This window comes from Saccopteryx leptura, chromosome X (genome assembly GCF_036850995.1).
Source record: "Saccopteryx leptura isolate mSacLep1 chromosome X, mSacLep1_pri_phased_curated, whole genome shotgun sequence".
NCBI lineage: Eukaryota > Metazoa > Chordata > Mammalia > Chiroptera > Emballonuridae > Saccopteryx > Saccopteryx leptura.
This window is the reverse complement of record NC_089516.1, coordinates 136272386-136416564: the sequence shown is the minus strand read 5'-3', so window position 1 is coordinate 136416564 and position 144179 is coordinate 136272386. Positions and strand designations below refer to the sequence as shown.

General features: G+C 37.8%; 2 protein-coding genes across 3 annotated transcripts in view; one reads left to right on the top strand and one right to left on the bottom strand.

The window, feature by feature from the left end:
* The window catches only part of MCF2 (MCF.2 cell line derived transforming sequence), a 143245-nt gene extending 98851 nt beyond the window's left edge, over positions 1–44394 (top strand). Inside the window, 10 exon segments of the mRNA XM_066357891.1 lie at positions 13730–13951; positions 20485–20577; positions 22240–22318; positions 22865–22931; positions 27474–27583; positions 29918–30012; positions 34302–34330; positions 34332–34409; positions 35307–35399; positions 44304–44394. Of these exon segments, the coding sequence (XP_066213988.1) occupies positions 13730–13951; positions 20485–20577; positions 22240–22318; positions 22865–22931; positions 27474–27583; positions 29918–30012; positions 34302–34330; positions 34332–34409; positions 35307–35399; positions 44304–44334 (897 nt within the window). The 3' untranslated portion in view covers positions 44335–44394.
* Positions 44395–66131: 21737 nt separating this feature from the next.
* F9 (coagulation factor IX) lies at positions 66132–112611 on the bottom strand. Of its 2 annotated transcripts, XM_066357079.1 has the most exons (8): positions 112491–112611; positions 98755–98918; positions 98144–98168; positions 90568–90681; positions 82905–83030; positions 79834–80039; positions 68744–68858; positions 66132–67955 (listed from the first exon to the last, which is right to left on the bottom strand). In XM_066357079.1, exons 1-8 carry the CDS (start codon positions 112561–112563, stop codon positions 67408–67410), a joined length of 1371 nt encoding a protein of 456 aa, XP_066213176.1. In that variant the 5' UTR covers positions 112564–112611; the 3' UTR covers positions 66132–67407. The 2 variants fall into 2 exon arrangements, with proteins under 2 accessions (XP_066213176.1, XP_066213177.1); XM_066357080.1 differs by lacking the exon at positions 82905–83030.
* Between the last annotated feature and the right edge of the window lie 31568 nt (positions 112612–144179).

Sequence of the window (144179 nt, the reverse complement as noted above, 5' to 3'; positions counted from 1 at the left end):
TGGTAACCACCACACTCTTGTCCATGTCTCTTAGTCTCATTTTTATGTTCCACCAATGTATGGAATCATGTAGTTCTTGTTTTTTTCTGATTTACTTATTTCACTCCTTATAATGTTATCAAGATCCCACCATTTTGCTGTAAATGATCTGATGTCATCATTTCTTATGGCTGAGTAGTATTCCATAGTGTATATGTGCCACATCTTCTTTATCCAGTCTTCTATTGAAGGGCTTTTTGGTTGTTTCCATGTCTTGGCCACTGTGAACAGTGCTGCAATGAACATGGGGCTACATGTGTCTTCACGTATTAATGTTTCTGAGGTTTTGGGGTATATACCCAGTAGAGGGATTGCTGGGTCATAAGGTAGTTCTATTTGCAGTTTTTTGAGGAACCACCATACTTTCCTCCATAATGGTTGTACTACTTTACAGTCCCACCAACAGTGAATGAGGGTTCCTTTTTCTCCACAGCCTCTCCAACATTTGCTATTACCCGTCTTGTTGATAATAGCTAATCTAACAGGGGTGAGGTGGTATCTTATTGTAGTTTTGATTTGCATTTCCCTAATAACTAATGAAGCTGAGCATCTTTTCATATATCTGTTGGCCATTTGTATCTCTTCCTGGGAGAAGTGTCTATTCATGTCCTCTTCCTATTTTTTTATTGGATTGTTTGTTTGTTTGTTTGTTGAGTTTTATGAGTTCTTTGTAAATTTTGGAAATTAGGCCCTTATCTGAGCTGTTGTTTGAAAATATCATTTCCCATTTAGTTGGCTGTCTGTTTATTTTGATATCAGTTTCTCTTGCTGAGCAAAAACTTTTTATTCTGATGTAGTCCCATTCATTTATCTTTGCCTTCACTTCTCTTGCCATTGGAGTCAAGTTCATAAAATGTTCTTTAAAACCCAGGTCCATGAGTTTAGTACCTATGTCTTCTTCTATGTACTTTATTGTTTCAGGTCTTATATTTAGGTCTTTGATCCATTTTGAATTAATTTTAGTACACGGGGACAGGCTGTAGTCGAGTTTCATTCTTTTGCATGTGGCTTTCCAGTTTTCCCTACACCATTTGTTGAAGAGGCCTTCTTTTCTCCATTGTGTGCTGTTGGCCCCTTTATCAAAGATTATTTGACCATATATATGTGGTTTTATTTCTGGGCTTTCTATTCTGTTCCATTGGTCTGAGTGTCTATTTTTCTGCCAATACCATGCTGTTTTGATTATCGTGGCCCTATAATATAGTTTAAAGTCAGGTATTGTAATGCCCCCAGCTTCATTCTTTTTCCTTAGGATTGTTTTGGCTATTCGGGGTTTTTTATAGTTCCATATAAATCTGATGATTTTTTGTTACATTTCTTTAAAAAATCTCATAGGGATTTTGATGGGAATTGCATTAAATTTGTATATTGCTTTGGGTAATATGGCCATTTTGATTATATTTATTCTTCCTATCCAAGAACAAGGAATATTTTTCCATCTCATTGTATCTTTTTCGATTTCCCTTAACAATGCTTTGTAATTTTCATTATATAGGTCCTTTACATTCTTTGTTATGTTTATTCCTAGGTATTTTATTTTATTTTTTGTTGCAATCGTGAAGGGGATTTTTTTTTTGAGTTCATTTTCTAATATTTCATTGTTGGCATAGAGAAAGGCTATGGACTTCTGTATGTTAATTTTGTATCCTGCGACCTTACTGTATTGGTTTATTGTTTCTAATAATCTTTTTGTGGAGTCCTTCGGGTTTTCGATGTATAGGATCATATCATCAGCAAAAAGTGATACCTTTACTTCTTCTTTTCCGATATGGATGTCTTTTATTTCTTTGTCTTGTCTGATTGCTCTGGCCAGAACTTCTAGCACCACGTTAAATAAGAGTGGAGAGAGTGGACAACCCTGTCTTGTTCCTGATTTAAGGTAGAAAGTCCTCAGTTTTATGCCGTTTAAAATGATGTTGGCTGATGGTTTATCATATATGGCCTTTATCATGTTGAGATATTTTCCTTCTATACCCATTTTGTTGAGAGTCTTAAACATAAAATCGTGTTGTATTTTATCGAAAGCCTTTTCTGCATCTATTGATAAGATCATGTGGTTTTTGTTCTTTGTTTTGTTGATATGGTGTATTACATTAACCGTTTTGCATATGTTGAACCATCCTTGAGATTCTGGGATGAATCCCACTTGATCATGATGTATTATTTTTTTAATATGTTGTTGTATTCGGTTTGCCAGTATTTTGTTTAGAATTTTAGCATCTGTATTCATTAGAGATATTGGTCTGTAGTTTTCTTTTTTTGTGCCAACCTTGTCTGGTTTTGGTATGAAGGTTATGTTGGCCTCATAAAATGTGTTTGGAAGTATTGCTTCTTCTTCAATTTTTTGGAAGACTTTGAGTAGAATAGGAATCAAATCTTCTTTGAATGTTTGATAGAATTCACTAGTTTAACCGTCTGGGCCTGGACTATTATTCTGGGGAGGTTTTTAATAGTTTTTTCTGTTTCCTCCCTGCTGATTGGTCTGTTTAGGCTTTCTGCTTCTTCATGACTCAGTCTAGGAAGGTTGTATTGTTCTAGGAATTTATCCATTTCTTCTAGATTGTTGTATGTGGTGGCATATAAATTTTCATAGTATTCTACAATAATTCTTTGTATATCTATGATGTCTGCGGTGATCTCTCCTCTTTCATTTTGGATTTTATTTATTTGAGTCCTTTGCCTTTTTTCCTTGGTGAGTCTTGCTAAGTGTTTGTCAATTTTGTTGATCTTTTCAAAGAACCAGCTCCTTGTTTTATTGATTTTTTCTATAATTTTTCTGTTCTCTATTTCATTTATTTCTGCTCTGATTTTTATTATCTCCTTTCTTCGGCTGGTTTTGGGTTGTCTTTGTTCTTCTTTTTCTAGTTCCTTAAGGTGTGAAGTTAAGGGGTTTACTTCGGCTCTCTCTTGTTTGTTCATATAGGCCTGAAGTGATATGAACTTTCCTCTTATTACTGCTTTTGCTGCATCCCAGAGATTCTGATATGTCGTATTTTCGTTTTCATTTGTCTGTATATATCTTTTGATCTCTGCGCTTATTTCTTCTTTGACCCATTCATTTTTTAGAAGTATGTTGTTTAGATTCCACATTTTTGTGGGATTTTCCCCCTCTTTTTTGCAGTTGAATTCTAGTTTCAAGGCTTTATGATCAGAAAATATGCTTGGTACAATTTCAATTTTTCTAAATTTGCTGATATTGTCTTTGTGGCCCAACATATGGTCAATTCTTGAGAATGTTCCATGTACACTAGAGAAAAATGTATACTCTGTCGCTTTGGGATGAAGTGTCCTGTAGATGTCTATCATATCCAGGTGCTCTAGTATTTTGTTTAAGGCCACTATATCTTTATTGATTCTCTGTTTGGATGACGGATCTAGAGCCGTCAGCAGAGTATTGAGGTCTCCAATTATGATTGTATTTTTGTTAGTTTTTGTTTTAAGGTCAATAAGTAGCTGTCTTATATATTTTGGTGCTCCTTGGTTTGGTGCATATATATTAAGGATTGTTATGTCTTCTTGATTCAGTGTCCCCTTTATCATTATGAAGTGACCATTTTTGTCTCTGAGTACTTTTTCTGTCTTGTAGTCAGCATTATCAGATATGAGTATTGCTACACCTGCTTTTTTTTGGGTGTTGTTTGCTTGGAGTATTGTTTTCCAGCCTTTCACTTTGAATTTGTTTTTATCCTTGTTGCTTAGATGTGTTTCTTGTAGGCAGCATATAGTTGGATTTTCTTTTTTAATCCATTCTGCTACTCTGTGTCTTTTTATTGGTAAGTTTAATCCATTTACATTTAGTGTAATTATTGACACTTGTGGGTTCCCTACTGCCATTTTATAAATTGCTTTCTCTTAGTTTTGTATCTAGTTTGATTCTTCTCTTTTGTTTTTCTAAATTTGTTTTTGTTTGTTTGTGTTCCATACTTCTTTCCTCTGTTGCTACCTTTTTTTAAGTCATGTGTTTTTGTGGTGGTTTTTTCTAGGGTGGTTACCATTAAGTAATGAAAAGGGTACCTACCATATTCATTGTAGTACCCTATCTTATAAGTATTTCTGCACTTCATCGTCCTTTGCTACTGTTAATCTCCATTCTCTCCCCCCTTTTTTTCCTTTGTGGTCACAGTTTAAGTTTGGTTTTATTGTTTTCTTGGTGGTGGTGTTGTCCTTGTGGTGTTGTTTTCTTTTGTTCTTTGAATCTGGTTGGAAAACCCCCTTTAGTATTTCCTGGAGTGGGGGCTTTCTGTTGATAAATTCTCTCATCTTTTCTGTATTTGTGAATGTTTTTATATCTCCTTCATACTTGAAGGATAGCTTTGATGGGTATAGTATTCTTGGCTGAAAGTTCCTCTCTTTCAGGGCTTTAAATATTGGGGTCCACTCTCTTCTAGTTTGTAGAGTTTCTGCTGAGAAATCTGATGATAATCTAATAGGCCTTCCTTTATATGTTGTACTCTTCTTTTCCCTGGCTGCCTTGAGAATTTTTTCTTTGTCATTGGTTTGTGTCATCTTTATTATGATGTGCCTTGGAGTGGGTTTGTTGGGGTTAAGAAAACTCGGTGTTCTGTTTGCTTCTTGAATTTGAGGCTTTAGTTCTTTCCACAGGCTTGGGAAGTTCTCGTCTGTTATTTGTTTGAGTATATTCTCCATTCCATTTTCTTTCTCTTCTCCCTCTGATATACCTATTATTCTTATGTTATTCTTTCTGATGGAGTCAGATAATTCCTGTAGGGCTTTCTCGTTTTTTATTATTTTTGAGTCTCTTTCTTCTTCTCTCTATTGTGCCTCAAGGTGTTTGTCTTCTATTTCACTAATCCTATCTTCAGTCTGGGCTGTTCTGCTAGCTAAGCTTGTTACCTCGTTTTTCAGTTCGTGAATTGAGTTTTTCATTTCTGTTTGATTTGTTTTTATAGTTTCAATTTCCTTGGTAATATATTCTTTGTGTTCATTGAGTTGTTTTCTGATCTCCCTATATTGCCTTTCTGTGTTTTCTTGTATATCTCTGAGTATTTTTAAGATTTCTATTTTAAATTCTCTGTCATTTAGCTCCAAGGCTTCCAATATGTTAAGTCTTTTCTCCATAGATTTTTCCACATCTATTTGTGTTACCTCTCTTTCTTTTGTATCCATAATATTCGATTTCCTCTTTCTTATTGGCATCTGAGTGTTTTCTTGTTGATAGCACTAATTAGAATTAATAAAGAGTAAAAAGTAGAAAAAAAAAAAAAAGGTAAAACACCCCACAAAAAAAAGCAGTAATAATTTATTATTTCCCCCTTTTTTTCTTTCTTCTCTTTCCCTCCTCTCCCCTCCTCAGGGAAATATCGTGCCTATAATGGAGGGTCTGATTTGCGGTGAAGAGTTCAAGGGGCAAAAACAAAGGGGAGTAGGGACCTACTAAATGCAAAAAAAAAAAAAAAAAAAAAAAGGAAGAAAATCTTAGACAAGCATAAGATGATTTGCTTGTGGGTGATGGTCAACTAAGAGATATAATGAGAGGGATAAGAGGGAACCAGAAAAAAGGACAAAAAAAGGAATAATAAAGAAGAAAAAATAAAAATAATAAGTAAAAATCTGTTGTATTAAGTGGAGCGGAGACTAAATACAATGGAGACCTTGGGTTGGGAGGACCCAAAATGCCACAAAAATAAACAAACAAGAAAAAAACAAAAACAAAAGCGAAAAAGAAAAATAAAGCCAAAAAAAAGCCTTGAGTCCCAAATTAACTAATTTGTTCGTGATTGAGGATTAAATGGGAGGATAGTAAAACGAGAAAAGAAAAAATGAATAGAAAAGAAAAAATAAGAAAAAGAGAAAAACGAAGAAAGAAATAAAAAAGGAAGAGAAAAAAACAAAATGAAGCAAAACAAACAAAAAAAACAAAAGAGGAGAAAGTGAGAGTTAAGTGTTTTGGAGTATAATCTTAAAGGAGGTTGAGGATGAAGAAGAGAAATAAAATGTAACACTTATGGGTAGTGTAGTTCAAGAAAAGGGAAGCATAAGATGGGCAGAAAATATAAGGACCGAGGTGGAGGAAATAAAGGCAATAAGATAGAAGAAACAAACAACAAAAAAAATAAATAAAATTAGTGGAACAAGTTGTAAAGTCTGTGGATTTTTCTTGATTTTGAGATGTTAACTTCTTCCTTTTTCTTTTCTCTCCCTCTTCCTGGTCGGTGACTCTGTACCCCAGGCTCTGCCCCTGTGTCACACTTAGGTAGGGATTTGCAGTTGATGGGATTCTATGGCAATGTCATATAATTGGCTTTAGTCTTGCTGGTAGTCAAGGCTTGTTGGCGTTTGCAGGGTCCAACGATGAGAGAGTTTGCTTTCCTGGAGTCTCTCTCCTAGTCCCCCCTTCCTGAATTAGCAGCCTGGTGATCCAGCTATAAGGCTGCCACTGCTTCTGCCTGGGGAGTGAGAGGCTCAAAGAGCTGGGAAATCCCCACTCTATCCCCACTCAGTGCAAGGCTTTGGGAAAGGCTCTGGCAGTCAGGGCCTCCAGTGTAATCAGGCGGGGGTGGGAGTCAATTGTTGTCAAGGTGACTGTTCAGCGCCTAGCATTCCGTTGGACCTCTCAACCCAGGCTTTCCACACTTTGTAGCCTGTTTTGGCTGGGAAGAAGAGGCACTAGTCTCTGCTTGCGACTAGTGTAGTATAGATCTTATTATCTGCCAAGTCCTTCTTGTTAGCGTTTATCCCTGAATATGGAGGCTCTATCAATCAGAAGTTGCCCCCGCCCCTTTAGCGAGAGGCACTAAAAAATATCACGCCTCTTGTCTTGGGTCGGTGAACTGAGAGAGATCTTATCAATTAGAACCGAGGGTGCGCAGATTTCACGGGTTAAGCTAATTTCAGTGATTGGATCCACAGCTGTGCTCCCGAAGGTATTTCAGGCTATCTGCGCGCGCCCCTCCCCCAACGCTCGATTGTTAGCTTGAATGGCTGGGTGAGGTGCCCCGCCCATGGAGAGAATCTCCCAAGTAGGGAATACCACCCTGGGGCCTCTCCCGCTCCCCGTGCGCGGGCCGCTGGGAACGTCAGCGGCGCTCGCTCCGCAACCGAACCGGGCGCTGCCCGCGGCTGCTCGCGGCGGCTGCTCACGGCAGCGGTGCTTGCTCTGCAACCGAACCGGGCGCTGCTCGCGGCGGCTAGCGGTGGCGGCTCGCGGCGGCGGCTCGCGGCAGCGGCTCGTGGCTCCCGAGTATGGGCTGACTCACCACCACCACAGGCGCACTTCCTCACGGCTTGAATGAACGTCCCTGCGGTAGCTTCCTCCACACCCTCGTCTCCCAGATCCAAATGATGACAGTCCCTTCGCCTTCATTTTGTGTGGAACTCCGGAATGCTCCGAAGATAAATTTTCCTGTTTGTAGTTGATAAATTTGTTGTGATTTTGGGGAGATCTGTCAGACGCGCTGCTCACGGCGCCATTTCCGTGACGTCACTCTTCCATTTTCTTATTCTTGAAATGAAATTTTAATGTGCTAACTATAAAGTTCTTACTTCAGAGTATATTGAGCAATAGTAAAGCCTCCCTCTCTTTCTCTTGGTGGGAGGTCTCCCAAAAACCTGCCTCCAGTTTTTACTTGTGTTGTTTCTAGGTCTTCTTAGTTTGGCTTCAGCTATTATTTGTAATCCACTTTAGGATTTGGGCTTCTTTGAAGTCTTGATTTGTTTGTTTTCTTTTCTTTTTTTTTTCATTTTTCCGAAGCTAGAAACGGAGGCAGTCAGAGAGACTCCCACATGCTCCTGACCGGGATCCACCCGGCATGCCCACCAGGGGGCGATGTTCTGCCCCTCTGGGGCGTCGCTCTGTTGCATCCAGAGCCATTCTAGTGCCTGAGGCAGAGGCCACAGAGCCATCCCCAGCACCCGGGCCATCTTTGCTCCAATGGAGCCTCAGCTGTGGGAGGGGAAGAGAGAGACAGAGAGGAAGGAGAAGGGGAGGGGTGGAGAAGCAGATAGGCACCTCTCCTCTGTGCCCTGGCCGGGAAACGAACTCGGGACTCCTGCATGCCAGGCCGATGCTCTACCGCTGAGCCAACCAGCCAGGGCTTGTTTGTTCTCTTAACAGGTAATTGTCTTGGTTTGCTGATATCAGCAGGAGGCTTATTTGAAACTGTATCCAGGAAAGCGGTGGTTGTGACCTGAAGCTCTGAAGTCCTCTTCTGCCAGTTAATCTCTCTGGGGCGGGTTGCTTTTTCAGCTTCAGTAGGGGGAAGTGTATCTCAGATCTCCATAGAGACCTGAGTTACTGCCCCTCCTCACCACTTCTTGTTTTCAGCTGTTTCTTGTTGCGCTGATTGGAGCAAGAGAGATATCTGTATCTCTGAGACCTGGAAGTACTTTTGTATTTTGCTTTGTGGAAGGATCAGCCCCTCCCCCAATTATGGCCATCTCCAGCACTGAATGAGTCAGCTTTTCATGTTATGACCTATATTCCTCTCCCCCTCATCATCTGTCTCTCTCTCCTTTCTTTTTGGAAAACAAGTAGGCCCTTTCAACGTACCTCATTCCCTGATCAACAGGCAACGAGGCTGTGAGCAGTATTTACTGCTCTTTTCCTTGGAGTGAGAGCCCAGCCTCACCCCCCCTTCTGTTCCTGTAAGCAGAGGAGATTCAGGCGCTCTCTACCAGGTTTGTTGTGGCTTCTTTGCTCCTTGATTTTCGAAAGCTGTTCTTGTAGTCCAGATCTGTTTTTTCATGCTCATTGTTCATAAATTAGTTTATAATCCAGTTCAGTGGTGTGAGCTGGGAGTCTGTGTATGTGCCTACTCTGCTGCCATCTTCAGATCTCCCTGAATTTCCCTCTTATTACTGTTTTTTCTGCATCCCAGAGATTCTGATATGTCGTATTGTCATTTTCATTTGTCAGTATATATCTTTTGATCTCTGCACTTATTTCTTCTTTGACCATTCATTTTTAAGAAATATGTTGTTTAGTTTCCACATTTTTGTGGGTTTTTCTCCCTCTTTTTTGCAGTTGAATTCTAGTTTGAAGGCTTTATGATCAGAAAATATGCTTGGTACAATTTCAATTTTTCTGAATTTGCTGATGTTATTTTTGTGCCCAACATATGGTCAATTCTTGAGTATGTTCCATGTACACTAGAGAAAAATGTATACTGTGTCACTTTGGGATGAAGTGTCCTATAGATGTGTATCATATCCAGGTGCTCTAGTGTTTCGTTTAAGGCCAATATATCTTTATTGATTCTCTGTTTGGATGACCGATCTAGAGTTGTCAGTGGTGTATTGAGGTCTCCAAGTATGATTGTATTTTTTGTCAGTTTTTGTTTTTAGGTCAATAAGTAACTGTCTTATATATTTTGGTGCTCCTTGGTTTGATGCATATATATTAAGGATTCTTATGTCTTCTTGATTCAGTGTCCCCTTAGCCATTATGAAATGGCCATTTTTGTCTCTGAGTACTTTTTCTGTCTTGTAGTCAGCATTATTAGATATGAGTATTGTTACACCTGTTTTTTTTTGGATGTTATTTGCTTGGAGTATTGTTTTCCAGCCTTTCACTTTGAATTTGTTTTTATCCTTGTTGCTTAGATGTGTGTCTTGTAGACAGCATACAGTTAGATTTTCTTTTTTAATACATTCTGCTACTCTGTGTCTTTTTATTGGTGAATTTAATCCATTTACATTTAGTGTAATTATTGACACTTGTGGGTTTTCTATTGCCATTTTATAAATTGCCTCCTGTTAGTTTTGTATCTTGTTTGAGTCTTCTTTTTTTTCTATCACTTGTTTTTGTTTGTTTGTATTCCATACTTCTTTCCTCTGTTGCTACTTTTTTTAAGTCATGTGCTTCTCTGGTGGTTTTTTCAAGAGTGGTTAGCTTTAAGTAATGAAAAGGTTACCTACTATATTTATTGTAGTACCCTATCTTATGAGTGTTTCTGCATTTCATTGTCCTTTGCTATTGTTAATCTCCATCCTCTCTTCCTTTTTTTTTGCTTCTGTTGTCACAGTTTAAATTTGGTTTTATTGTGTTCTTGGTGGAGTTTTTACTTGTGGTTTTTTTTTTTTGTTGTTGTTCTTTGAATCTGGGTGAAAAACCCCCTTTAGTATTTCCTGCAGTGGGGGTTTTTCTGATGTTAAATTTCCTCATCTTTTCTATATTTGTGAATGTTTTTATTTCTCATTCATATTTAAAGGTTAGCTTTGATGGGTAGAGTATTCTTGGCTGAAAGTTCCTCCCTTTCAGGGCTTTAAATATTGGGGTCCACTCTCTTCTATCTTGTAGAGTTCCTGCTGAGAAATGTGATGATAATCTAATATGCCTTCCATTATATATTGCATTCTTCTTTTCCCTGGCTGCCTTGAGAATTTTTTCTTTGTCATCAGTTAGTGCCAATTTTATTATGATGTGCCTTGGAGTAGGATTGTTGGGGTTAAGATAACTTGGTGTTCTGTTTGCTTCTTGAATTTGAGGCTTTAATTATTTCCAAAGGCTTGAGAAGTTCTCATCTATTATTTGTTTGAATACATTCTCCATTACATTTTCTTTCTCTTCTCCCTCTGATATTCCTATTATACTTATGTTATTCTTCTTGATGGAGTCAGAAAATTCCTGTAGGGCTTTTTAATTTTTTTTAATTTTTTGAGTCTCTCTCTTCTTCTCTCTGTTGTGCCTCAAGTACCTTGTCTTCTCTGTCACTAATCCTACCTTCTATCTGGCCTGTTCTATTTAGTTAAGCTTGTTACCTCATTTTTCAGTTCATGGATTGAGTTTTACATCTCTGTTTGATTTGTTTTTATAGTTTCAATTTCCTTGATAATATATTCTTTGTGTTCATTGAGTTGTTTTCTGAGCTCCCTAAATTGCCTTTTTGTGTTTTCTTTTATATATCTGAATATTTTTAGGATTTCTATTTTAAATTTTCTGTCATTTAGCTCCAAGGTTTCCAATATATTAAATATTTTCTCCATAGATTTTTCCACATCTATCTATGCTACTTCTCTATCTTTTGTATCCATGATATTTGATTTCCTTTTTCTTAATGGCATATGAGGGTGGTCCTGTTGATAGCACTAAAGAGAATTAATAAAGAATAAAAAGTAAAAAAAAAGTAAAAAAATGAGAAAAAAATTTGGAACAAAACACACAAAAAACCCAATAATAATTTATTATCCCCCCCCCTTTTCTTTCTTTCCTTCCCCTCCTCTCACTTCCTCCTTAGGAAAATATTGTGATGAACTATGAATTATATTATGCTAAATGTAACAAAAACTTCCTATAACGAAGGGCCTGAGTTGGGGGGAGGTTGTCAAGGGGCATAAAAGGAAGTAGTGACTCACAAAATGCAAAAAGGGCAAAAATTTGGGTCAAGTATAAAATGATTTGCTTGTAAGTGATGGTCGACTAAGATATAATGAGAGGGATAAGAGGGAAACAGGAGAAAGGAAAAAAAAACTATTGTATTAAGTGGAGCAAAAGCTAAATAGAATGGAGATCCTGGGTTGGGAGGAATGCTAATGAGTTAAAAAGCAAAGTAAAAAGCACCCAAAATGCCACACAAAAAAACTTGAGTCCCAGATTAAATAATTTTTTCATGTTTGAGTATTAAATGAGAGGAAAAGTAAAAGGAGAAAAAGGAAACTAATAGAGAGGGAGAAATAAGAAAAAGGGGAAAAGGAAAAGAAGAAAAAAGAAAAAAAAACAAAAAATAGAGTTAAGGGTTTTGGAATGTAACCCTCATGGAGAATAAGGAAGAAGAAAATAAATAAAATGTAACACTTATGGGTAGTGTAGTTCAAAAAGAGAAAAGAATAAGATGGGTAGAGAATAAAAGGACCAACGTGGAGGAAATAGAAATAATAATAATAAAGGCAAGAAGATGAAAGAAACAAAAAAAATAGTGGAACAGGTTTTAAAATCTGTGGATTTTTCTTGATTTTGAGAGGTTAACTTCCTTTTTCTTTCCTGTCCCTCTTCCTGGTCGGTGACTCTGTACCCCAGGCTCTGCCCCTTTGGCATGCTTAGGTAGAGATTTGCAGTTGATGAAACTCTACGGCAATGTCATATATTTGGCTTCAGTCTCGTCGGTAGTCAAGGCTTGTTAGCGTTTGCAGGCTCCGACAATGAGAGAGTCCGTTTTCCCGGAGCCCCTCTCCTAGTCTCTCCTTCCTGAATTAGCAGCCTGATGATCCACCTATGAGGCTGCCACTGCCTCTGCCTGGGGCGTAAGAGGCTCAAAGAGCTGGCAAATACCCACTCTATCCCAACTCAACGCAGGGCTCTGGGTAAGGCTCTGGCAGTCAGAGAGACCAGCGTAATCAGGCGGGGCTGGAAGCCAATTGCTCTCAAGGTGACTTTCTATGAGCCTCCAGGCCTATTCAGCATGCCTAGCACTCTGTGGGACCACTCTCCCAGGCTTTCCGCACTTTGTAACCTGTTTTGGCTTGGAGAAGATGCCCTAGTCACTGCCTGCAGTACAGGATGTCTTAACATCTGCCAAGTCCCTCTTTTTAGCGTTTTTCCCTGAGTATGAAAGCTCTGCCAATCAGAAGTTGCCCCCACCCCTTTAGCAAGAGATACTAAAAAATATCATGCCTCTTGTCTTAGATCACTGAACTTAGAGAGACCTTGTCAATTAGAGCCACATAGGTCAGTTGGGAGGTGAGCAGACTGTGGGTTAAGCTAATTTCAGCGATTAGAACCACAGATCTGCTCCAGAAAGGACTGCAAGCTGCTCGTGTGCCCCTCCCCAGACGTTTGATTGTTAGCTTGAATGGCTGGGTGAGGCACCCCGCCCACCTAGAGAAGGTCGGGCATAGGGAAGTTCGCTTTGGTGCACTCCCTGTGTGCCGCTGGTAGCTGCTACTCCCGGTGTGTGGACGTTTGCTCAGGGCGCATGCGTGTTTGCTCGCAGTGCACAGGCATTTGCTCGCCTGGGCTGATTCACCACAGGAACACTCTTTTCTCAGCTTGAACGAATGTTCGTGCCGCAGCCTAGCTTCCTCCACACCCTTAACACCCCCCCCAACTCTCAGTTCCAAGTGAAAGCAGCCTTTGCTCAGGTTAGTGAGGAAGGCAGAGTATTCCTTTGTCTGACTTATTGCCTTCAAGGTTGAGTATATATTTATTCAATTTTTCGCTCGATTCTACCTTTGCTTTCAGTGTGTGGAACTTCCATATGCTCGAAGGATAGATTTTTCTGTCTCTGGTTGATGAACTTGTTGAAATTTTTGGGAGATTTGTCGGTTGCGCTCCTCATGGCACCATTGCTCTAGAAAAAAATTTTAATTCATGTTTGGTTCTTCTAAGGAGACATATTGCCCAAGAGTTCTTTCTTGTCCTATTCCAGGATAGATATGCAAGAAAAAAGATCAAATCTTTAGAGTTAGCTCCAGCCAGTGGGGCAACTTGGACTGGTAGATGTCCTTTGCCAATCATGATTGAGGAAGAGATGGGGACAGTTACCCTATCTGAACTACCTCCACTGTAGGCATAAAGTTAGGGTAAAGGAAGCTTCTTAGATTTCTAGCTGCACAGTAATTTTGTAATTTATTGACATATGACATGTTTTAAAGTAAAAAGTTATGATACAATTTTAAAAACTTCATCAGTTATGCTTCAGAGTTTTAGTAGTTCAAGCTAAACACTATAATGTTGATACCAGAAATCTGAATGTAGCTCTGCCTTGTGCTAATGAGTTTTGATTTTCTATTCTAGGGAAACTTAAATGAGCTGGGCAAGATGATAATACATGGTGCATTCAGTGTTTGGACTGGACACAAGAAAGGTGCTACAAAAATGAAGGATTTTGCTAGATTCAAACCAATGCAGCGGCACCTTTTCTTGTATGAAAAAGCCATTGTTTTTTGTAAAAGGCGTGTTGAAGGTGGAGAAGGCTCTGGTAGATACCCGTCATACAGTTTTAAGCATTCTTTAAAAGTAAGACAATTTGATTGCTTAATGTAATATTCTTTTACATATGTATTCAAGTGTGTGTACCTTTTCAGTTCAAATGAGTGGGTTTTATACTTTTAAGACACACCCCTCTTTTAAAACAAAGTCTCTTTAATTGAGGTATAATTTACATGTAACATTATATTAGTTTCACATGTACAACAATTTGATATTTTTGTGTTTTGTGAAATGATCACCACAATAAGTCTAGTTAACACCTATCATCACATGAGAACTTTTAATTAATATCTACTCTGTTAGTAACTTTACAATAATTACTAATGCAGTATTTTTAACTATAGTCACCATGCTGTACATTATATCTGAAGGACTTTTTATTTTATAACTGGAATGTTTTTCCCCTCTGACCCTCTTTACCTATTTTGCCTTCTTCAACCTATGAAATCTTAATTGGAAGTCTTATATAGTAAGGCAGATAAAGCAGAATGGCTCTACTTGAAATGAGTGAGGGAGGGCAAACCTTTGGCTCCATTCTTTGCTCTCTCACTTCAAAGTTAGGGAGTCCTGATAGGGGCTCCCTGGTGTTCTGAAGAGCATAATTTGAAATAATGAGAAGTGATCCAGGCTCCCCCATGAGCACTTAACCAGTAGTACTGGGTGGAGTTCTTGGTCTTGGTAGCATGGAGTTTTTATAACATAAGAGACAAGAAGGAAAGAGTTTCTTCTTTTTCCTCAGTGTAATTACAAATAGATATGTGCTACCTTGACCCAGTGATTAAGGTCCTTAAAGTATTTTCTTTATATGCCAAGGTTGTGGATTCAATCCCTGGTTGGGCCACATACAAGAATCAACCAATGAATTCATAACTAAGTGGAACAATAAATCAATCTCTCTCTCTCTCTCTCTCTCTCTCTTTCCTCCTCTCACCACTTCTCTCCCCCCCTCTCTCCCTCTCTCCATCCCCTGCTCTCCACATCTCTCCCCATACCTTCCTCTTTCTAAAATCCATTAAAAAATAAAAACGGATATGTGCTTAGCATATCCCCATCTTTCTTTTGGTATTCCTTCCTACATTCCCTAACATCTCCCTTTCTGGATATTCAAGGCTACCTACAATTGAATCCTGTCTACACCTGTCTTGTCTTACCTATTATTGTTACTTTCTTCTCTCTTATAACCCAAACTATAATTCTGTTACTTTGGTATGAAAAGAGAGGTATATTATTTGAGGACTTCACAGGCAATACAATGATACCCTCCAACTGGTTCTGATGTTTGACAACACGTGCTTCCAATTTGCACGAGTCTGTAATTGGTGAATTTGATTTTTTTAATTTTGACAAAGTGAGAGGCAGAGAGAGGGACAGACAGACAAGAAGGGAGAGAGATGAGAAGCATCAATTCTTCATTGCAGTTCCTCAGTTGTCCATTGATTGCTTTCTCATACGTGCCTTGATTAAGAGGCTACAGCAGAGCAAGGACCTGTTGATCAAGCCAGCAACCTTGGACTCAAGTCAACAACCTTGGGCTTCAAGGCAGCGACCTTTGAGCTCAAGCCAGTGACCATGGGGTCATGTCTATGATCCCACGCTCAAGCCAGTGACCCCTCACTCAAGCTGGATGAGCTCAAGCTGGTGACTCTGGGTTTCCAAACTAGGTCCTTTGCTTCCTAATACCATGCTTTGTTCACTGCACCACCACCTGGTCAGGCAAATTTGATATTTTATATCCAATAAATTTTATCTTTTAAGTTTTAAATTATAAAAGTAATATTGTATTGTTAAAGAAGAAATTTGAAAAATAGAGACAATTATTATCCTTGATTCTATGACCACTATAATTTTAGTCATTTTTCACGAACATATTATTTTATAATTGTATGCATTTGAGAATTGATGAATTTTTTTCTACAGAGACAGAGGGAGGGACAGAGAGGAACAGAAAGACAGGAAGGGAGAAAGATGAGAAGCGTCAATTTTTTCTTGCAGCACCTTAATTGTTCACTGATTGCTTTCTCATATGTGACTTGACTGGGGGGCTACAGCAGAGCGAGTGACTCCTTGCTCAAGCCAGCAACCTTGGGCCCAAGCTGGTGAACCTTACTCAAACCAGATGTATCCACGCTCAAGCTGGCAACCCTTGGGGTCTTGAACCTGGGTCCTCCATGTCCCAGTCTGACGCTCTATGCACTGCGCCATCCCCGGTCATGTGAGAATTAATGAAATTTTTTATCAGCAGTAATAAAGAAGATAGGAAATGTGCCCTGACATAAGCTTTAGGTATTTCTGTTAGAAGGCCTCTTGATAAGCTGGTCTTGCATTGACTCTTCCCAGAAGATCACCAGTTCCATGCTATTTCTAACACATTTCCTGACAAGAGTTAGTTCTCCAACTTCTTACTGTCAACTTTTCCTGCTTCACTTCTGAACCCACAGCAGTGTCACAACTTCTTTAAAACTCTCACTGTTTTTATAACAAATGCCACTTGCTCCTTTGATATTATTAACCCACCTATAAGCACCCCAAATCTCCAAGGGTCTTTTATGTCTCTAATAAACATTGGTTGAGAACCAAGAATTTGCAAGTGATCTTGGACAGCGTTCACATCCTTGTTGTCTGTACACCTTTTTTCTTGGGAAGTACTTTACTTTCATAAGTGTGCTTGCCCCAGATCCATTTGTCCATGTTTTACTTGTGGAATGAACTAGCTAATACCCTAATATAGTGTGTTTGGTTTGTATGGATTTTTTCATATTACCTTTCATTTGTCACAATGATAGACCTACCAACAGAATATTTCTAGAGTACATTATAGTAAGGAGGGAACTGATGTGAGGTGATAAGTCATGATAATTCAAACTATAATGGTCACCATGGAAACAAGATGGTATATATGCAAAAAAACATTTCAATGGAAAGTAGACAGATGGGCTTATTGACTTAGATACAGGAAATAAACACTTGTTATTTGAAGGGGGAAAACTGAGTCTGATTTTTCTTTGATGCCCAATAATTCCTAGTGTTTTTCTCTGTGTGTGTGTGTGTATGTGTGTGTGTGTGACAGAGAGAGAGACAGAGAAAGGGACAGATAGGGACAGACAGACAGGAAGGGAGAAAGATGAGACGTATCAATTTGTTGTGGCTCATTCATTGTTCATTGACTGCTTTCTCATATGTGCCTTGACTGGTGGGCTACAACAGAGTGAGTGACCCCTTGCTCAAGCCAGCGACCTTGGGGTCAAGCCAGTGACCTTGGACTTCAAGCCTGTGACCTTTGGGCTCAAGCCAGTGACCATGGGGTCGTGTCTATGATCCCACACTCAAGCTGGGACCTTGTGCTTAGGCTGATAAGCCCACGTTCAAGCCATATGAGCCCGCACTCAAGCTGGTGACCTGGGGTTTTGAACCCGGGTCCTCTGTGTCCCAGTATGATGCTGCTCTATCCACTGTGCCACTGCCTGGTCAGACATTCCTAGTATTTATAATAAATGAGATTATTCAGTGATACCTGCAATGATTTAAACCAGGTTTACTAGGCAAATGGTCATACCTCTGACAGAGAAATATAGAAGTTAGGCTATCTCTTAAGACTCACTGTTCTTACTTCCTCTTCCTTATCTATCATGATATTCTAGAATTAAATAATTGCTAGCATTGCTAATCATTGTGTTAGGTAATAATTTGGGTTACTGTTTTCAAAGTCTGCCCCTTGCTAGAAAGGATCAAGGCAGATGCTCTCTATAGCAAAGTAACTTTTCTTTCACTGTCAGTGTACAATTGCCTTAATATCCTTAATATCAAGCTGCATTTCCATGGCCTGACCATGTACTTTTTAATGATTGTGTGCTGTTTTAAGGTGGACTTTCTATTCAAAGGAAGGTCCCTAAGGTTAATCCCTAAGGTTCCTAAAGTTAATCAGATGGAGAAATTTGAAGTTTTCAGAGACTTCAGAATATGCCTTTATTATTATCATCTATATTTTTAATTTAACAAACATAGTGCTTACTGTGTACTAGGAACTGTTCTGAGTGTTTATAAACGTTGTTAGCTCATTTGACCCACATAACAATTTCATATAGGTAGGAACTATTAGTATCCTATTATTCCTATTTTGAGAATGGGAAAACTAAGTTCTAGAGAGGAAAGTATGTTGCCCAAGAGCATATAGTTCTTAAGTAGTACAATACAGTTTCAGACCCAGGCCAGTGGCTCCAGTTTCCATGGTCTCAAGCACTACACCTTGCTGGAAAACCTGCTTTTCTTCATTCTGTCATTCCTTTTTTATCTGCATTCTCCACACTTACATCTTATCTACCACTGTAACAACCATTCTACTTTATTTGATAAATATTATTCATTTTGTATGTTCTTGATAAATACATACTAATGTTCTGTGCACAGATAGTTTTAATCTAAAATATTGATTGCATTTCATTATAATTTTCATTTTCCTTTTTTGACTCAGAAATTGTTTTCAAGGTACAGCTAAGTTACTGGTTTATACCCAGTATCTTGTTTTCAGTGCTTCATAGCATTTAAGTCAAGCTGTGTTTTTGTTAATATGATTCAAGATCCAGTCACTAATATTACTAACCAAAAAAAAAAAAAAAATCAAACAAAAAACCTGAACTCTATCCCAGAGACTTAAATAAAAGTCTTAAGATTGGTAGTTATCATTTATAAATCTTAGAATTTTTGACCCACTAGGTGACATTTTACAAAGTAGTTGACACCTTCACACTTCCCTCATGACAGAAAATTAAGTTAAAATTTGGGACTCTGCCTGATCTGTGGTGGCGCAGTGGATAAAGTGTTGACCTGGAATGCTGAGGTTGCCACTTTGCAACCCTGGACTTGCCTGGTCAAGGCACATACAAAAAGCAACTACAAGTTGATGCTTCTCACTGCCCCCCACTTTCTCTCTCTCTCTTTCTCTCTCCTCTCTCTAAAAATCAATAAATAAAAATACTAAAAAGAAATTTGGGGTCCTGAATACTTGACATAGTGAGACAAAAGTGCTTTATAATAAAGAAAATATATTCATAGCTTTAAGGATTCATCAGTGAAAATATAATGAATGCGTCAGAAACCACAGGTTGTAACTGTAAAATCAGCCTTATTTTATTATATATTGTTTATCATAGGGTATATTATATAACTATACTCATATAGTTAGACCTGTAATTGTGCCTATAGGTTTTAAAACTGAGTAAGTGTTCATGATACAGTTAAAATGTATTGAGTAAAAATCTTTCAATAAAACCTTTATATTTTGTTATTTGAAAAAATATATACAACCCACAAATTACAAATGGATTGTATACCAGTGAATTATTTGAAAGTGAATTGTTTGAAACTGAGAAAAATATTGTCTGATAAATATAATGGTTAGATTTCCAGGGTAACTTTAAAAAGCTCATTTAATCAAGTAGTGGAGATGCAGTTCCAACCTGAGCCTCTTGGACTCCAAAGCCTCATGATTTCCAACTTAATATGGTATTGAAACAAATCATGTATTGAAACAAAATCAATTTAAATCAATAATGAACATAAGATTATAATTTATCTTAAATTCTGATGTTTCAGCAAAAGTATATCAGAGTGGTTGGGTAGGAATTAAAAATATTTTTTGGATATTCTGAAGATAACTTCTGAGTATGTTCAGGGTAGATATCATAGGCTTTTTCATTTATATATCACATTTCATTTGTAAGTATAGTTTCTTTTCCTTGGTATGGGCTTCTCACTAGCACTACTTTTAATGCTTATCTGCCCTGATTAAGGTCATTTAGGGTGCTCATATATGGAACAGAAAGTGAGATATTCCTTTAGATAATTAGGAATTAAAAAAAGAGAAGGTGGAAGGGGACTAAAGGAGGATGTGTGTACAAAGGAGTAAAATTGGTCAAAATGGAATTATGCATGATATTAGCAGAACAGAATTAATTAAAATGGAAGAGGTTGTGCTTTGCACAATCATAGGGAGAAAGAATATAGTGATAAGGAAGGGATATTGATTAAAAACGTTTCACTGGTTGCAAAAAGACATTATCCTCCCATGACAGATTACTTGTTTTCTAGAGAGGCTGAGAGATTGGTGGAAATAGAAAAGGTCCTTGTGTACCTGGATGGTATTTCCCTGCCCCATAAATCCGACGTTTGTAACTTATAAGGTTTCTACAGAGAGAAGTAATAATTTGTAAGGCTAACCTATCTTGCAAATAATTATTAAAAATAACTAATTTGGATGACATTTTACAGTGATGTCTAATTATTTTACAGTAATTTATTTGACACAATAACTTGTTTTTATAGTATATATTCAATTTATAACAGAGTTCAATCTTATACTATTTGGATGTTTAGATTTATAAGCTTTGTTTCAATTCCTAGATCAGAGTGTGTAATCTGTACTGTAGGTTCATAGTTCAGTAAAAACATTTGAATACTAAGGTCTATGATTGAAATATTATTTCATTTAAAATATGATAGGGTAGGTTTAATATAATTTTATATTTAAAATATAATGTTCATGAAAATTTTGACATCTGTTACAGATGGATGAAGTTGGAATTACTGAATATGTAAAAGGAGATAATCGCAAATTTGAAATCTGCTATGCTGGGAAGGAAGAAGTTTATATTGTCCAGGTTGGTTATTTAAAAATTATTCTAGAAATAATTTTGGTTACATTTAAAACTTATCATTCCATTCATGTATGTCACTTAGGTAAATATTATTTATTATTATTTTTGTGATATAAACAGTATTTTCAGTAACTTTTTTAAATTGAAATATGCCTATGGTGCTTTCTAGAGCTTTAAGGTATTCACAACTTCACTATGAGATTTATGAACTATAGCTGATAGCCAAGAACTTGGCAGGTGCTTCTCTGTCCCTATCAAGTTTCTAGAGTTAAAAGTTAATAACATTTCTGATTTTCTCTTGTGCTTGGCATTCAGAGAGTATGTAATTACAAGACATGGCAATGTAATGATTTAGACTTGATATGTTGTTTCTAAAGACTAAGGTTAAAGCCTTGGCCAGATGTGCTGCAAGGTCCAACCTGTTTGAGGGAAGGAGTGAAGGGAGAGGATGTTGTCATTTCAATAAGTATTTGTATCATGACTTGTGACAGGTGAATGTACTGTTATCTGTTGAAAGTGCCCAGTGATTTTCTTTGTTTTAATAACAAAGAAAACAAGGTGATTATAATGCATAAAAACATGTTTTTTTTTCAGTTTGATTTTGATATAAAGGCTTCTTGCTATCTTTTACCAAATTTATCTTGTAAGTAATGAAAGGATATTTAAGGAAGCTTGCAATGCCTTTGTCAGTTATCAGGATTACTCTGCAATAGAATTGTCTCTTCAGACACAGTAGAAATAATTTAATTTTACCAAAATTAAACATAAAAACATTTTTTTCTTTTAGTGGGAAAGAGAGAGAGACAGAGAGAGATAAGATGGAGAGAGATAAGAAGCATTAACTAATAGTTGTGTCACTTTAGTTTTTAATCGATTGCTTCTCATACATGCCTTGACCGGGGCACTCCAGCTGAGCCAGTGATTCCTTGCTCAAGCTAGCAACCTTGAGCTTTAAGCCTCCAACCTTCTTCTCAAGCTGGAGACCTCAGGGTTTCGAGCCTGGTTTCTCAGTGTCCCAAGTTTACGCTATATCCACTGTGGCACCACTTGGTCAGGCAAAATCATTTATGTTTTTAAAATAACCCTTCTACAAAGAAAAAGAAGTGAGACTATATTTCACACTTTCTGTGAGCATTATTATTATTATTATTATTATTTATTATTTTCTTTGTGACAGAGACAGACATACAGAAAACGAGAGAGATGAGAAGCATCAATTCTTCATTGTGGCACCTTAGTTCATTAATTGCTTTCCCATATATGACTTGACCAGAGAAGCTGCAGCAGATCAGATGACCCCTTGCTCAAGCTAGCGACCTTGGGTCCAAGCTGTTGAGCCTTGTTCAAGCCAGATGAGCCTGTGCTCAAGCTGGCGACCTTGAGGTCTCAAATTGGGTCCTTCGTCTCCCAGTCTGACACTCTATCCACTGCATCACCACCTGGCCAGGCTAATGGCAATTTCAAAATGGTTTTGACTATTCCTTCATCTAATTTGATAGCTACTTATTTGATTCTTAGAAGTTTGAAGAATCAAAACGTTGGATTTTTAATATGATGGTTCAGGATTTATGTTCAGCTTCATGTTTGATACATTTAATTACATTGGTTTTGTTATAAAGCATCTTTATTTTTTAAGGACACATCTTTCATTTAAAAAATCTTTAGGCTTTGAATACAGATGTGAAAATGATATGGTTAAAAGAAATAAGAAGTATTTTGTTGAAGCAACAAGAACTTATGACAGGTAAATTTAAGCATACATTTTTCAGAATAAGAAGTACTATAATAGTTCATTGACTCAAATTTTCTGATAATTTTTACAGAAAATGGAGCTGATACTTACTTTGTACTATTTACAATGAAAAGGTTTGTTAACGTAATTAGTAGAAGATCAAGACTCATGGCATTGTTTAAACTATTTTGAAGAATAAACTTTACATTAGTAAATGAACTCCAGTGCTTGAGAAGCAGTTGTGAAATAATATATCAAATAGACTGTTTTAATTCTGAGTCTTTGTGTAGTACCTCGCTTAACCAGTGCTTGGTAAAATTGGGGTGGGAATAGTTCTAGTAATATACACTTGAATGTCTTGAGTGAAATATTATATTGTTGAGTCATTTTCCATATTCCAAGTTCAGACTGACTTCCCCTTCTAGTAAGTTCAAGTCTGTGAAGGTTAACTTCTAATGGAATGGGGTGTGTGTGTGCATTTGAAAGTCATTGGTCTTTAAGGAAGGAAGAAGTGTAGCTTGTGAATGAAACCTATATTAACTTTCTTTTATTCCATAGTTAAACAACAACAACAATGTAAGCAGTTAACTGAACAGGAACAGGTTTCGTCTCAGTGGAATAATGAGTAAGTGGTTATTCTTTAGATCCATTACTCCTGCAATCTCCTCTTTGTTCTCTGTAACATTAAACAGTATAATTAAGCACCTCAAACAAAGAGTACCTGGCCCTTTAGCAATAACTCATCAATATCCATAAACATATCATTTTCTCAGTTCTATCCTTATACATAGAGACTGATAGGCCTTAATAGGTAAATAATTATTTCCTTTAACATTAAAAATAATATGATTGTTTGGGCTACACATGATTTCAAATGCTTTGTTCTCAGTATATTGGGGGGGGTGGAGTTAGTATGTCATCTTACCATAAAAGTGGGTGAACTCATGAATTTATCTTCAAAGTATTTTTGTTCACTTTTGATCTGACTAGAGAAAAAGAGTTATAAAAATGATAAGGGACTGGGAACATCTAGTGGCCCATATCTTTGTGGTCTCTTGATGGAAATCACTTGCTGGTGACTTGGTCTCTCTATGTAGTTAAAGATGAGGTATAGATGTTTGTAAGGAACTGTAGCTAGACACAATTATCAAGTATTTGAGGAAGTAGTAGTCCATAAAGTTAGCACTGATGATCCCTGGTTTAGAGATGTGGCCCTTATATTCTGCCTCTACATATAGTTTCCATAGAACATTTGCAGATATGCAGAATGATTCACCATTCTTCTGTCAAAGCCTTGGTGTAAAAGTTCACCATGCATCCTCTGCCTGATAGAGGGATCATTGAATGACTTTATTAAAAACATTTTTCGAGAGTAATGGCTCATGAGAGATACCTTTGATCACTCCCCTTGAAATTTCAACAAAATGAAGAGCTATAATGTAGCAAAAGAACTCCAGCTAGGCAAAAGGACCCCAGCTGGTGTCAGAGCTTGCCTGAAAAGGTCCATGAGTAGAATCGACTACAGTTGTTTTTTGTTTGACTTTCTAACATTACCACACTCAAATGCCATCAAGGCAGAAGAAAAAAACATCATGGCTACTGAAGAAGAAGATTCAGTGTAGAAAGAACAGGAAAATTCTCTAAAAAACAATCTAAATCAAATGTAAACCTTGGAGTTAAACAGTAGAGAATTCAAAATTGAAGTTCTGAAAATACTCCATGAGATGTGAGAAAACATTGATAGGCAATTTAATGATCTCAAAAATAAAATTAATGAACAAAACAAGTACTTCAAGGAGATTAAAACTTTAAAAACACAGATGAAGAAATCAATAGATGAATTGAAAAATGAACTAGCAAGTTTAGCTAATAAAACAGGGCAGATAGAAGAGAGAATCAGTGACATTGAAGACAGGCCATGCGAGATACTACAACAAGAAGAGAGAGACTCACTAATTTAAAAAAATAGAGCTCTACAAAAATTATCTGACCCCATCAGAAAGAATAATATAAGAATAATGGGTATATCAGAAGAAGAAGAAAGGGAGAAGGGAATAGAGAGCCTAGTCAAATAGTAATTGGTGAGAAAATCCCAAGCCAATGGCAAGAGTTAGGTCCTTGAATCCAAAAAAGAAACAAAATGCCTAGTTACCTTAACCTAAAACAAATTACCTGTTTGGGCACATGGTATTAAAATTGTCAAAAATCAATGACAAAGAAAGAATAGTCAGACTTCACTGAAAAACTATACTGCTTACAAAAATTAGTGGATATTTTATTGCTTCATACTTATTTTTGAAATATCCCCTAATTTTTGTGAGAAGTATATTAGAAACAATAAAGAAATACAGTAAAGTCACGGGATACAAAATCAATATACAAAAGTTTACTGCTTTCCTGTATGCCAATAACAAAACATGAGAAAATGAACTGAAAAATAAACAAAACCTTTTAAAATTGCAACAAAAATTAAATACTTATGAATAAACTTAACAAAGGATGTGAAAGACCTAAATACTGAAAGCTATAACATATTATTGAAATAAATTGAAAAAGACACAATGGAATGAAAAAATATTTTATGTCCATGTATTGGAAGACTCAACATAGTTATAATGACCGTATTACCCAAAGTAATATACAAATTTAATGCAACCTCCATTAAAATACCAATCTCATTTTTAAAAGAAAAAACACAAAATTTACTAGATTTTTATGGAACCATAAAAGACCTCGAGTAGCCAAAGAAATGCTGAGAACAAAACAATGAAGCCAGAAGTATCATACTACCTGACTTCAAATTATACTACAGAGCCATGATAACCAAAATCGCATGGCACTGACAGAAAAACAGACATACAGATCATGCAATAGAGTGGAGAGTCCAGAAATAAACCCGCATATATATATGGGCAAATCATCTTCGACATGGGAGACAAAAACACACAATGGAGAGAAGAAAACCTCTTCAATAAACAGTTCTGGGAAAATTGGAGCACCACATGCAAAAGAATGAAACTTGACTACACCTTGTCCCATGGATCAAAGCCCTAGACATAAGATCTGAAACAGTAAATTACATAGAAGGAAACATAGGTACTAAACTTTGAACCTTGGCCATAGAGAACTTTTTATGATTTTGACCCCAAAGGCAAAGGAAAGAAAGACAACAATAAAAGAATGGGACTATATCAAACCAAAAACTTTGCACAGTAGAAGAATCCAACAATAAAACAAAAAGCCAAACAAATGTGAGATGATATCTAAAAACAACAGTTTCAATAAGATGTTAATCCATAAAGAACTCACAAAGTTCAGCATCAAATAAGCAAATAATCCAATTTAAAAAAGGGGAAAGGACCTGAATTAACACTTCTCCCAAGAAGACATACAAATGGCCAACAGCTATACAGATAGATGCTCATCTTCTTTAGTTATTAGAGAAATGCAAATCAAAACTACAATGAGATACCACCTCACACTTGTTAGATTTGCTGTTATCAACAAGACAGGTAATAACAAGTGTTGGAGAGGCTGTGGAGCAAAAGGAACCCTTATCCACTGTTGGTGAAAATGTAAAGTAGTACAACTGTTATGGAAGAAATTATGGTGCTTCCTCAAAAAATTAAAAATAGAACTACCATATGACCCAGCAGTCCCTCTACTGGGTATACACCCTCCAAACTCAAAAACATTGATATATAAAAACACCTGCACCCCTATGTTCATCTCAGCATTATTTACAGTGGCCAAGACATGGAAACAACCAAAGTGCCCTTTGATAGAGGATTGGATAAAGAAGATGTGGTACATATATACTATGGAATACTACTCAGCCATAAGAAATGGTAACATATTTTCATATATGACAACATGGATGGACATTGTATTAAATAAAACAAATCAGAAAAATACTAAGAAGTATAGGTGAGATATATAAAAAGGGGACTCATGGACATAGATAAAAGTGAAGTAGTTACCAGGGTGAAGGAGTAAAAAGGGACAGATATATGGTGAGTGAAAGTGATTTGTTTTTGGGTGATGGCCACACAACACAATCAACTGTTAAAATGCTATAGAGATGTTTACCTGAAACCTATGTACCCATATTGATTTATGTCACCCATTAAATTTAATATTCTAAAAAAATCCCACTTTCTGTTGCACATCATCATTCAAAGGTAGCTAAATTTAGGTGGAAAATGTGTTGGTTCTACTGAGGCTTTAAGGGAACCATTTAAAAGTCACAGTAGAAGTCCTTATTCTTACAGTATTCAATCTTTTGTTGTATATTACAAAAGTAAAGTCTTTAGATTTCATGTAGTAATTGACTTCATAGAAGCTGATATAACTCAAGTATTTTTTTACATTTTTTTCATTCACTTTCGATAGAGGAGAGAGAGAGGGAGGGAGGGTGAGAAAAAGAGAAGGGGGAGGAGCAGGAAGTATCAACTCCCATATGTGCCTTGATCAGGCAAGTGCAGGGTTTTGTACCTGCGACCTCAGCGTTCCAGGTCAACACTTTATCCATTGTGCCACCACAGGTCAGGCTCACCTCAAGAGTATTAATGAGATTACATCATCATTTACATATATCTTATTAAAGTCATTAAGGTTAAAAGTTCATAGAACAATATTGATTTTATTTGTTTCCTTATTTTCAGCATTGTTGTTATAATTGACAGTTAAATTTGTACATATTTATGAATACAACTTGAGAATTTAAAATACTTATACATTGTGAAATATTCACAAGAGTTAATTAACATATCTGTTATCTCCCATATTATCCTGTGTGTGTGTGTGTGTGTGTGTGTAAGTGTATGTGTTGAGAACATTTAAGATCTACCTCTTAGCAAATTTCAAATATACAGTATACTATGCTATGGGGATTCTAAACAGTATACCTTACTTCGGTCAAGAAGGGAGTAATTTTTTCCTTACATATTAAAGAACGACCTTGATGGTTTAGATCCTAGGATTTAAGGTTTTGTATATTACAAAGTATTACCATACAGACTTAAATAAAGGGGCATTTGCTCTATTTGAATGTATTCTCAGAGTATGTCCTTGACATATGATTTCAGTAGAAGAAATACCATTTAAAAATTTTTATTACTCTTAGGCTGTACAAAAGATCACTCATTTTTACCTATTTATTTTTCAGAAGGCAACAGAGGACTTTTATAGGCACCAAAGAGACTGGGTCAGACCACAGCAGCACTGTGGTGGGGGTCAGTGAGGCAATCACAGCAGTACAGGCAGAAGCAAATACAGGTATGTGTCATGGTCATCTAAAAGTAAGATTCATGTTTGTGCAAATTATTTTTTCCCACTGTTAATTTGGGAAATCTATCCATCTATTATCTTCATATAAAGAAAACAAAATTAATCCATTTTTATAAGCCTCATTTGTCTTGCATATGCAAAATGCTGGTGGGCACTGCAGAATAGTGGTTATCAAAGTGCAGTCCCTGAACCAGTAGCATTAGTACCACCTGGGAATTTGTAAGGAAGGTGAATTCTTAGGCTTCACCCTGGACCTTCTGAGTCAGAAACTGGAGTGAGATGCAGCCATTGGTGATTTAATAAGTTCTCCATGTGAAACTTTCTGATGTATTTTCAAGTCTCAGAACCCTTGCTACACAGGGTACAAGATGAATAATATACATACTAGCTTAAAGGAATATACCCTTTACTCACCATAGGTGTAATGATAAAAAAGTCATTTACGGTTGGAATAGTTTTTAATGTTCCATTTAAACTGATTTTGAAAAATTTACTTAATTGATCAAATATAACATCTGTCTGCCAGGAATTATGCAAAGCCCTGGCATGCAGTCTAATTAATATACACTCAGTTGTCAATCCCAGAAAGATAGGAAGATAGAAAGATAATTCTACAAGCAATTAAAATTAAATGTGATAAATATATATATATTTTTTGCATTTTTTCTGAAGCTGGAAACAGGGAGAGATAGTCAGACAGACTCCCGCATGCGCCCGACCGGGATCCACCCGGCACGCCCACCATGGGGCGACGCTCTGCCCACCAGGGGGCGATGCTCTGCCCATCCTGGGCGTCGCCATGTTGCGACCAGAGCCACTCTAGCGCCTGGGGCGGAGGCCACAGAGCCATCCCCAGCGCCCGGGCCATCTTTGCTCCAATGGAGCCTTGGCTGCGGGAGGGGAAGAGAGAGACAGAGAGGAAGGCGCGGCGGAGGGGTGGAGAAGCAAATGGGTGCTTCTCCTGTGTGCCCTGGCCGGGAATCGAACCCGGGTCCTCTGCACGCTAGGCCGACGCTCTACCGCTGAGCCAACCGGCCAGGGCCCGTGATAAATATTTTAACAGTGAAGTATAAGGTACTATAGAAACATCCAGCAAGGTCACCTAAATGATTCTTGGATCAACAACATGGACTTCCCAGGAGAAATACTTAACAGAGTGCCTCATATACAGTACTTAAATATGATAGTTCTTAATCTGGAAGCATTCTCTACTACTTGAGGAAAAACAAGTAACAATAATGTTGCTCAAATTTCAGTTACCCACTTTTTGTTTTGTGACAGAGAGAAAGAGACAGAGAGAGGGACAGATAAGGATGACAGAAAGGAAGGGAAAGAGATGAGAAGCATCAATTCTTTATTGTGGCTCCTTAGTTGTTCATTGATTGCTTTCTCATATATGCCTTGACTGGAGGTCTGCAGAACAGCGAGTGACCCCTTGCTCAAGCCAGCGACCATGGGATCATATCTATGATCCCATGTTCAAGCTAGCAACCTTGGGCTCAAACTGGTGAGCCTTGCTCAAACCAGATGAGCCCAAGTTCAAGCTGATGACCTTAGGGTTTCAAACCTGGGTTCACCACATCCCAACCCAGTGCTCTATCCACTACACCACCACCTGGTCAGGTTTAGTTATCCATTTAAAGGTCACTTCTATCAGGTCTTCTGTACTGTGGCTCCCAGAGCAGTCAAGAGGTAACCTAGTACCAATGCTTACATTTGACAGTAGTGGAAATCAAGTCAGAGAAAGTTGGCATGCAAGGTTACATGAATAGTTTAGTGTTTAGTATGGCCAAGCTGAGATTCTGTTAATTATCTGCCTACATTTGATTGCTTAATTAATATAGGTTCAATATATTTTATTAATGAAACATCTCTTACATGTAAAGCTCTTATCAGACATGCAATGTATAACACATGGTCTCTGCCTAGTAAGACCAATAACACAGGTCAAAAATAATATTATTTGGTAGAATGTTATAGGTGCTACTTAAATGCACTGATAAAAATGCTATAAAAATTTTGGAAGGGATTATGTTCTTTAGGAGTAAATATTCTCAGGAATGTTATTTAACTTATTTTTTATAAGTCTCCCACCAACCGCAACTAAAAATCATCCTAATAGTAAACAAAGTATATGACATTCTAGGCCTTTTCTGAAATATCAGCAATTTTAAAACAGTACAATTTAATTCGAGGTTTTATTATGGGGAGATACTATTTCTTAGACCACTGTGAACTTGATTATTACAGTAAGTTTTACTTTTCTTCTTGCAGTGGACCATCATTATTAAGTAACTGCCCCTTTCCATGTTTTTCTTACAGTTTGGACTGCGGAAACCTCTGAAGGGCCTAAGGCATGGTCAGACAATGATTTCTACTCTTCTTATGTTGACAATGAAGACAAAATACCCCTAGTGGTTAGTAATGAGATATTAAAATAAATATATAGGCCCTGGCCGGTTAGCTCAGCGGTAGAGTGTCGGCCTGGCATGTGGAGGACCCGGGTTCGATTACCGGCCAGGGCACATAAGAGAAGCGCCCATTTGCTTCTCCACCCCCACCCCCTCCTTCCTCTATGTCTCTCTCTTCCCCTCCCACAGCCAAGGCTCCATTGGAGCAAAGATGGCCCGGGTGCAGGGGATGGCTCCTTGGCCTCTGCCCCAGGCGCTAGAGTGGCTCTGGTCGCGGCAGAGCGACGCCCCGGAGGGGCAGAGCATCGCCCCCTGGTGGGCAGAGCGTCACCCCTGGTGGGCGTACCAGGTGGATCCCGCACCCGGTCGGGCGCATGCGGGAGTCTGTCTGACTGTCTCTCCCCGTTTCCAGCTTCAGAAAAAAAATAAATAAAAAAATAAAAGTAAATAAATATATAACTTGAGGCAATTTTACTGATGAAGTAAAGTGTATAGGAGCAATCCTTTGTCAATATCCTTGAGGTCATTCAGTATATTCCATGGCCAAAAGATTTGAAACAATTATGAACATTCAGTAAGTACTTCTACTGAGGTTGATGAGGTGAATAGGCAATTGTTCCAAGTCTATACATTGACTAGTTTTATCTTCCATTAAAGCTTCACCACTGTGTTTTCTTTTTTTTTTTTTCCCTGAAGTTGGAAACGGGGAGGCAGTCAGACAGACTCCCGCATGCACCTGACCGGGATCCATCCAGCACGCCCACCAGGGGGCGATGCTCTGCCCATCTTGGGGCGTCGCTCTGCCGCAATCAGAGCCATTCTAGCGCCTGAAGCGGAGGCCGCAGAGCCTTCTTCAGTGCCCGGGCAAACTGCTCCAATGGAGCCTTGGCTGCGGGAGGGGAAGAGAGAGACAGAGAGGAAGGAGAGGGGGAGGGGTGGAGAAGCAGATGGGCGCTTCTCTTGTGTGCCCTGGCCAGGAATCGAACCTGGGACTCCTGCACGCCAGGCCGATGCTCTACCACTGAGCCAACCGGCCAGGGCCACCACTGTGTTTTCAATCGAAGCATGTGAGAGAATGTCAAAGAACCAAGGGGGAACAAAAACACTTTCAAAATCAGTTTAGATTCCAGATTGGAAAATATGGGAAATTAATGTTAAACATTAAAAACTCTTTAATAACATTTAGAATATATTTTAGTGGGCTGTCAAAAAATGTGCTAATGATGCCAAATTTCAGCCTATCAGAACAAGGAATCACTTTATCAATCTAAAGGAGGTTGCTTTAGGGTAAAAGTAAGTGTTTCATAGAAGTAGTATGCAAAGTTGTTAGAGTCCTAGCGAATTATTAGAGGGGAGTTAGGGCTATTTATGGTATGTCTTAAATTTTCTGAAGTCAACAGCTTAGAGCATGGGAATGATGCTTTATAGTAGACTGCCACTTATTACCCTACAGAGCAACAAAATGAATTTCGCAGTTTTAATATTGGGGTAAGGGAATGATGGCATGGATAGACACTAAGCTGCAGAACATCAACCTGAATGCTTTCTTTTAAAAAGTAACAAAATATTCTTTATATTAATAGTACAATGACCATAAACATAGCTGTATAGAAGTTTACAGTTTACAAGATGATTTCCCATTTAATATTCATTGTATTACTGAGAAGAAGAGTAGGATATTATTTCCAGTGGACAGAAGAGGAAACTGAGGATCAGTGCTGTTAAGAGATTTGTCTGGAGTTAATTCCTAGACCAGCAGCTTGCAAATTTTTTTAAAAAATTTAATTTTTTAAGGTGATACTGGTTAACAAAACTACATAGGTTTCAGGTCCCCAATTCTACAACATATCTCTGTAAACCAGATCGTGTGTTCACTCCCCACACCAAGTGAAATCTTCGTCCATCACCATTTATGCCCTCACACCCTCCTCTACCTTCCCCATTCCTGGCAATCACCACACTATTGTCTTTGTCTATAAGTTGTTTTTATTTTTTTATTTTTTATTTTTGTCCTTTTTTACTTTATCCCTCTACCTCCCTCTCCTAGCCCCTCTCCATAGCTGTCAGTGCAGCAGTGCTGAAACATTTTAATACAGGAACCCTTTACATTTTTAAAAGTTATTGAGAATCCCAAAGAACTCTTTTTTACATCTATTGATAGTTACCGTATTATAAATTAAAATGGAGAAATATAAAGTTATTCATAATTTTAAATCATTAATAAACCCATTTTAAGTTCATATGTTTTTATTAAAATTTACATTTTCAAAACACAACATTTAGTGAGAAGAGTGACATTTTAAATATTTTCTGCAAGTCTTTTTAAAACTGTTTTTGCATTCAGTCTGTTGTGCTATCACCTGTCAGGTAGCCTCTAGAAAACTCCACTGTATACTTGTGAAAGGATAGAAGTTGAAAGGCAAATAATGTCTTCACATAGCTTTGATCTTTCAGCCCCTTTGGAAGGGTGTTGGGAACCTTCAAAGGTCTGTCCCTTAAACTTTGATAACTACTGGTTTAAACTAATAATAAAAATAACTTTTATTTCCTTAATTAATGCTGTCTGAGGATGGTAGTTATTCAGGTGTGAGTGAGAAGTCAGGAAAAGCCAGTTGGGGGTTTAAATGTTTGCTGAAGATGCTCAATGAGAGGATTGTCAAGAACTGACAAAATCTTCAGGAAGCGTTTTCCTAGCTATGGTGTCAGAAAATGAAGCAAATATGCAAAACTTACTACTGCTTTAATCATAAGGGTTGAGAATGTAGAAAAACCTATTAGCTCTGTTCTCTTCTTCCAAAAATTCCCTGAGGTCTGCTACTGAGTAAGACAAAAAGTATACAATTAAATGCATACAAAATATAAAGACCTCCCGCCAAAAAAAAGCAAAAGAGGTTGCAATGAGCTGTCCTTTTTGTCTCACCTTATCAAATCAAAAAAGTCAGAAATAATTGATGCTGCTTCTCTTGTAGAGTCTGGTCAGAGATGGCTTTTATTTTCATGCTGCTATGTTAAAGGGCAGGTAGCTCTTTCCTGTCTACTTCTCAGCCCATTTAATAATAGTACTGCTCAAAAGACATTCAGCCCAAGAGATGTGGATATTGTTTTTCGTGCATTTCCTTTGTGCAAAGAATCAACGTCAAATAATTATTTCTTTAGTTTCATTAAAAATTTAATTATAATACTCTTACTTTCTGAAATTATTACTAAATGTATGAGACTGTGCTGAAAACATCTCTAAATACTTTTGTGCATGAAATTTATTATTTCTTCTCCATCTATTTTGTAATCAAATGCAATCAGTGTACCTTGGATTATTTAGCTTATTAATGAATCAAGTTTAAAATATTGCTGAAAAAAGATTAAGGCTAAGTAAAGCACATTTAATCTGCTTTTATTGAACCCAGAGCTTTTGTGTCCATTATTTTTGCCTGAACTAAACAGTGTAAAGCTCAGGAATCCTTTTGGGGGCATTAGTAAATCTTTGTTCAGGGACATTGCCTTTGTTCAGGGACGTGTGACCAGATAAATCTTTTTATGAGAGTAGATTACAAATAACAGTTTTTTTTTATTTATTTTATTTTATTTTATTTTATTTTATTTTCTGAAGCTGGAAACGGGGAGAGACAGTCAGACAGACTCCCGCATGCGCCCGACCAGGATCCACCCGGCACACCCACCAGGGGCGACGCTCTGCCCACCAGGGGGCAATGCTCTGCCCCTCCGGGGCGTCGCTCTGTCACGACCAGAGCCACTCTAGCGCCTGGGGCAGAGGCCAAGGAGCCATCCCCAGCGCCCGGGCCATCCTTGCTCCAATGGAGCCTCGCTGAGGGAGGGGAAGAGAGAGACAGAGAGGAAGGACGGGGTTGGAGAAGCAAATGGGCGCTTCTCCTATGTGCCCTGGCTGGGAATCGAACCCCGGGTCCCCCGCACGCCAGGCCGACGCTCTACCGCTGAGCCAACCGGCCAGGGCCTTTTAAATTTATTTTCATGTTGATTTTTTCCCTGGATATATGCTTATGATTCATGTAACTATTAGCTATGCTCTGTTATTTTCTGTGTAGTTCATGGTGTAATTCTCTTTTTGCAAATAAAATGGCGTTTTTCAGGTTAAATAAACATATGTTCTGCTCCCCCCCCATCACAAACTGCTTTATGTTTGTTTGTTCCTGCAAAGCTGCTGTGGCTACCACATTTGCCCTTGAAGTAACACCTGAATTCTTTGTTATAGAGCTTGCAGTTGTGCAAGTAGATTTGCAATCTGGTTTATAATATAACTTTTCAAAACAACCTTACAGTTGCCAGGCAAATATAAAGCCCTAGCAAATTTCGAGAGGCTCAGAAGACCTCCTGTTTAGAAATGGAGATGTCATTCAGTTTCTCCATAAGGATGTTAAGGGTCAATGGTAGGTGCATTCTCCATGTCTGTGATGACCTCTGCCTGGGGCACATGTGTATCTAATCAAATGCTCTGCTTTTAATTGTATCTTTGTTATGCAGTCTCAAGAAGCAGAAATACCACATTTCTTATCAGTGTTTTATTTTCATTGCTTCAGCTGTGCCTATATAGCTCGGTGAAAGGAATGTTAACATTTAGTGACTGAAAAATTCTTAGAAAGAATGAAATTCTATGCACCTGCATGCTCTTTCATGTTTACCTTTGGCTCAGATGTTCCAGCTGATACACTGGCTTTGTAATGGCTACAGATTGTATTACACGTGGTAATTGAAGTCATTCATTAAATCCTCATATCTTTAATGAATGCCTAGTATATGCCAGGGGCCATGCTTTGGTCCTTTAAAACATAGTCACACTTCTCTTTATCAGTTCAAGTCTTTATTATTAGTCTTATCCTAGCCTTATGCATTTGGCTGCATATAGCACCAATTACAATGATAGTTCTGTCAAATATACTGTTTAATTTTAGATAACCCAAAGCAGGGAAGAATATTGTTGGAAGAGAACTGAATGAAGCTCCTGCAAAGCTTGGAAATTTTATATGAAATTATTATTTCATTGTGTCAATAACTAACTGAAATGCTATGTTGACTGTGCACTCTTGATCCTAAATATGGAATGGTAAACACATGAGGTTGAAAATTAATGGTGCATCATTAAAATAATAACCATTTTTGCTAGTAACATCAGTCATTTGGAGGTTGCTCAAAAGACTCAAGAACAGTGTCATGAAAGTCTTTGAATACATAGAATAGCTTTGTGAAAATTTAAGCTGTGATGCAATGTCTTTTTTTTAAATTAGCTTATATTACCCTTGTTGGCTACTAATTCATTTATTATTTAGGGTGGTAAAAAATCTAAACAGAAGAAAAGAAGGCCTCATTCCAGGGGACAGTTTGCAGATTTTAATCGGTGACTATAGGTTTCAGACTTACAGGTATGATATGAACGACTGTATACTGTTTGTTTGAAGGCTAAATTTTTAAAAGCTTTACTAGATATACAATTGGCACAGGATAAGAACCTCTTTGCATTTAGAAATAAAGCTGCAAGCATATTGTGTTAACTAGAATTTTAAAAACATGTTAAACCTTTTCCTGCAAGGTTGATAGATTTAAAAGAGAGTTTCAGATATTGTGGTGTCTTATTAGAGATCCTTCAGAACTAAATACTGATAAAAATACTTTTAAGGTACGAACTTTACTATCCCAAGACTGCTATACCAGTGTTTTTGTACTCAGTTAACAGAACATGTTCTTTCTTATAGGTTTCTGCTACACACACACACACACACACACACACACACACACACTTCTCTGTAGCTGTGCCCAAGATTTAATTATGTGAAGATAGTATGAAACAATGATAACTAACCTAATGTTCCTTTTTATTAACCCAACACTTTGTACATAAGATTTTGTATATATACCAATATTTTTGCAGATTTTCCCCCTAAGTGATACTGAGTTATCTATATCTACAAAAAGGCAGTGCAAAAAGAAGAAAACATACTTGTTTTTAAACAAGATCATTATTATTATATGTATATATTTCCTTTGAATTTCTTGTTTGGGACTTTTTTTAAATTTCGGGTAATAGTACATTGTAGTTAGATGAATGTAATATACCAAGGGTAAGTTACTTGGTTCCAAATTTAATTTATTGAATGAAATAATATCTAAAGGTGATAGGGCCTAATATAAATATTGGGTCACATGGAAACCCCAGTTCTTTTTTTTTTTTTTTTTTTTGTACTCTAAATCTGGGTAACCTTTCAAAGATTTTCTGCACTAATGGTTGAATTATTTAGGTAATTTTTTAATTACAGAATTATTTAGGTAAGTAGTAATCAGAAGAATCTGGCATACCAACAACCTGAACTGACATTTATTTAAAACCCAAAGGTTTCAGAATACACCATTATTTTAAGTATATATGAAACATTCACCAAGATAGATCATATGCTAGGTCATAAAATAAGTCTCAATAAATTTCAGAAGATTAGAATAATATAAAATCTCAAAAGATTATATTAGAAATCAATTATTCCTAAATATTTGCATATCACATAACATAAATCTTAAACAACATATGAAAAAGAAGAAAAAACACAAGGGAAATTATTTCAAGTTGGATAAAAATGCAACATACTAAAATTTGTGGATGCAGCTAAAGGGGGTGGGATATATAGCTTTAAATACTTGTATTACCCACTTAGAATTCTGTGTAATTAACCATATTAACATAATGAAAGGAAATTTATGTAATCATTTCAATAGATGCAGAAAGCACTTGAAAAAACCCTATATCATTCATGATAAAAACTCCCATCGAATTAATAATATAGGGAATTTCCTCAGTCTGATAATATACACTTGTGAAAAACCACAGCTAATATCACACTTAATGGTGAAATATTGAAAGCTTTTTTCCCAAGATTGTGAGCAAGTCAAGGATATTCACTCTCACCATTTCTATTTGACATTTACACTGGAAATTATAGCCACTGCCGGAACTCAAAATAAAGAAATAAACAAAAAGATTAGAAAAGAAGACGCAATATTGTTGTGCTTAGCAGATCATGTATATGAACAAAACTGTAAGGACTCTATACACAAAAGGACCCTACTAGAAGAAATAAGTGAATTTTATAAGGTCATAGTATACAAAGTCATTATATGAAATAAATTGTAATTCTGTATCCTAGAAACAAAGAATTTATAAAAATTAAATTTCAAAAAACAACACCATTTACATTGGTAATATAAAACATAAAATAAATAGAAATAAATCTGACAACAAATGTCTAAGGCTTCTTGACTGACCACCATGAGGCATTGCTTTGATGCATTTAAAATGGTTTAAGAAATGGAGAGATGTGTACCATGTTCAAGAATTGGGAATTTCAAAGTTATTCAGAAGTCCACTGTCCCCAAATTGACTTGTAAAGTGAATGCCATCAAAATCTCAGCAGTCCCATTTTTTGGGGAAAAAAAGTAAATGCAGTTGTGCTTTTTTTTCTAAAATGTGTGTGGAAATTCAAATAATCTAGAATAGAATCATTTTTTTTTATTTTCTACATTTTTTAATTTGGAAAATTAATTTTAACAGGGTGACATTGATCAATAAGTGTATATAGATTTCAGGCAAACATCACTCCATCATTTGATTTGTTAATTATGCAGAATTTCAAAATTTTTTTTTGATTTTTTTTTATTAAATTTAATGCAGTGACATTGATAAATCAGGGTACATATGTTGAGAGAAAATATCTCTAGATTATTTTGACATTTGATTGTGCTGTATACCCCTCCCGCAAAGTTAAATTGTCTTCTGTCACCTTCTATCTGGTTTTCTTTGTGCCCCTCCCCTCCCCTAACCCCTCTCTCCTTCTTCACCCCATCCCCCCTCCCCAAACCCCCCGCACCTGTTGCCATCACATTCTTGTTCATGTCTCTGAGTCTCATTTTTATGTCCCTTCTATGTATGGATTCATCTTAGTTTTTTTTTCTGATTTACTTATTTCACTCCGTATAATGTTGTCAAGGTCCATCCATGTTGTTGTAAATGATCCGATGTCATCATTTCTTATGGCTGAGTAGTATTCCATAGTATCATATATATGTACCACGGCTTTTTAATCCACTCGTCCTCTGATGGACACTTGGGCTGTTTCCAGATCTTCGCTATTGTGAACAATGCTGCCACAAACATGCGGGTGCATTTCTCCTTATCGAGCCGTTCTATGGTGTCCTTGGGGTATATTCCTAAAAGTGGGATAGCTGGGTCAAAAGGCAGTTCGATTTTCAGTTTTTTGAGGAATCTCCATACTGTTTTCCACAGTGGCTGCACCAGTCTGCATTCCCACCAGCAGTGCAGGAGGGTTCCCTTTTCTCCACATCCTCGCCAGCACTTATTCTGTGTTGTTTTGTTGATAAGCGCCATTCTGACTGTTGTGAGGTGATATCTCATTGTGGTTTTAATTTGCATTTCTCTAATGATTAGTGATGTTGAGCATTTTTTCATATGCCTATTGGCCATCTGTATGTCCTCTTTGGAGAAGTGTCTATTCATCTCTTTTGCCCATTTTTGGATTGGGTTGTTTGTCTTCCTGGTGTTGAGTTTTACAAGTTCTTTATAAATTTTGGTTATTAACCCCTTATCAGACGTATTGTCAAATATGTTCTCCCATTGTGTAGTTTGTCTTTTTATTCTGTTCTTGTTGTCTTTAGCTGTGCAAAAGCGTTTTAGTTTGATATAGTCCCATTTGTTTATCCAGTCTTTTATTTCACTTCCCCGTGGAGATAAATCAGCAAATATATTGCTCCGAGAGATGTCCGAGAGCTTACTGCCTATGTTTTCTTCTAAGATGCTTATGGTTTCACAGCCTACATTCAAGTCTTTTATCCATTTTGAGTTTATTTTTGTGAGTGGTGTAAGCTGGTGATCTAGTTTCATTTTTTTGCAGGTAGCTGTCCAATTTTCCCAACACCATTTGTTAAAGAGGCTCTCTTTACTCCATTGTATTTCCTTACCTCCTTTGTCAAATATCAGTTGTTGATAGAGCTGTGGGTTTATTTCTGGGTTCTCTGTTCTGTTCCATTGATCTATATGCCTGTTCTTATGCCAGTACCAGGCTGTTTTGAGTACAACAGCCTTGTAGTATAACTTGATATCAGGAAGTGTGATACCTCCCACTTTATTCTTCTTTTTTAAGATTGCTGAGGGTATCCGTGTTCTCTTTTGGTTCCATATAAATTTTTGGAATATGTGTTCTATATCTTTGAAGTATGTCATTGGTATTTTAATTGGTATTGCATTGAATTTATAGATTGCTTTGGATAATATAGACATTTTAATGATGTTTATTCTTCCTAACCATGAGCACGGTATATGCTTCCACTTGTTTGTATCTTCCTTGATTTCTTTTATCAATGTTTTGTAATTTTCCGAGTACAAGTCTTTAGTCTCCTTGGTTAAGTTTACTCCTAGGTACTTTATTTTTTTGGTTGTAATTGTGAAGGGAATTGTTTCCTTAATTTCTCTTTCTGACTGTTCATTGTTGGTGTATAAAAATGCGTCTGATTTCTGAGTATTGATTTTATATCCTGCCACTTTGCTGAATTTATTTATCAGGTCCAGTAGTTTTTTGACTGAAACTTTAGGGTTTTCTATATACAATATCATATCATCTGCAAATAATGATAGTTTTACTTCTTCTTTTCCAACTTGAATGCCTTTTATTTCTTCTTCTTGTCTGATTGCTGTGGCTAGGACTTCCAGGACTATGTTAAATAAGAGTGGTGAAAGGGGGCACCCCTGCCTTGTTCCTGATCTTAAGGGTATTGCTTTTAATTTTTTCCCATTGAGTATGATGTTGGCTGTGGGTTTCTCATAGATGGCTTTTATCATGTTGAGGTATGTTCCCTGTATTCCCACTTTGCTGAGAGTTTTGATCATGAATGGGTGCTGGATTTTATCAAATGCTTTTTCTGCACCTATTGAAATTATCATATGGTTTTTCTCCTTCTTTTTTTTATGTGATGAATCACATTGATTGATTTATGAATATTGTACCAGCCTTGCCTCCCCAGAATAAATCCCACTTGATCATGGTGTATGATTTTTTCCATATATTGTTGGATCAGGTTTGCTAATATTTTGTTGAGGATTTTAGCATCTATATTCATCAGAGATATTGGCCTATAATTTTCTTTCTTTGTGTTGTCTTTGCCTGGTTTTGGAATCAGAATTATGCTCGCCTCATAAAAGGAGCTTGGAAGTCTTCCTTCCTCTTGAATTTTTTGAAATAGTTTGAGAAGGATAGGAGTTAGTTCTTCTTTGAATATTTGGTAGAATTCCGTTGTGAAGGCATCGGGCCCCGGACTTTTCTTTGTTGGGAGTTTTTTGATAACTGGTTCGATCTCATTTGTTGTAATTGGTCTGTTTAGGTTTTCTGATTTTTCCAGATTGATTTTTGGAAGATTGTATGTTTCAAGGAATTTGTCCATTTCATCTAGGTTGTATAGTTTTTTGGCCTACAGTCCTTCATAGTATTTTCTTACGATATTTTGTATTTCTGTTGTGTCAGTTGTTATTCCTCCTCTCTCATTTCTAATTTTATTTATTTGAGTACTCTCTCTCTTTTTCTTGGTGAGTCTACTTAAAGGTTCATCAATCTTGTTTACCTTTTCAAAGAACCAGCTCCTAGTTTCATTGATCCTCTGTATTGTTTCTTTAGCCTCTATGTCATTTATTTCTGCTCTGATCTTTATTATTTCCTTCCTTCTACTACATTTGGACTTTACTTGCTGTTCTTTTTCTAATTTTTTTAGATGCAGGGTTAAGTTGTTTATTGGAGCTTTTTCTAGATTCTGAAAGTGTGCCTGTAGTGCTATGAACTTCCCTCTCAGCACTGCTTTCGCTGTGTCCCAGAAATTTTGAGATGTTGTATGCTCATTGTCATTCGTTTCTAGGAATTTTTTTATTTCTTCTTTGATCTCATTCTTAATCCATGCATTATTTAACAACCTGCTATTTAGTTTCCATGTGTTTGAGAATTTTTGAGCTTTTCTGTTGTGATTCATTTCTAGTTTCATGCTGTTGTGATCAGAGAAAGTGCTTGATATGATTTCAGTCTCCTTAAATTTGTTGAGAGCACTTTCGTGCCCTAACATGTGGTCTATCCTAGAGAATGTACCATGAGCACTTGAAAAGAATTTATATTCTGTTGCTTTAGGGTGAAAGGTTCTGAAGATATCTATTAAATCGAGTTGATCTAGTGTTTCCAATAAGTCTGCTGTTTCTTTGTTAATTTTCTTTCTTGAGGATCTATCTAGTGATGTTAGTGGGGTATTGAAATCCCCTACTATTATAGTATTGCTGTTGATCTTGCCCTTTAAATCCATCAAAGTCTGCTTTATATATTTAGGTGCTCCTATATTAGGTGCATAGATAGTTATAATAGTTATATCTTCCTGTTGGATTACTCCCTTTATCATTATGTAGTGGCCTTCTTTATCTCTTACTATATCCTTTGTTTTAAAGTCCAATTTGTCTGATATAAGTATTGCTACCCCAGCTTTTTTTTCATTTCCGTTTGCATGAAACGTGTTTTTCCATCCTTTTACCTTCAATCTATGTGTGTCTTTTGTTCTAAGGTGTGTCTCTTGTAAACAGCATATGTACGATGCCTTTTTTTCTTATCCACGCAGCTACCCTATGTCTTTTGATTGGATCATTTAATCCATTTACATTTAAGGTTATTATTGATATGTAGTTGTTTATTGCCATTTTCTTCTTTAAAGGTACATTCCTTTTTTTTTTTTTCTGTATTCTTTTCCCACTTTGATCTGTTTACACCAGGCCCCTTAATATTTCCTGCAGCATTGGTTTGGTTGTAATGAATTCCTTGAGTTGTTTTTTGTCTGGGAAGCTTTTTATTTATCCTTCGATTTTAAACGATAGCCTTGCTGGATAAAGTAGTCTTGGTTGTAGGTTCTTGTTCTGCATTACTTTGAATATTTCTTGCCATTCCCTTCTGGCCTCAAGTGTTTCTGTTGAGAAGTCAGATGTCATCCTTATGGGGGCTCCTTTGTAGGTGATAACTTTTTTTTCTCTTGCAGCTTTTAATATTTTCTCTTTATCGCTTAGCTTTGGTATTTTAATTATGATGTGTCTTGGTGTAGGTTTCTTTGGGTTTCTCTTTAATGGAGTCCTCTGTGCTTCTTGGATTTGTGAGAGTTTCTCTTGCATTAATTTAGGGAAGTTTTCAGCTATGATATGATTGAACAAAGTCTCTATCCCTTGTTCTTTTTCTTCTTCTTCAGGAACCCCTATCATGCGGATGTTATTTCTCTTCATGTTGTCACAGAGCTCTCTAAGAGTTTCCTCTGACTTTTTGAGTCTTTTTTCTCTTTTCTTCTCTGCTTTCATGCCTTCATTCCAGTTGTCCTCTAACTCACTGATTCGATCCTCTGCTCTATCTATCCTGTTGTTAATTCCTTCCATTGTGGTCTTTATTTCTGATATTGTATTTGTCGTCTCCAACTGATTCTTTTTTATACTTGCTATTTCTTTATTTAGGTTTTCAAACTGCCCCTCCATTATTGTTCTAAGATCCCTAAGCATCTTTACAATCATTATTTTGAACTCCGCATCTGGAAGTTTGATTATTTCCAAATCACTCAGTTCATCTCTCAAAGGTGTCTCTTGTGGTTTCATTTGGATTGCACTCCTTTGTCTTCTCATCTTCTTTTTTTGTTTGTTTTATTTGTAGAGTTGGTTGAGTCTAGGCTTGGTGTTGTCTACCTCCAGTTTTCAGTTGTGTTATTTCTAGGTTTTCTTGGGTTGGTATCAGCTATTATTTGTAATCCACTTTCGGATTTGGGAAGTTTTGAAGTCTTGATTTGTTTGTTTTCTTAACAGGTGATAGTCTTGTTAACTGATCTCAGCAGGGGGCTTCCTTGAAACTGTAACCAGGAATGCTGTGGGTGTAACCTGAGACGCTGAAGGTCTCTTCCACCAACTAATCTCACTGGGGGCAGGGTTTTTTCTCAGCTTCAGTAGGGGGAGGTGTATCTCAGATCTCCATGGAGACCTGAGTTACTGCCCCTCCTCCCCACTTCTTGTTTTCAGCTGTGTCTTGTTGCGCTGATTGGAGCTGGATAGATGTCCGGAGATCTCTGATCCGGAAGCACTTCAGTTCTGTTTTGTGAAGGGTTTAGTCCCTCCCCCAGCTATGGCCGCCACCAGCAGGAATGAGTCAGCTTTTTTATTTCGTTTCTTGCATACCTTAGCCCCTCACAGTCTGTCCCTCTCCCTGTCCTTTCCACTTGGGAGATAAGCTGGTCTTTTCAACCCACCTTGCTCCCTGGTCGCCAGGTAAGTGGCTGTGAGCAGTAGTTTCTGCTCTTTTTCCTTTACGAAATCCTCTCTGGGCTCTCAGCCTCACCCCCCCCCTTCCGTTCCTGTAAGCAGAGGAGATTCAGGCACTCCTTACCAGCGTTATTGTGGCTTCCTCTTTGCTCCTTGATTTTTGAGAGCTGTTCTTGCAGTTCAGTGTTGGTTTTTCATGTTGATTTTTCCTAAATTGATTTGTATTCCAGTTTGGTGTTGAGAACTGGGTGTCTGTGCATCCGCCTACTCCACTGCCATCTTGGAGCCTCCCAGAATCTCAGAATTTTAAAGGGCTTATATACCCTGATTTCAAGACCCAAGAAGGCCACACTAAATATAGTGTGGTGTAGAAAAACTGAAATTTCAGAACTGGACCCCCATATACGTAATCAATTGATGCTCAGTCAAGGTGCCATGTCAACTGAGTGGTGAAAAGATGGTGCTTTTATCAAATGGTGCTGGAGTGACTATATCCATATGGAAGAAGAAATGAATCTCTATCCCTCCACCTCACTCCATACACAAAATTAATTCGAGTTGAATCATAGAGCTAAACATAAAAGATAGAATCATTAATCTTTTAAAAACAAACATAGAACAATATCTTCATAGCTGAGTGGTTAATAATTTTTTTCTTACACAGGGCAGAAAAAACACTGATCATAAATGAAGAATATAAAACAAATACAAAGAAACATTGTACATGCTGAACGCAGCATTTTATACCGTTAAAAATGTATGCCTGTTAAGAGTAAGATAAAATCTAAGATACTAACATTTGGAATATTTTCACAAGCCAATTATGTAGTTGTGATGAAACATTTTCTCTTAAATTAATTCATTCCATCTTATACATTATTACTATTGTTAGAAATCATAGCACAAGACATTTTTGGTCTTAAACGTCACTTGAATATTAATATCATTCTTTATTATTTTGTAGATGCTGCTCAAGGAAACCAAGTTCCCTTTGAATTAAAGGAGAATGAATAGACTTTTAAAATTAATATTTCCTTTGAAGGTGTGAACTAGATTATATTTTTAAAAAGTGTTACAGATAAATAGCACAAGAGTCGAGATGATCTTGTGCTGGCCATGATATTCACAAAATTTCCTCAGGATTGAGGTGGGCTTTGTCATTCATATTTTGTCTAATTTTCGCAAGAAGCATCTTCACACCTTCCATCCCCTTAGGTGAAAAGTACGGTGTTACTTTGTTTCCAAGTAGGGTTTTCATAGCATGCATTCAGATTCCATAAAAACTGGAAATCAATTATTTTGAACATTTATAAATAAAAGGCTTTACTTGTGATTTTGTTTTGTAAGTTTTCAGGAAAAAAATAAAAAATCCAAACAGAGGAGAGATAATCAGACATTTTAAACCACTTTGTTAACTGATGGTTTATTTCATTATTTAATTCTGTTACCTATGTGACTATAATGCATCAAAGGGATATGTTCTGAAGGACCCCTTGTGCACTTTGGAGCTGTCTTATAGTTTTAAAGGATCCAATGCTAAAAATCCTGTAGTTGGAATGTGTTAAAGTTTACATTTTATGCATTGCAATTTTTACACATGATACAGCTTTAAGTTAAATATTCATGTATGCACAAGAGGTGTTCCTCTAACAAAGCTCTACCTTCCAGTGTCTTCATTGGTTTTAAATTTTCTGGAAAAATGTATTCTAGTAATGGTTTTATTTAGTTATATTATGTTTCTTATTAGTTTGTTTTTTAAATACATGTATAGATGTCTTTCTTTTATGTATGTAAACAGTGTGATGACTTATTTTAAAGAACTAGGCCAGTTGTTGCATGCAGTATTGAATTTATGCTTGGAGTGTTTTATATCAAGGACTACTGAAGACAATGGTTTGAAATTGCTGTCTTTTGAATCATGGATTGTGAGTTTTACTATCAAGTTGGCATATTAAGTGCATGTTTTTTTGATGAAAAGTGTTACAATAAACAATAAATTCAATAACTATATAATATATAAATATTTTATCTTTTAAATAGGTTTGTGTATCATATCAAGATCATAGTTCATGCCAGTGGTATCATTTGATGTAATAATTTGTATGACAAACCAGTTGTATTGTAGTCAAAGGTACCTGCAAATTATAAATCTTCTAATGTACACTTGCTGGAATTTATGCTGGTTGATTTAAAACTCACTCATGAAAAGTCTATATATTTGATATTTCACTTAATAATTCTGCAAAAATAACATCAAAATTAAATTAAATTTATTTTGTGTGCTGATCCTATGGTTAGAAGACAGAATTAGGAGAAAGAATTTTAATAATGATGTTCTTCTGCATAAAACATTTTAATTTTATGGTTATAAACTAGTGATTTTAATCATTTAAGACAATACTGAATTCAATAGATTCAAACATATAGTTACAGTCTTTTATTGTTTTAGTCACTGTACAATGAATACTAGATTTATATATGTATTTTTATATGTAACTGACTGTATTCATTTTATTGGACTATAAATGTATCACTGTAAAACATAGCAATTTCAATTTAAGTCTTTGAATTTTAATTACATTGTAAATATACTTACAATGTAAATGTACTTGCATTAATTCCACATTAAAAATATCCAACCTTAAATTCATTCATATATTTTTCAGCTTAGTATATTATCAACTGTATATTGAAAAATCTTTCCCTCTAGTTTATTAGTGATATTATAAAGAGTATTCTGAGTTAAATGTTTACCTTCATCCCAACTTCATGCTCCTCTGAGAGGAACGGAGAGACAGAGATAGATAGAGGTGTCTGAGAATGAGGGTGAAATGTTCTATTGAAAGTTTCTTAACCCAAGTCTAGGATAGCAGTAAATGAGTTTTCAAGGAGTTTATGAGTAGACATTTTTTCACACTAAAAAAATTGGCTTCCATATAATGGAGCCCAAGGAAACCTGGAAAGCACCTAGATACCTGCAGTTGTTTTCTGAAGCTATTGCTTGCAAAAGACTCTTAGTTGAGTTTGCCAAACTTAATGACTTCATCCATAGTTTATTTGGGTTCTAGAAATTGTGTCTTAATATTTGTTAGAGACAAAAACCTAACAAATAGGTCTGATCAACTCTTCCATTATTTAAAAACAGATTGTTTTAGATGTCTTAATGAGCATCACATCACAGGGTCAACAGTTTCTTTTGTCTTTAAGTTTATTTTGAGCTCTTTGGAGGAAGCATAATAAGTGAACTAGTCAGTCAGTTATCCATCTCCAAAGAAAAACTGGAAAATTAAAATGTGTTTAAGTTTTTATTCCTGTGTTGGCTGAGAAGTAAATGTTATTGTTCACAAATTCTGTATCAATCTCACAGTATAGAATAGAGAGTTGTTAAAAAAGGTACCCTGACATCTGGGATACAATATTCTGTTAGAAAAAGAGAAAAATTCAGAGTATATGTTTGAAAGTGTAACAGAATATAAGAAACATTCCCAAAGTGACGTCAGAGAAATAGGGCGCCGTGAGGAGGGCTCCCAATACTTCTCCCCGAAATTCAACAAGTTCAACAACTAGAAACAGAAAAACGATCCCAGGAGCATCTGAAATACACATAAACTGAACAAAGGTACAATTGGATGAAACGATAGCTAAATATATAATTGATCCTGAAGGAAATAAGACAGAGCACTCCACCTTCCTCACTGACCTAAGCAAGGGCTGCTTTCACTTGAAACTAAGAGAAAGTGAGGGCTGGGGGCATGGAAAGAGCTGGGCTGGGGCAGAGACGTTCAAGCCAAGGAGAGTGTGTGCCCGTGGCAGCTTAGCTCATGCAAGCTAATGCCGGTGGGGGACCCTGGCAGAGGTGAGCAAGCAGTTGCTTTGTTTACTCCAGATATCCTGGTCAGTGAGTGTGGACAGTGTGTGAGTGGTTCCTCCTAGTGCCCCAGGCATGGGCACCCCTGTTCCCGGACAGAGGGGCAGGCATCAGCAGTAGCCTTCGGCATGGGCTGCGATCAGAGTCTCGCTGTAATCCCTGCTCCCTGGACAACAGTGCATGGGGAGTGTGCAAAAACCGACTTCCCTATGCCCGGACTTCTCCGGGATGGCAGGGCACCTCTGCCAGGCTAACAAAGCACATTCCTGGGGAAGAAAAGATACAGAAGTGCTAGGGGAAGGGGTGCTCAGACAGCTTGCAGACAGTCTCTGGAGCAGATATGCAGATCCAATCACTGAAATTAGCTTATCCTGCAGTCTACTCACTGCCCAGCTGGCTTATGCTGCCAGTGGCTATGGCTGACAAGGTCTTCTTTCTCAGGTCAGCTACCTAAGAGAACTCGAAGGAGAGATGAGATATTTTTTAGGGCCTCTTGCTCTGCACACAGTAGCTGGGGCAACTTCCTGCCAGCCGATACAGGGTGAAAAACATTCCTATGGAACAGACCTCAGAGAGCACTGCAGAAGTTGGGCAGGCTAGGCTGTAGGCTTTTTAACAAGGGATAAGCCTTCAGAGAGCAGTCCTATAGAACACTAAGGCAAATTTAACTAGATATACCTGGGGAACCTTAGAAAAGAGCCTGAACAGAAGTCAGCAAGCCCCACTACCTGCTTAAGCTGGTGGCTCTGATTGGCAGAGCTTTCATACTCAGGCTTTGTGCTTAAAAGAGGGACTTGGCAGCTTTTAAGACCTCCTATTCTGCAGGCAGCGACTAGATCATCTTCTAGCCAGCCAATACAGGTTACAAAGTGCAAAAAGCCTGGGGAAAGTGGTCCCACAGAGTGCTGAGGCATACTAGACACATTTGGAGGCTCATAGAAGGACGCCTTGAGAGCAATTGGCTCCCAGCCCTGCCTGATTATGCTGGCGGCTCTCACTGGCAGAGCCTTACCCAGAACCCTGCGCTGAGTGGAGATAGAGTGGGGATTTGCTAGCTCTTAGGGCCTCTTACTCTCCAGGCAGTGGCTGGAGTAACTTCATAGCTGGGTCACCAGGCTACTGGTTCAGGAAGGAGAGACTTGGAGAGAGGCTACAGGAAAACGGACTCTCCCATTTTTGTAACCTGAAACAGTAACAAGTCCCAACTACCAATGAGACTGAGGCCTAGCTTATGTCATCACCATAGTTACACATCAACTGCAAATCTTTACCTAAGTATGCCACAGGGACAGAGCCTGGGGTACAGAGCCACCAACCAGGAAGAGGGAGAGGAAAGAAAAAGGAAGAATATAACCTCTCAAAACCAGGAAAAATCCAGTCTTTATAACTTTTTCCACTTTTTTTTTCATTTTATTATCTTTTTTTTTCCTCTTTCTCCTTGGCCCTTTTATCCTCTTTTTGTCTTATTCCTTTCTCTTTTTCTTGAACGTCATTACCCATAGGTGTTACATTTCCCATTCTTTTTTTTTTCCTTTTTTCTTTTTTCTTTCTATGGGGGTTACATTCCAAAAACCTTAACTCTCTCCCTTTTATTCTTTCACTTTTTTCTCCCTCTCTCTTGGTTTCTTTTTATTTTCTTTCACTTTTCTTCTCATTTGATTCTCACTCATGAACAAATTATTTTATTTTGGATTCAAATATTTTCTGTGTGGCATTTTGTGTGCTTTTTACTTTGCTTTTCAACTCATTAGCATTCCCCCCAACCCTGGCTCTACATTCTATGTAGTTTTTGTTCCACTTAATACAATAGTATTTTTTTTCTTGTTTTCTTCTTGTCTCTTTCACTATATCTCTCATTCGATCATCATTTACAAGCAAATTATTTTATTCTTGATTCAAATTTTTTCCTTGTAGCATTTTGTGGGTCCTTACCTTGTTTTTGTCCCTTTGTCACTTCTCCCCAACTCAGGCCCTCTGTTCTAGGTAGTGTTTGTTCCATTTAGCACAATATAATTCTCAGTTTTTCACAGTATTTTCTCAAAAAATATAATAATAATTTAATTTTTTATTATTTTTTATTTTTTAATCAATTCTTATTAGTGTTATTAACAAAACCACCCTCAGATGCCATTAAGGAAAAGGAAATCAAATATTATAGATACACATGCAGAGATGTAGCACAGATACATAAGAAAAATATATAAAAAATTTTTTTATAGATTGGAAAACTTGGAGTTAAATGACAGAGAATTTAAAATAGAAATCCTAAAAATACCCAGAGTTATACAAGAAATCACAGAAAGGCAATTTAGGGAGCTCAAAAAACAACTCAACAAACACAAAGTATATATTACCATGGAAATTGAAACTGAAAACGAATCAAACAGAGATGAAAAACTCAATTCATGAACTGAAAAATGAGGTAACAAGCTTAGCTAATAGAACAGGCCAGGGAGAAGAGAGAATTAATGACATAGAAGACAGGCAACTAGAGATACTACAGAGAGAAGAGAAGAGAGACTCACGAATTAAAAAAATGAGAAAGCCCTACAGGAATTGTCTGACTCCAAGAAGAGCAACATAAGAATAATAGGTATATCAGAAGGAGAAGAGAGAGAAAATGGAATGGAGAACATATTCAAACAAATAATAGATGAAAACTTCCCAAGCCTGTGGAAAGAACTAAAGCCTCAAATTCAAGAAGCAAACAGAACACCCAGTTATCTTAACCCCAACAAACCTACTCCAAGGCACATCATAATAAAATTGGCACTAACTGATGACAAAGAAAAAATTCTCAAGGCAGCCAAGGAAAAGAAGAATACAACATATAAAGGAAGGCCTATTAGATTATCATCAGACTTCTAAGCAGAAACTCTACAAGCTAGAAGAGAGTGGACCCCAATATTTAAAGTTCTGAAAGAGAGGAACTTTCAGCCAAGATTATACCCATCAAAGCTATCCTTCAAATACGAAGGAGAAATAAAAACATTCACAGATACAGAAAAAATGAGGGAATTTATCATCAGAAAATTCCCACTCCAGGAAATGCTAAAGGGGTTTTCTGACCAGCCACAAAGAACAAAACAAAACAAAACCATAAGTAAAAGCTCCACCAAGAACACAATAAAACCAAATTTAAACTGTGACAACAAAAATAAAAAAAGGGGAGAAGATGAAGATTAACAGTAGCAAAGGAGGATGAAGTGCAGAAGCACTCATGAGATAATGTACTACAATGAACATGGTAGGTACCCTTTTCATAACTTAATGGTAACAACCCCTGAAAAAACCACCACAGAACCACATGACTTGAAAGAAGAAGTAACAGAGGAAAGAAGTATGGATTACAACCAAACAATAACAAATGATAGAAAAACAAAGGAGAAGAATCAAATAAGATACAAAACTAACAGAAAGCAATATATCAGAGACAAAGATGGTTATTTCATAATGATAAAGGGGATATTGAATCAAGAAGACATAACAATTCTTAATATATATGCACCAAACCAAGGAGCACCAAAATATATAAGACATCTACTAACTGACCTAAAAACAAAAACTGACAAAAATACAATCATACTTGGAGATCACAATACACCGCTGACGGCTCTAGATTGTTCATCCAAACAGAAAATCAATAAAGAGATACTGGCCTTAAATGAAACAGTAGAGCAATTGGATATGATAGACATCTACAGGCCATTTTATCTCAAAGCGACAGGGTATACATTTTTCTGTAGTGTACATGGAACATTTTCAAGAATTGACTGTATGTTGGGCCACAAAAATAGCATCAGCAAATTCAGATGTCTGTCTTAATGTAGCATTTATTTTTACCTTTTTGTACATATAAATAGTTAAACATTTCCAAATATAACCATAAACAATTTTGGTTGATGCAGAAGATGATGGATTTGTTAGAGAGGATTGGACTGATGTTACAGTCAGGGTTTGATTCTGCTGCTGGAGTCAGTTTCTCAAGAAGGCTTCAAGGAAGATTTGTACAAGCTTTTCTCTTTCTCATTATAAATGGCCTTGTAGCATCTTGGGCATGTGGTTACGGAACAGTAAACTTTGGTGAACCTCTGTGTATCAGGATCTTGCTCTTTTAACTGCCATTCCTGTTTCAATGATATGACAGACATTAACTAACTCTTTAGTAGAAGACTTTTGGTTCTGGAGTTACTAGGCCCCTGTTTTCTTTCCTAAAGGCTATCCTCTGCTGCTCTAGTTCCATATGGTCTTCATTGGTTAGTTCTTTGCCATGGGAATCAAGTAACTGTGATATTATTTTCACTGATGTTCAACTGAAGCTGCTTAACAATAACCTTTATGGCACTTTGTTCATAAGTTAGGAGTCATAATTAAGTTGGATTTTGTAACTCAGGGACTTACTGTACCCCAGATAAACACTCAACACGTGCTCAAGGAAACATATGGGCCAGAATGTTTATAGCAGAATTGTTTGGAAGAGTAAAACATTTGGAGACACCATGAATGAGCATAAACACTAGAATAGGTAACTAGGTTATGGGATAGCATACAATCAAATACTATATACAAGTTAAAATAAATGATCTAGAGTTACCCATATCAACATCAGTAAATCTCTCAAGTAGCAGATTGCAGGATAGATACAATATGATCACATTTTTAAAGTTTTAGAATATGCAAGACAATGTAGAGTAAAGGTATATGTGTATGCTGGATAGTGGTTAATACCAAATTAAGGATGGTAGGTACTTCTAAAGGTGGGTGGAGGAAGAGAAGAAATAAATGAGCATTGATACTTGGGAGTTCATGACATTCTATGTACATTTATTTGTATATGTCTGAAACATATCACAATAAAACATTCTCACGTTAATACAGCAAAAGTGAAAAATAATACCTTGTCCCTTATGATTGAAATGTAGTAAAACCCTGTGCCAAACTTACCTTCCATACGTGCCTGTGGGAATTCTTTTTATCTCACATGCTGACTGAAAATAATAGTTAATAACTTTTTTCTTCAGTCTTTATAATACATAAGTTACAAATTAATATAAACTAACATATCAGCAGAAAACTGCTATAGAATAAACCATTGATGTAACAATGTGTGAGTGTGTTGTATAGGATAAATATTTGCACTTGAGAACAACTTTAAAGGATGGACTTTTAAAAATATTTTTAGGTCATGGACACTTGGCTTCCTCAAACAAATTTACTTTTTAATTTATAGTGTATTTAATGCTCACTCAGCAATTAAGCAGCAGGACTATAAAATAATAAATTTTTAGGAAAATAACTAGATTTTGTCCAATCTAGTTATTGTTGGTAAATGTTAAAAAAAAACTGGTTCTCTTTAAAAATATGTCTTTGTAGCATTTGTCAGTATCTATGGTGTAAATATCTCTACCATGGCAAATATCAAGCTACTGACATGAAGTCTCCGAACTGGGAGTTGGAACAAGATGTGTAAAAGTAGTGTTTAAGAGTTGGGATAAGCCAGTTCCAGCACACCACTGATTCTATCATAGTGCTAGCTAGGCCCTTACTAAATGTTCAGTAAAACTCCTTTTCAGAGTGTGCTAAGATTTCTGAATTATAACCCACTATTAAGTAATGTGTAGCTATCATTTTAGCACATATGTTACCCAACTTTGTATTTTCTAAATTAAAGAAACAGAGATTCTGATCTTAAGTATGATCATCTAGAACTCTAGAAACAGTATATAGAAGAGAGTATGGACAGTGAAAAATATGGAGGTATGTTAAAATATTCAATCCTTGTGGCCAGGAATGAAAATTTGATTTAGATTTAAAACTTCAAAATCCAAATGAACCCCAGTAGCTGACTCAACAAAAAAGGTATAATAACAAAACATTGACCAAAATTAAGATACAAAGCATAGATGAGAGAATACAGCTTTGGAGAATACAGCTTTGGGAGAGGAAAAGGCCAGGACTATAACCATATCCTTCTAGGCTAATGTTTTTTACTTTTCCTGGAAATTAGTGATTACTCCTTTCTATATACTTGGAAGGAAATGAATGGACGTCTCTTTCTATATATTTTTCTGCCTCCCCTCCTATGGCATATTCCCTTATGTCAGGGGTTGGGAACCTATGGCTCGCGAGCCAGATGTAGCTCTTTTGATGGCTGCATCTGGCTTGCAGACAAATCTTTAATAAAAAATAATAACATTAAAAATATAAAACATTCTCACATATTACAATCCATTTCCTACCACTCATGTTCATGGTTGCGGGTGGTTGGAGCCAATCACAGCTGTCCTCCGGGACAACGCCAAATTTTTATTGGATAATGCGTAACATACACTTGTTGTTGTATGGCTCTCACAGAATTACATTTTAAAATATGTGGTGTTCATGGCTCCCTGAGCCAAAAACATTCCTGTCTCCTGCCTTATGTGTTCAGGAGGACTATCTTATTCTTATTTTAGAAGACTTTTGCACTGATGCAGTAATAGCATTTTTTCCCATTTCATTTATACATTGTTTCATTAACAAGCATACACTGAGTTTATCAGAGACTTGTTGTATTCTGTATTTGGCTTTTCACTTTTAGAACTGAGTTTGATTATCATAAAAATATAGGCTTATTTTTCTAATCTTTTCCATGAAGGAAATAGATTTTTATATATAGATCTTTACTAAAGCATATAATATGTAAATCATGAGGCCTCTTTTTCTTTTTTTATTAAGTGAGAGGAGGAGAGGCAGATATATAGACTCCCACATATGTCCCAACCAGGATCCACCTGGTAAGGCCCCTATGGGGCAATTCTCTGCCCATCTAGGGCCATTGCTCTGTAGCTCTGTAACCAAGCTATTTTTAACACCTGAGGCAGAGGCTCCACAGAGCCATATTCAGTGCCCAGAGCCAACTCACTCCTCAAAACAATTGAGCCATGGCTGTGGGATGGGGAGAAATAGAGAGAGAGAGAAGGGAGAGTGGGAGGGGTAAAGAAACAGATGGGCACTTCTCCTGTGTGCCCTGACCAGAAATCAAACCTGGGACATCCACATGCTGGGCTGACGCTCTACCACTAAGCCAACCATTCAGGACTGAGACCTCTTTTCTTTACGAGGTCAGCACTTAAGACACTTACTGGTTATTGATCTGGAGATGCTATAGACTATGGGATTTCTGAATGTTTAGGAATGACAGTATCCAAGAGATACTGTTGGCAACTTTTTATAGATTATCATCTCATATTTAATGTTTCAATAAAGCAAATTTTTGGAAGAAAGTCTTTGGAATCAGAAACATCTCTGTTCCTATTTCCATTCTTCTCTCAACCAAGAGGATAACTCTTCACCGGAGTGAAATGATCTGTCTAGAAGTTTGAAATACTCTTATCCTTTGAAGCTGTGGTCTTGTTCCAGAAGTTGTTGCCTCTTTATATGTATAAGAAAGGGTCTGCCTGTTGTTTTCCTCCTGATACATTTATCCATAGAAGTTGAGAGGAACTCTGGAAATCTCAAGGCAAGCCATAAACCTGAAGACAGGATGATAAAAGTCTGCCTTGAAAGTATAATTAAATAAAATGAGTAGAGTGATTTGTGTACTTAGACTAATTGAAAAGAGTAGGGGTGCCACACCTTTGATTGCTGTGTCTCCTTCAAGCAGCCTTTGTAATTTGCAGAACACACTGAGTTTTGTGGCTTTAATGATGACATTTCGAGATGCCATAAGCTTTAGATTCAAAAGGAGCCCTGATTCCTGAGTGCTTTGCTCAGAAAGGCCTGTCAATCACTGAAGTCTGTTTCCCTGTCACCCACATCTGCCCTGCTCTGTACTGTCAGAATCTGAGCTTCTGTGGGCCTTTGAAGCCTTCCTTTAACCATCAAGCAATAGCTTCTGGAGTAGCCTGCTGTCTCAGTATCCCACATATGTTTTACTCAGCAGAGTTGCAATGAAGCAAGTTGAAATGTTGCTGGAATGACTCTGTGCCAGATGACACTGATGATTTTTCTCTAGAAGTTAAATGTCAGATCTGGAAGGCCAGACACCAGTAGCAAAGGTTAATTACATGTGTACTTAGTACCTGCTGTCAGTCAAGAACTGAAGCTCCAGTCTGTTATTTGACACTTGACTTTTCAGGCTGTTGGTCTTGATTTGATCACCTGTTTGTCAAGCATCACCAGTAAGAATTCCAGGCAGTCCCAAGATTGCTGAAAGGATTGTCACTAATATATAATTTGCCAGTTCTAAAAATATAGATAATGTTCTAATTGAAAGCACTCTAATCAAAAGCACTATGCTTTCATAGTATGGACTGGAGAACCTGAGTCCTAATCTCAGCTGTACCACTGTTACTTTGGGCCTGGTCTTGGCCTCAGTTTGCTCATCTGTTAAATGGGCAGAGTAGTTTGAATAGTGTCTAAGAGCCTTTGCAGCTCTGACATTCTTAGATTTGATGTTGTTAGATTGTATTCAGAAGTTGTTGCAAAATTATAATGAAGCAATTTTATTAACTGGTTTGTCATGGTTTAGGAGAGTAGGAGAGAAAAACTATTATTTTTCCCTTGGGAAAGAAAATTGGACTGTATATAGTTCTTGTCATCATGAAGCAACTAATATTAAAAAAAGAACCAAAACAGTTATACTTTAACAGCAAATTAAAATGACTGCACTGAATTAACACATTTTTCTTCACTCATCAAGAGTTCTGTTTTAATCTGTCATTTCCAGTACTACAGCAGCATGTTTCAGCCCCTTTAGGTAAAGTAGCTACAGCAATTTTGAAAGTTATAATGATTTTTATATGCCAACTACAAATGCCCTAGGTAGAATCTAACGAGGGCCTGGTTCTAAAGCCGCTGGCTCTTAGGTGAGTTTAAAGGGCCCACATGTTTAATGGCGGCAGTGATCAATTCAGCCATTTTTGAGCTCAAGGGTAAAAGCATAACTGTGCCTTAGAGATTTATGGGCCCAGGAGCTCCTCTGCCACAGGGAAGACCAATCCCAGAAGGTATAAGGCCATACCCCCACTGCTGCCTTTGTAAGGGGAGGTCTCAATGGCAGCAAAGCCAGAGTGGCTCACTTTTATCGATTGCAGAGCACTGAGTCTACAGATTTTTAGTCATTCAAATTTGAAGTAACATATATTCATGCTTGTTAGTATCCTCCTGAAACCTAAGGCAGATAGTTATAATGTCTCCTCTCCCTTTCCCTGTTTTAGCCAATAGCAGAGATGATTCTTTTTTGTTGTTCTTTTGTTTATTTTTATGAATACTCAATCCCACTCATTATTTAAGTATGGTCTCTTTTCATTACACTCAATACAAGACTTGTTCATACCCTGGAACAAGGGTATGAACAAGTTCATACTGTGTAGCAAAGTAGTAGGTGCTGATAAAGGAATTCATGTGCATTATTTTAGTTAACTCATAAAATACATAAATGTGGTTAACGAATACTATTGGTGTTTGGCACACAGTAATCCCTCCTTGAATTTTTTTAAACTTATGACAAAGACAGTCAGAGAAAGGGACAGATAGGAAGGCAGAGAGATGAGAAGCATCAATTCTTCGTTATGGCGCCTTAGTTGTTCATTGATTACTTTCTTCTTTTTTTTTTATAATAATTTTATTTTTTAATGGGGTGACATCAATAAATCAGGATACATATATTCAAAGATAAAAAGTCCAGGTTATCTTGTTGTTCAAATATGTTGCATACCCACCACCCAAAGTCAGATTGTCCTCTGTCACCCTCTATCTTGTTTTCTCCGTGCCCCTCCCCACCCCCTTTCCCTCTCCCATTCCCCCCTCCCCCTCGTAACCACCACACTCTTATCAATGTTTCTTAGTTTCACTATTATGTCCCACCTACATATGGAATAATGCAGTTCCTGGTTTTTTCTGATTTACTTATTTCGCTTCGTATCATGTTATGAAGATCCCACCATTTTGCTGTAAATGTTCCGATGTCATCATTTCTTATGGCTGAGTAGTATTCCATAGTATATATGTGCCACATCTTCTTTATCCAGTCATCTATTGATGGGCTTTTTGGTTGTGTCCGTGTCCTGGCCACTGTGAACAATGCTGCAATAAACATGGGGCTGCATGTGTCTTTACGTGTCAATGTTTCTGAGTTTTTGGGATATATACCCAGTAGAGGGATTGCTGGGTCACAAGGTAGCTCTATTTTCAGTTTTTTGAGGAACCATCATACTTTCTTCCACAATGGTTGTACTACTTTACATTCCCACCAACAGTGTATGAGGGTTCCTTTTTCTCCACAGCCTCTCCAACATTTGCTAATACCTGTCTTGCTAATAACAGCTAATCGAACAGGTGTGAGGTGGTATCTCATTGCCGTTTTGATTTGCATTTCTCTAATAGCTAAAGAAGATGAGCATCTTTTCTTTTTTTTTTTTTTTAAATAAATTTTTATTAATGGTAATGGGATGACATTAATAAATCAGGGTACATATATTCAAAGAAAACATGTCTAGGTTACCTTGTCATTAAATTATGTTGCATACCCCTCGCCCAAAGTCAGATTGTCCTTCGCCACCCTCTATCTAGTTCTCTGTGCCCCTCCCCCTCCCCCTAACTCGTCCCCTGTCCTCCCTCCCCCCACCCCTGGTAACCACCATACACTTGTCCATGTCTCTTAGTCTCATTTTTATGTTCCACCAATGTATGGAATCATGTAGTTCTTGTTTTTTTCTGATTTACTTATTTCACTCCTTATAATGTTATCAAGATCCCACCATTTTGCTGTAAATGATCTGATGTCATCATTTCTTATGGCTGAGTAGTATTCCATAGTGTATATGTGCCACATCTTCTTTATCCAGTCTTCTATTGAAGGGCTTTTTGGTTGTTTCCATGTCTTGGCCACTGTGAACAGTGCTGCAATGAACATGGGGCTACATGTGTCTTCACGTATCAATGTTTCTGAGGTTTTGGGGTATATACCCAGTAGAGGGATTGCTGGGTCATAAGGTAGTTCTATTTGCAGTTTTTTGAGGAACCACCATACATTCCTCCATAATGGTTGTACTACTTTACAGTCCCACCAACAGTGAATGAGGGTTCCTTTTTCTCCATAGCCTCTCCAACATTTGCTATTACCCGTCTTGTTGATAATAGCTAATCTAACAGGGGTGAGGTGGTATCTCATTGTAGTTTTGATTTGCATTTCTCTAATAACTAATGAAGCTGAGCATCTTTTCATATATCTGTTGGCCATTTGTATCTCTTCCTCGGAGAAGTGTCTATTCATGTCTTCTTCCCATTTTTTTATTGGATTGTTTGTTTGTTTGTTGTTGAGTTTTATGAGTTCTTTGTAAATTTTGGAAATTAGGCCCTTATATGAGCTGTTGTTTGAAAATATCATTTCCCATTTAGTTGGCTGTCTGTTTATTTTTATATCAGTTTCTCTTGCTGAGCAAAAACTTTTTATTCTGATGTAGTCCCATTCATTTATCTTTGCCTTCACTTCTCTTGCCATTGGAGTCAAGTTCATAAAATGTTCTTTAAATCCCAGGTCCATGAGTTTAGTACCTATGTCTTCTTCTATGTACTTTATTGTTTCAGGTCTTATATTTAGGTCTTTGATCCATTTTGAATTAATTTTAGTACACGGGGACAGGCTGTAGTCGAGTTTCATTCTTTTGCATGTGACTTTCCAGTTTTCCCAACACCATTTGTTGAAGAGGCTTTCTTTTCTCCATTGTGTGTTGTTGGCCCCTTTATCAAAGATTATTTGACCATATATATGTGGCTTTATTTCTGGGCTTTCTATTCTGTTTCATTGGTCTGAGTGTCTATTTTTCTGCCAATACCATGCTGTTTTGATTATTGTGGCCCTATAATATAGTTTAAAGTCAGGTATTGTAATGCCCCCAGCTTCATTCTTTTTCCTTAGGATTGTTTTGGCTATTCGGAGTTTTTTATAGTTCCATATAAATCTGATGATTTTTTGTTCCATTTCTTTAAAAAATCTCATAGGGATTTTTATATTTGTATATTGCTTTGGGTAATATGGCCATTTTGATTATATTTATTCTTCCTATCCAAGAACAAGGAATATTTTTCCATCTCATTGTATCTTTTTCGATTTCCCTTAACAATGCTTTGTAATTTTCATTATATAGGTCCTTTACATTCTTTGTTATGTTTATTCCTAGGTATTTTATTTTTTTTGTTGCAATCGTGAAGGGGATTATTTTTTTGAGTTCGTTTTCTAATATTTCATTGTTGGCATAGAGAAAGGCTATGGACTTCTGTATGTTAATTTTGTATCCTGCGACCTTACTGTATTGGTTTATTGTTTCTAATAATCTTTTTGTGGAGTCCTTCGGGTTTTCGATGTATAGGATCATATCATCAGCAAAAAGTGATACCTTTACTTCTTCTTTTCCAATATGGATGCCTTTTATTTCTTTGTCTTGTCTGATTGCTCTGGCCAGAACTTCTAGCACCACGTTAAATAAGAGTGGAGAGAGTGGACAACCCTGTCTTGTTCCTGATTTAAGGTAGAAAGTCCTCAGTTTTATGCCGTTTAAAATGATGTTGGCTGATGGTTTATCATATATGGCCTTTATCATGTTGAGATATTTTCCTTCTATACCCATTTTGTTGAGAGTCTTAAACATAAAATTGTGTTGTATTTTATCAAAAGCCTTTTCTGCATCTATTGATAAGATCATGTGGTTTTTGTTCTTTGTTTTGTTGATATGGTGTATTACGTTAACCGTTTTGCGTATGTTGAACCATCCTTGAGATTCTGGGATGAATCCCACTTGATCATGATGTATTATTTTTTTAATATGTTGTTGTATTCGGTTTGCCAGTATTTTGTTTAGAATTTTAGCATCTGTATTCATTAGAGATATTGGTCTGTAGTTTTCTTTCTTTGTGCCATCCTTGCCAGGTTTTGGTATGAGGGTTATGTTGGCCTCATAGAATGTGTTTGGAAGTATTGCTTCTTCTTCAATTTTTTGGAAGACTTTGAGTAGAATAGGAACCAAGTCTTCTTTGAATGTTTGATAGAATTCACTAGTATAACCGTCTGGGCCTGGACTTTTATTTTTGGGGAGGTTTTTAATAGTTTTTTCTATTTCCTCCCTGCTGATTGGTCTGTTTAGGCTTTCTGCTTCTTCATGACTCAGTCTAGGAAGGTTGTATTGTTCTAGGAATTTATCCATTTCTTCTAGATTGTTGTATTTGGTGGCATATAATTTTTCATAGTATTCTACAATAATTCTTTGTATATCTATGATGTCTGTGGTGATCTCTCCTCTTTCATTTTGGATTTTATTTATTTGAGTCCTGTGCCTTTTTTCCTTGGTGAGTCTTGCCAAGGGTTTGTCAATTTTGTTGATCTTTTCAAAGAACCAGCTCCTTGTTTTATTGATTTTTTCTATAGTTTTTCTGTTCTCTATTTCATTTATTTCTGCTCTGATTTTTATTATCTCCTTTCTTCGGCTGGTTTTGGGTTGTCTTTGTTCTTCTTTTTCTAGTTCCTTAAGGTGTGAAGTTAAGTGGTTTACTTCGGCTCTCTCTTGTTTGTTCATATAGGCCTGAAGTGATATGAACTTTCCTCTTATTACTGCTTTTGCTGCATCCCAGAGATTCTGATATGTCGTATTTTCATTTTCATTTGTCTGTATGTATCTTTTGATCTCTGCGCTTATTTCTTCTTTGACCCATTCATTTTTTAGAAGTATGTTGTTTAGTTTCCACAATTTTGTGGGTTTTTCCCCCTCTTTTTTGCAGTTGAATTCTAGTTTCAAGGCTTTATGATCAGAAAATATGCTTGGTACAATTTCAATTTTTCTAAATTTGCTGATATTGTCTTTGTGGCCCAACATATGGTCAATTCTTGAGAATGTTCCATGTACACTAGAGAAAAATGTATACTCTGTCGCTTTGGGATGAAGTGTCCTGTAGATGTCTATCATATCCAGGTGTTCTAGTATTTCGTTTAAGGCCACTATATCTTTATTGATTCTCTGTTTGGATGACCGATCTAGAGCCGTCAGTGGAGTATTGAGGTCTCCAAGTATGATTGTATTTTTGTTAGTTTTTGTTTTAAGGTCAATAAGTAACTGTCTTATATATTTTGGTGCTCCTTGGTTTGGTGCATATATATTAAGGATTGTTATGTCTTCTTGATTCAGCGTCCCCTTAACCATTATGAAGTGACCATTTTTGTCTCTGAGTACTTTTTCTGTCTTGTAGTCAGCATTATCAGATATGAGTATTGCTACACCTGCTTTTTTTTGGGTGTTGTTTGCTTGGAGTATTGTTTTCCAGCCTTTCACTTTGAATTTGTTTTTATCCTTGTTGCTTAGATGTGTTTCTTGTAGGCAGCATATAGTTGGATTTTCTTTTTTAATCCATTCTGCTGCTCTGTGTCTTTTTATTGGTAAGTTTAATCCATTTACATTTAGTGTAATTATTGACACTTGTGGGTTCCCTACTGCCATTTTATAAATTGCTTTCTGTTAGTTTTGTATCTAGTTTGATTCTTCTCTTTTGTTTTTCTATCATTTGTTTCTGTTTGTTTGTGTTCCATACTTCTTTCTTCTGTTGCTACCTTTTTTAAGTCATGTGTTTTTGTGGTGGTTTTTTCTAGGGTGGTTACCATTAAGTAATGAAAAGGGTACCTACCATATTCATTGTAGTACCCTATCTTATAAGTATTTCTGCACTTCATCGTCCTTTGCTACTGTTAATCTCCATTCTCTCCCCCCTTTTTTTTTCCTTTGTTGTCACAGTTTAAATTTGGTTTTATTGTGTTCTTCTTGGAGCTTTTACTTATGGCTCTGTTTTTTTTTTGTTCTTTGTATCTGATTGGAGAACCCCCTTTAGTAATTCCTGGAGTGGGGGTTTTCTGATGATAAATTCCCTCATCTTTTCTGTATCTGTGAATGTTTTTATTTCTCCTTCATATTTGAAGGATAGCTTTGATGGGTATAGTATTCGTGGCTGAAAGTTCCTCTCTTTCAGGACTTTAAATATTGGGGTCCACTCTCTTCCATCTTGTAGAGTTTCTGCTGAGAGATCTGATGATAATCTAATGGGCCTTCCTTTATATGTTGTATTCTTCTTTTCCCTGGCTGCCTTGAGAATTTTTTCTTTGCTGTTGGTTTGTGTCAATTTCATTATGATATGCCTTGGAGTAGGTTTGTAGGGGTTAAGAAAACTCGGTGTCCTGTTTGCTTCTTGAACTTGAGCCTTTAGTTCTTTCCTCAGGCTTGGGAAGTTCTCATCTATTATTTGTTTTAGTATGTTCTCCATTTCATTTTCTCTCTCTTCTCCCTCTGATATACCTATTATTCTTATGTTACTTTTTTTGATGGAGTCAGATAATTCTTGTAGGGCTATCTCATTTTTTTTTAAATTTTTGAGTCTCTTTCTTCTTTTCTCTGTTGTGTCTCAAGTTGCTTGTCTTCTATTTCACTAATCCTCTCTTCTATCTGACCTGTTCTATTAGCTAAGCTTGTTACTTCGTTTTTCAGCTCGTGAATTGAGTTTCTCATCTCTGCTTGATTTGTTTTTATAGTTTCAATTTCCTTGGACATATATTCTTTGTGTTCATTGAGTTGTTTTCTGAGCTCCCTAAATTGCCTTTCTGTGTTTTCTTGTATATCTCAGAGGATTTTTAGGATTTCTATCTTGAATTCTCTGTCATTTAGCTCCAAGGTTTCCAATATATTAAATTTTTTCTCCATAGATTTTTCCTCATCTAGCTGTGTTATCTCTCTTTCTTTTGTATCCATGATATTTGATTTTCTCTTCCTTAATGGCATATGAGGGTGGTTTTTGTTGATAGTATTAATGAGATTTAATAAAGAATAAAAAGTTAAAAAAATAAAAAAATAATAAAAAAATAAAAAATTGAAGAGTTTTTTTTAAAAAAAATTAATAATGAAATAAAGAAAAATAAAATAAAATAAAAATTTTAAAAAAAGGAAATTATTCTTCCCCTCCTTTTTTCCTCTCCTCTCCTCTCCCCTCTTTCTTGAGAAAATCTTGTGGTGAACTGTGAATTATAACAAACCATGCCTGTGATGGAGGGCCTGAATTGAGGAAAAGTAATAAAGGGGAAAAAAATAGAAAAAAAAAGAAAAAAGAAAAAAAAGAGCGTATGGACCCACAAAAAGCAAATAAGGAAAAAATTTGGGTCAAGAGTAAAATGATTTGCTTTTAGGTGTTGGTTGTCTAAGAGTTATGATGAGAGGAATAAGAGGAAAATGGAAAAATGGGAGGACAAATTAAAAAATTACTCTTGTATTTAGTGGAACAATAACTAGATAAAATGGAAAGCCAGGGATTGGCGCACTGCTAGTGAGTTAAAAAGGTGAAGTAAAAACCCCCCAAAATGCCACAAACATAAGTTTGAGTCCCAGATAAGATAATTTGTTTGTTATTGAGGTTTGAATGAGAGGAGATGTAAAGGAGAAAGGAAGAAACTAATATAGAGGGAGAAAATAAAGAGAGAGAGAGAAAAAAAGAGAGAGCCACTAAAAGAAGAAAAAGGAAAGGAGAGAGAGAGAGAGAGAGAGTTAAGGGTTTTGGAGTGCAACCCTCTTGGAGAGAAAGGAAGAGAAGAGAAAAGATAATGAGATATGTAACACTTATGGGTAGTGTAGTTCAAGGAGAGGAGAGAGTAAGACCAGCAGAGAGTTAATGGGCCAAATTGGAGGAGGAAAAAAGTATCAAGAATGAAGATAAGAGAAACAAAGGAACAAATATAATAAAATGGGATAGGTTATAAAGTCTGCAGATTATTCTTGATTTAGAGAGGTTATCTTCTTGCTTTTTCTTTTCTCTCCCTCTTCCTGGTCGGTGACTCTGTACCCCGGGTTCTGCCCCTTTGGCACGCTCAGGTAGAGGTTTGCAGTTGATAAGTCTCTATGGCAATGTCATGTATTGTGCTTTAGTCTCGTCGGCAGTCAAGGCTCATTAGCATTTATAGGCTCCGACAGTGATAGAGTCTGTGTTCCTGGAGCCTTTCTCCTACTCTTTCCTTCCTCAATTAGTAGCCTGATAATCCAGCTATGGGGTTGCTGCTGCCTCTGCCTGGATAGTAAGAGGCTCAAAGAGCTGGCAACTCCCCACTCTATTTCCACTCAGCACAGGGCTCTGGGTAAGGCTCAGTCAGTCAGAGCTGCTAGCATAATCAGGCGGGCTTTCTGCCCACTCAAAGACCTCTGGCTCTGCCACTCTGTCTGGTAACACAGGCGGGCGCCCACATTCGGGGCGCTTGGAGGAAACTCTCACTCACTGTCTGTGCGCACAGACCAGGATATCTGGCCAGCAGTCTCACGCTCTGAGTGAAACCCCCAACCACAGGGAATTGAGTCTCGCTCCGTCCCCGTGCGCGGCTTTTGCAAGGCGCTGGGGCCACCCGAGATTCCGCTTTGGCCCACACAAAGGCCCCTGACTCTGCCCCTCTGTGCGATAACACGGGCGCGCACTGCCGAGGCACTCGGAGGAATCTCTCATTCACTATCTGTGCGCGCAGACCAGGATATGAGGCTGGCCGCATTTCCCTCTGAGTGATACCCCCTGCAGCACGGAAAATCTCCACCGTTGGAATTAGTTCTCACTCCCTCCCGTGCGTGGCTTTCCCAGGGCGCTGGGGCTGCCCAGAGGCTCTGCCCTCGGCCCACAGAAAGGCCTCTGACCCTGCCTCTCCGTGGGGCAACACTGGCACCCACTCTCGGGGCCTAGGAAGAAATCTCTCGCCCACTAACTGCGCGCACGCCGACCAGGAGACTGGGTAAAATGGACGCCCCGCTTGTCTTTCTTTCTTTGGGTTTGGCACGAGTGTTAGCTTGTATTGCCCGGGTTGCCACAGGATCAGTTTTCCTCGGCTTGGATCTCCGTGCCACAGCCTGGTTCAGCTTTTTGTGCCGTGGCCTGGATCTATTCACCCCCTTTGCCTGCCTCAGTTTCTATATTCACAGTTACCAGAGAAAGCCGCCCTGTTTAGTTTAGTGAGGAAGGTGGAGCATTTCTTACTCCCTATTTCCTTCAGGGTTTGGTTATATATTTAGCCAATTTTCCAATCGATCATACCTTTGGGTGTATTGCGAAGCATCTGGAGGCTCCAAGTATAGGTTTTTCTGTTTCTGGTTGAAGATCTTGTTGACTTTTGGGGGAGATTTATTGGTATCGCTTCCTACCCCGCCATTACTCTGACCTCAAGTCTTGCTTTCTTATATGTGCCTTGACCTCTGGGGCTATAGAAGAGCAAGTGACCCCTTGCTCAAGCCAGTGACCTTAGGCTCAAGGAAGTGACCTTGGGATTCAATCCAGTGACCTTTGGACTCAGGTCAGCAACCATGGAGTCATGTCTATGATCCCAGGCTTAAGCCAGTGACCCTTTGCTCAAGCTGTGGAGCCCATGCTCAAGCTAGACCCAGTCTGATGATCTATCCACTGTGCTACCATCTGGTCAGACTCCATGAATTTTTTTTAGATAATGAAATATAATAAAAAAACTATCAAATTCAACAAGGGTTTTTGGAGAGTATTCTGTCAAACTCCCTCATTTTACGCATGTAAAAATTGAAGCCCCAAAATGTGGAGTGACTTATGCAAGAACATATTTGCAGCTATTTAAATGCAGATCTGTCCCAGGTGGATCTACACTGCCTCATATGAAAAACTGAGTGATAAAAGTATAACTCTCTGATGTGTTGTATTGCTCTTGGACACATTCCTCTAGTTGTTTTCCCGAATATAGTGTTCGGAACCCTTTCTTGGAATGATTCAACAAGAAACACTTTCTGAGGAAATGAAAACTATATTTATTGATAGTTATGTTTGAAAGACTAAACTGTTAACTGAAATAAGTTGATAGAAATCAGCAATAACAAGGCCTGGTTGGGATGACCAATTCACATCAACTGAATTCAAAGAGCCAAGGTATGAGCCAGAGTACTAGTTTATTAATTCATAAAAGAAATTGTTTTGTCTAACCAACTAAATTACATGTGTTAGTTGGTCAGCAATCCTCTAGAAAGTTTAATATAAAAGGCCTAATTAAATAAAAGAGTTGCCTGGTGGGCATGAAAGCAGAGAAGGAGGAGTTGGTTGACTCATTGGAATGACTCATGCCTGTGAGCCTGGTGCACTCTTCACCACTGTGGAGATACACTAGTTAGGGAGACATGATGTTCATGTTCTCTCATCTGGGCAACTGCTTACTTAGGCTTGGTGAGTAGTGGACACACACTGATAAATTCTTGCAGACTATACTAGTTTTAGATTGCAAACTTTTCTCTTTCTGTTAACATTTTCTTCAGCTTTCTTACTTACAATGCTATATCAGTTGCCTTCATAGAACCATTTCTAGTCAGTGTGTCATAACACAATTACAAGTCTTATGGAACTATTCTGATAACTCATTCCTTCCATTATGTATATATTTTAATAATGTGACTCTCTGAAAGGACCTTTTCCCTGAAGTTATTTAGACCTTACTTCATCCCTGTACTCAAATAAGCAAGTCCAAGTCTAAACTGAAGGCAAGTCTGGGTATGATAGACATATATAATTGTCTATACCAGTAAAACAGTCTGATGCTCCCCTTCCCTCCTCTATGTGTATGGAAAAGGTGAAAGAGGAAAAAAGCTGATCTAGAGGTTAGATGTTGGAAAACATAAAGGATACAGAATTAAGGGTACATAAAAAGAAGTGGCGTTTCTGATGAGTTTTAACTTGTCAACTACTCGTGTTCTTCCTTTATGAATGTGGTGCTGCACTTGTGATGAACTAGACCAAATATCCTGAATGCCTGTCTAACGCATGCTGATGTTTTTGTGGGAGAGTTTGGAAAGATATGAAATAAGGAAGGATTCTAGAGAGGGAGAATCAGAGAGTTGCCTCAGTTGAGAAATATAATGCCTGATGGGCAGGATGAAGTTAAGTTCACAATTTTGTCATGGCCATAAATTCTTACCACAATATATTTCTCAAGTGATTATACTTTTTAATTTACTAATGCTAGTAAAATATCAATTCTAGATAGACTTTTTTTCATAAAGAAAAAAAGCAGTATTTTTGTATATATTCAAATCTGATGAGATGAGAAAGTGATTAGTTAGTAAAAGATCTTGTTCATTTTCAATCCCAAATATGTCAACCTTGGAAATACATTTTTCTTTAAATGAGCTTTGTTTTAGCCTTGAAAATATGTTTTTCTTTAAGTGAGATTTGTTTTTTTCTTAATCCAGTTGACGTATTGGGATACCTTGGTATATACTCCATATTTTCCTTTCATTGCACATTCTTCACCCCAGCTAATAATTCCAGTTAAGAAACTAATGCCTTCCACTTCAGTAACATGGGGTCCCCCACTATCTCCTTGGCATGAATCTCTACCTCCCTCATGGAAGCCAGCACAAAACATGTTATTATGGATGGTGAACTTTGTGGAACGAAGGCATGTAGCTCGGTCAACAAGTGGAACTTTAAGGTACTGAAGAGTTAAAGCTGATCTCCCTCTGTTGAAGACTCTTCCCCAGCCACTCACATAGCCAGACCCAAATTTGAGGAAGATGTCTGTGTATTCCTTGTCAGCAATGCAAATAGGTGTAACATAGCTGTTTAGGATTAAGGGTTTATCCAATTCCAAAAGGGCAATATCATGTCTATACTTGTTAATAGTTGCATTGTAGCTGTGGTGAGGAATAGCACGAACCACATTCCGCTTTTGCTCTGTATGTTCTTCCTTCTCAGTGTTATGTTCACCTATTGGAAACAGTTATTTTTTTAGTCATATCTTTCCCATAGAGATACACATTTTCCAAGTGTCCACCTAGCATCATGTACTTAACTAGCATTTCACCTACTGGAAATAAATTTTTCTTGCGTCACAAATAGTCTTTCACATACAGAAACAGATTTTCAAAGCGTCCACTCAACATTACTGAATTAAATGACAGCCAAGTGTACAAAGATTTCAATCTTTCATTGGTATGATTTGGGTAAAATGTAATAAGGGTCAGTGCATACTCTTCAGACCAAGAAGCAATACAGAACGCATTATAAAGATGGTTCTGTTCACATTTGCTGTTACAAGTCTTAACATCATTCACAGGTGATAATGAATCTACTTGTCATAAATTATTCTAGACTCTCCCAATTTCAAATATTTTGACCTGTTTTTTGAGTGAAGATAATACCTTCATTTAATCATTCACTCAAATGTTAGCTGAGGGCTGGCTACAGCTTTTGCCAGGCACCAGAGTTATAAAGATCAGTGATAATAAACAGCATTTGGGAAGGCTTAGTCTAGCAGGAAAATGAAGACATCAATAAAAAAGTGTTCCCCATTGAAGTGCATGCTAACAAATGTACACAGAAAGAATCTTGGGGAGCTTGGAGGATAAACATTTGGGTTATGAAAATAAGGCCCCCTCTACCACTAACCCAACTTATTTAACAATGATCTTATTAGACCTTGGTAAAACATGATATGCTAGTCTTACAGAAGATCTAATGATGCTGCTGACTACTATCTTTTTTTGTTTATTTACCTGCAACAACAGTAATTTTAACACCAGGTTTGATACAGTGGGCTGCAGTTATGACCCATTTTTCATTAATGATGGAACCTCCACAGAATGCATCAATTTTATCAGTCAGAAGGACCTGGGGAAACAAAATTGTGAATATTATTACATAATATATGTTTTTAATTATTTTATTTCTTTTTAAATTTAGTGGAATGGCATGGTTCACCAAACTATACAAGTTTGGTCAACACAAAATATAACACCATCTACACACTGCATCCTCCACCCTAAAGAAAGTCTCTTTCTGTCTCCATTTCCCCCCGCCCTGTTTCCCATAGAGACACACATTTTGAAAGTGTGCTCCGCACCTACACTCTCCCTTTCCTTCAGGTATTGCTACTCTGTTGTTGTATATATGGGTTATGTATATAAGATTTTTGCTTAAACCTGTTACCTTCTTTAATCCAGCCCCCTATAATATATTTGATTCAGAACAAAATAAATATGTGTGTTATTTATAAGAGTGGGCAAAAAAATGGCTTCTAGGTGCTGGCAGGACTGAAGTGTTTCTGGAAAATGTCCACATTGCAGATTAATTAGTGTTTCTAGAGCACAATCAAAAAAGCCATTTTTGTAACTGTCTTGAAGAGAATGTGTGGTGAGAGCCAGGGGGATCTATGGATGAGGCAAATATGAGGGAACTGGTTCTTTTGGAGATCTGGGGCCCTCAGATTCCATTTCCAGGTGAGTCGGATTCCCTGATGGCACAAATTTTACATTCAGCAATGCACTGAGTTGACTTCTGGAGTAAGTAATTACTGAAGCTCTTGTCCCTTTCTATACTGGTATATTATGAAGTGAGACCTAAGACCTCTATAAGGGCTATTTTTATAGCCATCCAGGCAATGAAGAACAACAATATGTATGCATTTGTTCTATAAGGTCTATGTAGCTGTACGTTGTTTTAGGGCATAGTGGACAATGGTGTGTCAGTGCTGCTTTGAGCCTGGAAATTATTAGATAAGAGGCCACTCTGGTCTTTCATCTACAAATTCATTGCATAATCATTGTTGACAGTAAATATTTTCACCACCTCAATGAGTAGATTAACTTGAAGACTTTCACTTCCAAAGTAAGCGAGGGCCTTGATACAACTCTTCAGGAAGAAAGCTGAGCAGGTGAACACTAGAGGGCACACTCAACATTTGGTAATCCTTTTGTGGGCACTGATTATTTCTGAATAAGTAGATGCCACATAGCCCCAGGAATAAGCCCTTTCTTAAACTAGGGGAAGGGAATGGTCACTTCCTGTTGTGGACCGTTAATGGCAAAAAACCATTATAGTTTCGAGGCTTAGCAAAAGGCTAAGTTTTTCCCCCTCCATCTCCATATTTGGCTTTGATGCTGAGTATTTGCACCCACTCCACTTGCTTCCTTGGGTTGCTGGAAGCAATATACATGCCCTTCCTCTGACTCTTTGTTTGTTTCAGATGTTTGTAAATTTCACTAATGTATCCTGTTTTTGCCTTGGGAGAGTTCCTGTCTTAGCCTTTGATGTGCAACTTTGTATCAGGGTCCTTGATTTGCATATGTCTATATAATAAAGGGAACTGGGGCTATGAAGCACTCAGATACTGCTAGGCAGTTTGAGGAGTCCTCCCGGTCCCATTGTTTTTGTTTTGACAAAGTGTGTTTCCTTAATTCCACACCGTTATTTGGAGCTGCGCTAGTCCGCAGCAACTTCCCAGTGTGAGTGTGTGAAAATCTTAGAGATACGTTCTAGTCAAGATTCTTTTTCTCCTGAATTTAGTTTACTCAAAATCTACTAAGTCCTAGACACTGAAGCACAAGCAAGCCTCTTGCCTGGAGACCCATGGGGCTGACTCATTGCAAGCTTCTGACCCTCTTTTCCTAGCTCAAGCTTCCCTTCTCATTCTAGCTGTCGCTTTTTATTTTGAGACGTTGTAAAAATATAGGAAAACCCATACTATATAATAAACCCCAGGGTGCTCACTAACGGGACTTAACAATATTCTTAATTTTGGGGGGAACATAATTGATTGCTTACTATGGAATAATCATTGTGCTAAGTGTTTTATGTACATTTACTATTCAAGACATATGGGAATGATATTAATATTTCCATTGATAATGAGCTAACTGAGGTTTAGATATGCATGTTAATTCTGCTAAGTTTAGTGGCAAAGCTAAGATGCAAACCCTAGCTAGCTCCCTGGTTTCAGAATCTATGCTTCTAAGCACCCAGTATTTCTCCAATTGCAAAAGAATCATCTGGGATGCTTGTTAAATGCAGATTTTGAGGCCCACCCAGAGTTAATCAGAATCTTTTGGGGAGGGGATGAGAGAAAATAAGGATCTCTGGAATATTCTTATGCATAATTAGGTTTGAAAAATTCTGTTTCACAATTCCCAAGGATTGGTGACCTTTATGTTTTAAAAGTGCTTACTCTGGCAGATCTGTCTATATATTATGTGAGGATCAGTGCATAATGAAAATTCAAGACCCCCTGTTTAAAAGCCAGTGAAAAATGGAATTGAAGACACTAAAATACAAAAAAGAAATTCCTTTTATTCTCTGATCTCTGGCAACCTATTAGGGTGTTTTAAATTTACTATTTAATGTTATACCCCCTTAGAAATGGGGGATATTTGCTGGGAAGGCAGATAATTGCAGGTGTCCTGGGGTTACACTCTGCAATTTAGCATGTAAACACATGTACTCTCCTTCCATGAAACTGATGTCCTGTGTCCCATCAGTGATGAGTGAGTCAGTATTCCCTTCCCACTGGACCACTGCAGGAAACTACTGCAAAAAGGAGATTCCTAATGGATTGCCACTTCCATGGCAGGATATGCTCTGTACCTGGAATGAAGGTGGGCAAGAGGCCTGCCCCCACCATTCACCTTTCCATGTTCTTTGACACATTTGTTCTCAAGATGCCATATGACCATGTCCATCCCAAGATGGCATAGGGTAGGTGCACCCAACCTCGATGTTCCCTATGACTGCAGGAAGAGGATGACAGTGTTAGCTATTGGAGATGGGGAGGGGGAGTATGCCAATGTTCCATCAATTGGGGGCTGGGCAAGTATGAGGAGAGAGAGTAGAGCTGGCGAAGGCACAAGAGAACATAAGAAAGGAGGTCAAGAATCCATCCCCTTGGAGTACTGAGAAGTGAGAGTGCAGTGATTTGAGGCTCCTAACCCATTATATCCTACTGTCTCATTAAACTTGAGTTATAAAACACAAATACAAAGCATTGAACTTCAAATGTAGAACCCTTATAAATGCAGGGTCCTGTGTAGGTGCACTGGTCACAAGCTCATGCAGCTGGCCCTGACCCAAGTTATATTCACCACCAAGCAAATTTGTGCTACACTGTTCTATATTGGTCTTAATGGTTACAACTGAATATTTGTATTCAAGTACCTGGAGTTAAGAATTCAGAAGAAATGATAAAATAGTGTTTCTCCTCTGTATTAGATTTGAATTAGTTATCTTTCAGTTTAAGTGGCTAGTTAGGGTACAGTAAAGGATATCCACAACCCATGGGCACAGAGAATATGCTGTAGCAATTCTGACTCCTGCCAAAGACTTGTTGCATAAAGCTACTGCTTTCTGGTGGTTGGCCGGAAAATATGGTTGTATTCTTTTAACACATTGTTGACTGGCAATTTTATGCAGAATTTATCTCATGTCACTGGCTATTTTTTTGTAATTGAGTATGAAAGTGAAACAATCTAAATTTTAGTATACTTTATTTATATATAATGAATTTAAATGAAACTTTGTACATATCTGCTACATATTATATTTTATACATATTATATATTTTAGTAATTTTTGGTGTGGTATACTGTATAACAATCACCTAAATGTAATGGTATGCAACATGTTTTGCAAAAATATCTGATTTCACTGCACTTTCCTTTTTAAACACACACTTTACACATTGTAGTTGGATTTTTTATACCAGTGATTATTTTTTCTAAAATGTGGTCTTCTAGTTGCCATGAAAGCATAAAAGGTGAATCAATGTAAGGAGCTCTTTTGGAAGTGCCAGAAGAAGTGTTAGGTTCTGAGCTGCACTCATTTGAATCAGCAGATATCTATCCCCTAGCTACTTCAAGGACGAAGAGTCAAAAATACAATAATCCTATATTACTTTGACTTTCAAAAATTGAAATAGCTAATGTAAGTGTAAACATGACTTAACTCCTGAGTGGTCAACAACGTTTGGGCATGAAAACACAAGTTAACTTATGAGCGGTCAAAAATGTGTTAAGCCTGAAAGGGAATTTTTTTTACCAATCCCTGATTAGTATTAGAAATTTTAGCAAATATCTTTGCCAAGAAAAACTCTAAAATATGTTTGTGCTTAAAGGTACTATAATGACTTGGTTTTGGAATGTTTGCTTGAATATGTCAGGATAATAGTTATCTAAATATTAGCTATTTGGTAATGAGCTATCTGTTTGGCCAAGGACAAGTTATTGTAAGATGTCTCTTCAGAGAATGATGGGAAAATGTGAAGAAGACATATGATCTGAGCCAGGCATCTGAGTTCTGACCTATCAATCATTTTCATGTTTCTCATGTCCTAATAGGAATCTGTTTATTCCCTTTCAGGCACAAACAGATATGCATGAAATACACCCATATGCATCTACAAAAATACACATTTACATATCTGTTCTAATACTCTTCATTGATGATGCCAACGCAGAGTAATAACTGTTGTCTTGTTATTCACTTCCTAAACTTTTAACTTGAATCTGGCCATTCCCTGTGATTCCAGTAAACCTCTGTTCTTCCTACCTAGCAAATTCCAATTTTACAATAATATTATCTGTTTGCAAATTCAATCTCTTTTATATAAAATGCAAAACCATTTCTGCATGATGTTATGTCCACAGATGTGATTCACCCAGTCCTAGGCTCTACTTTTTCTGGGCACAGAGACAATGTTCACTTTTGGTTTTTAATGACTGGTTAACTAGACTAGTCATTGAAATAGATTTTATCAAACCATCTTAGAGAATAATAGTCTAATGTTCTGTCCAAAATAGTTTTCTGGGACAGGTGAAATTACATTTTTTATCTTTTTATTTCTCTTAACTGGAACTTTATCATCTAAGCTAGGAAAAATAGAGGGTTGCCTTTTCCCAGTGAAGACATTTGTATGGTTTGTTTATTTATTTATTTATTTATTTTTATTTTATTGAATTTAGAGGGAGGAAGGGAGAGAGCAAGAGAGAGACAGGAACATTGGTTTGTTCTTGTATGTGCCTTGACTGGGTATTGAATTGGCAAACCTCTGTGCTTCAGGACCAAACAATCAAGTTATCTAGCCAGGGCAATATAGTCTTAGGATCTTCATATAACATTTTCCTTCCAATACCCGACAACCACAAAATGAAAAAATTCTGGTTTATACATATGGTAACTTGATGTGTTGTTTGTAATGGGTGTGTGTCCTAATAGAACGGAAGGAATTGGGTCTGTGTAGTTTGCTGTACAGGTCAAGAGCTTAGGTACTTTTAAGGATAGGTTCAGGCCAGAGATGAGGAAAGCCCAGATTGGGGAAAATGTTAAAATATTTTAAGATTGTTTAGGCCAATAATGGAATGAAGAATAGACAGACATAGTTTGTCTGTTACAATGTTTAAATATTGGCCTGACCTGGGGTGATGCAGTGGATAAAGCATCGACCTGGAAATGCTGAGGTCGCCGGTTCGAAACCCTGGGCTTGCCTGGTCAAGGCACATATGGAGTTGATGCTTACTGCTCCTCCCCCTTCTCTCTGTCTGTCTCTCCCTCTCCTCTCTAAAATGAATTAAAAAAAATGTTTAAATATTGGCAAGTGCATATGATATAATCTAATATAAAGGATAAGGAAAGGTTATAGACCTGTCTTCCACTGTATTCCTCCCATGATAAAACAGAAAAAAAAAAGTACTTCCCATGGAGGGCCTAAACCAAAGCAGAAGAAGTAGGAGGAACGCTTGGTGTAAATTTGCACATGTTCGGAATTATCAGCTGGTAGGCTCAAACCAAAACCAGGCTAAAACTTTGGAAAGCCTCAACACCTCCTGGCTTCCTGAAATCTCTCCCCTTTAAGTTGTTGATGAAGGTATCTTGTAGTAGAGGTATTGCAATTTCCTTTTTTAAAAATATTTATTGATTTTAGAGAGAGAGACAGCAACAGAAACATGGATCTGTTCCTGTATGTTCCTGTACTGGGGATCAAACCAACAACTGAGCAGGGCTCTATTTCCCTTTCTTCACTAATGTTCAAAACTTTTCATTCCTTCCTAGAGGTGGATTTAACGGTGGGCACATGGGTGTGCACCCTGGGTCTCTACATCTGAAGGGCCCCGCAAAACTCCAACTTTACACTTTTTCCTAATGACACCAAGTTTGGTTTTATATGTGAAATTTTAACATTAATAGTACATAATATTTTTATTTATTTAAACATATCATTAACATGTATTTTGATTTTCACTCTTTCTTTTTTTTAAGTGGCCAATATTTTTTTCTGCGTCCAGGGCCTCAACCGACCTTAATCTACCTCTATTTCTTCCCTATGTAGCTATATGTAATTTGAGTCATTTTAGTTCCCACTCTGCTATGGAGTCTAAGGATATACTGACATGAGGAAATAGCTTTTCTGTTCCTATATAGTGCACTTAAACATTTGGCTTCCTCTTTTCCCTCCTAAGGTGTCTCTGAAGAGTCCTTGCTTCCTTTCCCCAAGTTCTCAAGTGGCACTGAGCCCACTGCAGGGCACCTGGTGGGAAAATGAAGAAAACTGGCCTGTACCTCCCTCCGCTTCTCTCTCAAGCCTTCTGTCATGGTAATGTGGGTTCAAGGTCAAGCAAGCAGGCCAGCACCTTTGAGGCTGGAGTAGGGTTGGGGCCTTGCTGGCAGGAACCAGTGAGGGTTCTGGAAAGCGCCTTTGGTGATCCCAGCTGTGGAGGGATCACTTCCAACCCTGAAGATGAAAGGCCTAGAATAAGGTAAGAATGAATGCAATGGTGGACAGACCACATGGAAGGTGCACATATGTCCTTAGGGTCTCAAAGCTGTCCCCTAGCCTATTCTAATCTCCCTCCAAGTGAGTCAATGCCCCAACATTCTCCCTATGGCGTTATCCAGCTGCTGCTGTTCCCAGTGACAGAATAGCTCTTCAAGTCAACAATTAAACAAACATTTTTTCAAGCAGTGTTTTCTTCCAAAGCTGCCTACCCCACATAATAGACCCTGTGGTTGTAAAGGGCTTTCATAACTGCAGCCAGAAGCTGCCTACCAGCCTGTAACTTTCACATGTAAATCCACAAAATAATGTTTTCTTTCCGTCCCCTCATGACACTTTAGCTCTTGCAAACAACTCACTTAAACCTTTTCTTTAACAAACTGTTTATTACTGCAAATGAAAGTCAACTCCCCAAGTTTTTTGTGGGATTTTTTTATCTAAATGGTCACTTTATACCCCCTTTTCTGAAGCATTGGCATTTTAAATCACTCTTTTCTTGAAGACATTGCTAAATAGTATTTTCTGTTTCATTGTCATAGACTGTGTTGGCCTTTGAAACCCCTGCTGTTGCTTGCTTTCTTTTGTTGTCTTGGCTGCAGCAGGTGTGTTGCAGTGTTGTCTGCAATCAAATCAAGTATTTCTACTCTGCAGATTAACCATGAATGGGGGGATCTGGCCCTTCACCAAATGAGACATTCTGGTTTGTTTTATTTCTGTTTCATTTTTTGTCTAAAGGTGACTTTTGTATACTTATCTCATATTTTTGAAAACAAGTAACCTTTCATAAAAAACTGGGTGGAGGTAGGTGTGGACAGTTCTTTGATGAGGGTGGAAACAGTGCAGACGTATGCATGACTGGGTCTTTCTCAAATCCTAGAAAGTAACTCATCTCCTCACCTTTGGGAAAAAACAAAAAACTAAAACCTAATATCTAGTATTCCAGTCAGTTATCTTTATATGGGTGAAATAGGGAGTGAACATGTGTGTGCACATGTGCTCACACATGTGGATGAGTGATCTTGAACATTCCAAATGACCTTAGTTTGGCTGGATAGGAAAGAGTCAACAGGTACACTAACTATAAGTGTGCAGTGAGGAGAACATGACAGATTTGAAATGATATCTATCATTTATATTTTCTTACAGTAAAACTATAACCATCATCTAATAGTTTCTTCTACTTAGAAAAAAAATAGCTTACTAGAGTAAATTTCTATTAGGAAAGACTTGCATTGTTAAAATATTGGCAGACACGTGACTTAAAGGGGATGTATAGGGAACAGAGATTCTGTGACTCAGTTGAGACTTTATAAAGCCTCATTTTTTAGCTTTCATTTAAATATATTTGCCATTTCATTTCTAGATGACAAGGGAATAATGCTAAGCCCACAATGCATTAATTCTGGGATTAAATTTTTTTTTTTAACGGAAGTCATCTTAGTTAATGAAACACCCTGGGTGACTGGATCCTCCACTTTAAGCACTGCTTTATGTCTCACAAGTCCAAGGAAGATAATAATTACAAAGTAGGATTTTTTATTTTAAGCGTACTACTGATAGAAGTTGGATATGGAATGAATGAAACTATACAATAACACAAATAGTAAAATTAGAATTAGATACATATATGTTAAATAGAATAAAGCATAATTAAAGTGGCTGACACAAGAGGGGTTGTTTAAGGAGAGGTTGATGGAGAGGACAAAGGTCAGTCTTATATGGAGTCATGAATGAAAGTAGTGATGTGTGTAAATGAAGGGAAGGGTCATAATGGGTATAGGAAGCAGCATTGATAGGATGCTTAAGTAGGGGACAGAGTAGGCATAAAGGACATACAGTGTATTTTATTGTCTATAAGATCAAGTCCAAAATATTTTTAGAAGTAAAGGTAAGGCCTTGGCTGGGTAGTTCATTTGGTTAGAGCAGTAATCCAGTATGCCAAGGTAAGGGCACATACAAAAATCAATCAGTAAGCCTGACCAGGTAGTGGTGCAGTGGATAGAGCATCAGATTGAGACTCAGAGGATCCAGGTTTGAAACCCTGAGGTCGCTGGCTTGAGTGATGGCTCTTTTGGCTTGAGCGCAGGCTCACCAGCTTGAGCACAGGGTTGCTGGCTTGAGCATGGGATCATAGACATGGCCATATGATATGGTTGTTGACTTCTACCCAAAGGTTGCTGGCTTGAAGCCCAAGTTTGCTGGCTAGAGCAAATGGTCACTCGCTCTGCTGTAACCCCCAGTCAAAGCACATATGAGAAAGTAATCAATGAACAACTTAGGTACCACAACAAAGAATTGATGCTTTTCATCTCTCTCCCTTCCTGCCTGTCTGTCCCTATCTGTCCTTCTCTCTGTCTCTCTTTTTGTCTCTATCACAAGAAAAAAAAAGAATCAACCAATGAATGCATAGATGGGTGGAACAACAAATTGGTTTTTCTCTCTCTTCCTTCCTCTCTTTCTCTCTCCCTCTCTTTCTTTATCCTTCTCTCCTTTTCTCCCTTCTTTCCTTCCTCTGTTCCTTTCTGTATCTAAAACATCAAGAACAACAAAAAAGCAAAGGTAATGGGAAGGAAAATATAAAGTTTTTGTTGTGATGGTCTACAATCCTTCAGTGCCACTCTCCACAATGTGTGTGCCAAATCCTTACCTTCCAGGGATAGGTTCAATATCTTACCCCTATTGTATTGGAAAATGGAAGGTAATCTGAAGAATCCTGGACAGATATGTATCCAGTTTCAGAAAATTACAGTAGTGTTAAACCTGGGGATATTTACTTGATCTTGGCTTAAATTGTTACTTGTTGATGAATGAAAAGTCTTTAAAGCTCTTGGTCTCTGATGGCAAATATCCAAACCTCAATAGAGAGGTTTAGTGAAACATCCTGGAGATTACTACAAAATCACATAATTTTGGACACTAAGGAATTCTATGATAAATTCAACTATTATAAGCATTCCCCAGTAGACCTTTCTGTGATGATGGAAATATTCTGTCACTTTCTATTAGGGTAGCCACTAGCCACATGTGACTGTTGTCCACTTGAAATATGGCAGGTGTAACCAAGAAAATGAGTTTTAAATTTGATTTAATTGTAGTTAAATCTAAATAGGCACATGTGGCCTGTAGTTACCTTATTGAACAGCACAACTTTATATAAGAACTAGCCTGACTCCTTGCCTCTGAGGCCTACTCCTTATCTCCGTAGGAATCACTTAGGCTTTAGCTATAGCCAGTTATAACCAGGTTTTGCTACAGATATACCTCTTGGTTGTTGCCTCAAAAATGTGCACAAGTGATTATCTTGTTGAATGCCTGAGGATCACACCTATAGTATGATTAGGTATCATGAATTCTCTATTTGAGGTTTTGTACGTTAGCTAATATAACAAGATTGTTTCCTTTGGACCAGTGGATTTCAAATTGTAGTGTGCATTAGAATTACCTGAAGGGCTTGTAGCACAAAAATTGCTGGGCCCCACCCTCAGAGATTCTGATTTGATATGCGTAAGCCTTAGACTCTAAGTCTAAGGTATAGCATGAGAATTTGCATTCCTAACAATTCCCCAGGTGAATCTGATGCTACCACGCTTTGAGAAATACCGCTTTGGACCTATCCCCCCTCCTTATCTCATACACTGGCTCCAAGAACCTGTTTCTTGTCTTAATTCTTCCTACTTGAGACCTTTTTAAAATCTATTCAAAATAATACAGTATTTCTGGATCTAGAGATTTTCTGACTTTCACCAGTTCTCACAGGGCCTGAAGCTAGTAGTACCTATGACCTCATTTCCAGCCCTCCCTATTACTTGTCTGGAACCCTGCTATGATATTTCCTTGATGCCAAACTCTTCTTGACCTTGTATAACAGCTGTCTCTCGACTTCTCTTTTACCAGCTCTGCACCTATAGGGGCTTATTACTTATTGCTGAGACTTGCCAAAACACTTACCTCAACCTAATAGTTCCACATAGTATCCTATCCTCTGTCTCCCACCTGGCCTGCCATTTGCATTCTGAATGCCAGTTTGGAGACATAATCAAAATAGAGTACCTGCCAAGGGAATTGACCTGGTTTGGCACTTTCTCCACCAACAATTCGAGTGAGGTTGTTAAATGGTTGAGTGCTTTGAGTGATGTTATCCAAAACAGTTTCATCTTCAGTAGAATTTTCATAGTCCATATTGGAAAAAATAGTCTCAGCACGGGTGAACATCCCAGGAATATGTGAGACAGAAACTCTCCCACATGGAAACGGCACTAGAAAAATGGGAAAAAATAGAATATTTCTCTTTGGCAAGCAGAATATGTATTACAAAGGTTAAAAATGAGGCCTATCCTTGACACTTCTGAGAATCAGGCCTATCAATATTTTTTTTTAAATCTGAACAATGAATATAGTCTCGAACTAAAAGGCTAATTTCATTATTTTCATTGAAAGTTTTTAAACCCTTTATGAAAAGAACATTTGATTCAGGAATCCATCATCTTTACAGAAATAGGATAGGAGTTCTGGAATCAAAGTTTGTAAGACTTTTATAAAGTCTAATGACTTTCTGTTTAGGTTTTTTTCTCTAAAAAGTCTTATTCCCAAGTACTGTCCCTTGAATGGTGGCATATACCTTTAACTTTAGAATTAGGTAAATGGGACTCCTGCTACTTATTGTTAACAGGATTTCCTTTGGAAACTAGAATGCCTTCTAGATTCTACAGTGGACTTTTATATATATATATATATATATATATATATATATATATATATATATATATATATATATATATATGTTGGGGGGAGGAGCTCACTGTGAATAAATTACCTGACTGTCAAGTATTAACCAAATAAATTATTAATATGATTATCACAGCCATACCTTCCTGAGAACTGGTTACCTACTTACCTTGGGTTGGTTTATTTTCTAAAGAGAAGAAATTGTTTACTGATGCACTGCGGTAACACAGAATGGAAAGTTTTAATCAAGCAAAGTCACCTCACATTTAATTTTCAATTCTCATTTTCTTACTAGCCACATTTCTTATAACAGACATTTTTATAGCAACCAGCTGAGACAAGTATCATGAAGATAACATGTGGTTGGGAAAATGAAAATTAGTTCAAAATACTTACGTATAAACATAAATTATCAAAGATTAGAGAAAGGAGATCATTATTATCGAAAGATAGAAATGTTTATTTTAGGTTTAGCCTACTTATTCTGCTACAGCTAAGGTTATATTAAGATATAACACTTAATAGTTGGAGGTGGTTCTCAATTATTTTCTTTCTTATAACGTAGTAGGGTTTATAAGGATTTATCTACTATGCCATCTGTATACACTGGAACATTACATATATATATATATATATATATATATATATTCTCATTTCAAGGTATGCTGGCTTTGAAGCAATGTATGTGAAGAACTGGGTACAATAGGGAGGCGGGCCTATGAATAATTAAATACTCTTTAGTTTAGTTACAGCATGAATACTCTAGGCTTCTGGTCCTTTCTTTAATTTCTTCTACTGAGTACAATGATGAGATAGGTATCCAATACAGTTACAGAGGAATGGTGCATGTACCAATTTTTTTTTTTTTGTATTTTTCTGAAGTTGGAAACGGAGGCAGTCAGACAGACTCTCGCATGCGCCCGACCGGGATCCACCCGGCACGCCCACCAGGGGCCGATGCTCTGCCCATCTGGGGCATTGCTCTGTTGCAACCAGAACCATTCTAGCACCTGAGGCAGAGGCCATAGAGCCACCCTCAGCGCCCGGGCCAACTTTGCTCCAATGGAGCCTTGGCTGTGGGAAGGGAAGAGAGAGACAGAGAAGAAGGAGAGGGGGAGGGGTGGAGAAGCAGATGGGTGCTTCTCCTATGTGCCCTGGCCGGGATTCGAACCTGGGACTCCTGCACGCCAGGCCAATGCTCTACCACTGAGCCAACCGGCCAGGGCCTAAAATGTACAAATTTAATAAGATCTCAGGCTTTGTAAATCCAAAAGAAATTGCATATTGCTTCAAAATTTTTCTTCATTTATCAAATATAATTGATTCTTTAGAGCCTACGTTTTTTTTTTTAATTCTTTTTCCAAGTGAGAGGAGAGAAAATAGAGAAACAGATTCCCACATGCACTCCGACAGGGATCCACCAGGCAACCCCCATTTGAGGAGTATGCTTTGCCCATTTGGGGCCACGTTTTTAGCACCTGAGGTGGAGGCTCCACAGAGCCATCCTCAGCACACAGGACTGATGCACTTGAACCAATTGAGCCATGGCTGCAGGAGGAGAAGAGATATAGAACGAGAAAAAAGGGGAAGGGGTGGAGCACAGATGGCTGCTTCTCCTGTGTGCCCTGACCTGGAATTGAACCCAGGACATCCACACATGGGGCCGACACTGTATCACTGAGCCAGTTGACCAGGGACTACTTTATTTTTAAATCAAAATCTTCAATGCTTTCATTTTCAGAAAAGAGCAATATGAGTGTGGAGTGATGTTGTTCTCAATACACCAGTCAGCTGTCATTGTAGCTGCATGGTTGACATGACTGGGAAACATTACTCTGTCCACTACTGAATAGATGGCTGTGCTGAGCAGCCTGGCACAATTTAAAACAGATGTTTGTTGGAATTATTTTGATGCCAAGGGAGTGGACTCAGCCTGAGAACCAAGGGTAGGTAATAACTTTCTCAGAAGAAACCAGCCATAATTTCACAGAATCCTCCTTAACATTCACCATCCTTGTACTCAAATCTTATCAGTCAATTATTTATGTAACTTTCAGGGCAGAGGATTACTACATTAATTTGACTGGATGAATTACAAATACACAGAAATCACACAAAGCGATTGCTTTATGACATGAAAGTCAGAGAAAAAAAGTGGACACATAAAAAGGAATCAGACTAAAGATATGTACAAAATATCTAACTAAAGTAATGATGCAATTGGAAAAATTAATTTTCCAAATCAGGTAACTACTCTTTTCTATGATTTCAAAAGAAAGTGGAAACAAGTAGGAAATTTTATTATGTAAGCTAATTAAAATGCTAATGATTCAAATATAGATTTGGAGATTATATCTTCCAAGCTTTACAAAAACTTATTTAATATGTGTTTCGACCTGCTGGTTCACACGACTTTTGGTCTTCTGCAAGTTGGTACCCTGAAGTACAGGAACAAAGCACCTTGTAATCAGTGTTTTTACAAAATTGCTTGCATCTGCCATTCTTAATGCTGCATGTTGTATCTGAAAGAAAGAAAAATCATCAGTAATAGCATCATTTAGCATGCAGTTCTAAAAAGTACATGAAACTATTGACTCATGTATAGGTTAAATATAAGCTGGAGGCATGCATGGAGAGAAGCCTGGGAGCCTTGAGCAAAGAGTAGAAGGATAAAATAAAATCCATATTAAGGCATAAAATGGTGGCAGCAATATATTTGATTTCACATAAAACTGAATTTTGGGGTCCTGGCCGGTTGGCTCAGTGGTAGAATGTTTGCCCAGAGTGTGGAAGTCCTGGGTTCAATTTACGGTCATCACAGACACAAGAGGTGACTATCTGCTTCTTTACCGTTCCCCTCTCCCTTCTCTCTCTCTCTCTCTCTCTCTCTTTCTCTCTCTTCTTCTCCTGCAGCCATGGCTCAAGTGGTTCAAGCGTGTTGGCCCCAGGCACTAAGAATGGCTCCGTGGAGTCTAGGCCTCAGGCACTAGAAGTGGCTTGGTTGCAAGAATAGCCCTGGATGGGCAGAGCATAAGCCCCAGACAGGGGTTGCCAGGTGGATTCTGGTCAGAGCACATGCAGAAGTCTGTCTCTGTATCCCTTCCTCTCACTTGGAAAAGAAGAAGAGGAAAAACAATAACTGAATGTTTGATATTGTACTTTCACTTAATCATCAACTACAATGAAAATGTTTATTAAATATAATACATATTCAGAAAAGTACCCAAAAATTTAGTATGAATTTTTCGCAAAGTGGATGCATCGGTTTAAACACTAAACAGGTGAACACACAGAATATTATCAATACCCTCGAACTCTCCTAATGCTTCCTTTCTATCACTGTCCTTTTCCTCCTTTCCAAAGTTACCATTATTTCAAGTTGTAAAAGTGAATGATTTTGTCTGTTCATGAATTTTATGTAAATAGAAGCTCACACTTTGCCCTCTTCTGTGTCTTTCTTTTTATATTTTGTCAGTGAGATTTATCCCTGTTTTTTTTCTTTCTTCTGTATAGCAGTACTTTAGTTACATGCTATGTAGTTTTCAATTGTATAAATATTACTACCTTTATTCATCCATTTTATTGTTGATGAATATTTGAGTTTTTTCTGGTTTTGGGCTCTTTTGTATGATGTTCTTATGAACATTCTTGTATATATTTTCTGGAAACATATGCATGCATATTTCCTGGATGTATGCTTATGAGTGCAGTTATTGGATCATTTGTTCAGGTTTGGTAGATGCTGCCAAGTAGCGTTGTAAAATAATTCTACATGTTTAAATTACCATCAGTAGTATGTGAGAGTTAGTTATTGGATATACGTGGTGCAGATTTCTTCTCCCACTCTATGACTGGCCTTTTTGCCCTACATAGTATATTTCGCTGAGTAGAATTTTATAGTTTTAATATAATGCAAGTTATCAAAGGAACTGGTTGAGGTGTATGTACCAACACAAAAAAATGAAATAGGGTCCTATAAGGTTATCTAGATGCTGAAAACATTAAGTGTTGACAATGATAAGCATTCTAGTGGTTCACATTTTCTTTACTCTCCTGTACAATATCCATTCTTAATATATAATATCTTTCTTTGTCTCTTGTATGTGTTTTTGTCTTGGTTTCTGTTTTATCTGCTATTAAGATTGTTTTGCCCATTTCTTTTTGTTATCTAAAAATTATTTTTATATCTTTTATTTTAGCCTCCTGATGCAATCTTATTTTAGGTATCTCTTTTGTTAACAACATACCATTTGATTTTTAACTTCAGACTGAAAATAGTCATTAATATCATTTCACATTAGTTATGATTACTGATATATCGGGATGATTCCTACCATCTTATTTCATATTTTTAAAATCACTGTGCTATCGCTTTGTTTCTCCTATACCAATTTAGTAATAGGAAGTAGTGTGGTTCAGGGCTTGCTAGCTGAAATGGCTGAGTTAAGAGAATCAGGCTCTGCCCTTGGGACTATTTCTGTCTCTAGAGTAGCACAGGAACACAATAAAGAGCAGACACCTTCTGCCTTGTCTACATGCTCAAGAGCAGCAGAACTTTCAATAGAAATGTGCAGTTGTTAGTATAGTTAGAACATGAAAAGATCGAAAACGAATGACTATATTAGACCCCTCCTATGGACCAGCTTAGTTCCTCTCAGCTTCACCTGTGTCTTCTCACAGCACTGTGGTGATCAGTCTGCATAAACTTCCACTGCCCGCATGTAGGTGCTTCCTTAAAGGCCTTGTATCTTATCTTCATCGTGTGTCTCTCATCTCCTACCTTCATGCTTCCACATGATGTTTCTGGGTGTCCCAGCACATACAACCTGGATATGTGTTCAACCTATAAGCTGAACTTTTGACCAGCGGGATACAAGTGCTGATGAACAATTTTTTTCACTTCTTTCCCTTTCCCAGCTGGACTATTCTGAGGCAAGTGAATATGGCTTCCTGGAAAACAGTCCCAGGAGATCAAGCAATCAGTTGCTGATGAAGAGAAGACTCTTTTTTTAAAAAAAATTTATTTATTTCATTTTATTTATTTATTTTAGCTTTTATTTATTCATTTTAGAGATGGGGAGAGAGAGAGAAAGAGAGAGAAGGGGGGCAGGAGCAGAAAGCACAACTCCCATATGTGCCTTGACCAGGCAAGCCCAGGGTTTTGAACCAGTGACCTCAGCATTCCAGGGTGATGCTTTACCCACTGTGCCACCACAGGTCAGGCGAGAAGACTCTTCTTATTATTGGTTCTCCTTTCCTCACTACCTCACTTCCCTGTCTTTTACTCTCGCTCCTTAGAATTGCACACCCTAATAAATCAGCTTGTGTCACAGACTCTGTTTTCTTTTTTTCCTGGGGGAATCCAGGCTAACAGATTGACTATATGTTTTTGTAGTATATTATGGAATTTTCAGTGACAGATCTAAATTTTTGAATTATGTTTTGCCTTGGCTGGTTCACTCAGTGGTAGAGCGTCGGCCCAGAATGTGGGTCTCAGGTTTGATTCCCTGTCAGGGCACACAGGAGAAATAACCATCTGCTTCTCCCCCCAGCCCTCTCTTTCTCTCTCTCTCTCTCTCTCTTTCCCTCCAGTAACCATGGCTCAATTAGTTTGATTGAGCGAGCTGGCCTTGGGCACTGAGCATAGCTCCAGGGCATCCACGTTAGGTGCTAAAAAATGGTGCCCAGATGGGCAGAGCATTGATTGCCCCCTAGTGAGCTTGCCAGTGGACCTCAGTTGGGGTACATGCTGGACTCCATCTCTCTGACTCCCCTCTTTTCACTAAATGTGTGTGTGTGTGTGTGTGTGTGTGTGTGTGTGTATATATATATATATTTCTTTTTTTTTTTACATAGGCTACTATAGGCTAAGATAATAATTAGCTCATGTTCCTTACTGACATGTCAGGAAATGAGAGAGGCCAATCACCAATCAACTGTTGCCAGGTATAAAGAGAAACCAGCTTGAGCTTTAACCTTTGCTACCAATAATTCATTAAGTGCATGATCCAAAAAAATATCACTTGTTCCTTTTAATTTATTTTTGAAGACCTTTTTCCTCAGTCATGGTGACTACATTTCTGGCTCTTTTATAGGATTAGTTACTATTTGTGTTGCTACAAAGCAGACTAAAGTGTCCAACCAAATCAAATATCACCTGTAGAAAGAGTTCAGTAAATACAAGATTGTGATAAGTTAACAGAGGTAGGTGGTAGTTCCAGCTTGGTTTGGTGCATGGCCTGTATAATAGGAATAAATAAATTCAGTGTGTTTCTCCCAATTCTGATTCTGTGCCCTTAACTAAGTAATTAGACCTCTCCATGACTTTCCTCATTTTTTCTTGCTTTTCATAGTCTAGTATGTTGCTGTTCTTTTCCAGCCTGATTTGTGCATACAGTAGAAAATATTGCTTTCCATTCAGCAATCTTTTGCCCTCAGATAAAAGACTCAAAATTCTGAAAATAGTTTAATAACACAATGATATCCTTTGGAAAGGTCTATAGTTAAGGATCTAAGGAACAGTCACTATAGGACTCATTAAAAAATAATTTATTGAGCACTTAGGTGTCATTGTTGGGTTTGGGGTTTTTCTGGTTCAGAGTCTGGTCTCAGTGCCTATAACATGTTCTTCTCTCTCAATGTTGGCACAGACTCCTCTTTCTCATTCCCCTGATGTCTACCACAAAATTGCGATTCTGTTTTGTTTTGTTCTGCATTCTTCTACCCTGATATAATCACAGATGTAAAAAATAAAGCTTGGGCAAAAGATGTTCTGTTTAACACATTTACCACAGAATATGCTATTATTCACCTAAACTAGTGGCATTTTCTTTCCTTCATACACAGAAATACATAACAAATCAGACAATAGAATCTGTGATGTGTTAGAAAAATGAGAAAAGTGTTTATAGGCTTGTGATTTTTTTTTCCATCTTATCTTACTGTAGGAAAATGTCTCTTGTACTATTAGAAGGAATGGTAATGGCTAAGTTCTTACAGACCTTGATCTATCTGAAAATGATTCTGATATGATGTATAGCTGGGAACATAGAGTAATCTTTATTCTATTCAAAGGGACATAATAGCCAATTAATTGTTCTTCTTCTAACTAGAAAGCATGTCCTGAATATTTGTACCTTCTCTCCCGAAGAGGAGCCTCTTGGACAAGGGCAAAAGGACACAAAAAGATCTGAACCATGAAAATCTCCCTTCCCTTTCAAAGCCAAAGTGAGGTGAGAGACTTGGGATCCAGATACTCCATAGACTGTGATATCTGGGAGCTTTAGAGATTAGTCTTTAGTTCAATTTGAAGCAACATCTTAAATGAGAGTTTGTATGTTTTCACGATTGCTTTGCTGTAGTGTCTGAAATAAAGAACTTTTTGAGAGAATTATCACTTTGTTTCTGAACTAACTGAGTTGGAAGGATTATTCTAAACCTTAATAAGAGGTGCTGGGAGAGATCGATATGATCCAGAAGCCAGGTTTGGTGGTGGAGGCAGTCCAACCAAACAAAAATATGGGGAACCTGAGAGGACTGAGATAGGTCCAGCACTTTTGTTATGTGGACTATGGTCTCAAACATATAGCAAAACCTGCTAGGAAATTTCTGTGTTTATATTTACATTCCTCTGGGTTATTCTTTTTTCCTTTTTGGAGTGTCTTTATTTTTTAAACTAAATACATTTAGGTATATTTAATACTAAATACTATTTTCAATTATGCTTTCCTACAATGTAACCTTCATTCTTCATTGAAATTAATTGAGGTAATTGAGTTATTTATTCTCTGAGCTCCAATAGTTATATTGTTTAAGCTGAAAATGAGTAACTACTACAAAGATTTCTGTAGATTTCCATAATATCAGTATCAAATTTATCTAGGTAAATCTGAGTTTGAAATGATAACCTTTCAAATAAAAGTAGCACCTCAGAGATGTTGAACCAATTAACATACCTACAGGAAAGGTAACCCAGGCATCGGTTTGCTCCCTCACAAGGAAATCTGAGGAAATGAAAACCCAGGCTAAGTATACCAGTTCATCCACCTGCATTCACTCTTTTCTGTCTTTTAAAATGTTCGGTCCCTGCCACCTTTTCCTTTCCCTATTTCTATTGTTTTTTATCTTTAGATCTCAAAGGAAGATGATCAGTGGATTTCTCTTTAATACCGAAAGGATTTCTGAACAGATGATTTTTCCTTTCTCAATAAGACAAGTGCAGTTGCTGCATTTTAGTTTGTTTTGTGCCTTTCTCATCTATGTGTCAGGTGGATTGCTCTAATGCTTTAATAGAGTCTGCTAATTTTCTACTCTTTGCCCTTAGTTATATAGCCTGTGGTGTTAAATTCTCTCCTTAAGGTTTCATCTCTGTTATTCTGGAGTTTCAGAGTAGAAAGAGAATCTGTCATTAACACTGTGTGCTTTTCACAATCACAATACTAGGAATCTTACATCCAGAGGTAATAAATGAGTAGTTGAAGGACTTTGGGGATTTATGTCTCCAATTGCCAAAATCTCAAAAAAAAATATTTTAAGCTCTGAGAGGAGAAAATGCATATAGAACCTAATTTTGCTGTTACTCAGTGTAATCAATGTATGAGCTCAGATTTTTGTCAATGAATTTAACATGTAAAGTGGCTGATATATGTGGAGCAGTGGCTGTTATATGAGGGAACTGACTTTGCCATACCTCAATTCTATAGTTGCTTGACTATGTTGAAGCAATTTAGTTATGGGTTCAGTTTTGGGGTTTTTTTATTTTATTTTATTTTATTTTTTGCATTTCGTGTATAGTAGTTAGAAGCATAGGTTTTAGGCAGACAATCTAAAATTCAGGTCCTGGCTTGATCATTTATTTGCCTCTGTGATTTTTAGCTGTAGTTTCCTCAACTTCATAGAAAGAGGGTAATAATAATGGTACTGACCACTCATGGTTATGTTGAAGATTAATAAGTGAATGGAACATCATTACCTATTATCTATCAAATATTATTATTCTTTTTTTGTATTTTATTTTATATAGACAATTAATTTTAACGGGGTGACATTGGTGAACTAGAGTACATAGAGTTAGAGAAAACATCTCCACATCATTTTGACATTCAGTTATGTTGTATACCCATCACCCAAAGTCAAATCATCTTCTGTCACCTTTAACTTGTTTTTCTTTATGCCTCTCCTTTCTTCCACCCCCTTCCCCCTCCTCCTTTCCCCTTCCCCTGGTATCTACTGCATTCTTATCTATGTCCATGAGTCTCAATTTTGTGTCCCACCTATGTATGGAATCATACAGTTCTTAGTTTTTTCTGTTTACTTCTTTTACTCAGTATAATGTTATCAATATTCATCCATGTTGTAATAAATAATATTATGTCATCATTTCTTATGGCTGAGTAGTATTCCATTTTTTATATGTATCACATCTTCTTTATCCAATCATCTATTGAAGGGCATTATCGTTGTTTTCATGTCTTGGTCACTGTGAACAACGCTGCAATGAACATGGGGCTGCATGTGTCTTTATGTACCATATTATTGCTATTAATATATATAGTTTTTTGAGCTCATCCTGGATGGAAACCATGACTACAGATAAAATGAATGTTTATAAGGTTTGGAAGTATGTTTATGTGATGGAATATTAATCAGCCTTTAAAAAAGAGAGAAGTCCTTTCATATGCAACAATATGGATGAACCTGGAAGATATTATGATAAGTGAAGTAGGCCAGTTGCAAAAAGACAAATAGTGCACAATTCTACTTATATGAGGTGGTTAAAGTAGTCAAACACATAGAAGAAGAGAATGAAAAATGGGGAGTGGTTGTTAAATGGGTATAGTTTCAGTTATGCAAAATGAATAAGTTCTAGAAATCTTCTGTACAACATAGTGCCTGTAGTTAACAATACTATGTTGTGCACTTTGAATCTTGTTAAATGTGTAGATCTCATGTTGTTTTGAAGGGAAAATTATGCTACATACATATTGTAATTCCAAGTTTTATCTGGTTTCAAAGGGAAATTATGAATCATTAGTAATCAATCCAAAACTAGTTACTTACCTAATTCACAGTTTTTTCCTTCAAATCCAACTTGACACCAACATTCGTAGGAATTAATGTCATCCTTGCACATGCCACCATTTAAGCATGGATTGGACTCACACTGATCTCCATCTTTGAGATAGGTCAAAATATTGAATTAGCAGATAAACTATTTAGAATGCTCAGTCCTTCTTTCACAAACTCATGGGGAAGGGAACCTGATTTTTGGGTCAGAGAAAAATTGTTGATCTGGTAGCCAGATGCTTATGAGATGCCCCTGCCTTCATTCATTTCTAAAAGCAAACCAGACAAAGGTTCTTTGGTTAACACTCTTGGAGGAAATTGCCTTGAGGAAAGCATGTACATAGTTCATGCAATGGGAAAAGGAAGAGGGAGAAAAACATTTGAATATAAAAGTGTACTGTATCACCATAGGGTGAGAAGACTTTTCAATCTTTTCTTACAGAATGATGGCAGAGTCAATCCTGAAAAACAGCATCACTTCAACAGTTATTATCTCTATGTCACACAAGGCCTGCTCTATCACAAGTCTTGCAGTGCAAGCTGAGAAAGATAACATATGGTACACTGCTCAAGGAACTGGTGGCCTAGGCATGGAGCAAGTGAACCTTATTCTTTATGTTATAATTTAACTTTTAAGTATAATATGCAGTAATGTTTCTAAACAATAGAAAAGATGCCAGAAGCATCTGTTACTGCTTGAAGATATTTTGTCTATGAGTTAGGTCTCAAATGGTCTTGATAAAGAGAAAGAACTTTCAATACAAAGAATTAAAAAAGAAAAGATTCTGAAAAGGTTCCTTTTATGTATAGATTGGCTGTCTTGCCATTGTAACTTCTGAAAGTTTCTACATTTATAGAGTTCTGGGAAGCCTTTGAAGACACTGGCAGTAAGAAAACAGGAGGAAGAAATAGGCAAGATGGGAAGTAAGTGTCAGGATTAGAAAAGAGCCCTTAGGTCTGGTTTCACAGAGTTCTGCCTCCATCGATAATTCTAAGAAAGCTTCAGAAGACAGAGATGACTAGAACCAGAAGGCAGACTGGTATGCACTTTGAGCAAAGATAGTAAATATCCCTGAAAGAAAAATGGAAACTAAATCAGTAAGACAACATATGAGAAATAAAACAGTGGGAGATGAAGATGACATAAGAATGAAAGAATAAGAGAAAGGGGGCAAATAATTTCTAATTATCAGTTATGTTTTAGAACCAAACTTCCTGTCATCTAGAGCATGTAGATCCCAGTCTACTTTAGGTAGAACAGTAACATGTGGATCATGTTCTCTGTCAGTGGCATGTTTCCAGGTCCCATTGAGTAAGGAGTAATATGCCTTTTTCAGAAATAGTCCCTCTCTGGAAAATCTGCTTGCTATAAAAATGAGACTTTGTCCTCTCTGTTCCTTGATTCAATGTGGTTTACCACAAAAACTTCAATTTGTTCTGATTTTATGAAAACAAAATATGTTATCTCTGGTTTATTATTATTGATGTTCAGAACTGGTGAAAAAAATTGAGCTACATTAGCCCTTTTTGTTATAGACCAGTGGATCTTAATTATTTAAGATATTTCACTGAAAGGGTCTGGGCTTATAGCCAGCTACGCAGCAACTCATTTGCTGAGACATATCTTTAAAATAAGTGTCATTTTATCTAGCATTTAGTCCTCTGTTGGTTGCTTGTCTGTTTGTACTTTGGGCTGAGGCAAAGCCACGGACAGTAGGGTCAAAGACAAAAAAGGGGCTCTGGCCGGTTGGCTCAGTGGCGGAGCGTCAGCCTGGCGTGCAGAAATCCCGGGTTCGATTCCCGGCCAGGGCACACAGGAGAAGTGCCCATTTGCTTCTCTACCCCTCTCCCTCTCCTTCCTCTCTGTCTCTCTCTTCCCCTCCCACAGCGAGGCTCCATTGGAGCAAAGATGGCCTGGGTGCTGGGGATGGCTTCTTGGCCTCTGCCCCAGGCGCTGGAGTGGCTCTGGTCGCAACAGAATGATGCCCCAGAGGGGCAGAGCATCACCCCCTGGTGGGCAGAGCGTCGCCCCCTGGTGGGCATGCCAGGTGGATCCCCAGTCGGGCACATGCGGGAGTCTGTCTGACTGTCTCTCCTCGTTTCCAGCTTCAGAAAAAAAAAAAAAAAAAAAAAAAAGACGAAAAAGGACCAGACCTTGCCAAGTGATATGTTCCTGTTTAAGACTGTAAGGTTGGTGTTTAATGAATAATTACATTTTTAAAAAGATTTTACTTATTCATTTTAGAGAGGAGGGGTGGGAGGAGAAGGAAGCATCAATTCCCATATGTGTCCTAATCAGGCAAGCCCAGGGTTTTGAACTGGCGACCTCAGCATTACAGCATTACAGCATTACAGTGGATAAAATGACCTCGACATTTTATCCACTGCCCCACTACAGGCCAGACCAATGCATAACTGCATTTAAATTTGAAGATTGAGAATGGTAATAGTGAAGGCAAGAGGTTGGATATTAGAGTACTTGGGTTCTTTTCTGGCCTCCATGACTCCCTAGCTGGGTGACTTTTGGCAAGTCTTTTAATCCCCCTAAGCCTCATTTTCTTTCTTTGTGAAATGAAGTTAATAATATTTTGCTCTCAGCGCTGATATGAGGACTAAATGTGGCAGACACTCTATAAACTGTGAAGTAATTTTTTAAGGAAGACAGAGACAGAGAGAGCAACAGAGAGAGGGACAGATAAGGAGAGAAAGAGAGGAAGGGAGAGAGTTGAGAAGCATGAATTCTTTGTTGTGGTACCTTAGTTGTTCATTGACTGCTTTCTCATATGTGCCTTGACTGGTGGGTTACAGCTGAGCCAATGCAACCTTGCTCAAACCAGTGATCTCAAGCTAGCAACCATGGGGTCACATCTACGACCCCACGCTCAAGCCAGAACCCTTCACTCAAGCTGGTGAACTCATGTTCTAGCCAGGTAAGCCTGCACTCTAACTGGCGACTTAGGGATTTTGAATCTCGGTTCTCTGCGTTTCAAGTTGACGCTCTATCCATTCTGCCACTGTCTAGTCAGGCTAAATTGTGAAGTACTTGACTAATGCTAGTTAATATAGTTGAAAAATATTCCTTCTTCACCCACTTTCTTTTTGTGGTGAGTTGATGGTACAGAATGAAGCACAAGTGACAAGCCTGTGTCCTGCTGTATGTGGAAGCCCACACAGTGTAAAATAGCATAGGATATTTTGGGGATAATTAGGAATCTCAGTTGCAAGTGAAAAGAGGCATTGAGATATTATTTCTTTTTCTTGTTTGTGTTTTATTTTTTGATAGACAAAGCACTGATGACAGAATATTTTCCTTAATGTTTTGCAGGTATCATTACCTGAGATACATTAACCACTGCCTGTGACTTACAAGGCAGGAGCTCATCTTGAAAATATGGGTCTTAAGAGGTACTGACCTGGCTCTGGCTGGCTGGCTCAGTGAATCGATTGTCACCCTGGTGTATGGATGTCCAGGGTTTGATTCCCAGTTGGGGCACACAGGAGAAGCAACCATCTGTTTCTTTACCTCACCCTTTCCCCATTTTATCCCTTGTCTCCTCTTGAAGCTAGTGGCTCGGTTTGTTTGAGCATTGCCCTGGGCACTGAGGGCAGCTGGGTTGGTCCAAGCATCAGTCTCATGTGCTAAAAATAGCTCTGTTGATTTGAGTAATGGGCCTAGACAGGGGTTGCCGGGTGGATCCTAGTCTAGGTGCATGAGAGAGTCTATCTCCCTTCCTCTCACTGAAAAATAAGAGGTACTGTCCTGTCCCTGCTGGGGGTGGAAAGTTAAGACAGGGAGTGGACATTGAAGGAATCATGGGAGTTTAAATACAGCTAGGAATACTTTTGGGGCAATTTACAAATTGATGTGATTTAAAAATATACCACAAAGTACAAAGTTTTAAATAGAATAGAAATAGAGAATGAGACTGTATGTAGGGAAATACCTTCAAAGAGAGTTGGCATGGTAGTGTTCATTACCAAAAACAAGGAAAGGCAGGAAAAGCCATTATAATGAAGGGAACCTCTTCTTCCTCCATGATTTAAAAACAAAGTGGAGGAATTATGAGTTATGAGAGTATGAACAAGTCCAATGGTATCTCCAGAATAAAAAACTGGGGGAAAAAAACAAAACAAACTGGAAGTCAAATTGATGAAATACGGGAGCCGATCAACAACTGCTGGCTGACAAGGTCACAGCAGGAGAAGACCCACAACTGCTGGCTGACAAGGTCACAGCAGAAGAAGATCAAAAACTGCTAATTGACAAAGTCACAGCAGAGAAGACCAATGGCTGCGGGTTGACAAAGTCACCCAAAGGAGAGATACAATGATACTTCCCCCTTTGACTTTTTGAATTAATCTGGCCTTATATCCCCCCTTTTCTGGGTGTGTGCTATTATTTATGGCACAGGGATAATAGTACCGTGCTTTCCCTGTAGATTCGTAGTAATTTCTTTGGAAATGAGACAGAGGGTTTGAGTTCCACAGAAAAGCCTGTAAGTCCCTTGAACTGGGCTCATAAACATAAGAGGCTGGCTATGATATCCCTCGTAAAGGGTTAAGTTTGTAGGAGAATTTCTTCTTAATCATGTTAGAAAGAATAGATTGTGACTTGTGAATGGATAGGAGGCAGTGGCTGTGCACAGAGCGCCTTTTGGCCTTCACTTAAGTCAACATTTTTCCTCCCTAGCCTTTTCATGTGATAGAGTAGAGAAACATTCCTTTCTTCTGGCTTATTTGATCTGCAAATAGTGATACACTCTGAGAAGAATAGAGTCAGAACTAAACTAGTGTTTAAATATAATAAATAAGTAATATTTGACTAGACAATAGTATCTTAGGTAAGGTATAGTAGAATGGCCCATTGTGTGGCCTAGGATGAGAGCGCAGTCGGCAAGAAAAGAATGTTTTACTAAGAGAATTGTTTTTTGACTAAAGGCAATTGCTAGGCTTTCTCAGTGAGATGTTCTCATGAGATTTATATACTTCCCAAGATTTTTTGATAATGAGAGGAATGTAGGGGAATCCATAGAAGTAATAACCGTTAATGTCTTCTGAAATCATGTTGCTACTAGGCTATCTTGCAAGTGCACTCTGTATATCTTTGGGTGAAAGCTACTCTTAATGTTATGTCAATTTCTTTAAAGGCAAGCCTTTTAGAATTTTGTGAGAAAAAGTAGGACACTGCTTAAACTCAAAGCCATTTACCTAAGCAAGCGGTGGTCCATTGTTAGTCCTTAATGATTTCGTCTGCTAATCTCTCTCTGCCCCTTAACTCACAACAGCAGTAAAGTTAGTTAACTATTAGTACTAATACTTTAAAAGCTTTTACCGATGTTGTTATTGCTATTCAAGTTATTTTGTATTTTGAATGATTTGCTACCTGGTTTGTGATTTATAGATATAAATTAACTGTTATCTGGAAACATGTAAACATAGTGAAACAAAAGCAATAATTAACACCATGTAATTGTAACTCAGTGTGTGTGTATAAAAAGGGAGCTATACTAGCATTTGGCAGAGATGCCTGACAGTAAATGCTAACCAGAGAATAAAGAGAAAGAAAAGAATTCGGCTCTCTCACTCGATTTCGCTGACGCCGTCTCTTCCTGTGGGACCCCTGGATTCCCCCCCGGGGCTGGACTCCGGCAATGAAACTCACTGAATTTGCTGCCTAGGTAAGTCAACCTGTGAAATTTACACTGCTTCAAAATCTTGCTGCTTGATTTTAAATTAGTTTAAAAACTCAGTTGTTATTAAAGTTTTGACTTTTCTTCCTTTTAGTAAATTCATTTAACAAATATGTACTCAGTGTTCCTTTATGAGATATTGTTCAAGGTATTAGGAATACATCAATAAACAAAACAGTAGAATACTCTTAGCAACATGAAGATTGTCATCTAGTGAGGTGGGAAAATAAATAATAAATAGTATAAGTAAGAACATATATGATTCCTCAGATAGTGAAAAGTGCTATGGAAAATAAAAGAGCAGGATATAGTATCTAGAGTGAAGAAGTTATGGACAACAGTTTAAAGTATTAATAGATGATCCAGGTAGGCCTCATTGAGATGGTGAAATTTGGGCAAGGACAGTGGTGGGATTCAGCTGGTTCACACTGGTTCAGGAGAACCTATACCTAATTTTTTGTTGAGTTTTGTGAACCAGTTGTTAAAATGGTACTTGTAATCAGAGTTCTTTCTAAGGTGGGGCCTGGGCAGCTGCCCAATGTGGCAATCACAAATTTACATTCCTTAGTATTTTTTAATGTTCATCTGTGCAGCAGCTTATTCTAAGTAATAATGTTCTGTAGTAATGTTCATTCTATATACATAGGTGAAAAAATTGCAAGTGAGGACGCCAATGAAGAAGCAACATGAAAATATCTTTAATAGCTATTTTATTGTTTTTTTGTCAAGTATTATTTAATATATTTTCATTAATATTTTGAAACTTTCTTATAATCTAGTTTTGTGTATGTCATGTATTTTCTCATTTAAGTATTAAATGCATGAAATAATAAACTACCTTTGGGTATATCTTTTTTATACTTAAAATGGTCATTAGGGCAGAGAACTAGTTGTTAAATTACTTGAATCCCACCACTGGGCAAAGACTCAAAGGAGGTGAGGTAATGAGCCTAGTGAAACCTAGTAGAAGAACATTCCACATTAAAGGGACAGCCAGATCAAATACTCTAAAGTGGGAACATTCCTACAATATACAAGAAGTATCAGGGAGGCCAGGGTAGCTGTGGTCCAGTGTGTGAGGTGGAAAGCAATAGATTAGATTGGAGGAACAATGGGAAGAAAGGGGCAGGGCAATTGTGGAGAGCCTTATAGGCCATCATAAAGAAGACTTTTAAGCAATAAACATTTAATTCAATCAACATTCTCTGGTTCTCTAGTGGGTATTGCAAACTTTCATTCAGTCCCCAGATGCAATCATCTCTGTTTCTTCCTTTCAGCTTCCAGGACTGTAACACTGTTTTTTGGAAGCCCTATGGAGGAATAAGCTTATCTGCCAATTGATATTTCCCATGCTGGCATAAACCTGTAGTATATCACCATTCAGTATTTGTTAAAAGTGCAGAACATGCCCTGGTCTTTTGGCTTAGTGGTAGAATGTCAGCCCTATGTGTGGAAGTCCCAGGTTTGATTCCGGTCAGGGCACACAAGAGAAGCAACCATTTGCTTCTCCAACCCTCCCCCCTCTTACCCCCCTTGCCATAGCCATGGTTCAAATGGTTCAAGCAAATTTGACCCTGAGCACTGAGGATTGTTCCATGACCTCACCTCAGGCACCAAAATAGCTCAGTTGCCAAGCAACAGAGCAGCAGCCCCAGATGGGCAGAGCCCTGGTAGACGGCTTACAGGGTGGATCCCTGTTGGGGCACATGCAGAAGTCTGTCTCTCTGCCTCCCCACCTCTCACTTAATAATAAAAAGAGTGGAATTTATTTATCTGAGCCCTTTTGACAGAGTTTAATATATCATGTATTTACACAGAGAAAAAATACATAATTCTCATATGTTTCACATACAAGCTAGAGGATAAAATAAATTGCTTACCAACATAGTGTTTCCAAAATTCAGTCTACAAAGAAAAAGAGGAGAAGTTAATTGTGGCATTTAAAATGTTGTAGATTTGGTCTGCCCAGTAATGGTGCACTGGATAGAGTGTCAACCTGGAATGCTGAGGTTCCAGGTTCAAAACCCTGAGGTCGCTGGCTTCAGTGCGAGCTCGCCAGATTGAGCATGGGATCATCTACATGACACCAAGGTTGCTAGCTTGAGCCCAAAGGTCATGGGTTTGAAGCCCAAGATCGCTGGCATGAGTCCAAGGTCACTAAGTTGAGCAAGGGATCACTGGTTCAGCTTGAGCACTCTGTTCAACGCGCATAACGAGAAGCAATAAGTGAAAAAGTAAAGCGAAACAACTGAGTTGATGCTTCTTACTCTCTCTCCTCTCTCTCTCTCTCCCTTCTTGTCTCTCTCTCTGTCTCAAATTAACAATTAAAAAAAACTGCCTCAAAAAGTAAAATGTTTTGGATTTGATCTTTCTCTTTTATAGCATTTATAATACACATATATGCATAGATATTTTAAAATTACAAAGAGAAGTTTCTGTTTTATTAGGTGTACTATTCTAAGCCTCTGAGGGATGATGTGAAAATACTCACAGTTTTTTCAGTGTTTTCAAAAACTTCTCGTGCTTCCTCAAAGCTGCACTTTTCTTCTATACATTCTCTCTCAAGGTTCCCTCGAACAAACTCTTCCAATTTACCTGAATTATATCTCTTCGGCCGATTCAGAATTTTGGTGGCATTTTCATGATCAAGAAAAACTGAAATTTCAAAGAACTATTCTTTAGCTTTATGAAAAAGAAAACATTATGAAAAGTAAATATATCTCTTAGGGAAGGTTTTGTTTTTAATCCAAGTAATTCCTAAGCCTATTTTTCAGAGCACAGAGCCAATTTCTATGATGTTCTCATGGTGCTGTATACACATGGAAATTTAGGAATTACAATTCAACTTTACTCTTAGTCACAGAGATCCAGTAATAAAAGGTCAGATATTCAATTGTATTTGAATTTACTTTGGATGAAGAAGAAAGTTCTTAAATAAGCAGTAAACTTCACACTTTGTTATCATTTGAAAATAGTTAATTGCAGAGGCTTGTAAGGTGATCTGCCACTCTGGCTGGGCTGTTTTCAAGATTCAGTTGCCCAATTGACTTCACAACAAATTTCTCTTGGAAGAACAAAAGCCTAATTGTGGTCCAAATGCAAATGCAACCGCAGGGTATCTCACTAGATCAAAACAAAACAAAACAAAACAAAAAACCAGCATTATTTATTTTTACCTTTAGACTCACAACACCTTCAGTTGGCTTGTGTTGTAAGAATTTCAATGGTGGAAGGCTGTCTCTGGGATTCAGGATGTGGTCCTATTTTAGTTATGACTACCTAGCCTGTGGGGTCACTTCTGAGCTTTAGAGAATTGATTTTTCTAACTTAATTTTTCCACTTTCTCCATGTTTCCACACTCTCAAATCTTAATCTTTTTCTGTTTCTGTCTCTCTCTATAGATATACAAATAGATACAGATATATTATATTTATATCTATATCTATATATCTATATCTATCTATATATATATATATATCTATATCTATCTATCTATCTATCTATCTATCTATCTATATAATTAATAACAAGAACTCAAAACTTAGCTGGAATTGTTTCTTTCTTCAAGAGACTATCTGATATTATTGCAAAAGGAACAGGTGCTTCTAAGATGAACTTTCCAGGGCATTTTGGGACTGCTTTCTCATTAACTTTGAAAAAAGGATTTAAAAAGAAATAAACTAAACTATATTCTCTCATTTTCATTGCAGCTCTTTATTTTATAGACCCTTATAATCCCTTGACAGCCCTGCTTTTCTCTTGTTCAGCAAATACCCTTGGGCTTTACCTTTTTCCTGAATTAAGCTTAAACTTCTTCTCTTAAACTCTTCACCTGACAGCTTTCTCAATTCCCTTCACCCTTTCTTCAGTGCTTCAATATCCTGTTATTCCAACCACTGAATAAATGCAGCCATCTGCCCTCTTCCTTCTCTTATGAGGCAGCTGAGCAATGTGAGAAACCTTCCTCAAGGTGCAGGTGGATGCCATCACATATCTATGCCTCCTAGCCTCCACCAGGACCTCCTCCCTCCTGGTCAATTCATATGCTTGCTTGATTCTGGACACATCTACAATAGCATCTATGTCTGCATACATTTACAGTGCAGTGGAAAAACAGAGTTTTGGATTCAGATCAGACACACCTGGATTTGACTCTACTACGTGTTGACACAGAGATCTTAGGCAAGCCACATAGTCTTTGAAGTTGAACTTGGTTCAATGTAAAATGGGTATATGGTAGTATAATAAGAACATGTATTTCACAGTGTTGTTGACAGGATCAGTGAGATAATAATGTATGCATGCTGATATATGTCAGTTATCTCACTTCTTCTCTACTTATTCATTTACTATTTTCTGTCCTAGAAAGTAGAACTGGATTTCAAATTGATGGGGCTCAGTGAATTCTCTGTCCAGCTTAGTTTCTGCTCATGCAGGTGGCTTAAGGAAGTCAACATGTGAAACTTACATGGTCTCAAAAAATGTCTTGAAAGAGTCTCATGAAAGAAGTAGTGAACACAGGATGATATCATCATAATAGTAGTGTGAGAGATGCCTCTGCTTTCTCTCCTTGAAATTGAAAAAATTGAACAGCTATAACACAGCAAAGCAACCCCAGCTGGGCTTGCAGGCTTGCCTGAAAGATCCATGCACAGAATGGACTAAAGGTTGGAAGGGTTGAAAAAGGGAGCAGAAGATAAGAAACAGCTGTAGTTGGATTTGGATAAGAGAGAGTCCCAGACCATCCAGAATTTCATTCACTGGGGCACTAGAGAAGAAGGAAGCACTGAGTGACAGTTTTTTCCCTCTGCTAGGGCTATATAGAGAGAGGGTGCTTGGGCTGTCTGGGTGTTGTCTGCTAGGGTGGGAAAGGAGGGAATCTCAGACTGTCTGGGTTTTGTTTGCTGGAGCTACAGAGAGCTGGGAAGAGTGGTGAAATTGAGGGACAGAAGGGGAGATACTAAACCAAAGTCATGGCAGAATGAGGGGTCACAGCCAGAGGTCCAGCAGTCTTCCCACAGTCCTCACTTGGCACAGAGACAGAGAAAACCAAAGTGCAATTCTCATGCCCCCATACCCCACCTCCCTCACCTCATGTGGTATGGAGAGTGGCAGAGAGAGATCCCACAGCTAACTCTCCAGGGCCACTCTCTCCTCTAAAGAGCAGAGGTGCTCTCTGGTTCCCTCACCTTTTGAGACATGGGGGGGGGTGTAAGAAGGTCTGAGATCATCTTTACTAAAGCCTTAAGCCCATTGGGCCATAAAGTCCTCACAACATGCCCTACCCACCAAGGTGACTGTAGCCCTGCCTATATAATTGCAACAGCAACATCTCAGCAGAGGCCAGACCAGTAATTTCACAGAGCTAAAACTTATAACACAGTGACACTTACTGGAAGAAAACCAAAAAACCTCTCAAAACTGAATTTTTCTTATTTTCTTTTAAATTTCATTTTATTTAATTTTTACATATTTTATTTTTTGTGGGTACTTTGTCTATGTTTTTTCTGTTTCTGTTCTTTGGATTTTGTGGGTTTTATTTTTACTTGTCATTATTTTATAATTTTTATATATTTATTTTATTTTCACTTTCTCTTTTCTTTTTTTAGTTGTTTTTCATTAGATATATTAACAATACAACTCTAAAATGCCAGCAAGAAAGAATAAATTGAAAAACATGGTTACCCAAGAGACATAGTTCAGAAAGTAAATGAAAAAATCACCAGAAAGCAAATTCAGTAACATGTAAACCTTAAAGTTAATAATAAAAAAAAATTAAAAATTTTTTTAAATGTATTCATTTTAGAGAGGAGAGAGAGTAAGAGAAGGGGGGAAGAGCAGGAAGCATCAGCTTCTCATATGTGCCCTGACCAGGCAAGTCCAGGTTTTTGAACCAGGTAGCTCAGTGTTCCAGGTTTATTCTTTATCCATTGCACCACCACAAGTCAGGCGCAATGGATAATTCAAACGTGAAGTGCTGAAAATACTCAATGAGATACCAGAAAACAATGACAGACAATTTAATAAGCTTGAGAAACAAATTAAATAACAAAATGAGTATTTCACCAAGGAAATTGAAACTTTGAAAACAGAGATGAAGAAATCAATATGTGAACAGAAAACTGAAGTAGCAAGTTTAGCTAATAGAATAGGCCAGTGAGAGGATAGAATCAGTGACATCAAAGAGAGCAACTAGAGAAGCTACACATAGAAGAACAGAGATTCACCAATTAAAAAAAAAGAGAGATCTACAAGAATTGTCTGACTCCTTCAGAAAGAGCAATATAAGAATAATGGGTATATCAAAAGAAGAAGGGAGGGAGCAGGCAATGGAAAACCTATTTAAATAATTGTTGAGAACTTTCCAACCTATGGAAAGATACAGAGCCTTTAATCTAAGGAAGAAACAGAACACACTGAGTTACCTCAAACCAAAGAGACCTTCTCCAAGGCACATTGTATTAAATTATTAAAAATCAATAACAAAGAAGGAATTTTCAAAGTAGTTAAGGAAAAAAAGAACATAACATATAAAGAAACGCTAGCTTGACCAGGTGATGGTGCAGTGGATGGCACACTGGACTGCAATGCAGAGGACTCAGGTTTGAAACTCTGAGGTCACTGGCTTGAGTGTAAGCTCATCTCGAGTGCACAGCTCACCAGCCTGAGACCAAGGTTGCTGGCTTGATCAAGGGGTCACTCAGTCTGCTGTAGCCCCCCAGTCAAGGCACATATGAAAAAACAATCAATGAACAACTAAAGTGCTGCAATGAAGAATTGATATTCTCATCTCTCTCCTTTTCTGCCTGTCTGTCCCTATCTGTCCCTCGCTCTGTCTCTGTCACACACACACACAAAGAAAGACTTATTAGGTTATTATTGAACTTCTCAGCAGGAACTCTACAAACCAGAACAGAGTGGACCCAAATATTCCAAGTACTAAAAGAGAGGAATTACCAGCTTAGAATACTATAGCCATCAAAGTTATCCTTCAAATATGAAGAAGAATAAAACTTTTGTAGGCATACAGAAGCTGATTAAATTTATCACCAAAAAACCTCCACTGCACGAAATACTCAAGGGAGTTATTTGACCAGATATAAAGAAAAAACAAATCAAAACACAAGTGTAAACTCCAACTAGGTCACAATAAATACAAGGATAATTTATGACACAAATAACATAAAAGTAGAGAGGATAAAGATCTGCAGTAGCAAATGAGGATAAAGTGCAGAAGCACTCATAAGACAAAGGACTCTTGTACATATGAATAATTTTCTTTTAATTACCTAATGGTAACCACCACCTCCCCACACGAAAACACTACTGAAACATATTGCTTAAATAAAGGAGAAACAGAGGAAAGAAGTATGGAATACCATCAAACAAAAACAACTAATATAAACACAAAACAGAATGACTAAAGGTGACACAGAGCTGCCAGAAAACAAAACATAAAATGGCTATAAGAAATCTTCAAGTGTCAATAGTTACCCTAAATGTAAATGGATTCTACTCACCAATAAAGAGGCAAAGAATAGTAGATTTGATCAAAAAGCAAAACCTAATTATATGCTAAATTCTAGAGACACATCTAAGCTGCAAGGACAAAGGTAGGCTCAAAATGAAAGGTTGGAAAAACAGTTCTCCAAGCAAATAATATTCAAAGAAAGGCAGGTGTACCCATACTAATATCTGACAATGCTGACTTTAACACAACAAAGGTAACAAGAGACAAAGATGGACATTTCATAATGATAAAGGGGACACTGTATCATGAAGACATAGTATTTCTTAATATATATGCAGCAAACCAGAGAGCACCAAAATATATAGGACATGTACTAACTGATCTAAAAATAGAAACATACAAAAACACAATTATACATGGGATCTCAATACACTACTGTCAGCTTTATATAGATCATCAAAGTGGAAAATAATAAAGAAATATAAGCAATAAATGGCACACTAGAGCAAATGGACATAATATATATATATATATATATATATATATATATATATATATATATATATATATATAACATTTCATCCCAGACCATCATATTATACATTCTTTTCTAGTATGTATGGAATATTCTCAAGGACAGACCATATGTCAGAACACAAAACTAACACAATAAATTTAGAAAGATTGAAATTATACCAGACATATTTTCAGATCATAAGACCTTGAAATTAGAATTCAACTGGAAAAAGTAAGTGAATGAATCCATAAAAATGTGGAAATTAAACAACATGCTTCTAAAAAAAATTACTGGGCTAGAGAAGAAATAAAAGTAGAGATCAAAAGGTATATACAGAAAAATAGAAATGACTACATAACACATCAAAATTTCTGGGATGCGCCTGACCAGGCGGTGGCGCAGTGGATAGAGCATCAGACCGGGATGCCAAGGACCCAGATTCGAGACCCTGAGGTCACCAGCTTGAGCGCAGCTCATCTGGTTTGAGCAAGGCTCACCAGATTGGACCCAAGGTTGCTGGCTCGAGCAAGGGGTTACTCGGTCTGCTGAAGGCCTGAGGTCAAGGCACATATGAGAAAGCAATCAATGAACAACTAAGGTGTTGCAATGAGCAATGAAAAACTAATGATTAATGCTTCTCATCTCTTCGTTCCTGTCAGTCTGTCCCTATCTATCCCTCTCTCTGTCTCTGTAAAAAAAAAATTCTGGGATGCAGTGAAAGCAGTAATAAGAGGATGGTTTATATTACTACAGGCTTATATCAAATAAAAGAGAGACCTCATGTAAGCAACCGAACATCACACCTTAAAGAACCACAAATAGGAGAACAAAGGCAACCCAAAGTCAGCAGAAGAAAAAAAATAGTAAAAATTAGTGCAGAGCTAAAGAAAAAAACTATAGAAAAATTAATAAAACCAAGAGCTGTTTCTTTGAAATGATCAATAAAATTGGCAAACACCTGCCTAGACTCATTAAGGAAAAAAAAAAAAAGAAGGAAATGAGAAATAAAAAGGAAATGACAGAGGAGAAATTACCACAGACATTGTGGATATACATGGGATCTTGGTACAATATTATGAAATTCAAATTCAACAATCTGGAAGAAATGGATAAATTCTTAGAACTATACAATATTTTTTGAGTGAGTCACAAACAAGCAAAGAACCTAAATAGACCCCATAAGCAGCTTGGAAATAAAAACAAGTATAAAAAAACCTCCCCAAATATAAAAGTACAGAACCAGACGACTACACTAGTGAATTCTACCAAACATTCATAGAAGATTTGGTTCCTGTGCTTCTCAAAATTTTCTATAAAATAGAAGCAATACTCCCTAACAGATTTTATGAGTCCAACATAATCTTGATACCAAAACTTGGCAAGAATAACATAAAAAAAGAAAACTACAGAACAATTTCTCCAATGAATACAGATGCAAAAATTCTAAGGAAAATATTAACAAATTAAATACAACAAAGTGTTTAAAACATAATTCATCACAATTAAATGGGATTCATTTCAGGAGCACACAGATAGTTAAACATGCATAGCTTGATCAACATAATACACCACCACATCAACCAAACAAAAAATAAAAATCATATGATTTTATCAATAGATGAAGAAAAGGCATTTGATAAGATACAACATCGCTTTGTGTTTATAACTCTCAATAAAATATGTATATAAGGAAAGTACCTCAACCTAATAAAGGCTAAATAGAAGAAACCATCAGCTAATATCATACTAAATGGTGAAAATATAAAGTCTTTTTCCCTAAAATCAGGAAGAATACAAGGCTGTCCACTGTTATTCAACATAGTTCCATTCTCTTATTCAACTTTCCATTTTTATTCAACATAGTTCTTGTAGTCTTAGAGCAATCAGGCAAGAGAAAGAAGTAAAAGGTATCTGTATTGGGAAAGAGAAATAAAGGCATCAATTTTTGAAGGTGACATGATCCTGTATATAGAAAACTACAAAGACTCCACCAAAAAATATTAGAAATAATAAACAAATACAGTACCAGTAAAGTCACAGGATACAAAATCAATATACAAAATTCTATTGCATTCCTTTACGCCAATAATGAAACTTTGGAAAAAGAACTAAAACAACACAAAAGAAAACAATTCCTTTTATAATTGCAAAAAAAAAAAAAAAAAAAACCAATTTAGGAATATACTTAACAAAGGATGTGAAGGATCTATATACTGAAAACTACAAAGATTATTGAAAGAAATTGAAGACAAAATGAAATGGAAAAAACATTCCATGTTCATGGATTGGAAAAATCAACATAGTTAAAATAAGCAAAGTACCCAAAGCAATATACAATTTTAATGCAATCCCCATCAAAATACATATGTCACTTTTTAAAGAAATAGAAAAAAAAAATCACCAGGTTTGTATGTAACCTTATAAAAAACCAAATAGCCAAAGCTATCCTGACAAAAAAGAATGAATCTGGTGGTATTACACTACTTAAATTCAAGTTATACTATAGAGCCATGACAATCAAAACAGCATGGTATTGGCAGAAAAACGACATACAGACCCATGGAACAGAATTGAAAGCCCAGAAATAAAACCACATATATATGGACAAATAATCTTTGACAAGGGAATCAAAAACACACAATGGAGAAAACAAATGCTAGTCAATGAATGGTGCTGATAAAGTTGGAAAGTCACATGCAAAAGAATGAGCCCTGGCCAGTTGGCTCAGTGGTAGAGCGTCGGCCTGGCATGCAGAGGTCTGGGGTTTGATTCCCGGCCAGGGCACATAAGAGAGGCACCTATCTGCTTCTCCACCCCTTCCCCTCTCCTTCCTCTCTGTCTCTCTCTTCCCCTCCCGCAGTGAGGCTCCATTGGAGCAAAGATGGCCCGGGTGCTGGGGATGGCTCCTTGGCCTCTGCCCCAGGCGCTAGAGTGGCTCTGGTCGCAGCAGAGCGACACCCCAGAGGGGCAGAGCATCGCCCCCTGGTGGACAGAGCGTCGCCCCCAGTGGGCGTGCTGGGTGGATCCTGGTCGGGCGCATGCGGGAGTCTGTCTGACTGTCTCTCCCCATTTCCAGCTTCAGAAAAATACAAAAAAAAAAAAGAATGATACATTACTACAATTCATCCCCTGCTCAAAACTTAATGCAAAGTGGATCAAATACCTAAATATAAAAACTTAAACAATAAATTAAATAGAAGAAAACAGAGGAATTAAACTCATGGACCTTGGCCTTAGAGAAAAATGTATGAATCTGACCCCAAAGTCAAGAGATGTAAAGATGAAAGTAATGAAGAGAAATAAAGTAAACAATAAATGAATGGGACTATATCAAACAAAAAAGTTTCTGCACAGCAAAAGAAACCAACAGCAAAACAAATAGGGCACCAACCAAATGGGAGATGATATTTGCAAACAACAGTTCCGATAAGGGCCTGATATCCAAAATATACAAAAAACTCACAAAACTCAACAACAAACAAGCAAACAATCCAATAAAAATGGGAAGATGTGAACAGACACTTCTCCCAGGAAGAAATACAAATGATCAACAGATATATGAAAAGATACTCATTTTTATTAGCTAGTAGAGAAATGCAAATCAAAACTACAATGAGATACCACCTCACACCTGTTAGATTAGCTATTATCAACAAAACAGGTAATAACCAGTGTTGGAGAGGCTGTGGAGAAAAAGGAACCCTCATCCACTGTTGGTGGGAATGTAAAGTAGTACAACCATTATGGAAGAAAGTATGGTGGTTCCCCCCCCAAAAAATTTTTTTTTAATTTTTATCAAGTCAAGTGGAGAGAGAGACTCCTGCATGTGCCTCCACCGGGATCCATTCAGCAACTCCTGTCTCAGTTGATGTTCTGCCCATCTGTGACCACTACTCAGTTGCTTGGCAACTGAGCTATTTTTGGGCCTGAGGTGAGGCCTTTGAGTCATCTTCAGCAACTGGGGCCACCTTGCTCATTCGAGCCATGGCTGCAGGAGAGGAGAAGCCAGAGAGAGAGAGAGAGAGAGAGAGAGAGAGAGAGAGAGAGAAAAGCGAAAGGGGAGGGTTGGAGAATTAGATGGTCACTTCTCCTGTGTGCCCTGACTGGGAATCGAAACCAGGACTTCCACAAACTGAGCTGACACTCTACTGCTGATCCAACCAGCCAGGGCATTCCTCAAAATTAGGACTAGAACTATGATATGACTCAGCAGTCCCTCTACTGGGTATTTACCCCCCAAACTCAAAAACACTATTACGTAAAGACACCTACACCCCTACGTTCATTGCAGCATTATTCAAAGTGATCAAGACATGGAAACAACCCAAGTGTCCTTTTATAGAGGATTGGGTAAAGAAGAAGTTGTATATATATTCAATTGAATACTACTCAGCCATAAGAAATAATGACTTATTGCCATGAATAGCAATATGGATGGACCTTGAGAACGTTATACTGAGTGAAATTAGTAAATCAGAAAATAACTAAGAACTATGTGATATCACACATAGGTGGGATATAAAACTGAGATTCACGGACATAGAGAAAAGTTAAGTGGTTACCAGGGAGAGGGGGGACAAGCAGGAGGAGTTGGTGGAAGTTAATAAAGAGGGACAAATGTAAGGTGATGGAAAATGATTTGACTTTTGACTTTGGGTGATGGGTATACAACATAATTAACAGTTCAAATGCTATAGAAATGTTTACCTGAAACCTATGTATACTTCTTGATCAATGTCACCTCTTTAAATTTAATTTTCTACATAAAATTTTTTTAAAATGTCTCAATTCTCTTTATTTCTTCAATATTCTTTTCTGTGGCTCTTCTTTACTGTTATCCATACAAGGAAATGACTTTTTTGGGATCAGACATAGCCTCCTAAAGGATAACTTTGCATTTATGTATTTTATTACTACTTTGAAATGCCTTTAATTATTGAACTTTCCTTTTCAGGACACCTTTTCCATTAAATCACTTTTTTCTGGGTCTTCTCTTCACTCTAACTCTCTAACTCTTGTTATTCATTCACCATTTGAATCAGTTAATTCCCCTTAATCTGCCTGACCCTCAAATGTTCAGTTTTCCCAGGCCCAAGCTTTAGTTTTTTTTCCCTTTTCATTTTATTCATCCTTGCCAAGGCCATGACTAGGGTGAGATAAACAAGGCATTTAGGGTACAAAGTTGAAGGAAGCTCTTACTTTTAATGTGTGCAAATACAATGATGCCCTACTTGCCTTGCTTATCTCACCCTAGTCCAGCCTTGACTCTTTCCACACAACTTTCTGAACACTCACTAGTGCATGACACTATACTAAGTGCTACAGTATTGGTGCTCACTCCCTGGATCCTCAAGCACGTGGTTGTCACTACAGTTTATTCAACAGTGACTTTAAAATACTCATCTCTAGTCAGATACATCTGAATTCCAGGTCATCTTTTCAGTGCCCTAACGGTACATTGCAATGTGACAAAGGAGAGATAATGTTTATTTAATGCTTCTGATGTGCTGGAAACTGTGCTCATGTTTTGCATCTATTATTTAATTTCCTCTTCATGACAGTCCCATGAGATAGGTACTGTCATCTCATTTTTGTAACTGAGAAAACTAGAGGTTCAGAGAGGTTAAGTAATTTGCCTCAGGTAATGTACAAAAGTGTCAGAGCCAGGATTTCAACTCTTGGGCACTAGGTTGTGTCCAGTAATTGCATAAAAATCCCAAGACATACTCTATACACTTTCTTTAACCTGTTTGCTTCCCACACCCAGATGGTTAAGTCATATCATTTCCACTTCCTTAATGTTACCTGAATTATTTTCCCACCTCTGTCTATACAGCTAATGTACAGGTTCAGCATCTCCTACCTTCCCTGGATGATTGCAATAGCCTCAGTACTGGTCTCTATTAGTCTTGCAACCCCTTTCTCAAACAGTTTATTAGAATGTTGCCAGCCTGAGCATCCAAAATCAGCCACTTGTTTTTTACTTCTGATGACTACATTGCTTTCTATTTTTCAAATTCCTTAGTTTAGAACTTTCAGTATCTGGTGAACTGACCCTGGTCTAGAAATCCTGCCTCATTTGTCATATTGAATATTCAAAACATACTGAGTTATTGAAAGGCCTTACATTATTTGTGGATCTGAATCTTTACATGTAACTGATCCTTTTTGCATAGAATACCCTAGATCAGACATTTAAGAAGAGTTAGTCTATTCATTTTTCAAGACCCAGGTCAAAATATTTTCTCTCTGTCAGGTGTTTCCCCAGTTAATGTATTTATATTTTTTATGCTCCTTTAGCATCTGGTACACATTTAGTATATTATATTGAAATCTCTCTCCTGACCTCATGGTTCTTTAGACCAAAAAGGGGGGTCTGATTTATCCCCATGCCCATAGTATCTTGCTACAGTATCTGGCACCATATCAGATACTCAATTTTTGTCAAATTTTGTAAAGTATATGGCTTGAAGCTGTTTTCAATTCATTTGTTTCATTCATTTGTTCTTCATTCATTCATTCTTAAATGAAAGACAGTTTTGGTCCATGTACTTTACAAAATTGAATTGATTTCACAAACAAGTTTTGATTTCAAAATCCACACTGATGCAGTAAAAACTGTGGTGAGTAAGGGCAGCAGCCACAAAAATGCAACAGCTCAGTAAAATCGTTGATCGAAACTTATTTTAGAAGTCAGTGATATTCCTCTCCTCTCACTTAGTAAAACAAACAAACAAACAAAAGTCAGTGACAATTTAACAACAGCAGAATGCTCCATGAATACTTTCCATTCTTAGGGAAATTCCCGTGGCTCTCTCCTCAAGGGCCTATTATCTTTGACTGCAGTGACTCCAGAATCACACTGCTTTTCTCTTCAGTATTGGTTGAAGATCATGTGCCTAACCTCTTTTCAAGTGTATATCTTTTAGTCATTATTTCCCAAGCTCTGGAATCCAAGTTCCTCTTTTTTATTCATATTTGTGCTTTTTCCCAACATCTGAGGTTTTCAAGGCATCAGCAGCACGCAAGACTCTTAAAACCTCCATCATCTCACCACTTATCCTGAAGGAAGGGCTTGAATCCTCTGTCTTGCTGATCTTTCATTGCAGAGATATACGTGCTAAGGCTTAGCTTTATGTGTTGCATTGCAAGTTTTCTAGCTAAATTTCTTTATTCCTGGACTCTACTTACTTTGCTAATTTGAATTAACTTTTGTATTCTTGTATAATTATTTGTGCATTTCAGTCTGACATCATGTCTGGAGTGAGAACCATGAGGCCAGTCTACTTTCTGGGGATGCTTAGGGTTGGCACCTTCGATCTTGGCACTGTTAAGCTACTAGATTTGATTATAGTAGGCTGACAAATAAGTGTGATAAATGCTTCCTGTGAGAACATGATGTTTGTCTAAATGAGGTAATTTCTTTCCTGTGTGCTTTCCTTTGGGGACAGTGCATAAAGTCACTGCAGTTGGGAAAAACAAAAACAAAAAACAGATGATGCACATTGCATTAACCAATTTTTATTCTTTACATCAATTCTTGGACTGGCTTTGCTCTCTTAAGAGCTCAAGTATTGAGTTTCCCAACGTATTCACTCTGAGACGTTTAGAATCAGAGATAAAATGATTTATTTCTAATCAATAAAAAATGTTAGTGATAAATAAAAACATACTAATGAAAAGTTTGTTTTAACTAAAACTTTAAATTGAAGGTTTGTCATTTTAAAGATTTTTAAAAATTAAAAGCATGCCTATTACATAGTTATAAAAATTTAAATACACCATATATCTTAAAATCAAACTTTTTATTCAGATAAAACCATTCTTTATGGCTTTATTGGTTTCCATTTTGATTTCAAAGTGGTGAGTAAAAATAACCAAAATAACAGTTAATTTTTCTCAATATTCCGCTATTTCCCAAATAAAGCATTTTCCCACTTTTAATTTTTTAACCAAGGAGTTTACTCCTTAGACTGTTTTCTAAGAGGAATTATATTGTCAAGTTGTAAGCCCAATGGTATCCATTAAAAATATACCGTAAGCATTGTAAATACATTTAGTTTTAAAAATCAAAAAGACACAGCTACCAGAGAAGCAGTAGTTGCCAACACATATGCTGACTATGAGAATCTTAAACATTGTTGTCAAATCCTATAGTCATTATTTAGTGAAAACAATACCAGACATTTCTATATATAAAAACAAGCATAGTCAATATATATTTTAAAAAGAAACAAACCTGTACATTCAGCACTGAGTAGATATCCTAAAAGGCAGATGGTGAGGAGGACTGGTGATTCTGCCATGATCATTTTGAGGCACTGTATAAACTTTGCTAGTCAATTGTGAAAGTAGCAAGATTGACCAATGGTTCCAAAGTACAAGCTGAGCTGTATTTACTTCTGGGAAACAATGTCCATCTCCCTTAGTGGCTCTTTGGTTATTTGCAATGGCTTATTGGGTTAAGTGAAGAGAACAGACAGTAGCCACTATTTAATTTAACCTCCTATTCCATGGACTTTTTTTTTTAAGTAAACAAAATTTTATTATGTAATTTGTTTATGAATAAATGTGAATAAAAAAATTTTAATATACAATATTATTTTAACAAAAATATAATTACATGCCGTATTGAAACAATATTTAATTAATAAAATGAGCTTGAAGGGGTTATATAGCAAATAAAACAATTATTTCGTTTTAAAAACACATGGACACGTTTTTAGTTATCAACTGCAGATATTGTCTATGTGCTACAACGCCACTTGATTCTGTACACTTGGCCACAAAAGTAATGAGTTGTTTGACCTTGGGTGCGCACTGGCAAACTCCGCCTAAAAGAATGTAGGTTTCACATCGCCGCTAAACGTCAAACAATTCATATCGAGAACAGACGAGTACAAAAGTTATAAATCTTTATAATGGATTTTTTTAAAAAAATAAAGAAGTATCGTGAATCCATTTTTTTTAATTTTTAATATATTCTTTTTATTATGATTAAATTTAAAACAACTAGAATTTTGTGAAGAATTTTACAGGGAAAATTTTTGATCGTCATTAAAAAGCTGCATGATGTATTGAAAAACACTTCCACTGGGTAATGATCCTATGGTAGTTCTGTATTTCACTTTTTAAGAAACAACTAAAATATTTCCTAAACAAGTATATCATTTTTACATTTCCACCGGCTGTGAATGACTGTTACTTCCAAACATCTCAATACTTCAAATAGTCTTTTTAATTTTAGTATTCTTTTTCTTTTTTTAAATTTTATTTTTTTAATGGGGCGACATCAATAAATCAGGATACATATATTCAAAGATCAACAAGTCCAGGTTATCTTGTCTTTCAATTATGTTGCATACCCATCACCCAAAGTCAGATTGTCCTCTGTCATCTTCTATCTAGTTTTCTTTGTGCCCCTCCCCCTCTCCCTTTCCCTCTCCCTTTCCTCCCTCCCCCTGTAACCACCAAACTCTTATCAATGTCTCTTAGTTTCACTTTTATGTCCCACCTACGTATGGAATAATGCAGTTCCTGTTTTTTTCTGATTTACTTATTTCACTTCGTATAATGTTATCAAGATCCCAACATTTTGCTGTAAATGATCTGATGTTATCATTTCTTATGGCTGAGTAGTATTCCATAGTGTATATGTGCCACATCTTCTTTATCCAGTCATCTATTGATGGGCTTTTTGGTTGTTTCCATGTCCTGGACACTGTGAACAATACTGCAATGAACATGGGGCTGCATGTGTTTTTATGTATCAATGTTTCTGAGTTTTGGGGGTATATACCCAGGAGAGGAATTTCTGGGTCATAAGGTAGTTCTATTTTCAGTTTTTTGAGGAACCACCATACTTTCTTTCATAATGGTTGTACTACTTTACATTCCCACCAACAGTGGATGAGGGTTCCTTTTCTCCACAGCCTCTCCAACATTTGCTATTACCTGTCTTCTTAATAATAGCTAATCTAACAGGTATGACATGGTATCTCATTACAGTTTTGATTTGCATTTCTCTAATAACTAAAGAAGATGAGCATTTTTTCACATATCTCGTTGGCAGCTTGATAAATGGAGAGCCAGGGATGGGAGCTCTGCTTGTGAGTTAAAAAGTTGAAGTAAAAACCCCCCAAAATGCCACAAACATAAGTTTGAGTCCCAGATAAGTTAATTTGTTCATTATTGAGGTTTGAATGAGAGGAAACATAAAGGAGAAAAGAAGAAACTAATATAAAGGGAGAAAAGAAAGAGAGAGAGAGAAAAAAAAGAGGGAACCACTAAAGGAAGAAAAAAGAAGAAAGAGGAGAGGGAGAGAGGGAGAGAGAGAGAGAGAGTTAAGGTTTTTGGAGTGAAACCCTCATAGAGAGAAAGGAAGAGAAAACGAAAGATATTGGGAGATGTAACACTTGTGGGTAGTGTAGTTCAAGGAGAGGAGAGAGTAAGACCGGTAGAGAGTTAAACGACCAAATTGGAGGAGGAAAAAAAAAATCAAGGATGAAGGTAAGAGAAACAAACGAACAAATAAAATAAAATGGGATAGGTTATAATCTCTGCGGATTATTCTTGATTTTGAGAGGTTATCTTCTTGATTTTTCTTTTCTCTCCCTCTTCCTGGTCAGTGACTCTGTACCCCGGGTTCTGCCCCTTTGGCACGCTCAGGTAGAGGTTTGTAGTTGATAAGTCCCTATGGTGATGTCATGTATTGTGCTTCAGTCTCGTTGGCAGTTGAGGCTCATTAGCATTTATAGGCTCCGACAGTGAGAGAGTCTGTGTTCCTGGAGCCTCTCTCCTAGCCTTTCCTTCCTCAATTAGTAGCCTGATAATCCAGCTATGGGGTTGCTGCTGCCTCTGCCTGGATAGTAAGAGGCTCAAAGAGCTGGCAACTCCCCACTCTATTTCCACTCAGCACAGGGCTCTGGGTAAGGCTCAGTCAGTCAGAGCTGCTAGCATAATCAGGCGGGCTTTCGGGCCATTCAAAGACCTCTGGCTCTGCCACTCTGTCCGGTAACACGGGTGGGCACCCACTCCCGGGGCGCTTGGAGTAAACTCTCGCTCACTATCTGCGCGCGCAGACCAGGATGTCAGGCCAGAAGTCTCGCCCTCTGAGTGAAACCCCCCCGCCCGCACTGAAAAGTTCCAGCGTTGGAATTGGCTCTCGCTCCTTCCCCATGTGCAGCTTTTTCAAGGCACTGGGGCAGCCTGAGATTCTGCTTTCGGCCCACACAAAGGCCCCTGACTCTGCCCCTCTGTGGGATAACATGTGCTCCCACTCCTGAGGTGCTGGGAGGAGTTTCTTGCCCACTCTCCATGCACGCGCAGACCAAGATGTCAGGCCAGAAGTCTCGCCCTCTGAGTGAAACTCCCCCGCCCGCACTGAAAAGTTCCAGCGTTGGAATTGGCTCTTGCTCCTTCCCCGTGTGTGGCTTTTTCAAGGCGCTGCAGCGGCCTGAGATTCTGCTTTCGGCCCACACAAAGGCCCCTGACTCTGCCCCTCTGTGGGATAACACGGGCTCCCACTCCTGAGGTGCTGGGAGGAGTCTCTTGCCCACTCTCCGTGCACGCGCAGACCAGGATGTCAGGCCAGAAGTCTCGCCCTCTGAGTGAAACCCCCTGCCCGCACTGAAAAGTTCCAGCGTTGGAATTGGCTCTTGCTCCGTCCCCGTGTGTGGCTTTTTCAAGGTGCTGGGGTGGCCTGAGATTCCGCTTTTGGCTCACACAAAGGCCCCTGACTCTGCCCCTCTGTGGGATAACACGGGCAGGCACTGCCGAGGCACTCGGAGGAATCTCTCGCTCACTATCTGCGCGCGCAGACCAGGATATCAGACCAGAGGCCTCACCCTCTGAGTGAAAACCCCGCCCGCACAGAAAAGTTCCAGCGTTGGAATTTGTTCTCGCTCCCTCCCCGTGTGCAGCTCTCCCAGGGTGGCCCGGAGGCTTTTGGCCCACACAAAGGCCTCTGACTCTGCCTCTCTGTGGGGTAACATGGGCGCACCCTCCCGGGGCTTTGGAAGGAATCTCTCGCCCACTATCTGCGCGCGCCAACCAGGAGATCGGGTAAAATGGGCTGCCCCGCTTGTCTTTCTTTGTCTGGGTTTGGCACGAGTGTTAGCTGTATTGCCCGGGTTTTCACAGGAGCAGATTTTCCTTGGCTTGGATCTCCGTGCCACAGCCTGGTTTGGCCGTTTGTGCCACGGCCTGGATCTATTCACCCCCTTTGCCCGCCTTAGTTTCTATATTCTCAGTTTCCAGTGAAAGCCGCCCTGTTTAGGTTAGTGAGGAAGGCAGAGCATTTCTTACTCCCTATTTCCTTTGGGGTTTGGTTATATATTTAGCCAATTTTTCGCTCGATCATACCTTTGGGTGTATTGCAAAACATCTGGAGGCTCCAAGGATAGGTTTTTCTGTTTCTGGTTGAAGATCTTGTTGAGTTTTGGGGGAGATTTATAGGTATCGCTTCCTACCCCGCCATTACTCTGACGTCATCTCTCCATGGACTTTTTGACCCTTTGGCTGATTTAAGGTTGAAGAAGGAAGTGACACATCATTAAAATAAGGGGAAATACAATAGCTGTAGTTGCTGTGGCAGCAAAATTCATCAGCGGGATCCATCTTATCCTTGTCAAGGAGTACTCTTGTCATACAGTTTAAAGATAAAGAAGTGGAAAGTACAAAGGCATTTCATCACTCTCTGTAAAACAGTCTAAATACTTACATACTGAGAGTCACCTGGTAGATCTTTCATGTTTCTTCTCACAATGAGGAGTTTATAAACTTTGTTGTACCATATAATCTATGTAGTGAATAATATGGACCCTGTCTCAGAATACATGCATATATGTGGATGAAATATATATTATGTATATAAAATAAATGAATAGTATATCATTGTTAATAGAGCATGCCACTTCACATATAATATGAAAAACTCATAACATTATACCAACACTTACCGTTCTTTGTGTTGTTCTACATGTCATAAACCCTTATTATATTATTACTTCTGCTTTAAGCAGTCAATAATGTTTCAAAGAAATTTTAAAATGAGAAAAAGTTTTTCCCTGGCCAGATATCTCAGTTGGTTGGAGCATTGTCCCTAAGTGCAGAAGTTGTTGGTTCAATCCCCGGAAAGGGCACATACAGGAACAGATCAATGTTCCTGTCTCTTTCCTCTCTCTCTTCCTTCCTCTCTCTCTAAAATCAATAACATAAACATTTTTAAAAAAGTATAATTAGCCAAAAATTTGCCATTATGATATTCTTTATTCATTTGTGTAGAACCAAATTTTTTTATACATAAATTTTTATTAATTTTAATGGGGTGACATCAACAAATCAGGGTACATATATTCAAAGAAAACCTGTCCAGGTTATCATGTCATTCAATTATGTTGCATACCCATCACCCAAAGTCAGATTGTCCTCCATCACCTTCTATCTAGTTTTTCATTGTGCCCCTCCCCCTTCCCCTTCCCGTCTCCCTCCTTCCCTCCTAAAGCCCCAACCTGGTAACCACCACATTCTTGCCCATGTCTCTTAGTCTCATTTTTATGTCCCACCAATGTATGGAATCATGCAGTTCTTGTTTTTTTCTGATTTACTTATTTCACTCCGTATAATGTTATCAAGATCCCACCATTTTGTTGTAGATAATCGATGTCATCATTTCTTATAGCTGAGTAGTATTCCATAGTGTATATGTGCCACATCTCCTTTATCCAGTCTTCTCTCTCTCTCTCTCTCTCTCTCTCTCTCTCTCTCTCTCTCCATATATAGATATATTTTACTGTGATTGAAGCCTTTAAGCAAAATCTTGGCCAATACAACAAGAATCCATAAAAAAATACTGTCCTTAACATGTTCACTAAGTCCAACTTGGCACCAACACCATGCCAAATCCCTGCAAATGCAACTCAACCTCAGTTCAGTTCATTAGGAGCTATCACAAGGAGCAGGAGTCCAGAAAAAGTCCACATCCAGGAAAAGTCCTCATGGCACTGGAATTGTTGTCACAATTCTATACTTTGCAGCTCATGTCCAAGTCCAAATGACCGTTGCTTCTAGCTGATAATGATTCAGGTAGACTGGAAAAGCCATCTGCAGCATGCGTGGAGATGGAGCCTCTGTTCTCTGCCTGGAGAGATGAGACTAGGGTGCTTTTCCCTGGAGCTCTGCAACTGTGGCATGGTAAAGAGAAACTTGGGGTACACTAAGCTGGGTGGCAAAGGTAAATTCACAATAGAAGTTGGCAAAAGGTGGAGAGAGAGCTTTAAATTAGGAGTAGGTCCCAGCCTGAAATATGAGTGCGGCATCGAGGTAGGAGGAATAAAGGAAACACTATATATTAAACAAAGCAACAGAAAATAGGACTATCAACACCCACAACAGAGATCTTCAAGGGAAGAATAAAACACCTGACTATTCAGGCAAGACATAGTTAAGTGGCCCTTGTGCAAATGAGAACAGTTTACATACTTCTTGGAATAAATACCCTAGGCTTGTCCACAGTATCATAGATGGGGCCAACGGCTCTGGGCACCTTCAGCCTTCAGTGGCAAACCCCAGCATTCTGGGCAAGGTCAGGTCATAGGTGGCTGGAGCAGGGCTGGAAGAGACTGAACCCTCCCTTAGAGGAGCAAGGGGGAAGCCTACATTCCAGTGTCTTTTTCCTCACAGCAAAGGCATGTAAGCCTGGCAGGCTTTAGCTCAATGACCTTCCTTTCCACTATTGAAGCAGGACGCAGATGGATTCCTATGAGTCTTCTTTGGGGCATTGGAGCCTTTAAGGGCATGTCCTAAACGCTAGTAGTTCACCTGATCTCTATTGGGTTTTTTCTGCCTCTTAGTACCTTAAAGGCCATGCTCGGAAGATCTCGCTGAGGGGTTTGAGGATCCCCATCTGCCTATATAAACCTTTTCCGCATATCTGGAGCTATTTGGAAAAAGACAAAACAGTGTTATTAGCTGGATCAAATAAAAGAAGGTAGAAGTTTGCACAAGAAGAAGATTTGGCATCTCCTGTTCATCCGCATTCAAAAGAAATTTAAAAATTTTAAAGTAAAAAGCATGATATGGTAGACCCTCAGGAGTTTCAGGATATGGCTCCCCCTTTTAAATTTTTCTTTTTAAATTGACCTTAAAATATTTGCTGGGTATACTTTAATAATACCTTGACTTTAAAGATGGTAAGAAATACCCATAATTCGAAAGGTTTGACAAAATACAATAAATGCTTTTGCTACATATGCAGGAGCATTGTCAGTTTTAACCAGTTTAGGAAATCCAATAATAGAATAATGCATACAGACAATGAGCTATAACCTGCTTAGCTGCCTCTCCTGTTCTGGCAGAGGTTACTATGTGTATAAATCCAGAATAAGTATCCACTGTAATGTGGACATAGGGCTGTTTGCCAAATGAAGTTATATGAGTAACCTCCATTTGCCAAAGTTGTCCTGGTAGGAGTCCTTGAGGGTTAACTCCAAATGAAGGGACAGATTGTAGTATAGGACACCTTGGACAGGATTTACCAATCTGCCCTGCTGCTTCCCAAGAATGTTGAGGCTGTTTACCCAGGTCTGCAGCGTTCTGGTAATGAATAGTATGAGACTGAATTATTCGATCTGTCCTAGTTGCTCCAAATAATTTTCTTTTGGGTAGCTTGAGCTCCAGGGAGCATGGAGTGAGCTCGAGTATGTCCTATAAAACATGGAGCTCTATGTTGACATACAAGACTGTGAAAAAGGAGGAACTGCTGAAATAGTTCATCCGCAGTTGTCCCTAAGACAGCAGTCTTTATAGTACCAAATTTTAATGTTATAATTTTTCATCACTTTGAAGAATTTCTTTAATAATCCTGATAGTGTAGGTCTCTTATCATGAATTTTATCAGCTTTTGTTTTTTTGAAAATGTCTCCAATTTATCTTTATTTTTGAAAAGTAGTTTGGCTGCATATGCGATTATAGGTTGATAGTCTTTTTTTTTTTTTTTCCTTTCAGCACATTAAAGATGTCATCCTATTGCCTTTGGCATGCATTGTTTCTGATCATTAATTTTTATCAATTTGAGTACAATGAGCAAAGGTATTCTTTTTTTGTTGTTGTTGTTGTTTGTTTGTTTTTTATTTTTCTGAAGCTGGAAACAGGGAGAGACAGTCAGACAGACTCCCGCATGCGCCCGACCGGGATCCACCCGGCACGCCCACCAGGGGCGGTGCTCTGCCCCCCAGGGGGCGATGCTCTGCCCATCCTGGGCATCGCCATATTGCGACCAGAGCCACTCTAGCGCCTGAGGCAGAGGCCACAGAGCCATGCCCAGCGCCCGGGCCATCTTTGCTCCAATGGAGCCTTGGCTGCGGGAGGGGAAGAGAGAGACAGAGAGGAAAGCGCGGCGGAGGGGTGGAGAAGCAAATGGGCGCTTCTCCTATGTGCCCTGGCCGGGAATCGAACCTGGGTCCTCCGCACGCTAGGCCGACGCTCTACCGCTGAGCCAACCGGCCAGGGCGCAAAGGTATTCTTGTTTTTTGTTTTATGAGATTCTTGCATCTGTGGTCTGATATTTTTATTAAAATGAGAAAAATATTGGTACTTTATTTTTTAAATATGTTTTGAAGTAATTATAGAGTCTCAGGAAACTGCAAAACAGTACAGAGGGATTCCATATACCTTTCACCCAGTTACTCCCCATGTTTATATCTTATTTAATATAGTATAATATCAAAACCAGGTAATGGGCATTGGTATAATGCATGTGTAAGTGATTTTATCACATGTAAATTTATGTAACCACCACCAAGATCAATATACAGAACAATTTTATGCCACAACGATATTCCCTGTGCCACTATTTTATAATCACACCCACCTTCTGCCTTCAAATTATTTCTAACCCCTGGCAGCATTAATTACTTTTTAGTTTCTATAATGAGAATGTTGTAAAAATGGAATTAGAGTATGTGACCTGTTGAAATTGGCTTTTTTCATTCAGAACAATATCTCTGAGATCCATCTATGTTACCGCTTATTTCAATTGTTAATTCTTTTTTATTGCTGAATAGCATTCCATGGTGTAGATATATCACATTTTAACTAGTCAGCTAAAAAGGGACATTTCAATTGTTTTTACAGTAGCTTTTTCTATTACAATAATATGCTACGAACATTTAAGTACAGGTATTTGTGTGGATAAAACTTATAATTTCTCTGGGAAAAGTGCTTGGAAAGACCATTTTTGGGTCATATCGTAGTTGAATGTTTAGTTTGTTTTTTGTTTTTCACAGCTATGGAGAGAGAGAGTCAGAGAGAGGGACAGATAGTGACAGACAGACAAGAAGGGAGAGAGATAAAAAGCATCAATTCTTTGTTGTGACACCTTAGTTGTTCATTGATTGCTCTCTCATATGTGCCTTAACTGGGGGATACAGCTGAGCCAATGACCCCTTGATCAAGCCAGTGACCTTGGGCTCAAGCCAGTGACCTTGAGATTCAAGCCAGCAAACCTTGGGCTCAAGCTAGGTACTATGCGGTCATGTCTATGATCCCGCACTCAAGCCAGCGACCTCAAGGTTTTGAACCTAGGTTCTCTGCATCCCAGTCTGACACCCTATCCACTATGCCACTGCCTGGTCAGGTGAATGTTTAGTTTTTAAACAAACTGCCAAACTGTTTTACAAAATGGCTATGCCACTTTACATTCCCATCAGCAATGGGTAAGGATCCAGTTTCTCATCCACTGACATTGGGTATTGTCACTATTTTTTTTTAGACATTCTGATAGGTGCCTAGCAGTAGTTCATTGTGTTTTAATTTGTATTTTCCTAATGGGTAATAATGTTGAACACATTATATTTTATTTATTAACTTTCTGTATATCCTACTGAGTGAGATGTCTGTTCATGTATTTTGCTTATTTTCCAATTAGAATATTTGACATTTTTATTGTTGGGGGTTTTTTAATATAGAAAATTAATTTTAACAGGGTGAAATTGATCAATAAGTGTGGATAGATTTCAGACAAAATCACTCCATCAGTTGAATAATCAATTATGTTGTACATCCATCACGTACAGCCAAATTATTTTCTGTCACTTTATATTTGTCCCTCTTTAAACCCTTCTCACAATGGTTCCTCCTCTTTCACTACATTTTCCTCCCCATAGTAACCACTTTTATCTATATCCAAAAGTCTCAATTTTATATTCCACCTATGTGTGAAATCATAGTTTTTAGCCTTTTCTGATTTACTTATTTCATTCAGTATAATGTTCTCAAGGTCCATCTATGTTGTTGAAAATGACTCTATGTCATTATTGCTTATGGCTGAGTAGTATTCTATTGGATATATATACCACATCTGTTGGAAAATGGCTGTGAATTAGACTGTGGTCCTGAGACAAGCCTTTTGTGCAGACTTTGGAATTTCAAGTCCTGTGGGGGCAGAACACTGACCTTGGAAGCACTGGTAAGAAAGGAAAATAGTTGATCCCTATGACCTTTCCCTTACATACCAGAAAGACTTTAGTTAATTACTCTTCTCTGCACCTGAACCCAGACTCTGCTAAATTGCTTAATATGCAAAGAGACCAATAAATACGACGAGGCTGCAGAGATCTGGGCTCTCAGTCCTAGAGCCCGGTAGTCCCCTGTGCCCATCTTTTTCTGTATGTAGTGTCTTGTGTATGCTTTTTATTCAGTCATGCATCACTGTCCTTTTGTGCATGCCCATGGCTGAGCTGGCCCTGGCAAATGGCGCCCAATGTGGGACCTGATGAACAGGGACCCAAGCGGAACAGGGACCCAATTGGAACAGTGAAACGACTGGAAGAAGGATCGCCAGAGCGATAAAATAAGGAAATACCTGTTGGATCCTGAGGGGAAATAAATGTCTCAGCTCATTCTATCACAGGAACATGGTAAGGACATCCTTGGGAAAATACAGGGTAACAATGGGGAACGGGGACAGTGTTATGAAATGCTGTCCCTATATCTGTCTCTTAAAGCAATTGTTAAAGGCTGGCAGGGCTAAAGCCAGTGAAGCAAAATTTTTAGAATTATTAGAAGTAAGTGAGGAACATTGTACTTGGTTTCCTACTTTAGGAATTCTAGACTTACATGCCTGGAAAAAAGTAGAAAAACAGTTGAAAAAATTAAATACTCAATGTGTTCCATTACCGGCTACTATCTGGCAGACTTGGGATTTAGTAAAATTGGTTTTAGAACCTTTACAAATTGATGATGATGATGATGATAAAGATGAAGAATGTGGGGAGATTAAATACAATGAGCCTGAAAGTGCCCTGAAGGTTGACAAACCTTCTTTGCCATCTGCTCCTTTCATTGATTTTGCTGAACCTTCGCCACCTCCTCCACCACCTATTGCTGTACCTAGGGAGTTTCCACCACAGTTATCAGCTCTCAGAAAGAAGTACTACAGGCTCATAAAGAGAGAGATTTAGATGCATTACAAATGGCTTTTCCAGTAACAGTTACAGAGAGAGTGGCTCCTGAGGTGGATCCCCAAAATTCTAATGGGGTTTATGAATTTATGCATTAGTCAATCCCTTTTAAATTATTGCAGGAATTGAAATTAGCTGTACAACAATACAGAACTAATTCACCCTTCACCTACGGCCTAATTCAGGGTCTTGCTGAAGGTTCTCACTTAATTCCTGTGGATCAGAACACTTTGGTTTGGACTGTATTAAGTTTTGGGGGGTGTCTGCAATTTAAGACTTGGTGGTATGACCATGCCAAAACTCAAGCTGCATATAACAGAGCCCATAACATACCCATTTCATTAAAACAACTGGTGGGCTCTGGAGCAGGGGCAGGTGTCCCAAATAAACTTTCTATAATGATCAGGCCATTGCCCAGATTAGGAAATGTTGCTTGTGAGCTTGGGAGAAAATTGAACCTAAGGAACAAGCAGCTGTCTCTTTTCAAAAGGTATTGCAAGGACCAAAGGAGCTGTATACTGAATTTATTGCCTGGCTCCAAGAGACTATTAAAAAACAAATTACCAATGTTGAAGCTGCTGATACTGTACTCTAAATATTAGCATTTGAAAATGCTAACCAAGACTACCAAAAGGCTATTGACCCAGTGAATAGAATATTAGACTTAACTGGATACATTAAAATTTGCCAAGGAGTTGGTACTGAGATTTACAGGGCTACTATGATGGCTCAGGCTATGGCAGGATTAAAATTAAACTCAAAATTTCCAGGAAAATAGTATAACTGTGGCAAATAGGACATACAAAAAAGGATTGTAATAGAAAAGGCAATAGAGTAACTCCTCAGCAAAAATTGAGGAAATGAGGGAGGAAAGCCACCCAGGATATGCCCACATTGTAGGAAAGGTAACCATTGCTCTGGCCAAATGCCATTCTCGATATCATTAAAACAGAACACCACTTCAGGGAAACTACCAGCAAGACATGTTCCGAGCCCCATTTCTGAAGGGAGCATAACTCGGTGCAGAAGGAAGTTTTCAGGCTTCCTCAGGAGTAATAATCCACAGTGTCCTGGAATTTTCCTCAGCCACAGCAGGGAGTGCAGCAGTAGATGTTATGACCAGAGTGGGTATTCTTTTAACCCCTCTAAAGGTTAAGACTGGTTTATGTGGACCACTACCTCCTGATATGGTGGGAATTTTGCTATGACTTTCTAGTTTAACATCAAAAAGAGTCCGAGTTCATACTGGAGTTATTGACGGTAACTATACCGGGGAAATTATAGTCCTGATGTCTTCCTCAATCCCATGGAAGATGAATCGCTCAATTTTTATTCTTGCCCTATATTACAATTGGATCAAGTCTGAAGGCTTGTGGCTCACAAGGACTTGGGAGCTATAGACAAGCAGTGTTATTTTTAACAGAAAAAACTTTAGACAAATGTTCTACCTGTGAAATTACTATAAAAAATAAACTCGCTCATATTTGTTCCCATACTAATTTACCAGAACCCTTCAATGCTACAGCTGACAAACTGGTTATGCCTGCTCTCAAAGAGGCAAGTCAGTTTTATGACTTGACTCATGTTAATACTTCCCAACTCTGTGCTAGATCCCAATTGTCTTGGAAACAGGCTAAAGATATTGTACGCATGTGTCCTAAATGTCAAATTATTAACAATCCCAAACAACCGCCTCCTGGGATCAATCTCCGAGGCTGGAACCAAATCACTTTTGGCCAATGGATGTGACTCCATCTTTTGGTAAACATTCCAAAAGGTTTACTGAAATGCTAATCACCACTATCATGCTTACTGCGTGATACTATCCTGATACTATCATGTCACAGTAGTATCAGGAGTAGCCTTACATCAAAGTATCTAAACTACTGAATTTATTCAAAAATGTCATGAAAATACTAGTTTAGCATGGGGAAGTCAAATTCACCTTAATCAAGAAATCAGGCCCTGGCCGGTTGGCTCAGCGGTAGAGCGTCGGCCTAGCGTGCGGAGGACCTGGGTTCGATTCCCGGCCAGGGCACATAGGAGAAGCGCCCATTTGCTTCTCCACCCCTCCCCCGCGCTTTCCTCTCTGTCTCTCTTCCCCTCCCGCAGCCAAGGCTCCATTGGAGCAAAGATGACCCAGGCGCTGGGCATGGCTCTGTGGCCTCTGCCTCAGGCGCTAGAGTGGCTCTGGTCGCAATATGGCGACGCCCAGGATGGGCAGAGCATCGCCCCCTGGGGGGGCAGAGCACCGCCCCTGGTGGGCATGCCGGGTGGATCCCGGTCGGGCGCATGCGGGAGTCTGTCTGACTGTCTCTCCCTGTTTCCAGCTTCAGAAAAATGAAAAAAAAAAAAAAAAAAAAAAAAGAAATCAACACATGCCTACTAGATTTACAAAATATGGTGTTGCTGCTCAAGGAAAAACTATTAACTGTAAAGATACAGCTTAAACTTCAATTAGTGGAAGAAAAAACTCATCAGACTCAATTGTATTGTGTTCAGGATGGAGAACCACTTCAGTTACTCATTTTTACTCACCATATTCTCCTACAGGTGTTATTGTTCAGCATGATAATTTAGTTGAATGGATATTCTCACCTACTTCTACCATAAAATCTCTCTCCCTATCTTTTTTTTTCCAATGTCTAATAGTATACATTTATTATAATAATTCACAATGTGGACAAATAGTGGATACTCAGTAGATATTTGTTAACTGAATAAGTAAACAAATGAACAGCATTTGCCCATATGTTTCAGAATTCAATAAAGCTTTGTTAAATTGCATAAATTTTTTCAGCACATGTCAGTCTAATCAATGCACAATTATTATTTCTTCCCATTGGAAATCCGATGGCTTTAGGCGACCCCTGTGTTTTGGTCGTTCGACCCCCACCAGGGTCGCGACCCACAGGTTGAGAACCACTGTATTAGAGAGAGAGGGAGAGAAAGAGAGAGGGAGAGAGAGAGAGAGAGAGAACAGGGGGAGGAGCAGGAAGCATCAATTCCCATATGTGCCTTGACCAGGCAAGCCCAGGGTTTTGAACCAGCGACCTCAGCATTCCAGGTCGACGCTTTATCCACTGCGCCACCAGAGGTCAGACCTTTTTTTTTTTTTAATAAATAAAATTTTATTTTAATGGGGTGACATCAATAAATCAGGGTACATATATTCAAAGAAAACATGTCCAGGTTATCTTGTCATTCAATTCTGTTGCATACCCATCACCCAAAGTCAGATTGTCCTCTGTCACCTTCTATCTAGTTTTCTTTGTGCCCCTTCCCCTCCCCCTCCCCCTCTCCCTCCTTCCCCCCCCACCCCTCATAACCACCACACTCTTGTCCATGTCTCTTAGTCTCGTTTTTATGTTCCACCAATTATGGAATCCTGCAGTTCTTGTTTTTTTCTGATTTACTTATTTCACTCCGTACAATGTTATCAAGATCCCACCATTTTGTTGTAGATAATCGATGTCATCATTTCTTATAGCTGAGTAGTATTCCATAGTGTATATGTGCCACATCTTCTTTATCCAGTATTCTCTCTCTCTCTCTCTCTCTCTCTCTCTCCATATATATATATTTTTTTTACTGTGATTGAAGCTCCTTTGTCAAAGATGATTTTATCAGACATATGTGGTTTTAGTTCTGGACTATCAATTCTGTTCCATTTGTCTGTGTGTCTATTTTTCTGCTAATACCATGCTGTTTTGATTATTGTGGCTCTGTAGTATATATATTTTGAAGTCAGGTATTGTAATACCTCCAGCTTTGTTTTTTTTCTCGTGATTGCTTTGGCTCTTTGTGGATTTTTATGGTTGCATACAAACCTGGTGATCTTTTTGGTTCCATTTCTTTCAAAAACAATATTGGGATTTTTATTTTGAGAATTGTCTTAAATATGTATATTGCTTTGAGTAATATGGCTATTTTAACTATGTTAATTTTTCCAATCCATGAACATGGAATATTTTTCCATTTCATTGTGTCTTTATCAATTTTTTTAATTAATGCTTTGTAGTTTTCAGTATATAGATTCTTTATATTCTTTGTTAACTTTATCTCAAAGTATTTTATTTTTTTGTTGCAATTGTAAAAGAGATTATTTTTTAGTTCATTTTAGAGTTTCATTGCTTGCATATATGAAAGCAATAAACTTCTGTATATTGATTTTGTATCCTGTGAACTTACTGCATTGTTTTATTTTTTCCATTAGTCTTCCTGTGGAGTCTTTGGAGTTTTCCATATGCATGATCATGTCATTGGCAAAAAGTGAAACCTTTACTTCTTCGTTTACTATCTGAATGCATTTTATTTTTTGTTTCTTCTCTGATCACTCTGGCTAAAACTTCCAGCACTACGTTGAATAGGAATGGAAAGAATGGGTAGCCTTGTCTTGTTCCTGATTTTAGAGGAAAATATATCAGTTTTTCATCATTTAATATGATATTAGGTGATGGTTTGTCATATATGGCCTTTTAATGTTGAGGCATTTTTCTTTTATACCCATTTTATTGAGTGCTTTAAACAAACAGTGATGTTGTATCTTATTGAATGACTTATCTGAATCTATTGATAGGATCATATGATTTTTGTTCTTTGTTTTGTTTATATGGTGTATAATTTTATTCTATTTATGTATGCTGAACCATCCTGTGCTCCTGGAATTAATTCCACTTGATTGTGGTGTAAAATTTTTTTAATGTCTTGTTGTATTTGATTTGCTAGTATTTTGTTTAGGATTTTTGCATCTGTATCCATTAAAGATGTTGGTTTGTAGTTTTTTTTTTTTGTAATGTCTTTGCCAGGTTTTGGTATGAGGTTTATGTTGGCCTCATAAAATGTGTTGTGGACTATTGCTACTTCTTCTATTTTTTGGAATGCCTTAAAAAGGATAGAAACCAACTCTTCTATCAATGTTTGGAACAATTCACTAGTGTAGCTTTCTGGCCCAGACTTTTATTTTAGAGGAGGTTTTTGATAGTTGTTTCTATTTCCTCCTTATATATAAGTATATTTAGGCTTTCCACTTTTTGGTGACTCAGTTTGGGAATATTGTATAGTTCTAGGAATTTATCCATTTCTTCTAGATTGTTGAATTTGGTGCCATATAATTTTTCATAATATTTTACAATAATCCTTTGTATATCTATGATATCTGTGGTAATTTCTCCTCTTTCATTTCAGATTTTGTTATATAAGTCCTTTCTTTATTTTTCTTAATCAGTTTAGCCAGGAGTTTATCAATTCTATTGATCTTTTCAAAGAACCAGCTCTTTGTTATATTAATTTTTTTCTACAGTTTTTCTGTTCTCTCATTTATTTCTGCTCTAATTTTTACTATTTTCTTTCTTCTGATTTTGGGTTGCCTTTGTTCTTTTTCTAGTTCATTAAGATGTGATATTAAGTTTTTTATTAGAAATCTTGCTTGTTTCTAGATATAAGCCTATAATAATATAAATTTTTCTTTTATTACTGCTTTTTCTGCATCCAGAAATTTTGATGTATATTATTGTCATTTCCGTTACTGTGTGTATATCTTTTGATCTCTGCTTTTATTTATTTTTTGACCCACTCATTTTAAAGAATTATGTTGTTTAATTTTCACATTTTTGTCGATATCTTCCTTTTTGCAGTTGACTTCTCTTTTTAAAACCTTATGATCAGAGAATATGCTTGGTATAATCTCAATCTTCCTGAACTTGTTAATGTTAGTTTTGTGATCCAACATACGGTCTCTTCTTGAGAATGTTCCATGTACACTGGAGAAAAATGTGCAGTCTGAAGTCTTGAGATGAGATGCTCTGTAGATGTCTATTATGTCCATTTGATCTAGTGTGTTGTTTAAGGACAACAGTTTTTTATTGATTTTCTGTTTGGATGATTGATCTAGAGATGTCAATTTTGTATTGAGATCTCCAAGTATAAATATGTTTTGTCTTTTTCTATTTTCAGGTCAGTTAGTAGTTGTCTTATATATTTTGTTGCTCCTTGATTTGGTATGTATATATTAAGAAGTGCTATATCTTCTTGATATAATATCCCCTTTATCATTATGAAATGACCATCTTTGTCCCTGGTTACCTTTATTGTCTTGACATCAGCAATGTCAGATATGAGTATGGCTACACCTCCTTTTCTTTGGGTATCATTTGCTTGGAGAATCATTTTCCAACCTTTCACTTTGAGCCTACTTTTGTTCATTAAGCTTAGATGTGTCTCTTGAAGGTAGCATATGGTTAGGTTTTTCATTTTGATCCAATCTGCTACTCTGTGCCTCTTTATTGGTGAGTTCAACCCATTTATATTCAGGGTAATTGTTGTCACTTGAGGATTTTCTAAAGTCATTTTATGTATTGTTTTCTGATAGGTCTGTGTCTTATTTGGTTCTTCTTTTTTGTTCTGTCAGTTGTTTTTGTTTGGTGGTATTCCATACTTTTCCCCCCTGTTTCTTCTATTTTTTGAGCTACATGGTTCAGTAGTGACAATTCTGTGGATGGTTACCTTTTAGTTATTTAAAAAAAAATTGTCATATTTACAAGTTTATTATCATACAAGTGGTTCTGCACTCCATCCTTCTTTGCTACTGCTGGTCTTTATCCTTTCCCCTTTTATGTTATCACAGATTATCCTTGTTTTTTTCATGATCTTTTTGTAGCTTTTACATGTAGTTTAGTTTTCTTTTATTCTTTGTATCTGGTTGAATAACCCTTTTTAGTATTTCCTGCAGTGAGCGTTTTCTGGTAATGAATTCTGTCAGCTACTTTTTGTCTGTAAAAGTTATTATTTCTCCTTCATATTGAAGGAAAACTTTGATGGATATAGCATTTTTGGCTGGTAGTTCCACTCTTTCAGTACTTTGAAAGTTTGGGTCTATTCCTTTCTGGCTTGTAGGGTTTCTTCTGAGAAGTCTGATAATAACCTAATAGGTTTTCTCTTACATGCTATATACTTCTTTTCCCTAGCTGCCTTGAGGATTCTTTCTTTGTCATTGATTTCTGGAAATTTTATTGTGATGTGTCTTGAAGGAGGTCTGTTTGGGTTGAGGTAATTTGGTATTCTGTTTGCTTCTTTCATTTGTGCCTCTGTTTCCACAGGCTTGTGAAGTTCTAATCAACTATTTGTTTAAATAAGGTTTCCATTCCTTTTCCCCTCTCTTCTTCTACTTTTTTTATTTTGTAAATGTTTATTAATGTTAATGGGATGACATTAATAATTCAGGGTACATATATTCAAAGAAAACATGTCTAGGTTATCTTGTCATTAAATTATGTTGCATACCCCTCACCCAGAGTCAGAATGTCTTCCGTCACCCTCTATCTAGTTTTCTCTGTGCCCCTCCCCCTCCTCCTAACTCTGTCCCTCCCTCCCTCCTGCATCCTCCCTCCCCCCACCCCTGGTAACCACCACTCTCTTATCCATGTCTCTTAGTCTCGTTTTTATGTTCCACCAATGTATGGAATCATGTAGTTCTTGTTTTTTTCTGATTTACTTATTTCACTCCGTATAATGTTATCAAGATCCCACCATTTTGCTGTAAATGATCTGATGTCATCATTTCTTATGGCTGAGTAGTATTCCATGGTGTATATGTGCCACATCTTCTTTATCCAGTCTTCTATTGAAGGGCTTTTTGGTTGTTTCCATGTCTTGGCCACTGTGAACAGTGCTGCAATGAACATGAGGCAACATGTGTCTTTACGTATCAATGTTTCTGAGGTTTTGGGGTATATACCCAGTAGAGGGATTGCTGGGTCATAAGGTAGTTCTATTTGCAGTTTTTTGAGGAACCACCATACTTTCCTCCATAATGATTGTACTACTTTACATTCCCACCAACAGTGTATGAGGGTTCATTTTTCTCCACAGCCTCTCCAACATTTGCTATTACCCATCTTGTTGATAATAGCTAATCTAACAGGGGTGAGGTGGTATCTCATTGTAGTTTTGATTTGCATTTCTCTAATAACTAATGAAGCTGAGCATCTTTTCATATATCTGTTGGCCATTTGTATTTCTTCCTGGGAGAAGTGTCTGTTCATGTCCTATTCCCATTTTTTTATTGGATTGTTTGTTTGTTTGTAGTTGAGTTTTATGAGTTCTTTGTAAATTTTGGATATTAGGCCCTTATCTGAGCTGTTGTTTGAAAATATCATTTCCCATTTAGTTGGCTGTCTGTTTATTTTGATATCAGTTTCTCTTGCTGAGCAAAAACTTTTTTTTTTTTTTTTTTTTTTTTATTTTTTTTTTTTTTCATTTTTCTGAAGCTGGAAACAGGGAGAGACAGTCAGACAGACTCCCGCATGCGCCCGACCGGGATCCACCCGGCACGCCCACCAGGGGCGGTGCTCTGCCCCCCAGGGGGCGATGCTTTGCCCATCCTGGGCGTCGCCATATTGCGACCAGAGCCACTCTAGCGCCTGAGGCAGAGGCCACAGAGCCATGCCCAGCGCCCGGGCCATCGCTCCAATGGAGCCTCGGCTGCGGGAGGGGAAGAGAGAGACAGAGAGGAAAGCGCGGCAGAGGGGTGGAGAAGCAAATGGGCGCTTCTCCTATGTGCCCTGGCCGGGAATCGAACCCGGGTCCTCCGCACGCTAGGCCGACGCTCTACCGCTGAGCCAACCGGCCAGGGCGCAAAAACTTTTTATTCTGATGTAGTCCCATTCATTTATCTTTGCCTTCACTTCTCTTGTCATTGGAGTCAAGTTCATAAAATGTTCTTTAAAACCCAGGTCCATGAGTTTAGTACCTATGTCTTCTTCTATGTACTTTATTGTTTCAGATCTTATATTTAGGTCTTTGATCCATTTTGAATTAATTTTAGTACACGGGGACAGGCTTTAGTCGAGTTTCTTTCTTTTGCATGTGGCTTTTCAGTTTTCCCAAGACCATTTGTTGAAGAGGCTTTCTTTTCTCCATTTTGTGTTGTTGGCCCCTTTATCAAAGATTATTTGACCATATATATGTGGTTTTATTTCTGGGCTTTCTATTCTGTTCCATTGGTCTGAGTGTCTATTTTTCTGCCAATACCATGCAGTTTTGATTATTGTGGCCCTATAATATAGTTTAAAGTCAGGTATTGTAATGCCCCAGCTTCATTCTTTTTCCTTAGGATTGCTTTGGCTATTCAGGGTTTTTTATAGTTCTATATAAATCTTGTGATTTTTTGTTCCATTTCTTTAAAAAATGTCATAGGAATTTTGATGGGAATTGCATTAAATTTATATATTACTTTGGGTAATATGGCCATTTTAATTATATTTATTCTTCCTATCCAAGAACAAGGAATATTTTTCCATCTCATTGTGTCTTTTTCTATTTCTCTTAGCAATGCCTTGTAGTTTTCTTCATATAGGTCCTTTACATTCTTTATTATGTTTATTCCTAGGTATTTTTTTTGTTGTTGCAATCGTGAAGGACATTATTTTTTTGAGTTCGTTTTCTAATATTTCATTGTTGGCATATAGAAAGGCTATGGACTTTGGTATGTTAATTTTGTATCCTGCGACCTTACTGTATTGGTTTATTGTTTCTAGTAATCTTTTTGTGGAGTCCTTTGTGTTTTCGATGTATAGGATCATATCATCAGCATAAAGTGATACCTTTACTTCTTCTTTTCCGATATGGATGCCTTTTATTTCTTTGTCTTGTCTGATTGCTCTGGCTAGAACTTCTAGCACCACGTTAAATAAGACTGGAGAGAGTAAACAACCCTCTCATGTTCCTGATTTAAGGTGGAAAGTCCTCAGTTTTACGCCATTTAATATGATGTTGGCTGATGGTTTATCATATATGGCCTTTATCATGTTGAGATATTTTCCTTCTATACCCATTTTGTTGAGAGTCTTAAACATCAAATTGTGTTGTATTTTATCGAAAGCCTTTTCTGCATCTATTGATAAGATCATGTGGTTTTGTTCTTTGTTTTGTTGATATGGTGTATTACGTTAACCGTTTTACGTATGTTGAACCATCCTTGAGATTCTGGGATGAATCCCACTTGATCATAATGTATTATTTTTTTAATATGTTGTTGTATTTGATTTGCCAGTATTTTGTTTAGTATTTTAGCATCTGTATTCATTAGAGATATTGGTCTGTAGTTTTCTTTCTTTGTGCCATCCTTGCCAGGTTTTGTTATGAGGGATATGTTGGCCTCATAAAATGTGTTTGGAAGTATTGCTTCTTCTTCAATTTTTTGGAAGACTTTGAGTAGAATAGGAACCAAGTCTTCTTTGAATGTTTGATAGAATTCACTAGTATAACCATCTGGCCCTGAACTTTTATTTTTGGGGAGGTTTTTAATAGTTTTTTCTATTTCCTTCTTGCTGATTGGTCTGTTTAGGCTTTCTGCATCTTCATGACTCAGTTTAGGAAGGTTGTATTGTTCTAGGAATTTATCCATTTCTTCTAGATTGTTGTATTTGGTGGCATATAATTTTTCATAGTATTCTACAATAATTTTTTGTATATCTATGATGTCTGTGGTGATCTCTCCTCTTTCATTTTGGATTTTATTTATTTGAGTCCTGTGTCTTTTTTCCTTGGTGAGTCTTGCCAAGGATTTGTCGATTTTGTTGATCTTTTCAAAGAACCAGCTTCTTGTTTTATTGATTTTTTCTATAGTTTTTCTGTTCTCTATTTCATTTATTTCTGCTCTGATTTTTATTATCTTCTTTCTTCGGCTGGTTTTCGGTTGTCTTTGTTCTTCTTTTTCTAGTTCCTTAAGGTGTGAAGTTAAGTGGTTTACTTCGGCTCTCTCTTGTTTGTTCATATAGGCCTGAAGTGATATGAACTTTCCTCTTATTACTGCTTTTGCTGCATCCCAGAGATTCTGATATGTCGTATTTTCATTTTCATTTGTTTGTATATGTCTTTTGATCTCTGCGCTTATTTCTTCTTTGACCCATTCATTTTTTAGAAGTATGTTGTTCAGTTTCCACAATTTTGTGGGTTTTCCCCCCTTTTTTACAGTTGAATTCTAGTTTCAAGGCTTTATGATCAGAGAATATGCTTGGTACAATTTCAATTTTTCTAAATTTGCTGATATTGTCTTTATGGCCCAACATATGGTCAATTCTTGAGAATGTTCCATGTACACTAGAGAAAAATGTATACTCTGTCGCTTTGGGGTGAAGTGTCCTGTAGATACCTATCATATCCAGGTGTTCTAGTATTTCATTTAAGGCCACTATATCTTTATTGATTCTCTGTTTGGATGACCGATCTAGAGCTATCAGCGGTGTATTGAGGTCTCCAAGTATGATTGTATTTTTGTCAGTTTTTGTTTTAAGGTCAATAAGTAGCTGTCTTATATATTTTGGTGCTCCTTGGTTTGGTGCATATATATTAAGGATTGTTATGTCTTCTTCATTCAGTGTCCCCTTAATCATTATGAAATGACCATTTTTGTCTCTGAGTACTTTTTCTGTCTTGTAATCAGCATTATCAGATATGAGTATTGCTACACCTGCTTTTTTTGGGGTGTTGTTTGCTTGGAGTATTATTTTCTAGCCTTTCACTTTGAATTTGTTTTTATCCTTGTGGCTTAGATGAGTTTCTTGTAGGCAGCATACAGTTGGATTTTCTTTTTTAATCCATTCTGATACTCTGTGTCTTTTTATTGGTAAGTTTAATCCATTTACATTTAGTGTAATTATTGACACTTGTGGGTTCCCTATTGCCATTTTATAAATTACTTTCTGTTAGTTTTGTATCTTGTTTGATCCCTCTCTTTCGTTTTTCTATCGTTTGTATTTGTTTGTTTGTATTCCATACATCTTTCCTCTGTTGCTACCTTTTTTAAGTCATGTGTTTTTGTGGTGGTTTTTTCAAGGGTGGTTACCATTAAGTAATGAAAAGGGTACCTACCATAGTCATTGTAGTACCCTTTCTTATGAGTATTTCTGTGCTTCATCGTCCTTTGCTACTGTTAATCTTCATCCTTTCTCCCCTTTTTTTTCTTTTGTTGTCACAGTTTAAGTTTGGTTTTATTGTTTTCTTGGTGGAGCTGTTACTTGTGGTTTTGTTTTCTTTTGTTCTTTGAATCTGGTTGGAAAACCCCCTTTAGTATTTCCTGGAGTGGGGGCTTTCTGATGATAAATTCTCTCATCTTTTCTGTATTTGTGAATGTTTTTCTATCTCCTTCGTACTTGAAGGATAGCTTTGATGGGTATAGTATTCTTGGCTGAAAGTTCCTCTCTTTCAGGGCTTTAAATATTGGGGTCCACTCTCTTCTAGCTTGTAGAGTTTCTGCTGAGAAATCTGATGATAATCTAATTGGCCTTCCTTTATATGTTGTATTCTTCTTTTCCCTGCCTGCCTTGAGAATTTTTTCTTTGTCATTGGTTTGTGTCATCTTCATTATGATGTGCCTTGGAGTGGGTTTGTTGGGGTTAAGAAAACTCGGTGTTCTGTTTGCTTCTTGAATTTGAGGCTTTAGTTCTTTCCACAGGCTTGGGAAGTTCTCATCTATTATTTGTTTGAGTATATTCTCCATTCCATTTTTTTTCTCTTCTCCCTCTGATATACCTATTATTCTTATGTTATTCTTTCTGATGGAGTCAGACAATTCCTGTAGGGCTTTCTCGTTTTTTATTATTTTTGAGTCTCTTTCTTCTTCTCTCTGTTGTGCCTCAAGTTGCTTGTCTTCTATTTCACTAATCCTCTCTTCTATCTGGCCTGTTCTATTAGCTAAGCTTGTTACCTCGTTTTTCAGCTTGTGAATTATGTTTTTCATTTCTGTTTGATTTGTTTTTATAGTTTCAATTTCCTTGGTAATATATTCTTTGTGATCGTTGAGTTGTTTTCTGATTTCCCTAAATTGCTTTTCTGTGTTTCCTGTATAACTCTGAGTATTTTAAGATTTCTATATTAAATTCTCTGTCATTTGGCTTCAAGGCTTCCAATATGTTAAATCTTTTCACGATAAATTTTTCCACATCTATTTGTGTTACTTCTCTATCTTTTGTATACATAATATTCGATTTCCTTTTTCTTATTGGCATCTGAAGGTGGTCTTGTTGATAGTGTTAATTAGAATTAATAAAGAATAAAAAGGGAAAAAAAAGGAAAACAGTCCACACACACAAAAATAATAATTTATTATTTCCCCCTTTTTTCTTTCTTCTCTTCCCGTCCTCTCACCTCCTTAGGGAAATATCGTGATGACCTGTGAATTATATTATGCTAAATAAAACAAAAACTGTCTATATCGGAGGGCCTGATTTGGGGTGAAGAGTTCAAGGGGCAAAAAAGGGATTAGGGACCTACTAAATGCAAAAAAAAAGGTGAAAATATTAGACAAGTATAAAATGATTTGCTTGTAAGTGATGGTCGACTAAGAGATATAATGAGAGGGATAAGAGGGAAACAGAAAAAAGGAGAGAAAAAATAATAATATTTAAAGAAGAAAAAAATAAAAATAATAAGTAAAAATCTGTTGTATTAAGTGGAGCGAAGACTAAATACAATGGAGACTTTGGGTTGGGAGGAGTGCTAGTGAGTTAAAAAGCAATGTAAAAAGTATCCAAAGTGCCACAAAAACAAACAAATAAAGGAAAACCAAGAACAAAAGCAGAAAAAAAAGAACAAAAAAAAACCCACAAAAAAACTTGAGTCCCAAATTAAATAATTTGTTCGTGATTGAGGATTAAATGGGCAGAAAAGTAAAAGGAGAAAAGAAGAAAGGAATAGAAAGGAAAAAATAAGAAAAAGAGAGAAACGAAGGAAGAAAAAAAGGAAAGGGAAAAGAAGAACAAAAAAAACAAAAACAAAAGGGGAGAGAGTGAGAGTTAAGGGTTTTGGAGTGTAACCCTGAAGGAGAATAAGGATGAAGAAAAGAAATAAAATGTAACACTCTTGGGTAGTGTGGTTCAAGAAAAGGGTAGCATAAGATGGGCAGAGAATAAAAGGACCGAGGTGGAGGAAATACAAATAATAATAAAGGCAATAAGAAAGAAGAAAGAAACAACAACAACAAAGAATTAGTGGAACAAGTTATAAAGTCTGTGGATTTTTCTTGATTTTGAGAGGTTAACTTCTTCCTTTTTCTTTCCTCTCCCTCTTCCTGGTCGGTGACTCTGTACCCCAGGACTCTCTGCCCCTGTGTCACGCTTAGGTAGGGATTTGCAGTTGATGTGATTCTATGGCAATGTCATATAATTGGCTTTAGTCTCGCTGGTAGTCAAGGCTTGTTGGCGTTTGCAGAGTCCAACAATGAGAGAGTTTGCTTTCCTGGAGTCTCTCTCCTAGTCTCCCCTTCCTGAATTAGCAGCCTGGTGATCCAGCTATGAGGCTACCACTGCTTCTGTCTGGGGAGTAAGAGGCTCAAAGAGCTGGGAAATCCCCACTCTATCCTCACTCAGTGCAAGGCTCTGGGTAAGGCTCTGGCAGTCAGAGCCTCCAGCATAATCAGGTGGGGCTGGGAGTCAATTGTTGTCAAGGTGACTGTTCAGCACCTACCATTCAGTTGGACCACTCAACCCAGGCTTTCCACACTTTGTAGCCTGTTTTGGCTGGGAAGAATATGCACTATTCGCTGCTTGCTGTATAGATCTTAATATCTGCCAAGTCCCTCTTGTTAGGTATATCCCTGAATATGGAGGCTCTGTCAATCAGAAGTTGCCCCCGCCCCTTTAGCGAAAGGCACTAAAAAATATCACGCCTCTTTTCTTGGATCGCTGAACTGGGAGAGATCTTATCAATTAGAGCCCCGTGGGTGCGCAGATTTCGTGGGTTAAGCTAATTTCAGTGATTGGATCCACAGCTGTGCTCCAGAAAGTATTTCAGGCTGCCTGCACGCCCCTCCCCCAATGCTTGATTGTTAGCTTGAATGGCTGGGTGAGGTGCCCAGCCCACAGAGAGAATCTCCCAACTAGGAAAGACAGGCTTGGTGCCCCTCCCGGACCATGGCACGGGGCGCGCACGCGGTTTCTCAGTGCACGCAGGTTGCCGGGACTCTCTGTACCACGGCACGGGGCGCGCGCGCGTGGTTTCTCAGTGCACTCAGGTGGCCGGGACTCTCTGGACCGTGGTACGGGGTGCGCGCGCGTTTTCTTAGTGCATGCTGGTGGCCGGGACTCTCCGGACCGCAGCACGGGGCGCACGCGTGGTTTTTCAGGGCACGCAGGCTGCCGCCAGTGCCCAGGCTGCCGCTCCCTGCATGTGGCTGGGCAGTTGCACATGTGGGTTGACTCACCACAGGCGTACTCCCTCCTCGGCAACAGTCCTTTTGCTTTCAGTGTGTGTGTAGAACTCCGGAATGCTCCGAGGATAAATTTTTCTGTTTCTAGTTGATAAATTTGTTGAGATTTTGGGGAGAACTGTTGGACGTGCTGCTCACTGCGCCATTTCCTTGACGTCACTCTCTTCTTCTTCTAATATGCCCATTATTCTTATATTGCTCTTTCTGATGAAGTCATACAGTTTTTATAGTGCTCTCTCTTTTAAAAAAAATTGTGAGTCTCTCTCCTCTTCTTTCTATAATATCTTTTGTTTCCTGTCTTTGATATAACTGTTTCTCTCCTCTATCTGGTCTGTCCTATTATCTAAATTTGTTACCTCATTTTTCAGTTCAGTATTGAGTTCTTCATCTCTCTTTTGTAATTTTTAAAGTTTTAATCTCCTTGGTGAAGTACTTTTTTTATTCATTAATTTGTTTTTTGAGCTTATTAAATTGTTTATCAGTGTTTTCTCAACTCATTGAGCTTTTCTAGAACTTCAATTTTGAATTTTCTGTCATTAAACTCCAAGGTATCCATGTAATTGAGATTTTTTTTCTGGATATTTTTGTTATATTTCTGAACTATGTCTTTGTCTTGTGTTTCCATGATGTATGATTTCTTCTTCCTTAATGGCATTATAGAGTGATATTGTTAAGAACTCTAATGAGAAGCACTTTTTTTCCTCCCAGTAACTCACTATACTACAAGTTTTGGCTCTGTGAAATTTTTGGGCAGACCTCCACTGTCATAGTGATGTGGACAGAGCCACAGTTACGTTGGTGAGGAGAATGTGTTGTGGAGGCTTTACAATTGCAGCTTTATTGCTTTGCTGCTGGCTTTAGGGCTTTTACTGTGATAGTTTCAGGCTTCTGGTCATTTTTCCCTCCTCTCATCAGACCTGGGGGATCAGATGCAAAGCACTTTTGCCTCTTAGAGGAGAGAGTAGCCCCAGAGAGTCAGATGTGGGGAGCCTGCCACTGCTCTTTATTCTACTGCTTTGGGGGAGAAATCTGGGAGACTGGGGGTATACACTTTTGTTTTCCTTGACAGTGCACAGAGCGTCAGCAGCTAATAGAGCTCCAGCACTGGTTGTGGAGTGTGCAGCACTGTGTGGACTCATCTTCATGTGATTATCACCCACCAATTGAAAGTGCACCTCGTGGTGTCAGTTGAGCATTGCCCAGCATGCATCAATGGAGTATGTGTCTCACCACAAGAACCAGGCACTTTGGGTTCAGTGCTTGCTAAGGGAGCAAGCATGACTGTATGAGCATGGGAAGCATAGGTTGATCTCAAGCTAAGTGATGTGGGCAGTCCTTGGTAACCCTGAATTTGATTGTGCCCACCTTATTTCAGCTCCTTCCCCCCATCCTTCAGTCTCTCTGCCTCTCCTAATGCAGAAGAAAACTCACCCTAAGTCCAGCAAGAAGAGAGAAAAATTTCATCCTCTGCTTTCCCTCCTCTCCAGAGCTGACCTAAGATGTGTTCTATCTCCCACCCCCATTTTCAACCCATCTCACCTTCAGTCCATTCATTGCACAGCTTTTTTAGGCACAGCTGTGATGCCAGTTAGGGTTCCTTTTCTGTGTTATAGTTATTCAGTTTTATAAAATCTTAAGGTGGATATATCAGAAGTATCTCTCACACCATCATTTTCCTTATGTCACCTCAAATGCTTCTATTGTTGGATTTTAAAAGTTCTTTAAATATTGGAGATATGAGTCCTTTGTCAGATATATGATTTGTAAATATTTTCTCTAAGGCTGTAGCTCATCTATTCATCTTCATTACATTTTCTTTAACAGTGGCAAAATTTTTAATTTTGTTGTACCAATTTAACATTTTTAAATATATTACAACCTTAGTGTCACATTTAGAACTCTTCCATTAATCCTGAAGTTTTTTTTTCCACATTAAACATGTTTTATAGTTTTAAATTTTAGATTTTTGCCTGTGCTCCATTTTCAGTTAATTTCTGCATAAAGATATAAGGTTTAGGTTAAGTTTTATTTTTTTAAACATTTTGGATTTTTTCAAAGATTTTAAAAACTTTATTTATCTTAGAGAGAAGGGTGTAGCAAGAAGTATCAACTCCCATATGTGCCTTGACCAACCAAGGTTTCAAACTGGTGACCTCAGTGTTCCAGGTCAACACTTTATCAACTGTGCCACCACACGTCAATTGAGCTTCATTTTTGATGCCTATGGATGTGATTCCTTTAGCTCCATTAAAAAAAAAGACTGTCCTATTGAATTGGTTGTACAATTTCTTCACAAATTAGTTGACTGTATTGGTTTGGCTAAAGGTTTTTTGTTCTGTGGCAATGCCGCACTATCTTGATTATTATAGCTAATATAGTAAGGCTTTTTTTAAAACAGAAGTGATTTCTTCCTCTTTTTTTTTTTTTTTGAGAGATAGCAAGACAGGGAGAAAAAGATGGGAACATCTAGCTACTTCCATATGTGCCTTGACTAGCTAGCTAATCGAAACAGCAACCACCACCCTCTAGGTCAGGGGTCTCAAACTCGCGGCCCATGGGCCGCATGCGGCCCGCCAAACAATTTTGTGTGGCCCGCAGACTAATCCACGAAGTTCAAAATATTTTGGATAAAATTAAGTAAGCCTAGGGGCCTACTTGTATTTTTCATTTCTCTAGCATCCTAGCTAGATATTAGCTTAGTTAACAGCAGTTGTGATGCGACTACAGTTTCTGGTCGTTTTGTGACACTGAGTAAACTGCATGTACGATTGTGCTTGTTGTACTGATTTTTTTTTTGTTTTCAACTGCAGTGAGAAAAGTGTTGCATAACAGTTTGCCTTTTGTAGACCTAGTGCGGTCCGCCGAATGGCTGTGATCTTGCTCTGCAGCCCACATGCTGAGTTGAGTTTGAGACCCCTGCTCTAGGTCAACACTTCAACCAAATGAGCATTTGGTGGCTTGCAACCTTGTTTCTGGGCAGGGCTCATAAGTGATGGAGCTAACTGGCAAGGGCTTACGATTTCTCCCACTTTAATATTCTGTGTCAAGATTGCTTTAATTATTCTAAGGTCTATAACTTTCCACATAAGTTTTAAAATAATCTTATCAATCATTACAAAAACAAATTGTTTTTGATAGGGATTGTGTTAAAAACCTGTATGTAAATTTGCAAGAATTGACATCTTCATGATGTTGAGTTTTCCAGTCTATGGCTATGGTATGGCCATGTGAGTTTACTTATTTAGGTTTTTAATTTTTTTGTCAGCATGATGTAATTTTCAGCATATAGATCTTACACATGTTGTGATAGGTGTATACTTTATTTTTTTTCTTTGAAGTAATTGGAAAAACTATTGTTTTTTATTTCTATTTTTGCATTTATTTTTAATAAATAGAAATGTAACTGATTATTGTGCATTGTATTATATCTTCTGATCTTGATAAAATCACTTATTAAATAGTTCTAGGAGTTTTAATTTTTTTCTGTTTTGTAGATTGATTAAGATTTTTCTATGAAAAAACTACAATTTCATGTTATCTACAAATAGGTATAGTGTTATTTCTTCATTTTCAATCTGTATGCTTTTATATATATACAGATTTGCTTAATGCATTGCTCAGTTGCTATAACATATCGTAGTAGATTGGATTACAATGTTGAGATAAAAACCCTTTCTTGATTCTAACCTTTGTACAGAAAGCATTCAAAAAATATTTCTATAACAAAAATGTTTTTAGATGTAAGATTTTTGTATATATTCTTTTGAGAGAGAGAGAGAGAGAGAGAGAGAGAGAGAGGCAGACAGGGACAGACAGACTGGAAAGGAGAGAGATGAGAAGCATCAATTCTTTATTGCAGCATCTTAGTTGTTCATTGTGCCTTGACCGGGGGCTATAGCAGACTGAGTGACCCATTGCTCAAGCCAGCAACATTGGACTAAAAGCAGTGACATTGGGATTTCAGCCAGTGAATTTTGGGCTCAAGCCAGTGACCACGGGAGGTCATGTCTAGGATCACATGCTCAAGCCGGTGATCTCCCACTGAAGCTGGTGAGCCCACTGGTGAGCCCACGCTGAAGCTGGATAAGCCCGTGCTCAAACTGGTGACCTTGGGGTTTTAAACCTAGGTACTCAACATCCCAGTCTGACACTCTACTGCGCCACTGCCTGGTCAGGCTGTAGATGTTTTTTATTGAGTTGAGGTAATACACCTTTTCTAAGTAGCTGAGATTTATTTATTTAAAAACCTTTTCTTTTTGACAGAGACACAGAGAGAGCCAGAGAGTGGGTCAGATTGGAACAGACAGACAAGAATGGAGTGAGATGAGAAGCATCAATTCTTTCTTTTTTTGTGTGTGTGTTTTTCTGAAGCTGGAAACGGGGAGAGACAGTTAGACAGACTCCTGCATGTGCCCGACCATGTGCCGGATCCACCCGGCACGCCCACCAGGGGTGACGCTCTGCCCACCATGGGGCGATGCTCTGCCCCTCCCGGGCGTCGCTCTGCCACGACCAGAGCCACTCTAGCGCCTGGGGCAGAGGCCAAGGAGCCATCCCCAGCGCCCGGGCCATCTTTGCTCCAATGGAGCCTTGGCTGCGGGAGGGGAAGAGAGAGACAGAGAGGAAGGAGGGGGGTGGAGAAGCAAATGGGTGCTTCTCCTATGTGCCCTGGCCAGGAATTGAACCCAGGTCCCCCGCATGCCAGGCTGACGCTCTACTGCTGAGCCAACTGGCCAGGGCCGAGAAGCATCAATTCTTAATTGTGGCTACTTAGTTACTCACTGATTGCATTTTCATATGTGCCTTGATCAAGGGGCTACAGAAGAACAAGTGACCCCTTGCCCAAGCCAGTTACCTTTTGGCTCAAGCTAGTGGTCATGGGGTCATGTGTATGATCCGAGGCTCAAGCCAGCAACCCCATGCTCAACGTGATGAGACTGTGCTCAAGCTAGATGAGCTTGTGCTCAAGCCGGAAAACCTCAGGGTTTCAAATCTGGGATCTCTGTGTCCCAGTTTGATGCTCTATCCAATGTGTCACTGCCTGGTCAGGCAGATTTATTTGTTTTTTAATCATGAATAAGTACTGCATTTTATCCTGCTTTTTTCTGTTTCAATTGATATAGTCACAGATTTTTTCTTTCTTTAGCTTTTTGATTCTGTGGATTACATTAACTGATTATTGAATGTTGAAACAGCTTGGATCAGAGTAATGGCAGCCTGAAAGATACTCCTGATCTCTCTCTTTTTGAAATTTCAACAAACT

Excerpts from the sequence above, each read along its gene's own strand:
- F9 (XM_066357079.1), bottom strand. The coding sequence starts at position 112,563 with ATGATCATGGCAGAATCACCAGTCCTCCTCACCATCTGCCTTTTAGGA. Across the intron at positions 98,919-112,490 it reads ACTCAGTGCTGAATGTACAG|TTTTTCTTGATCATGAAAAT; the intron begins GTTTGTTTCTTT and ends TTGAAATTTCAG. Across the intron at positions 83,031-90,567 it reads AGGAAAAAACTGTGAATTAG|ATACAACATGCAGCATTAAG; the intron begins GTAAGTAACTAG and ends TCTTTCTTTCAG.